Source organism: Chroicocephalus ridibundus, chromosome 7 (assembly GCF_963924245.1).
Source record: "Chroicocephalus ridibundus chromosome 7, bChrRid1.1, whole genome shotgun sequence".
Lineage (NCBI taxonomy): Eukaryota > Metazoa > Chordata > Aves > Charadriiformes > Laridae > Chroicocephalus > Chroicocephalus ridibundus.
Window position 1 is genome coordinate 16,912,309 of NC_086290.1, and position 141,493 is coordinate 17,053,801.

A 141,493-nucleotide genomic window follows, 5' to 3' on the forward strand; every position below is an offset into this window, starting at 1 on the left:
GATGGGACCTGTCCTGAAACGTGGCTGCTGCCACCTGGCCTGGAACCTCTAGGTCAGCGGGGTAAGGGTGAGCCCCCGCCTGCCCCCCAGCCTTCTTCTCGCCCAGAAGAAGGTTGCAGAGATCACCCAGCACTGGCTGTCCCTGCAGGGCAGAACCCCAACCCTCATGTGGGGCAGGATCTCCATCCCTCCCTGTACCAGGTGTCTCCGGCAGGCCCCGATTACCTCCGCGTTTGTCCCTGCTCTGCCCAGCGGGGCATCCCCCGGCCTCCTGGCGAGCCAGACCCCCATCCCCGGTGGGGCAGACCCTGACCTCCACTGCGGCAAACCCTCTCCCCGTGTCGGTCCCGGACCCCCCCGTTTACCCTTTGGGCCATCCCCAACCTCCTCTGGGGCCTCCCCCGACGCCCTGTGGGGCTGACCCCCTCTCCCCTTTGGGGCAGCCCCGACCCCCGCGGGGGTGGGAGGTGGGGGGGGGGTGGGCGGGCGCGGGGGCGGCTCTAGGACCCGGCGGCGCCGCGGCGCGCCCGGCCCCGCTCCGCTCCTTCTCCGCGCCGCTCCGCGCCTCTCCGCGCCGCTCCTCTCCCCTCCGCGCCCCGCCGCGCCGCCCGGGGAGGGGAGGGGGCCGAGCTGCCGGGTCCACCTGCCGGCCCCGCCGCCCCCGTCAGTCCCGCCATGGCGCTCGGCGGGGTCGGTCGCGGCGGCGCGGCGCGGGCCGCCTGGCCGCGGCTGCTGGTGGCGGCGGCGGCGGCGGCGCTGGCGCTGGCGGGGCCGGCGCTGCCCGAGGTGCTGTTCCGCTGCCCGCCCTGCACGGCGGAGCGCCTGGCCGCCTGCCCCCCGGCCGCCCGCCCGCCCTGCCCGGAGCTGGTGCGGGAGCCGGGCTGCGGCTGCTGCCCGGTGTGCGCCCGCCTGGAGGCCGAGGCGTGCGGCGTCTACACCCCGCGCTGCGCCGCCGGCTTGCGCTGCTACCCCGACCCCGGCGCCGAGCTGCCGCTCCAAGCCCTGGTGCAGGGACAGGGCACCTGCGCCCGCCGCCGCGACACGGTCGAGTACGGCGCCAGCGCAGAGCGCCCCGCAGGTGAGCAGCGCCCGGCACCGCGCAGCCCGCACCGGCCGCCGCGGGGAACCGCGCACCCGGCGCCCCGCGCAGCGGCAGCGGGCCGCCGGCGACCTGGTGATGAGGACGGGGCACCGTGCGCTGGGCGCTGGGGACCGGGCACCGGGCGTGGGGGACCGCGCACCGGCGACCGAGCGCCGGGGACCGGGCGTTGTGCCCTGCGCACCGGGGACCGAGCGCTGGGGACCGTGCACCGGGCGTGGGGGGGCTCGGGGGACCGCGCACCGGGGACCGAGCCGTGGGGACCGTGCATTGTGCCCTGCGCACCGGGCGTGGGGCACCGGGCAATGGGGACCGAGCCCCGGGGACTGTGCATTGTGTCCTGAGCACCGGGGACCGAGCCCTGGGGACCGTGTGTTGTGCCCTGCGCACCGGGCGTGGGGCACCGGGGACGGAGCGCCGGGCGCTGGATACCGTGCACCAGAGGGGCTTGGGGGCAGCGAGCGATGGGGTAGCGGGGCACCAGCACGTCCAGGGGGCAAAGAGGTCCTAAAGGGTGGCCCAGAGAGGATCCTCCCGGGGCAGAGGGACCCCTCGGGAGGGCAGGGAAGGGGCATCCCTGCGGGAAAGGAGAGAGTCCAGGGAGGGACAAAGCGGGCAGGAATGAGAGAGGTGCTGGAGTTGAGGAAGGAGTGTGACTGCATCCCTGGGGGTGTGGGGGAAAGGGGGTATCTGGGGGTGCAGCTAAACCGGGGGTTAGAGAGCGAGGTTTCCTTGGCACAGAGCAGGAACCCCAGGGTCGGGTTGTAATGAGCGGGGGGGGGGGGGGGGGGGGGCGGGGGCAAGGATGCAGGGACTGCCCCGGGAGCAGGGGGTAGGTTGGTGTCTTCTAGAGATGAGAACCCATGGGTGAAGTCTGGGGAGATGCAGCTGAGGGGGAGTCCTTCGGGGAGCAGAGGGAGGTGGAAGTGCAGATTTGGGTTTGATCGGGGAGTAAAAGCACCCCGGAGAGTGATGGGCGCCCCACAGATACTGGGAGAGGCGGTGTGGGAGGACCATATGATATGCTGCCTGGTGGGAAGGGGTTGGCTGTGGGGCTGCGGGGGCCCTGCTGTGTGCGGACTCCATTCCCTATGGCCACCGTCCCAGCAGAGCCCACCTTGGAGCTGGGGTGGCCTCTGCCATGGGGACCCTGGTCCCCTCTGCCTCCCATGGTCCAGGCACTGGGTGCCAGGAGGAAGAGGAGCATCCCCTGAGGGCAGAGCCCCGAGGATGCCGACAGGCTCTTGACCTGTTGCTGCGATTGCTGTGGGAGCGAGTGCTCCTGGGGATGCTGATGCAACAGAGCTTGGTTTTATTAATGCCTCCTCTCTCTTGCGATCAGCATCCCTCTGTGGGATGTTGAAAATTGCCGAATTGGGTCTGGGAGTAGAAACCAGCACTTTCTCCTTGGAACTCACCCCTCCTTGATTTCTGCCTCCTTGCTGGTTTTACTCCCCTGGCTAAGACCGGGGCTCTGACCCTGTTTGCATAACTAGTTCAGCAGCACGACTTTGAATTCCCTCCCTTCCCTCTTGTTGAGGCTTTATTTAAAAGGGAGTGCAGCCGGGGACCTGCACATGCTGCTCTGCTCAGAGGGGGAGAAATGGAGGGAGGGGGATGGAGAAAAACCTGCAGCGGGGAAAACTTCTGTGCGTTGCAAGCTGCTGCTTCCGTGCACCCAGGCTGCGATGGCTGCGACTGCTGCGGTCCCCACGCCTGTCCCCACTCCTGTCCCCACTCCTGTCCCCCCCCTCCTTTGCCCTGCTGCGAAGGGCTGTAGAGAGCCGGGAGTCTGGAGAACACGTTGATGTGAAATCTTGCTTGACTACAGAATATGAGTGTCAAGGGAGTGAATTTTACACTCTCCAGAAGAAACCAAGGGCATTGAGATTTAAAGAATCTGGGGCTGACTTCCAGGCTTATGCTTTTACAAGAAACTGGGCGGGGGGAAGAAAGCATTGCAGTGATGGGTTGAGAGGTGATTTTCTGAGTTAATGCTGCTTTTTTTTTTTTGCTTTTACGGACTTTATTTCAGAATTTTTATGTTACTTCACTGGGTATTTTGCTTGATTTTATTATCCTTATTCCTTTATAATGGATGTGATTTATTTCACTGTTATCTCCGTGCGTAATACACACACGTAAACATCACAGTTTAAGAACACTTCAATGTATGCGGTGCTTTGTAACGTCCATAGGGGTTGAATAATAAAAATACTGGCACATCCTTAACCAGCGTGATGTGAAACATGCAGTTGGAATATTCACAGTCGAGCATGTCTTGGCAGAGGCAGCTTGGACATCCAGAAAAGGGTTTGCTCTCTTCAGATTACAAAACTTTTAACAGGTTGTTGTAGCCATTAGAAAAAAAAAACACAAACAAAAACCAACAATAAAACCAAACCCCCAAACAAAAACAAGACCCGAGTCTGGCAGCTTCACTTGATACTCTTCTGTTCAGCCTCACATGGTCGGTCGCTTCCCTCTGCAGCGTGCCTGCAAAACGTATAACAAAACGTATACGAGGAAGAGTGTGCTTTTTGTTTAAAGCAGTGACAGGGAAGAGCAGGGAGTGGAATTCCCTTTCAAATGCTGATGTCAAGCCAGTTTCAAGAGTGCCCTGAGAGCAGGTTTTTGCCTGCAAAAGGCAGGTGTTGAGGCTTTTTTTTTTTTTTTTAAATGTGCTTAAAGGTATTTGCCCTTTTTCCCCTTTCCAGCTTGAAAAGGTTCCTTTGGCTGATTCAGGGCTGGAATGCAGAGCTCGTGCTATTCCTAAATTAAGAGGTTGGCAAGTTTTTTTGTCCCTGATGAGAGGCAGAACGATTGCCCAAATGAAACAAGAAATAAAACTCTGCAAATTCTCCTGCTGTGGCTCCAGCATTGTTTAGTCTTCCACTTAGGTCTGCAAAGCCAATCCTGAAATGGTTGTAGGCGGAAAGTAACATAAACCACCATGTAGCTAGGAAGCAGAGGATGTTGCTCATTGCACAAGAGGCTTTGGGTATTTTGAAGATGTTGGGAATGTTGGAACAAAATAGCAGCAGTCTGTGGAAATCAGGCTGAGAACTTCTACCCCACCCCCCCGGGGGAGGCGAGTGCATGAACTCCCACCGACGGTGGGAGCGAGACGGAGGCTCGGCACCTCCAGGGATCAGCGCCTCTGGAATAGTTTCGATGCCACGGGACCACACTGTTTTACAGTTTATTTCAGGTCACCGTGTCACAAACTTTACGTACTGCTGAGTGGAACCGCCTGAGCTGGGGACAGAGGGTTGTTACTGCGTGCGTGATGCTGCCGGAGGGTTCGTGCCAGTCTTGAGTGTGTTTATTCTTCCAGCGCCTCAGCGAGATCGGCATGTTGTTTTGCAGGTGGGCTAAACGATGTGCCCGAAATCCTCCAGGACACGGGGAGCAGAGCGGGGACTGTGTGAACGTCATGTTAGCAGTCTGCGTCTTTGCAGATCAGTCCCCGATAGCCATCTTCTCTCCAAGCAGGTCTAGGACCAAATGGGTCCCGGAGACACAATATGCTTTGAGAGGCATATCTGGTAGCGTTGGGGTCTCTCAGCCTCGCCAGTCTCAGCCGGAGGGTGAGGATGCTGCCTTCTGCTTTGGAGTCAGGGGCTTGCGTGGTCTTGGCCAGCTCTCAGCTGCAATGTCCCTCTCCCTTCCTTCTGCTGGGTTTAGCTCTCACCTTGTGTTGGAGGAGGCTGGCTCAGGAGCTAATCCTGCAGAAAGCCAGCCCCAGGAAACAAGCCAATGGTTTTCTGTCAGATCACTGACCTGAACTGGCTCAAGGTGCAGCAGGGTGCCAGTGCTGCTCCAAGGTGGGAACTTGTGCTCGGAGATGGAGTAGGGCAGATCTTAGTGATGTCAGCAAATGTCCGAAATTGTCTTGCCCAAGTTATGAGAATCCCTGAAGAACAATCTGTTTTCTCCTAATGGAGACAAGGTCCTAGGAATAAAACTTGTTCCACTCTGAAAAAAAGGGCCCTTGAGCCACTGTTCAAAGCTGACCAGTTAAGGGATTTTTTTTCCCTTTTATCAGAGCAATTCAGTTGGGTTTGTAGTATTGTTTTATTTTGTTGTTGAGATATTTGTACTAATTCAGCGGGATCTGCCTCAGAACCCACTGCTGGCTATTGAGTCCTGCTTTGGAATCTCACTGCTTTATTAAAACAAATGTGGTTTTTTTAGTCCACGCCAGTGCAAAGTAACCTTTCCAAATGGAAAGAGAGCTGTGCAAAGAATGTGGCCTCAGGCAAACTTGAACTTGCAGGGCTGGGGTTGCCTCATTCACCTGGTCAGGGTCTCCACTTTGAACTCCCACGATACCAAACCAGCGTCAAAATAGTTAACTGTTAACAACGCGGCTCGTTTTAGCATCCAACTAAAATCCTTATTTGGGTAGCCCCAAATGCCACACATCCTTCCTTATGGGTCAAATGTCAAAACCTCCATTTCCCCTTGGCAGGCAGCTGCTAAAAGACAGCTTAATGTATTGCTCCAAAACACAGAAGACTCTGGGGTTGGAGGTAGCATAATATAGGAGGAATTTTAACAGCAACTTGAAAACCATGCCAGTTATGCTATGAGCGCATTTTTCACCTCCACCGAATTGCCAGGAAGACTTCTGCTTTTCTCCTCCTTTTATAAGCAAATGAAGCGTCCATCACGAACTGCGTGTGCGTGTGTGTGTCTGTCCTTCCGCCCCCACAACTTCTGAGCCCGTCAGTCAAGTTGGCCAGATCTAGCGCAGGAGTGGAGGTCCTGAAGGCACTCTGTTGCTAAAAAGTGGGCGAGGGGTAGAGGAGAGCCACGCTACGAGTGTCCCCCTGGTCCCATGTTAGATGCCTCTTGAGACAGAAGCACATGAGCGAGGGGGAGATTAGCTACAAGTGCTGCAACCAGGCGTTCAGCCTGGCTTGTGCAAGCTTGGACATTGCTAGACACCAGAGAAGCCAACCGCAAGAACCAAATCCACAGGAGCGTGTTAATATGTCCACAGCCACTATAGCAGCTCTGCCCAGGCTAAACCGAATGTCGGCAGAGCTCCTTGCTGTGGAAGACATTATTAAAATTGAAATACAATTAATAACAGCTCTGAGGATGATATGTGAATGAAAAAAAAAAAATCCCACACAGCTCATCTCTCCTTGCTGCCTCTGGGGCTTTTCCAGTAGGTGGACCAGGTCTCCAAGTTCCTTCATAGCAACTGTGTCTGGTCAAGAGCTAACCTGGTCAGGCCCAGGGCTGGCTGTCATCTTTAAGTATTAAGACAGTAAATAACACCTTGTGGAGCAGCTTCTTGAAAATAATGCTACCCCCTGCCCCACTTTCACTTGAGTTTGCTCTAGGAGGGGTGATGATGGTGTGAAAATGGTGGTTTGGAGGGAAGGGGAAGCCTGAGAAGATTTAAAGGCTCTGGCCCAAAGGAGAAATGTGTTTTCATGCTGTCCCTTGGCAAATGATCTGTTTCCTTCTTGCCCTTTGCAGTTGTTTCCTTTCCTCTGGGTTTCAGGCTCATACTCGCTGAGCATGGTATTTGTCAAGGGAACAGCAAGAAGCCCCGTCTGTGAGAAAGTCCATGTCGTTTGTTTTATCCACATCCAGGAATTGAGCCGAGATAAACAATTCAGGAGGCAAAACAGTGAAAACTGGAATGTGAGAGGTGTGTTTGTGTATGGCTCCGTACTAGACCTGGCTGCAATATTAGCTGGGGATAATTTATCTGCCCCATGAGTGGCTGTTGCTGTTACCCACAAACACGACTGGATTTGTGAAGGCAGGGTTTCATCCCAGTGGCCAGCAATACTCCTGTACCTGTTTTTCCTGGTCCTGTGTTCAGCACTGGGGACCTGGGAGGAACAGCAGTTTCCTTGGTGGATTTTTTTGCGTTTGTGCTTGGATTCCAGCTTTCTGAGCATGGTCGCAGCTGCCTTCCTTGCTGGGGCTCAGATTCCTTCAGGGAAGGTCTTTTGCTTTAGGCAGACAGAGTAAGAGGAAGGCCAAGGTAAAATGTAGAGATGCTTTTAAAGCATTTCTGTTACAGGAGGAGGGCTGAGCTTGGTGGTGTATGAATTCCTGGTTTCTTTCCTTGAATCAGGGTGAAATACCTAACTTTGACCCACTGGCCGCTTAGCAGACCCCTTCCGAATCAGAGGGATGCAAACCCCTTGTCACGGCATGCGCTTCCACTATCGCTTCCACCCATCTTCCCCCCAGCTCTTCCTCGGGGAGGTGCTGCCTAAATTGGTGCGTGTGTGACCACTTTTGAGGGTGTCCTTTAGCAGCACATATTGAACGCATTGGGCTTGGCTTTCCAACATGTCCTTGCTGACTATTTGCGTCTGCCAGAAGAGGCAGGTTTGTCCTCAGTGGAAGAGCGAGTTGCGTTAGGTGTCCCTTTGCTGTGTGACATGCGGCAAGATGCTACTTCATAGGTGCCGAGCATACTATGGGATTCGGAGGCTAACCGTGGTGCGTGCTCCTGGTGGGGACTCAGGAGAGAAGGAAAAATCCTTGCTGGGTGTCCTAACGTGTTGTGCAGCTTATTCTTGGCTGCCTTTCATCCCTGCTGAGCTGATCTTGTGACAGTCGTGCCCCATTCCCTCCCTGTCCTTGTGCACATCCTCATGGTCCATCATACACATCTTGGTCCTTGCCTGGAACCTCGGGTGAGCCATGATGGGGAGTTAACCCAACCAAATCTTCACTTTTCTGGAAGGATGAGTTTTCTGCCAGCTTAGCAGATTGCAGATTCAGTCTTACTATTATTTCCAGAAAGACAAACTACCTTCAGCAGATTCAGTCTCTGACTGAAACATCCTTGCCCACCTTCAGCAGTCACTGCCAGCAAGCTCAGAGGTGTTTCTCATTCGCAAACTGGCCAAGTGTGACCTCATTAAACGTGCGCGTTGACATATAATTATGAGCGAACGTGATGTGGTGGTGATCCTGGGCAAAGGCTTAAGAGAAAGGGGTTAGCACACAGTTATCGGAGCTTTGCTGCAGCCCAGCATTTGACAGCTTGTTGTAACTGCATTATTGATTGTCTTCTGTTCGTTGTTTTGCCCCACACGTAATTTAGCCAGATACCAGTGGGAAGATAAAGTCTCTCGCTGCATCAGCTTACGGCAGAAAAAAATTGTTTTAGAAAGGAAAGGGTCACTAATCATGTGCCTTTCTTACGGACTGGAATACTGGGAAACATCAGGTCACTTTTATAAGCCTTAAACTATCCTTTGACATTGTGGCTTTTATTCTGAAGAAAGCAGCACTGTGCCTCTTGGCTGGTAAGGGAACAAGTTCACTGCCTGGTGCTCTCTGTAGTCAAAGATCCCATTAATTCTGCCGGCCGCGAGGAACGATTTCTTGGTATTTCATTCTGGACTGTAATTGAGAGTGACACAAAGCGCTGGTGGGAATTGGACCGTGTTGAAATCCCTGCTTTTCCTTACAATTTTCTGCAGATAAAACAGCTCAGGTGGGATGAGGGGGTTCCTAATGCTCTGCCCTTGGAATTAATAACGTCTCCGACACCTCACTAACTGGAGGTGAGATGAAAGAGGGGCTTTTGTGCCTCCTCGCAGCTTGTCCTTGTAGCCAGGTGATGCAGGATACATACAGTGGTGACATGCTGTTGAAGTCACTAGCATGGCATTGTCTGTGGGAGAGTCCTGTAGTCCTATAATGTTGGGAAAACTCATGAAGCCTTGCCTGGTATTTCTGCTGGAGTTCACAGCAAGATTTCCCTGTAAGATCTTCCTTTTCAGACTTCAGACAGGGCAGTCTGTTCTCAGCTCTTCCGGCTAGTCGTAGAAGATCCAATCCGTGCTAATGGACTTCTCTTGGCTAGGTGGGGAGGTTGTCTGATAACCTTCACATGTTGTCCTCTTGCTGTTTTAAGTTAAAAGTAGAAAAGGGTGGGCACCTAATGTCCATGTCCCAGGAGTGTTTGCTCTTCAGTCTGTTGAAGGCGTTTTTGTGCTTTTGGGTGTCCTCCAAGACATTTTTCATACCTCCAAAGATCAGGTGTGTTTTCCCTTAGTGTGGCCTGTTTCCTGTAGGGTCTGGAGTGCCCTATATTTTAGAAGTCCCAAATTCTGCCCTCAAGGGGAGCAGGACAGATCCTGAGCAGCCCCAGTAAAGGCAGAAGAGCAGAAGCAGAGAAGCTTGCCAGAATCTGACCTTTTTTTTGTATCTGGGAAGTTGCTCGGGGGTCATTTTCTGTTTGAATCCAGGAGGTTTTGTCTGTGGCACTCGGCACGCCGTTTGGCTGCGGGCTGAGCCGGGGGAGATGCAGGTTTTGGGACCAGCACGATGGCAGCCCTCCCACACAGCCCATGTGGAAACGCTCGTCTCCCGTTGCTTTCAGCGGGCGAGCGGCTTGCCTCCATCTGCTGCTGTTTCATCTGGCACTTCAAAAGCAAGCAGAAATGGGGAGAGGAACTCAGGTTTAACGAAGAGGAATGGCATGAGGAGGAAGAGCAGGAGGGGTGGCCGACGTGGGGCTTCACCGTCCTGCACCATTGGAGCCCCGGGGCTGGTGCTTCGGCTCTGCCCTGGCAGGGACGTGGAGCTACTGAGGCTGTGGATAATCTGGGGTGCCTGGCTTGGGGGCTCCCCAAGGTGCCTGGTTTGTGTCCTCTGGGTCCTGACCACCGTGAGAGTTTGGTGTGGGGGTTGTAGGGTCAGGGTGGTTGGCCACCATGGTGTTCCGGTTTGCAGTGAGGCTACCCCAGCAACCCCAGGGCTTTCCGTGGCTGTTTTCTGTTCCTCCTGGTCCTCCTCGCTCAACCTGCAGTGCCTTTGCTAAAACCAAATTCCAGTTACACTGGTGAATTGTCTTGCTTCTTGGGGACACTTGTCACAGATGTTGCAATCCACCCTCCACACGGTAGCTAGTTTGCTCTTCTAGGTTTGCAGCTGAACAAGCGCAAGGAAAATGCTGAGTGATAATACTATGGTGAGTCTTATCACTGCTTTCTGAAGGTTGGAAGATCTGCTCCAGGCTCCATCCCAGGCTCTGGCAAGGCATTTCTTAGTCCAACTGGTCAAGGACAAAGTTCCTGTGGCGGAACCTCTCCCTATCTGCACTACTGGGCTCCAACAGCCATTCTTTTTCCAGCACAGTACCCACCACTAACCAAGGGCCGTGAGTTTGATACAATCCCTGATGTGTAGAGGGCACTTTCCATTCTTCTGAACGTCATATAAACCAGATTGATATAATGGCAGGACAATCACTGTAGCACCATCTTGATCTGACTGTGATGTGAATGGACAGGTAAACCATCTGCCATGGTGGAAACTGGGATGAGAAGGCCTAAAGCAATGGGTGGCCATGTTAGGGGACCTTTTCCTTTGGCCATGGTGAACAGTGCTGCCTCCATGGATTGTGCAGAGGTGTATTTTGGGAGGATTTTGTTTAGACTGTTAGAAATCCAGGTTGTTACAGATGGTCCGTTACACAGGACATTTGGGGCAGAAGGTCTGGATTGCTGGTGGTGTTCAGGGAATATGCCCATTCCTGGGACTGGATCGTGAGACAGCACTAGAGGTACTATTTTGAAGGTAACTTTCTATCCCATCACTGAATTTAAAAAGCTGTCCAGAATTGGGGGAGAAAAACGAGACTATAGCAAAATGGTGCCTTCTTACACAATAGGTCGTCTCCCTGTGGGTATTCTGAGTAATTTTTTTGTTGTTGATTTTAGTGACTAAAATAAGTTTATTCCATGCTTTTTTCCCCTGCCAGGCCCTGCAGACCCTGTCACCCCCAGCTCCCAGGCAGAGAGACAGATTCCATTAATTCTTGTGCATTATTGAGGGATTTCGGTCAATGAGATTCTTGCCTGGAATTTCTCTGTGGAGGAGCCCAGCTTCCCACTGCCTGCAGATGGGATCCGAAAAGCTCAGCCTCCTAGCACACCCAGCTGGGTGGTGGGAATACAACTTCTGATGTCTCCAGGACAAATTCAGACAAATTTAGGGCACCTGTCACTGAGAGCATCGCCAAGGCTGGGCAGGTGAAAACAGTTGGTCTGCAGGGCTTGGAATAATGCTGAAATGCCTGATTTGGGCTGATTTTGGAGGTCTAGACCTCTGTGCACATGACTGGGGCATGCTTGTTCTGGGGGCACTGGGAGGAATTTGGCATGGAGCCCTCTGAGGCAACTTTCTTGTTTAGTAAAACTGGGGCTATGGGAGGCGGTGTGAGGAAATAACAACATCCACTTTGGTTTCTGCAGTCCCTGTCCCGGGGGCCAGTCGGGTGTTGCAGGAGGCCACAGGAATCCTGCTCGTGACCACAGCCAGATTAATGGCCATTTTGGCAGCTTTTCAGGAGCGAGGAATTTGGCCACTTTCACAATAATGGCTAGAAATTCCACATGAATTAATTAGTTTTATTACGGGACATGTCCTTCCTGCTCCTCTAGGGCTGCTTGAAACACTGAACTCATTACACGAAGAAATGAAAATAAGACTAAAAATAAGAACTGGTGTCCCAAGCCTTTGTGAGGAAACACGCAGAGTATACCGACGTCCTCCACCAGACGTGCTTCCCAAGCTGTGGCTTTTGGCCAGATGAGATCTAACCCCAAGTTTTAGATCCACTGCAGCCACTAAAACACCCCAGCCTTCTCCACCAGGGTGTCTTCTCTCAGCCTCTGCTCAGCTTAAGCCATTCATCGAGGTGTCGTAATTACCCCCACAGTTTCAGTTTGATGCAGTGTTTGGATCTGACCCTTGGATGCTGCATGTGGAGGCTGCACACCTTCAGCCTCCTCTCCCCGTAGGATGGGTTTCCATAGAGCTGTTCCTACCTTGCAAGGACACCGTTTGCTTCTGTGGTAGTAAAGTGCTTGGAAATACACTAGGGAAAGGCTGCTCTGCGTTTGAGTTTTGGTCAGGAGTATGCCGTAAAAATGACAGCATGGGTCTTTGGAAAGGTCTGCGCGAGATTACTCAGAATAATGTTAGATTGATGTCAAACCAGGACAGTTGAGTAAATATTTTGGGAGCCCAGAGCTGATAACTTTCCCTTGCTTACGTTTGTGGGGAGTCAGCCTGTAGAAACGTATTGACTCTCAAGTGGCCTTTAAACAAAGGTTGTTCACGGACTCAGTGTGCTTTTATTTTGATTTCTTTTTAGAAGCGCTGATGTTGTTCTTGAGATTTGCATGCTGGTAAGGGTCAGGTGTGCAAAATGCACACTGCTTGCCGGTCGTCCCGGTGTTTGCTTTATGAATATTGCTTCAGATACTTGTGTTTGGACAGGGGGTTCTCCTTTTGAGTCTAACCCCTCCTTTCTGCTCAGCCCCACCTTTGTGAACCAGGGATTGACTTGTTTGCTTTTCGCCCCCCCCCTTATTTTGGGTGAAGGGAGTTCAACATGGCAAAGGGGAGGTGGCAAAGTTCCTGCAGGTCCCGCTACACAAAGGGTGGTCTGGTTGGTGCTCAGCCCTCTTGGGACCTGTGACCCTCATCCCACAGGGACTAAGGCCGGCTGAACTGCCAAAGGGCTGAAACACAGAATTTTCAGCATTAACAAAATGTGCCTGGTAGAAAAAGAGTAAAAATTGATAATGCAGACATAGATTCTTCTAATCTCAGACAGCTGGAAAGCTCCTGTCTTTCTAGTAATGTTTGTTATTGATTTCTGTCATTGCTTTCCTCAATTTTTCTGTTTATTCTTTTTATCAGGCTGGTTTCAAGGATTTGTTACCTTAACCCCTGGCCATTAGGTTTGTCCTGCATGTGCTGAAACCGACCTTTGCAAATTCAGACCACGCTGAAAGCGCTGGGACGGTGCAGAGATGACCGAGCAACAGACCAAGCTGGCCAAAGGTCTATCAAGCCCAGAATCCTGCCTTAGGTGGTAGCCAGCGGCGCACAAATTGGGAGTTTATGAAAAGCGTATGGAGTGAGCCTTGCGAGGTGGGAACAGTGCTAGGGAAACCCACTGCGCTGCCTGTGATTTCAGGGATTTCTGAAGCACAGCCTGGTCTGCCAGCTGCTCACAGAGGCACAACCTTCTTTGTTGTGCGATCTGCCCTCCTGACTTCTAGCAGTGGGGATTCAAGTGCTGGGGGAGGCAAGCAAACCCTTGTCTGTGTGCCTTGAGGCTTCGGGATAGGAAGAACTCCACGTACAAGACCAATTTGGGATTGCTCTTAAAAATACAATTTGCGGCCTTTTCCCATCTCCTGCTGCCTTTTGCATCCAGGAACAACAACCGTGATGAGAAGGGAGGTCCCACCGTTTGGGCTGTGCCCACTGGAAGCACAGCCCTGCCCAGGTCTGTTTTTAACCTGAGTTACGTGCTAGGAGAGTTCAGCCTCCAGGTTGTGGTTGTCAGCAGTGTCCTGTCCCTTGGAACTCATCAGCCCTAGCAGAGCTGAAATGTCCCGGCTGACATAAAAAACTGGTTGTGATTGAAATGCAGTGGCTCCCTATAAATATTTAACTGTCTGTGTTTGTTGTTTGTTTTTTTTTTCTTTTTCCAGTTCTTCTCTTTTATTTTCTCGGCCTATGTGGGGGTAGTCAACTGAATGCATATCCCCTCCATGGCATCCTGTGATGAAGCTGCGTTTTTGGCAGTTAAATTGTGCATCTTGCTTGTCTCCCGTCACCATTACCCGTGCTCAGGACTGACATCGAGCTCAGTGTTGAGCGTGTGAATGCTCCTGTGCGAGTGTTTACAACCCACCATGGGCTGCCCACTGCCATATAAATTACATCCTGAGAAGCTCTGCAGAGCCTTTTGCAGCACTTCTCTTGAAGCGGTGGACTCCCATCAGATTTTTAATGGGGGAAGTTCCCAACATTTTGTCCAAGAAAGATCTGTGAATGGGAGGAACTTCAGGCTGCATGGCAGAAAGCATCTGCAATGCAAGGCTGCAATTAGTGTGGTAACACAATGAAGAAGGTGCCTCTGTGAGCAGCTGACAGACTGGGCTGTGCTTTGGAAATCCCTTGAAATCGCGGGTTGAGCGGTGCCGGCAGCGTGACCCGAGCTGAGCTGACTGCCTGGTGCCGGTACCTGGGGCTTCTTCTGCAAGGTGTCCAGCCTGCCCTGTGCTGGAGTAAGCCCAAGATGGGTCCCTCTCTTCTCTCTCCAACCGTGGAAGCATGCATGGTGCCCAGAGGGCATGTAGCCACAGTCTGGGAGGGACTGGGACATGGCAGACCAGATACTGTCCCCGTGATGGAGCTGGGGAGTTCTAGGGAAGCAACGCCACGAGGTAGAGTCTCTCCCCGTCACAGCCCAACGTGGGGCAAAAGCAATTTCCCCGTCATGACGGTGGTGAACGGCTGCATTTCAGAGCCAGCGACATGGCGTTGGTTCCCTTCCGCTCTGAACCCACCTCAGGCCGTGCGGTGCTGCCGTCGTGCCCTGGCTTGCGCGTCGGAGAGCGGGGCTTTGCTGTTTTCAGCTGGTGAGTCAGACCCTGAGCGGCCTCAGGCCAGGGCTGCAGGTTTGCCCTTTTTCCAGCTAGACACATGCATCTGCTTTAAGGCAGCCAAGGCACAGAGCGGGCGAGACAGAACCTCCCCAAAACCCCCGCAGCTCCCCAAGGAGCCGGCGCGGGGACCTCGGAGCGGGTTTAGACACCACAAAGTTTGGGCAAACACATGGTGCAATGCTGCCCGGAGAGACTTCTGTCCGGGGGCTTTCCTGTAGAGAGACGCACCCGGGAAGCAGAAATAGCAAGTGACTAAACGTCACGGTTACATTCCTGCCATCTGAAAAGAGCTCCCTATTTTCTTTTGGCTGCGACAATTAACTTCCCTTTTCTCCTCCCTGAGCGGGCAGGCTGGCTCCCGGTGGCCGTGCCCTCGCGGCGGATACACAGGACGGTCCAGGTCAGGCTGAAAGGAAAACTCTCCTACTGGGGGCTTTTCACTGTTGTGTTCCTTTCTAAAGAAAATGTGCAGGACTTTTCCTGTCCCTTGTGAAGGCCAAGATGCAGGTCCGTAGCTGGAATAGGGTAAGACTGGCCTCATTTGGGAGTTTGTCTGAGTTTCGAGCCACTCGCTTCCCTCCCGCATCCCCAGTCTGAGCTGCGTGGGGTGGGGGCTGTTTGTTATTCATGTAATTAATCACATCCCTCCCCGACTGTGGTTCTGCTGTCGCCAGGCACAGGCCGGCCACGGGCACCTGGGTTTGGTCCCGGCTGCACTGTGAAAGCCCCATCTGGAAGTCAAGGAAGCTGAGGCAGGTGCTGCTGGGCGTGCAGTTCTTGGGAATACTTATCCTTTGGAAGACCCGGTGGTGGGATTGTATCTCAGGAGAGCAAGTTTCTTAGACTGAACAGCCTGCTAGTTGCTCCAGGGATGAACGCTACAGAAACCATGATGGTGCCACATGTCGCTTAGTTTGAAGATGCCAGGGTGAGGCAAACACTGAAAAGGCTCCAATGCAAAATCCTCTGCAATTTCTTGGAGTTTGTTTTGATATTCTGTCCAATAGCAGAAGCCTGGACTTTTGTGGGATGGGAGATTACCTTACCGAGGGGTAAGGAATGATCCAGCTGCTGCACCCAGGAGAAGTCAAGAGCTTGGTCCTGATTTGCAAACGGCTTTTGGGGGCCCTCTGGGATCTCCTTGGTGCCGGGAAGAAAATATGCAGCGTTATACCCGTGCTGACCACGTGCATTCAGGCGAGGGTGTTCATCCCAGCCCCTTGTGCCTCTTCCTTTGCTGCTGTTTTCTTCCCTAGAGCCCTGTACATTTTTCCCATTGCTTTTTTTTTTTGGTCAGCAGGTTTATTTTTTCCCTGCTGTAAAGTGCTGCGCTCCCTTTCTTCCTCTTGTTTTCTCTTGCTGCCTTTCTGCCAGCCTCACCTTCTCTCCCCGTGCTGGCTCTCAGATTTACTTTGCATATTTTCAGCAGGGTGCTCGCAGGCTCATTTTGACCTGTCTGGCTTGGTGAAGACCTGCTGAAACCTGCTGTTGCTCCAGAGAGAAGAGGCGTCAGGGGCTATCCTGCCGGGGTGGGAGGGTCAGGCGCTGAGCTCTGCGTGAGCACGTCTGGGAGCTCGTGGAGGTGACACGCTCTGGGTTTGGAGTATGATGGAGTCCACATGTTGGTTCCTGCTTGGGGCTGATCATTTCGGTTTGGCTGCCAAACCATTAAAAAAAAAAAAAGAAAAAAAAGAGCAAAATTAAGGTTTTATTCACGTAACTTTGAAATATTGGCATTTCTCCGTGGGAGCTTAAAAGAACCTCGAAACAAGCTTGCAAAGGTATCGAGGGAGACCAGCAGCAAAAACAGTTTCCCATTCGATCACTTTAAAGAAAGCAAAGGGAATGAACAGCCAGACTCCCAAAGATGGCCCTGAAAAGCATGCTCCCAGTTTACCCAGTGACCCAGGATGTGTGAAAAATAGCCCCAAACTCTTCCTTTGCCCAAGATGTGAACACAGGCTGTCTGGGCTCCCACACTGTAACACTTGGGTCTTTCCAAATGATGACATTTCAGTTCACCTAAGCAAGCTGGTGGTGTTTGGGGGAGAGACTAGAGGAGTGCAGTGATCCCACTTGGCTTGGTGAGCCTCCAGGATCTCTGGCTCAGTGGGTGTGGAAGAGTTTAGTCCCAAACGGCCAGGCTCTTGGTGGTTTGTGTTTTCATTGCTCTTCCAGTTCTTGCTGAAATTGTGCCATAAATGTACCTCCTTGGTGGAGCTGCTGGTACACAGGCTCCCTTCCACCCTACTGGCCCCAGTACTGACCACAGTCTTCTATTTCTTTTCCTTCTAAAAGCACCAAAAGGAAGCTTTGGGTTTGACCATAAGCAGGCCTTTTTGACTTGGTTGCTCTTGCTGCTGTGATTAAACCCAAACAAAACCAAAACCTGGAACATTTTCTATATGTCCGGTTTTGTTTCCTTTTTTCCAGGTCATCAGCCAAACCAAAAGGCCCCAGACAGACCCCAGGTGTTTGCACAGTCTTGGTTTTCATGCAAACGCACAGTTGCTTTATAAAAACACGTGCAAGAATTTGAGCTACTTTGGAGATTTCCTACTTGCTCTCCTTCTCTGTGGCATTTGGAGAGAGCTTCTCTTCTCTGTTACAGCTGTACCGAGATGTTTTAGTCCTGGCTCTCGCCGTCCAAGATGGGGCAAGGAGAAGGCCATCAAGAAGTTACGGAGAGCACAGAGTGACTGTGAACCCAAGTGTCCCCTGGAGGTATTGGAGGAAAGTCCTACAGAGTTTTTCGTGGGGGTGTCGTTGACCTTCTGGATGGGTTAAATGTCTGCATCTGTAGCCACCCCTTTCCCCCCCTCCTGCAAACTGAACGGGGCTTTCCTGGAAGCCCATCCCAAAGCTGGGACTGGTGGCTTGCTGTCACGTAGAGCAATGCAAATCCAGTGCCTGGACTACACTTGGACTGGTGCCCATCCAATTTCTAGAAGCGGGGGGTGTAAGTCCGCAAGGATAGTTTTCCCAGGTTTCAGCGAGTCGAGTGACCATCAGGGCACGTGGGCTGAGAAGGAAGCGGACCTTCATCTCTTAGCTCTTTCATTCCAGTTACCTGAGGCGCTGTCTGTCTCCTCAGCATGCAAATTCCTCTCTGCTTTGCATCGCCCGTAATTCAAACCGCTGCAAATTGCTTTCCTCCGCCGCTGATATCCGTTTTCTGACTTAGCGTTTCTGCTGTCGTTGAGTTTTGGCCTTCACCCTTTGGGGGCTGGCACCCACTGAACCCAGCTGAGAATGTGGCCCTTTGTGCCGGAGCTGTTTGCGGGAGCCGGGGAGCTTTGCCTTCCCTGCTGCGAGCCTTTTTGGCTGGGGAACGCGTGCCCTTTTCTGGTGGGGAGGGATTTAGGGGTGAGGGGGAGGTGAGAGCGCTCCTTGTGCTGGAAGAAAAATGATGAATGACTCTCTTGTGCTTCTGAACAAAACCAGGAAATCAGGAGGTGGGGGGGGGGCAAAAAAAGGAGGAAATGAGAAACAGTAAAGAGGCCTCCCCCGCCTTCATATAAGCAATCACTCCACAGCATCTGGAGCCCAGTAAAAGGGCTGTTCCCAGGAGACCTCGCACTCGCCAGCCACACAGATCTCCTTTATTGCAAGCTCCCGGGGCTTGCACCTCCACCTCCTCTGTGCCGGCTCGGAGGCCCCTGCACCCAAAAACGGCTTAACGAGGGCAAAGCCAAGCTCGGTTTCCCTGGCTGTCGGCACCGGAGATGCGCTTGTCCGGCTGGGCGGGCTGGCTGCGGTCTGGATCCGGCCCGAGGACACGGCTGCGTGGTTGTCGAACCAGCCGGAGCGCCCGACGGGGTGTTGGTGCTGGCTCTGTGCCTCGCAGCGGCGGGCAGGACGGTACCTTGCCGGCATCGCGTTACAGCGGCGCATCCGATGCAATACTCCATCCGGTGTGAAATCTGTAGCGGAGTCACCCCTCCCACCCTCTCCCCCGGAATTGTTTTGGATGCATTAGAGGCGGCAGGGATGAGCGCAGAGCGGGTCACTGGGCATTTTTTAGTACCCTCGGGATGGAGTTAGCATCTCGAGGAACCCTGACATAAGCTATTTAGTTAAAATGATGTCGGAATACGTAATTCTGGTAGGGCTAGAGGTGACGACACTCCAGCACAAGCCATGTCCGATGAGGTCTTCATGCAGAGAGTGGTCCAGCAAAGCTCTGCTGCGGCTTGTTCTGATATAGCCACATCCACCTCCATCCCTGTGGGGCGTTCGAAACACACTGCAGTTTGGTGGCTCACTGTGAAGAAGCTCCTTCACTGTTGGTTAAAAAACATATGTGGTAGGGACGGTAACAGGCCAAACTCTTCCCTGGTGTAATCGCACTGGCGTTACTGGTTTGCTCATGGAAGGGGCTTGTTGGCAGTGGGAAAGCTGTTCCCGAGCATAACTTTAAAACCATAATGCTGGTTTCAGAAATAGAGACCCTGCAAGGGGAGCAGCTCCCACCCATTTCCCATTGGAGATGATCATGGTTGAAGCAGCTGAGCATCCTCATCATCCTGGCCCAAACACCGGCTACTAATTTGGTTGTAGCTTTTACATCTCTGTTGTCTCCGTCAGCTCCCACCTGAATTTAAATGTTAGGTGAGGGTGAGCAGGGAGGCTGCCTGTTTGTTTCTCCTTCCCAAGCTGAGAGGCTGCGGGGGAGCTCTTCTTCCTCTGTATGTAAGCCTGCTAGGTGTGGTTCACCAGCTGTTGTCCTTTGGTATGAGGATGATGAGCGCTCCTGACATCAGGAGCATTTGGGTCATGCTTGGGGATTTTCAATATTCAGGGCTCTGTAGGAAAATTGTTAGTAACAGCAGTAATACAAATACTGCGGACCCTCTGTGCTGAGGGATGCTTTTATTTCTCATATCCAGAGATTATATTTTCAGCCAGGATTTAGGACAATGCTTGCTTAGCAGCTTGTGTGACCCCACTTTCATTCTTAGAAACCTAGAGGATATGGCGAGTGTCTGAAAGATACATTTGCTGTCTTGGGTGGGCATGGGAAGAGAAAGTTTCCTCTTGTGAAAAGGTCATTCTAAATCACGGCCTTGGATATTAGCAGTTGCTTTTGAAGTCCTCTCTTAACACTTTGTGAGCAGAAGGGATCCCCCTCCTATTTCACGGGTGCTGTGTCCTCAATGTGCAGATCTGCTTGGTGTGTTCCCAAAGGAGCTTCCTCTCAAGGGGCTGGGGGGAGGGATGGCTGGGCTCACGGAAGGCGTTGGGAGCGCTCACACAGAGGAAAAGCAGAAACACCCTAATTGCAGAGGAGTCGCAGGCACCCTGCTGTTGTGGGGAAAGACAATAAAATTATGTTGTGTCCTTGTAAAGTGGTATCTCCAGGTTTTCCCTAACTAGTTAATGGTGGGGTTGGAGGCGATGCTAGGGGGTTGGGCTGTTCAGCTGGGCTCAAGAGGAAAAGCAACATTGCTGAGCAGCTCCTAGGATTGCTCAGTCTCTGGAGGTGGTGTGCTGAGAGGGGCGTTATTGTAAAAAACCCTCAGTTCTGCCCACAACCCACAAGGTAGCACCTTCCTGAACTTACTCTACCTCCTCTTGTGTCCTCTGTGTTCTCAGTGAGGGTTGTGGGAAGCCAGGCAGTGCCTCCACTCCTTCCGTTCCCTGTGTGAACCCCTGGGTCAGCTTCGAGGTGACCCCTGAATTGCATGAATTTGGGGGCAGTGATCAGAAAAGGCACTCTAAGCCCTGCCTGCGAGGTCTGGGCTGTGGGCTCCGTAGCTGGAGGGTAATGGTGTGTGTGGAAGGTGGCAAGGCTAAGTTTCGTGTTTTCATTTGGTCAGGGACTGGCCTGGGAGATTGGTATTTCTTTACAGCAGTTGTTAAGATGTACGGGGAAAATACAGGGCTTTCTCCTTGTGCCAGCAGTGCCCATAAAAGTCTGGTGAGGAGTGTCTGGTCCTTAAAGGAGGGCAACTTATGATTTTCCCCATGCCTCCTTTTGGGTTTATACCAGCGATGCTTTTAAAGCAGGATCCTTGGGTGGCCAGGGAGGGGGATGTGCCGAGTCAGCACTTGCTGCTGCCATGTATCAGAGCCTGGGCAGGGATATGAAGTTTTGGGGAAGCTCTGGACCATCGCAGCCTCCTTTGCTGGCCACCCCTTGTGCGGGGGGGACCTTGCTGGCACAAACGGGTGGCATTTGAGCCTGGTGAGTTTACTTTCTCTGGAAGTCACTTGATCGGAAACCCTGGGCTGGTTGGCGGGATGACTGATGCATTTTGGTCCCGAGCCCTTCAAATTAGCTGGGTCCACTCAAAGGGAGAGAAATCTCTGGGCTCGTCTTCCTTGAGAAAAGCTCCTGAGGGAAGTCTGACTCCTCTGTGGTTTCCATAACGCCATGCTGAGGTGTCTGTGCATCCTGATGTCTTACTAATTTGCCAGTGATGATTTTTTTGAGTTATTTTTAACAGGCGCATTGTGCAACTAATGGGCTTTTTATTGGTGGTAAACAAGCCGAGCTAGGCAGGAATGCTGCCGAGGCTGGACCAGCAGACTTGTCTCTCGTTGCTGTAGAAATAACTTTTTCACTTTTTGCCTTAAAAAAAAGAGAGATAAAGCCTATGGCTTTCCTGCAGCCTGATGTTACTGCTCCCACCAGCCTCCCCCGTGGAAGCAGCAACGGAGCAGCTGAAGTGCATGCTCTGTACATCGTGGCCTCATTTTTGGGTCTAAAACTGCGCTCTGGTTTGGTTTAAGGGTCTGTAACCTCTAGCGGGGAGGTAATGGCTTTGCCCACCGTAGCTGGATTGCAGAGGACCCATCCTGCCCTGGCACAAAGAGCTGCTCCCTGCAAAGCTATGGGACGCTCAGGGCTAAATGCATGGAGCTGGTGGGCCTTGGTGAAGGCTGTGGAAACCTTGGTGTTTCTTATCATCCTTCTTGCTTGATAAGCTCAAAACTGGCTGTGGACACACGGCATTTCAAAACCCTCCTGGGATGTGAGTGAGGTTGTATCAGAAACCCATACAATGGGGTAAAACGCAGGTATGGATGCAAAGTGTGCGGCCGTTGCCTTGAGGGTGCCTGGTGATGCTCGGTGTGTGAGCCCCGACTCATCGCTGTGGGGCTCTGCTTGGGGCGCTGGGGCTCCCACCAAAGCTAGGAGCTGCCCACGGGCTCAGCCTCCGTCCCTGCAGCGTGTGTGCCACCGCCGTCCAGGCTAGCCTCCAGTGAAAAGTATCAAACTTCAGTGGCCAAGAAAAGAGTGCTGACCTATTTTGGACACTTATTTATATTCAAGTTGCTTCTCTCTGTCTCTGTGAAAAAGCTGTTGTGACTCCAAAACTTTTAAAAAGTTTTTCCCCTCCCATAGCTTTTGTTTTTAACAGGACATAATCTAGGACTAACATCTGTATTTTCCAGTAGTCAGAATAAATATCTTATTATCTTTTCTTTTAGTTTTCTTCCTGAAACAACACTTTCACAGAGCAAAGCCAGCTCTGTAATACGGCTAAGCCTTTGGTTGCCTTGTGTCTCAATTTTTACAGATTCTCTTTTTATTTAAACTCTTTTCTACCATTAAAAGCTTTAAGACAAAAACAGGAAAAAAGCCGAAAATACGTAACTGCTGTCTCTGATCGTGAGCCATAATGAAAAGTCATCTAATGTAGAGTCACAAAACCTATGGAAAAGTGAGGGTTTTTTAAGTACAATTTCCTTCTGTCACTCCCTGACTGTGTATCGCTCTGCTGAAATTTTGATCTTTTCCTGAAAGGTCTTATTGGTGAAAATGTTTGGGGTTATTTTTTTTTTTATTATGCGTGCGTGTCTTGTTTTGACAGCTAGCTGTTCTCTAGCCTTATGTGCTGCAGTTCACAGTTAATTTCTGATGTCTTTTAAATTGAAACTGTAGTGTCCATGACAAAATTGTATCCTTGGAATAATCATGAAATTTGAACAGCTCGGTCAGTGTGCGTTGACCCTAGCTGGATACTTGTTATCCTGCATATTTTAGGACTTGCATTTATTACTGTGAACAGCAGGAATGTAAGTTAGAGACTTAAGCAGCAAGAAAAACAAAGGCAAAAGCTGCAGGTATGTCATCCATATGAATGAGTGACAGTTGCTTTTAGTCTATTGTATTCCATGATTTTTCCTACTTTAATGTAGGAGCTCTTTGTGTGTATCTGTTTTCTTTTCTTTTTTTCTTTTTTTCTTTTTTTTTTTTTTGAGACCTGAAAGAGCAAGGCTGAGAAAACTGGGAGCGGCTTGATTTATGGAAATTGCAAGCCCTTTGGCTTCACTAGCCAAGCTTGCAAATTCACTGAATGTACCAGCCTCCTTACGCTTAACTAGCTGTGTCCTACATGAGTGCATCTACATGAAGATCATATACAACTCCCAGAAGGTCGGTGGGAGCCTTTCCACCATCCTTGCCTGCAGCTGGATTTGACCCAAAGTACATCTGAGAAGGATTAGGGAAGTTTCTTTGCTATAGTTGTGGTACGTGGCTTTTGTGTCTGTCATCCGCGTTCCTGTTTTCAGAGTGTCTCACGTGAAATTACCAGTGTCACATGCACAGACGGACACACACAGAGCCACCTATACCCACATGTGCACTGCGATGTCTCTGTGCATCGATGTGGCTGGATTTGGGACAATCCCAGTGCACTGTGGTAGAAGGGCTGTGCTGGCTGGGGCCCTAGAGAGCGCTGGCCCTGTGGGCTCCCAAGGCTGATGGCTCGGTGGTTGCCATCAAACATAGCTGCTCCCTGAGCGTGGACAGGGTGCAACTGTCCTCTGCTCACGGGGCTGGTCCTGTGCAAGGCTTTGCAGAGGAGGACTGGAGCCCATCTTGGCCCTACATGCTCTTGTAATGTTGATCACTGGGCAGCCAGACGGTGTGACGCAGCCTGGGTGTGTTGAGTCCATGGGTGGTCTTCACCCAAAGTCACCAGGGAGTGGAGAGCAGGAGTTGGAGCACTGACGGTACAGCAAGGGAGAGTTTTTCAGGTTCTTTCAAAGAGGAACAGCAGTTGGGGTCTGCAGCCTCTGAACCAGGACCTTCTACTGATGTAAAACTCTCCTGAGAAGCTCAGCATTGCCCTTTGCAGGAGTGGAATATGGCATGGCCAAGTGAAGGCCTCCATGCTGTGTGCTGGGGTTTGAAATGCCACATGCTCTTCAACTTTCAAGTGGTTCACGTCTGTTTAAAGTTTTATGCCCAGCTGTGTGTTAAAAGCATTAAAAGCAAAATACCTCTGAAAGGAGGTAAGTCTGAAGGCGAAACTAGTTCCTACTGCTGCTGGGATCAGAGGTACATAACAGCTCTGTGTCCTGAGTGGTGTGTTGCTTGGGTTTAGTTGTTCAGACTTGGCCATGGAAAGACCAGACTATGACCCCTACAATGCAAAATTTTTATTTTTTTTTAAAGATATTTTACACGTGTATAAATGGTTTCAGCGGACACCATTTCTTGGCTTTCAGTTCTAGGTGACTAATCACCCTAACAAAGAACATAAAGAAATGATGGGCTTCAGAAGAGATGCTTATTTTGTCCCCTGAGTATTCTGCATAGACTGGTGCAGATGAGCAATGCTGTTGGCACATCCTGGTCAAACCTGCTGGGGTGCCTTCACATCAGCAAGGAAACCAGGAGTTTCCCAAATCTATCTGGGATCTGCTGGATTAGGCACAATGGGAGGCTGCTGAGCCTGGATGCCCAGGAATTCATGATGTGTATATAGTCTGAATTAGTTTTCTCTATAGAAGGTTTAATGCCATACGCTTACTGAGAATTGAAATGCTCCTTGTTCAAAGTAAGCAGAACTGTCCCTGCAAATAAGAAGGCAAACTCAAAGGAGGGGTGCTCTCTATTGAGCTGGCATGTTTAACCTAGTTTAGCTACTCTGCTGTGAAAGTGAATTCAGATTAAGCTTCCCCTGTGTAAACAAGCCAGTTGAGGGATTTTGTTGTGTGATGAACCAATGTGGTGAAGTGGCAGTTGTAAAGGACATCTGTCCTGAGTGCAGGGAATGTCCCTGGAGCTGGCATTAACTGCCCCTGGCTGGCAACACTGGCAGAGGGGGGGATGGAGAACACTTTGGGGAATGCATTAGACCCTCCACTTCAGTGCTTAGCTCTCGTGTATCCTATACATCATATATCAGGTCTGAAGCCTCAATTTTTCTATACTGGAGGACCACGAAGAGGTTTTTTTTTTCCTTGAGTCCCTCAGAATTCAGTCTCTTGTACTTCTGCTTAGTTGTCTTCATGGTGCTGATGGTGTTGCATACACATGTGTTGGCTCCACACATTACCAGAATGTCAACCGGGTAAGTTTTTGATAAAGTTACTGGGGAGAACTTCTGGTTTTCTGGTTTGTGAGTTTCTTGGAGAGGCTGGGTCCAAATCTGAGCCTTTCCTATATTGCTACCACCGTATTTATCTCTAAGCAGGGAGACTCTGATTAAATTATAGTGCCCCTCTGTTAATGTGCAAGTGTGGCAGTTCCCTTAAGTTTCATATTAGTTTTATTTTTCATGTGGTGAGTAATCATGCTCACACATCCAGAGGGTTGAGGAAAGAGCAGCGCACAGCAATTGCTGGATATGCATTTCAAAATCCCCCGTGGAAGATTGTCTAATTAGATTTAATGAACTGGCTGGTGTTGCAGGCATGTGCGTGTGCGCTTTCACCACCTCTCTCTGGCTAACAGGATCAGAAGTGCTCATGTGTGTCCAAGGTAAATTGGATGAGTACGTGGGAGAGATGTTTTTGCTCTTGCGGAGTGCAGGTTTGAAGCAGACTTTTACCTGCGCTTCTCATGGCTGTGCTGTAATGAGAGACTTCCATTGTGGAGGTGAAGCATTTGATAATGCAGGTGGTAAATGGGAAGCGAGGTTTGCTGTGGTTTTGGCTGCTTAGGTGAGGAGGGATGGGAGCAGAGTATCTTTGATAGTTGATATCCCATCCTCCATAATGTACTTCCAAGAGCCACGGGTGCAGGGAGGGAGCAGAGCTATAGCAGGTCACAGGACGTGTGCCACCAAGCTGCCAGGGCAAGGTTTTAATTTAACTGGAGACAAACAGTGAGGCTGGGATTTCAGTGGGTGAGGTGGGTAACAGCCATCAGGTTTGCACCTTGCTGTGTCTCTGGTCTGCTCCGCTGGCTGGTTTCCCACCCCTTCATCGCTGGAGATGGCCCTGAGTCGGCTGCGTGTAATTCGGCTTTTTTGCAGGGGTGAGGGCCATGGGTCAGTGCTCTGTTTCCAGGAAGGACCAGCCTGGGTAGAGAGCCATGCCGAGAGGGTGGCCATTTTAATGAGGGGTTTCTCTTTGTGTTTTTTCTTTTTTTATTAATTAACCTTTGTTTTCTGTCAAGAAAGCTGCCCCGAGGCATGACTTAGCAAGGCAAACATGCCCGGACAAAGGGAGCATTAAGCCTGCACGGAGGGAGGGGAGAGGGTTACACCTCTAATTACTTTGTGTGCATGTAATTTATTTTTTTTTTTCCCCCCACTTTGGTGACTGATGGGTCTTGAAAGGACTTGCCGGGGTTGGTGTGTGATTCACTGGGGCAGAGCGTGTTCTGGGCTGAAGCTGCGGGCTGTCTGGGCCCCGGGTGCTGCGGGCAGGCGATGCCCTCGTGCCGGGGTTGCTCACGCCTGAGTCAGCGCGTGTGCAGCTCAGGCCGCCCCCGAGCTCAGCATCGGGCTGTGGGTTTCGCTGCTCGTGTCCCAGCCGAGCCAGACGGGAGGATGGAGAGGTTCAGTTCTGCCATGCGAGTGCTGTCTGGAACGGGGGGGTTTGGGAACATGTGGAGTGGCATCTCTTGGTAGCAATGTACCTTTGTGAGTGCTCAGAGCCATCCTGAGCAGAAGATCTGGAACACTGAGCTGCAACACTGCTTCTGCCAACCAAGGGGCTAGAGAAGGAGACAGTCCTGAACCTCTTTTGTGCATCTCTACCCCCAAATAGGGACACAAGCAGCAAAAAAGGGATCAGTGCTCTCTCACCCTCCCAACAAACACCAGCCTTCAAACCACCCAACCTGCCATCCTGTCCCTTTCTCTGGTCTTCATGCCTGGCCGTGGAGCTCATGATAGACACCCAGGCTCTCCTGAACAAAGTGGGACCTGGGTTTGGCTGGGAAGGGAGTTAGAGCTCATGATGTTCATGTGGGAAGCAAGAAGAGGGAGGAAGGGGAACTAGGGTGGAGGTGGAAAATGGTGAATAAGCAGCTGTGGGGCTGGTGTTCAGGGAAGAGGAGGAGAAGCTGAGGCTGTCCAGGAGAGGGGAGGCAGAACTTACGGAGTGGGCTGCAGTCCTGTTCTCGAAGCCAGTGGGTTAGGAGGGCTTGGCAGGGAGTTGGAGATCTGGTTTTAGGCAAACGATGTAAAATATAATGTGGAATTCAAGGAGGGAGCTCCAAAGCCAGTGGGCTTGGCTCCTGAAGATCCCACAGTAGGGAATGTATTTTAGACTGATTTCTATAAAGGTTTTCCCTTTCCCACTAGCTTGTGGATCTATTGACCAACTCCCCGCAGGTGGGGTGGTGCAGAGGTCTGACCAATGATTTCATTCCTGAAAGTTTGGTGAAAATCACTGGCCAGGTAGAGGAGGAAAGACCCTGCTAGTTCTTGCTTGGAGAGAAAGGTTGTAGTGTGGGTTCAACTACATATTTGACGTCAGGGCATCTATGTGGGTGCTAGTGCCCAGGACGCCCTCATGGGTAGCACTGCTCCTGAGATGGCTAGCTCTCGCTTTGGGAAACAATGCACTTTCTGCACCAAAATCACAGAATCATTTAGGTTAGAAAAGACCCTTAAGATCATTGAGTTCAACCATAACCCTAACACTGCCAAGTCCACCACTAAACCGTGTCCCTAAGCGCAATATCTACATGTCTTTTAAATACCTCCAGGGATGGTGACTCAACCACTTCCCTGGGCAAGCACTATCCAGTGCTTGATAACCCTTTTGGTGAGTAAATTTTTCATAACATCCAATCTAAACCTCCCCTGGTAGAACTTGAGGCTGTTTTCTCTTGTCCTGTCGCCTGTTACTTGGGACAAGAGACTGGCACCCACCTCTCTACAACCTCCTTTCAGGTAGAGAGCGGTAAGGTCTCCCCTCAGTTCCATGAATGGCCTCTATCCCCTTCCTCCACCACCCAGTTTCCTATTCTCACCAGGTGAAATGCTTTGGACACCCACCTCCTCCCCTCTTGGGGACTGCTGCTTTTGAGGAAGGGTCATTTTGGCTGTTACTGAGAGGATACTGTCAGCCCCAGGGGTGTGGGGAGGCTGTTGGTCCTGCAGGGTACGGACACCCTCCTGTGCATCTCAGTTGACCCTGCTAGGAGACAGGATGCAGGGCAAAACTGGGCCTTTGGTCTGGGTCAGTTTGACTGGTTTTAGGGTTGTGTGTGAATACAGTGAGACCAGTATCTGTTGGGGGCAATGTGTCCAGAAGAGACTCTTGCAGGGTTAGATTTTGCAAATGGAAAAAGCCAAACCCTGCTGTGGCAGCTGGGACATGCAGGGGAGGGGGCCCTTCCTCCTGCTAGGTGGTTCCAGGTTTGCATCCTATAGCTTGAGAGATGGGGCTTCCTCACTTCTGGGTATGCCACTCAATAACTTGAGTAGATCTTACTGTTGGAACTCTTTTGTTTGTTTGTTTGTTTGTGGGTTTTTTTCCCCTTCCGCCCTTGCTTTTCCAGCCTTCCCTTTTTCATTTCACCAAGTCCTCTTTCCTATTGGGAGGTGATCCCACACTTTAATAAATCTCAGCGTTTTAGAGAAAATATTTGTCAGCAGATTCCCCCGAATATCTCTTATGTTGGTTTCATTAGTGAAAAATTGTCTCTAGCAAAAGGGAAAGAGCATCTTTGCCATTTCAAGCCAATTTTTGTCCAGCCAGGGTGGGGAAATCTGCCTCCAGTGTCGCCCGTTTGGTTCCCCCAGCTCTTCTCTGCTGATGGAAGATCAGTTGCATCTTAGAGCTTGCAACAGGGTTATATGCATTTTATTTTTTTTTTTTTGGGAGGTGGCGAACCCACCGAACTCTCTGGGGGTTCTTTCATTAAGTGGAGCTGAGGGACTGCAGCAAACTACCTCTTTTGCAGGAATCCCTTTTGACTTGAAAGGAACTATTCGTGCAGTTATGCAATCCATGTTGAATTTTCCATTTGTCACAGTTTTCCCCTGCCCCTTCCCTTTTGTCCACCAGCCCAACCAGGCTCCTGCTGAGTCTCTTCAATGACTGACATGCTTTAGAAAAATTCCTGATGTGTAGGTGCAGTCCTGATCTGGCAACGCTCCGTGTCTGAGATCTCTGCTTGGAGCAAGTGGCTGCAGTGCAGAATGTGGGTCTAAAGTCTCTCCCAGTTTAAGGTTACCCCAGATGGGAGGGAAAGCCATCATTTTTCATCACGAATTCTTTTCTGAGAGGCTGCGGTTCCCTGGTGTCTCGGCTTCCCTCCCTGCATCCGTGTGGGAAAGCCGCTAGTGTTTCCAAGCGGTTCACATTCCTTGCAGGAGGAAATCTCGGAAGCAGAGGACTGCGTGATCCTCTGCAGCCATAACCTGAACGTGGTCCCAGCGCAAAGGTTTTGGGAAAAGCTCGGGAGCCTTTACTTTAGTAATATTGGCTCAGATGGGTGGCCGCTGAGCTCAGTGTTTTATTTTGCTTGAACAATTTCAGATGCGGGATGGAGGTGTTCGCTGCTTATCCTGATGTAGGAGAGCCCTGCCATTTGCAATAGGAACCCGAGCTGCTGCTGCCACCTGTTAAATCTCAACCAGGAGCCTACCTGTGCTACTCATCAGTTTAAAAGTATAGTTTGGCACAGATTATTGCTTTATTAGTTCTGTGTGAAAATCCTCCGCTTCCAGGGAACCTGCATGGGGTTTGAGCCCGCATGGGTCTGAGCATCAGCGTCCTGCAGGGCAGAGGTGTCTCCTGTCAGCAGACGCAGGGCCGTAGAGCACAAGCCTGCTCTTCCTCCACTCCGGTTGTGAAACAAAATGGCTTAGCCTACATCACCCCAGAGGCTTGAGTTTCCTATGAACAGGCTAACGTGGAAGCGAGGGGCTGGATGTGTTGAGACTCCCAGGAGCACCGCATGCAGGTGGCCGCCAGGGCTCAGCTGGTGGCCCAGGAGGCTCCTCTGAGCTGGGTACGAGTGCCCTGTGCTGCCCCAAATGCACTTGCAGCAGTGCTGCTCTCTGGTGAGGGGGATCCCGGGCACGCGTACCCTCGTGGGATGGCAGGGAAGGCTCCTCCTGCGCCCTTGCTGTTGCCGTAGGGTCCAACAGTGGCAGCGTATCTGCAACAGGGATATGGGGATGGGGATGTCCTGAGAAAATGGTGTGTGTGGCTCCTGATTACCTTCACTCCCATGTGTTCCCCCCTCTGGAGGAGAGGGGATCTGAGCTGTGGGGTGGCCTGGCGCTGAAGAAGTCATGCAGCGGGTGATGCCTGGGCAGCACCAACACACGAGTTGGCTCTGATTCACGGCGGTGATGCAAATGTCTGTGGGATGTCAGCTGGAGCTGAACCGCTGTGAGATGGGGTAATGTGGATTATTTTTTTCATGTTACTCCTTCCATTCAATACTTTGCAAGGATCAATGGAAGGGACTACGGATAACAAAGCTATCTGTTGCCATTCGCGAAAGCATTTTCTTCTGACTCCCTAAAAGCTCCAGCAGGGAAAATAATAAAAATTCATTGGTGTTCTTGTTTCCAGGGTGTTCATTCCTTGGAGATGCACCAAGATGGTGGAATAGGAAGATCTAAAGGCGGATGTACATCTCCTGGGGCTGCGGTCAGGGGTCTGAAGAACTGTTTAAAAATGCATAAAACAAAGCCAATCAACCCTCCCCTAAAGGCGACTTTTGCTGCTCTCCCTTGGTGCAGCACAGACCTTGAACCCCACACCCCCATTTTTCCCTGGACTGATTTCTGTTACTAATTTCTCTTGCTGCAACAAGTGTTAAAATCCCAGCTGCTAAGCAGCAGGCCTGGGCTGTGTTTCAACCCCCCCGCCCCCCGCTCTCCCCTTTCCCAGGGGCTGTCGACGTGCCTGCGCCTGCATCCTTTGTGCTGTGTCCTCCATCCTGACGCAGCTTTTTCCTTTTTCTCTTCTCTCCCTCCGCCTCTCTCATTTTTGAAGGGTTCCGGCTGGGGCTGTGATGGGTGGTGGGGTTTTTTTTAGGGGTCTGTCAGCCTTGACAGTGTTCCCTGAAAACTGTCCTAACCTGAGGAGAGAAGGAAACTTGTGAGAATATTTGAATTGCTGACTGGTTTGATGGCCTCTTGGGTGATGTGGCACAGGGGCAAATACTGCTCCTTGCAGACACTGGAGTTGGGAGGTCTCTCACCCGCAGAAGGTGCCCCTGAATTCTTCAGTTTCAGCGTGGCCAGCCCAGCCACCTGGCAGGGTCACCCGACCCCCTCTATTTTGTTTGGGTCCTAAAATTGCTTTAAGTGAATTCAAACTTAATTCCTCCCGCTTGATCCAGCCCTGTCCCCGGGTTTCTTCCACATGGGATGTGCTGGAGTCACCGAGACGTGGGAACACCTCCGGGCCTGGATGGCGTTTGGGGTAAAACGCCCCATTTCTCCGTGTGGGGCTGCCCATCTCTGCCCCTTCCCCGGGGTGCTGCCCTGCTGGCGTCACGCAGGCAGGGACCACATCTCCTTGCCGCAGCCTTTGCGAGGTGAGCAACTGGCTTTCTGCTTGCCCGCGGGCTGCTCGGTAACAGGTCTGTCCCCGCTTGTTCCTGCCGCCGCCTGAGCCCCAGGGATGGGGAGGGCGGGCGGGATCCCCTGTGCTGCTCCAGGGCCTGACGCCGAAGCTCTCGGCATCTTCGCTTAGCGCAGGCGTGTGCGTGCATGTGTTTTGGGAGGCTGGGTTCGCTATGCCCATTCTTTGCCTCCCCCTCCGCCGCCTTAAAATTCCCAAATCTTAACGTTTTTGATCCCCGTCGTGTGCATGCACGCTCTGTGTATCCAGAGTGCTCTAAGCATCTGATTACACTCAAAGGGCAGGTCCTTCCCCCTTAACGTCTCTGCGGTGTGCCACGCCGTATTAACTCTGTCAGGAGGGCATCCGGGCGATAAAGTACAAACATGGTCCTTGTTTAGCTCTTGCACTCAGTAAAGACTTCTCTTTCTTGTTTTAAAGCAATGTACTGGCTGTCCCATTTTGAGCCTGGCTTACTTCCAGACGAGCCCTGTGTGTGGGCACGTGTGGATTATCTTTGTCTCTATGGCTACCCTCAAAACTTTTGAACCAGAAAATTCACTGGAGGGATCGAGCTCTAACATGCTGGTTTTCTACAGCTTTTTTGAAAGTAGTTGCTAGGTGGTGGGGCTGTACCTTGCTTGTATCTCCATGACGTAGCAGAAACTCAGCCAGGATTAGACATCAGAGAACCAACAATCAGCTCTTGAGCACAGTCTCAGGAAAGAGCTACATGAAAAAACCACCAACCCTAAAAAATCAAGCTCTGTCAGTTCTATCACTCCAGTGTATTAATATTAATTAGGTCATTTTACTAATTACCTGTTCATCTGTATGTAAGGGGCGATTGATAGCTTGCTGATGGGTCCCAGCTGGAAATGGTAGAGCATGAGAAACAGACCTTGAGAGTCACGTGTGGGCAAGAGGGGGTTGATTATCACCTCCAAAAGCTCTTGTTTCTTAGGGTTTTAAATCATTTTGGCAATCTCTAAGGTCGCATGTGGAATGAAGTGCTCTCTCTGATGAGGGTTAAACCTGTGCTTTTTAAGAGAGAATTAGCACATGTAAGCTATTCACTGGTGTGTGCCTGCTAAGAGCTGCTGTCAACATTTTGAGAAGATAACAAGTAACAGCAGTTAGAAATATCATCATCATCATTATTATGTTTTGGCTTTTTTCAGGCACCTCCCCAGTTGGGGATTTAAAGATGTTTCTAATTAGTCAGTGTTTCTGGCTCTGGGAGATGACTTGCTGAGATTCTTGTTGTAGTGATGTCTGTCTTCTGGGTCTCTCTGGAGCTTATCCCAGGGTGAGCATCATCTCTGCTCCCCTCATGAAGGTCACACACTCTGTGGTGAGCGTGAGGAGCTAAAGCAGGGGGCCACCTTGTGTTATCACATTTCCTGTGGGTGCTAGGTCTCTTAGAGGGGGGATTTGAGTTCCTTGGAGACTCGTTGGCTTGTCTTGCACCATCTGTTGGATGTGCCAAGTCCTTTTTCTTTCTATGCCTTTTCCAGCTGCAGTGGCATACAGCTACTGTCTGGCACCATCAGTTTTTCCAGCTCCACCTTGACTCTGGGTGCTTCCATGCTAGTCTGGACTTTGGGTAATGCTCAGGAAGGAAAGATTTCACAGAACCATAGAATGGTTTGTGTTGGAAGGGACCTTAAAGATCCTCTAGTTCCAACCCCCCTGCCATGGGCAGGGACACCTCCCACTAGACCAGGCTGCTCAAAGCCCCATCCAACCTGGCCCAACACCTCAGGGATGGGGCATCCACAACTCCTCTGGGCAACCTGTTCAGTGCCTCACCCCCCTCAGGATAAAGAATTTCTTCATAATAACTAATCTAAATCTATCCTCATTCAGTTTAAAACCATTACTTCTCGTCATATCACTACACTCTCTGATAAAGAGTCCCTCCCCATCTTTCCTGTAGGCCCCCTTTAAGTACTGGAAGGCCACAATAAGGTCTTCCCAGAGCCTTCTCTTCTCCAGGCTGAACAACCCAAATTCTCTCAGCCTGTCTACATAGGAGAGGTGCTCCAGCCCTCTGATCATCTTTGTGGCCTTCCTTTGGACTCGCTCCAACAGGCCCATGTCCTTATGTTGGGGGTTGGATGGTACTCCAGGTGGGGTCTCATGAGAGCAGAGTAGAGGGGGAGAATCACCTCTACGTGTAGTCTCTAGTCAGTCTTTCTAGACTGACTATGGTAGTCATGTATTATGGGTGACTTCTCAGCCTGTTTTTAAAGAAACATAAGTGGTGACATTGCCCGTGTTTCAGTTGTTCCATTGCCTGCTTGGTGTAATAATCTTTGAAGCCATTTAATCTATTTGTTATTCTTTTTGTGAAAATTGGCAGAGATGAGACCCTTCTAATGCTTTGAATTTGACGTCAGAGAACTGCATGGAAAGCATTCATCCATGCCAGTCCCCTGGACAGCCAACCCCCTTGGTTCTGCTCCCTGGAGGATCCACCAGTTCATTGTCATTTTGGGCAGAAGAGATGCTGAAACTGGCCTCAGCCTCCAACCCAAGAGTATTCTGGTAGTAATCTGGCCATTTTAAGACAATTGTTCCTTTCTGCCTTGTCAAACCTTTTCTTTACTATTCTCTGTATTCTCCCTGAGAGCTTCTGCTGCTGCTTCCACCCCTGCTGATGGCAGGTTGACATCTGTCAGACCTTCCTGGTTCCTTCCTTAGCTCCCTGGGCCCAATTTCCTTTCTCCAAGTGTTTCTTGATCATGCAGCTAAGTGCAACCTTCAAGTTCAGTATAAGCTGCTACAGAAACTGCTGTGGTCCCCAGAGGTTCATCCAGGTGGGAATCTTCATTATGGAATGGGTTTGGACTGTTACTTATTTGGCATCAGAGCAGAAGTGAGGACAGGGTCACAAACTAACATTGCTCTCATAAAAGAGACAGCAAAAGCTTGGTCAAGATGTGGAAATATGGAGGGGAAACAAAGAAAAGAGAGAAGAGTGTCCTTCCCTGAAACAAGAGCTATTGTTGCTCAAAGCAGGGAGTGAAATAACATTAGATATAATTGATGTTATGGCATAAGTGGTGGAGACAAGGCAACAGAAACATGGAGGTACGTGCCTCTGGACATCTGTACGTGAACAAACAGCTGTCTCAGGAAGAAATTCATTTGCCCTGGATAGAAATTACTGTGGATGGGAACTGGTTAGGGCAGGTTTACTTCAACAAAAGGTTGCATCATGCAGCCTTTTTTCCCTCCCTGTAGGCCATCTGGGGATTTCCTGGCTGATCCTGTTCATGCTGCTTTCCCTTGGTGCTTAGAGTTATCTCTAATAGGTGCTTGTGAGCAGCTGTGGTGGAAGAACGGAGAGCTGGCCTAGCTCATTAAGGGAAAATGGTTCATAGCAGCTAAGGTGATTGGGGGCATTAATCAGTGCCTTCAGTGGAAGATGGTGGTTAGTTTTTTTTTCTTTTTTCTTTTGATTACAGCCTACTGAAGGCACGATTAATCTGGTGAGGTAGGTGTATGGCTGTTGTATTCATGGAAGCAATGAAATAAGATTCTCCACTGCCCTTGGCAAGAGTCCTTTGCCCTGCTGTGTTGCTTCAGCAAGGCTCTCCCATCTTCCAGTCATTAGTCATCCTCTTGTTATTTCATTTTGTGTAAGAGATTATAACCAGCTGAGGAGATAGGGCAACATGAGAGAGCAGGCTGCATCATATACCGCTGTATTGTTCCTTTGTCTTTGCCTTGTCCCCCTTCCAAACCCATGGCCATCGAGACCATACAATGGAGAGCAGGCAAGAGCATTCTTTATGGTAGGAGGAGCAGCCAGTTCGAACTTGTGCAAGTCAAGTTGCCTAACCCTGGAGTTACACTATCCATTGTGGAAAAAACAAGTCTGGAGCCTGGGACTCTATTTCCAGCTCTGCCACTGATGCCTGTATGATCTTGAGCAGATGACCTTGAGTTGTTCCAGCTCGCCTGTCTGCTGTATGTAAGCATTGTGATGGTGCAGTGTTCGTTTCAGAGAACTTTGAAACCTTGATGCATTCAAGGAGAGTGAAGGCTGTGGGCTGGAGGACTTCTCCATAATGTGGCTGGTTAATGTGGCCTTTGAGTCAGCTAGGCCCCAGGAGGTTCAGCAGGAGTAGGTGGATTCGAGGGAGCTCAGCTTCTGGACCTGAACCTGAAGATCCATATTAGCTAATCCAGTCATGAAGCAATGAGATTAGGGGGGCTCAGCTCTTCCCTTAAAGCCTGACTGTTTTTCTTTGATGAAGAAGTCTTTAGAGACAAGATTATCTCTAAATGGGTTTGTTCAGCAAATTGTATGCTGGGACTCTGTTGTCCTGAAGGGACTTCAGGTCAATGTGTTCATCTTAAGTGATAACAACAGCATTTGACAAAGTGTAGAATTGGATTTATCATTTCTAGGAGGTAGTGTCTGACCTGTGCTCCTGGGGTCTTACGGTTCTTCCAGGGCCAAACCTTGGCCCCTCTGAAGCTGTTAGCTGACTGGGAGCAACTTTCTCCCCATGAGTAAATAGCTCATTACTGCCTGACTTTTCTGAAAGGCGAGTTGAAGACTACAGTTGCCTGTTACGTGCTTAGGCTCACTTATGTTTGGCACGTACACCTCTTTGATATGAAAAATGACTGGGCTGAGAAAATGCAAATCACTTTTGCAATATCGCTGATTCTTTTTGTATGGGAGGAAAAAAAGACGCACCCAAATCTTACCTGAAAGTCCCGAGTTTGAGGAGTGGCCAACCTCTGCCACACTCGGTAATGACGGTGGTTGGTGCCGAGTGAGAGACAGGAGTTTTCCAGCAGGTAACAAGGTGGTATGGTTAGGTGGATTGTGTTTGGTGCTGTAGGGAAACAGCTGTGTTTCCCCCGCCCTGCTGGGTGGTTTGAGGTGGGAGCCGTGTCAGGGTAAGCATCCAGTGGCAGCTGTCTCTCCTGGCTTTTGGCGTGGGGTCGGCTTTGCTTAAGCTGCGTAGCCTGAGATAAAAAGCAAGTCAGATGCACAGCTCAGGGTTAATGCCTGGGGTTGTCTCAGTTTGGGCAGCTGCAGTGCGTGAGGTTTTTTTTGTGAGGAGGCAATCTTTGGAGTGAGGCAGGTGAGGTAATTACCACACTCCTTTTCCTCTCAAATTTCACTAAACAGTTCCAGCCTTTGCAGGGCTGAAGAAAGAAAGAAACCTGACTTCCCCCTTTTTTTGCTTTAACCTGTATGTGCAGAGATAATAGCGTGCCAAAATAAAGTGGAGCTATTTATGTGACACTAAAAGCACAGTCAGTGTCAGAGCAAGGGTCTTGCACCTAAATATCTGTTCAGTGTGGCTAGATGGCTGTCCTTGCCAGAGTTCCAAGGACTTCCTTCTATCTGCTGGCTTGATGCTAATAGTCATTCTGTCAAGGACGGGATTTTTATGATCCCTTTTTTATAGATGTGCACTGCTGGATAGAGTGATAAAATTACTTCTTCAAGGTCTCTTAAGGAGGGGGAAGCAGGGTAGGAGGGCTTGAATCCAATTCTCTTGAATCCCAATTCATGAACTTGGCCCTGAGACTGTTTATGGGACCTTCCTGGTGTCAGGATTGACTTCCCAGAACTCAGCTATATTGCACCAGTGTAAACTGCCTTAAGCAGATTATGGCCAGGGCCACATTAGCTGCTTTCAAGGACTTTACTGTGAAACACAGTGCACAAAAATTGGAGTGGGAGCAGGAACAAAGACGGTACTGAAAGCAAAGCTCTTTGGTCTCTCAGTGAGTAACAGAGTGGGCACTGGGACTTTCTTAGTCTACCGGAATCCATTTTTGTCTTAGTCTAATTTGTCCTCTTTCATTTGCGTTTCCTCTTTTTTTTTAGATAACATTGGTTTTGATGAAGAAACATGCCAGAGCCTGTGACTTCTATGACAAGTCCATTCACAGTCCCTCACATTGAGGCAACACTCCTGACTCCTCAAACAGACCAAAGCTGAGGACAGCAGTAGCAAAGACTCCTTCAGTGAAGGGTTTTTGTGGTGGTGGTTTTTGTGTGGTGGTGTGTTTTGTTTTCTTTAATAGTATCCTCAGAAAGGAGAAGGGTCTGGGTGGCTGTGATCAGAAGTCAAGGGCCGCAGAGTTGGTGACACCACAAGCACTAGCATGTAGACTATGTGGACTGGTAATGTTGTTGTCCTAGTTGTAGTAGGCTAAAGACATAGGCAAGGCAAGCTTTGTGGGCAAGGGTTAACTCGCTGGTGGCCAAGCTTTCAGGTACACAAGTGTGTCTGGAACAGAGACAGCCATCTTCAAAGCTACATTCAGTTTGAGAGCAAATACTCTGAGCTTAATGAGATAGGTTGATCAGGTAGATTGTTGGAGAGAAAGGTAATTCATACCTGCATATGAGAGGGGTGTTAGCAAAAAAAGTGCAGTTAAGGAAATTACCTTCTATGGGGAAGAGAGAGAGAACCTAACACCTATTGAAGATGGGGTTAGCTGGGAGGAGGCAGGACAGAACTACTGCAGGCAATAAAGCCAATCTCCCTGTTGAAACCAGGATTTCTGGTATCTAGCAGGGTTATAAATGCTTGTTTCCAAGCTTGCCTTTTGAAGGTGTTTTATGGGTCTTTCTTGAGGACCACGGCCGAGAGGTCAGAGGCTGCCCAAATAAAGGAATGTGCCTTTTCATAGCATCAGTAGCTGAGTTGTGGGACTGCTTCCAGAAGATGCTGTCAACGCTTAAAATTTGTGAGTGCTCAAGAGGAGGCCAGGGAAGTTAATGGGGGCTAAAATCCCCTCAGTTTTCCATCTCCACCCACTTTTGTCTACTGTGGGAGGTAAGGCTATGTGGACCTGTGGTCTGAGCTGGTACAGTTGTTCCTGTGACGGGCTGGTTGTTTCAGGAGACATCCTGGTGAGAGGATCACTTGAAGGTATTCACAAAATACCTTAGGAGACTAAGTACCTTGGGAAATAGCCATGGGAGGATAGATAGAGCTGCTGACTTTGAAATGAGGGGTGGCAGGAGTTTTGTGGATAGATCTCTCTGTAATGTTATTAGAAAGATAAATGTTACCAAAATAATATTGCTGTGGGAACTTAGGAATGTATCTTAATATCTAGGAATACACATTGGCAAACACATTGTATTAATAAGGTAAAACAGATATTCCTGGATGTGACGGCCCAGATTTTTTCATTAAATAGTAACAGCACCAGCAAATGGAGGTGCTATTTTAGGTTTTGTTTTGGTAACTAATGTTGATGTTAAAGGAGGGCCTGGTTGTACAGAGGAATCTTGGGCTTAGTGCTCATAAAATGGATTCCTTTTAAATTAAATGGAAGCCTAAACAAAAGTAGGTCTGGAGCTAGGATACTTGTCTTTGAAAGGGCAAACTTTGAAAAATGAAAAAACCTGCTGGGTGAAGTCATCTGGGCAGAGAAGCATGAGAACGTGAAGGCAGAGGATGCAGAGCCTCTCTCTAATTCAGAGGTGCAGAAACTATCTGGACCAGGGATCCCAAGCAAGGGAGGAAAACACGGCAGGAAAGGGCTTCAGGCTGAAGCTGGTGAATAGCCACCTTAAAAAGGATAGTTGGGATTAAACAGAGAGTCTGTAAGGAATGGGGGAAAAAAAAGACTAATCGGCAAAAAAGCAATGTCTTGGAGGTCAGGAGGGGTAGGGATAAAATGAGAATTGCCAAAAGTCAAGCTGCGTTAGGCCTGGCAAAGGAAATTAAAACAAATAGCAACAGGTTTCTCAGCTATATAAATAAAAAGAGACTTGAAGCCGCTGTGCAGTGTGGACCAACTGGAGATTAAAGATTATCTAGGTATGGCTCTAGTATTAACCAAACTTCACTTCAGTGAAGCTGGAGGGGATGAGGACGTGGAAGCCTTGAAAATTGAGGGGAAAAATGAAAGTCAAAGGATTAAAGTGGTTGAAATTGGATGGAGAGCAGAGGCCAGGAACACCAACCCCACTTTCTGAAGGGACCAGGACAAAAAAAAAAAAAAATCACCGTCATGAATAAAAATGTTTAGGTCATGGTGGTAAATAGGAGACAAGGACACAGTTTTTAAGATTGCCAGTGGTGGGGGAGTGATCCAAACAGATACAGACCCATTAATCTAACTGACACTGTAGCAGATCTGGAAGACAGAGTAATAAAGGACTTGAAGGTAAATGCCAGACTGATGAAGCAAAGGTAGATCATGCCAGGCTGAGCTGTTACTTGTGGCCTGATTACACTACCCTTCTTTTCTGAAAAATCAGTTATCTGGTCTGTGTGACCTCCTGTGGAGCAGTACGTACAAATGTGTGTGAGAAAATACTCCTTTAAAATGGGGACAAGGGACCACTGCCACTTCAGTTCGAGAAGTGGCAGGTGAGGCAGTGACAGTGCCTTGTGTGGGGATGGTGGGGTTTGGCTGCAGAGGACCCCAGGGACAGGATGTGAGGGGCACCTGGGTGTGGGTTTGCAATCACGGCCCTGGTGGAGACTGTAGGTGTGAAGGTGTTTGTGATCGCACTGAGTTTGTGTCATTGTCAGGGAGAGAGAAAGCTCAGGAAAACTCTTTAGAATAAATGATGTGGAGGGGTGGCAGGGTCAGGAACGGGATAAAACAGAATAGCACAGCGTGCCGGGATGGGCAGTAAAAGACCAGACCAGAGACTTTGATGAACAGAACACTTGCTAGTAGGATCCCTCAGTGGACAAGTGAGACCTGTGCGTCTTAATCAATCCCAGGGTGAGGATGGACTGCCACTCGAGTTCTGCTTTGCAACAACCACCCAGGCTCACCCTGTATCCAGAGAGAAGCATCCCACAGGGGGAGGGAAGCGTTAACCCCTCTGAAAGCAGCTGACAAGCCCTTGGCTGCAGTCGTGAGCCTGAAAAAAATGGATGTGGGCAGGCGCAGGTGCAGGGAAGAGCTCCAGGGGAGCTGGAGCGCTTGGCAGGGGAGGACTTGGCTGCTCCCTCGAGATACAGGAGGGAAACAAAGGAAGGGAGGGGAAAGAGCGCCATGAGTTAGAGAAGAGTGTTGGCATGAGGCCAGCGTACCATAACTCGTCCCTAATAATATCCCATCAAGAAAACACGGCATCTTCTGCTGGCTGGAGCACTATCCTTCTAGGACATATCCTCTAGGGCAGGGCAGATGCTTTTCTGTTCCCAGGGAGGGTGCCACGATGTTGCTGGTGGCAAGTCCCACATCCAGTGGCTCAGGAGGCCCTCGCACTAGTCCCAGGAACGATTTTGGTTTTTCCCTTAAACAAGAATATATTTTTTTTTAATTTTTTGCTTAGTTTTATTTGTGGGCCCAGCAGGTTTTTTTTCAGTGCACAGGGAACCGTAGGGCTGACGTTGCCATGCTAACGTTCCTTTGGCTTGGCAAGAGAGAAGTTTTGTCACGGGAGAGTGGTTGTTAAAGATCAATATTTATCCACCAAATTCAAAATAAAATCTTGCTCTCAGAATTTGGGGTCTGGTTCAAAGTGCTCTTGGATCTAGGCTAAAGTACTGTTCCTCTTTGACAGTAAGTCACTGTACTGAATTTTCAAAGGAAATGGAGATGTAGAGATTTTTTTGCTGTCTTTGTTAATACTGTTTGCTAGGTGCAGGACCCCACTCTGTATGTTTTCTTTTTTAAAATAGATTTTATTTTTAATTGTAGCAAACCAAGCAGCATGACATACTCTGACCCAAAGCGAGATTCCATGTATTTATTTATTTACTGAGATTTTATTGCTCAGCATTTCAGGGTAACAGAAGTGTCCAGCGTGTTTGTTTTCTGTAGGCTCTCAAGTTTGCCCTGCAGCCAAGCCAAATTCTTCCAGCTTTGGGGGAAATTGAAGTGAGGAAATCTGTACTTTGTGACCTTAAACTTTCAATGAAAGGGGATTTGGGGAATGGAGAAGCGGCAAGTGCTCAAAGAATGGATATTTGCAACGAGGAAATGGGGGAAGACTTTAAGACAAAGCCCTCGTACAATGCCATTAACTAGATAATGTGGTAAATTTAGGAAGCCCTTGATAGAGAATCGATTGCTAAATGGTAGGTATCAGGTACATCATCTGAGGCCAACAGCCCCGGACAGAAAGAGGGAAAAGGATAGCAGGCATCTCTGATACTTTAATTGCAAATGAAACAAAAGCTGGCAGGCGAGAAATTGAGAAGCGTCACATGCCTTTAAGGTCTCCAGAAGGCTCTTCCCCAGCTTACAGTGGTCCTTTGTAGACTGCTGTAGAGTGATTTATGCCTGTGACTCAGTGAGGGTTGGATTTTAGGCATTTGCTTCTCCCCACCTCCAGCCTCTCTCTGCACAGCCGTGTGTTGCCTTTGGGGCAAAGGAGCAAGATGCACTTCAGACTATTTATGGCTCATTCTACAATTTCATTCTGGGAACATCCCAGGGAGGCTGATGGCTGTTTCAGCGCCAAATATTCATCAGCCTTCTGCCACTTTCCAGTTAATTTGTCTGGATGACTCCTCCAGTGACTTCTCATATTTTCCACCACCTGATGCTTTATTAAGAGGTGGTTCCTTTGTCTGTCTCTGAGGCTGTTTTGTTGTATCAATGCTACCTCATTTCCTGTCTGATTTAAGGATGCTAACCTCATCAGTCATGGAAACTGATCAAGGCCATTTTTGTAAGGAATCATCATCTGGAAACCTCCATCCCATGCTCACCAGCTCCACGGTAGCAGGTCTGATCTGACCACTGCCCTTTTCTTTGGCAGAGGTACTTCGGTTTAGGGGTCAGCCCATGCGATGTCAGGTCTTCTCCTTGGTGCATCCATCTCTGATACTTTTTGGGTTCATTTTTCACAGCTTTAAGGCCAGAAGGAGGGTTTCCCGTCCTTAAGCCTGACTCTTGGTCCAGTTCAGACCACAGATTTTTGCTGTGTGAATTGCTGTTTTGACTAGAGCACTACAAAAGACATTCAATTTTTGACTTTAAAATCACTCATGACAAGCAATGCTATCACAACCCCTTTGTAAACTGTGTCAGTGGCTAATTCGTTGGATTGTCCATGACTATCTCGTCCAGTAAAGTCATCTCAGTAACAGCTGACTATTTGCAAGTGTCATTAATTCTTTTCTGTTCTTCATATACTTAACCATAGGTGAAGTAAAATTTTCCCTGGTTGCTCTTTTTCCTTTTTAATGTCTTATCTGACCAATTTATCCTGCTTTCTTCTGTGGCGCTTCATTTCAGCTGTATTTTAGGAATGAAGAAGAAGCTCGGAGGGAATTTTCTCTACAGGTTTTATTCAGTTTTGCTTTTCATTATTGATTAGCAGTTTCCATTCTCCTCTTCTCTTACACTCCCTTAATAATAAATATTTATGCTGCCCCATCAATTTACATAGTATTATAGCAGCCTTCCAGTACCTAAAGTGGGCCTACAGGAAAGCTGGGGAGGGCCTCTTTGTGAGGGAGTGGAGCGATAGGACAAGGGGTAACAGTTTTAAAATGAAAGGGGAGATTTAGATTAGATATTAGGAAGAAATTCTTTACTGTGAGGGTGGTGAGGCACTGCAACAGGTTGCCCAGAGAAGTTGTGGATGCCACAACCCTGGACCTGTTCAAGGCCAGGTTGGATGGGGCTTTGAGGTTGGGGAGGTGTCCCTGCCCATGGCAGGGGGGTTGGAACTAGATGATCTTTAAGGTCCCGAACTGTTCTATGATTCTGTGGACATCAAAAGAGGCAGAGCCCTGCCCCACCAATCTCTGGTCTTTCCATGCACCTCCTGTGCTGCTGGGGGGGCACTGGGAGCAGAGATGATACAGCTTTGCTGGGGAGGACCCAAATACTGGAGGTGCTGAGTGCATTTTGCTCCTTTGGAGCTCCCTGGGAGTGGAAGACTTTCCTACTTCCCCTTGAAAGAGAGGGGAGGACATAACTGCTGGTGATATTTCATGCAGAGAGAGTGAAGTACTCTGGTAATTTGTTCAGCGTGTCTTAGAGGAGGCGGCCCATGCGGTGCATTATGCAGTCTGGTCTGTGTATGAAAATGGCAATTGCCATTAAAAACCCACCGATCTTTTGTTCTCTGTGTGTTGGGCTGTTGCATGATGAGACCCACTGACAAACTTGGCAGCCCTTGCTCAGCCTGCTGCATGGGGTCCTCCTCCGCTGGGGCAGAGGACCCAGCCCGAGCCCAGTGAAACTGGACCTGCCAACTCTGCTGTCTCGGCTGCTGAAACAAATCCTGTCTTTGAATGCTCCGTCCCTGCAGAATTTGCGTTACTGCTCCCGTGAGGTGTTAAGTGCCACCAGTAACTCTTCACTGCTGACTTCAAACCCTTCCCTCCGGGGCAACCTGTTTGCTGCTCCTCCAGGCACACTTTCTAAGAGATGCAGGAGGGAGACGTAGTGAAACAAGTCTGTAACTCGGCTATTGCAGCTTTAGGGATGTCGCTGGGCTGGAAGAACTTGATGATGAACAGATCTGTGCCTGGGAAGGGCCAACACAGTGAAACCTGTAGAAATGAGATCAACCCAAGGATTTTCTTACCCTGGTATTCAATAGGAAGAGTCAAATGCAAACATGGTGATGGCAGGCGCATGTGGCTGTCCATCTTGAGGCCTGTTCAGTGCAAACTGCGTTTATCTGTTTGCCAAGAGCAACACACTTTTTTCCCTTTAACCCTCAGCAAGCCTTCCCGCTTTCGCCTGGCCGACACATCATGGTTTATTTAGCAAAAGCAAAGCTAAATAAAGGCAGAGGGAGTGGAGTGAGGGGGGCCATGGCTGGGCTTTGTGAAAGGCAGGGATGGGTCAAGGGAGAAAACAATTAGGAAAAAGCAAGTGTTTTGGTGCAGAGTTTTAGAGTGGGGCTTGTAATGTTCAGTGGTAAATAGCCGGTTAATCAATGCCAGATTGTCTGTTGGACGTCCTCTTAATTACTTCAACCTGTGCCAGACACTGATATCCTTGAATCCTGAAAAATCCCATTAGAAGGTGCTTTCGTTGGGGCCCAGCCAACATGCTTCGCAGGCTTTTGAGAGAGAGCAGCCTGTGACGAGAGCGAGCACCGATGGGCTGGGGCCGTCGGGGCAGTGGCGGGGTGGCACTGGAGGGGTCTCTCCCTGCGTCAGGAATACCCCGCGCAGCTTGTCAGGAGCTTGCAATGAATCCCTCGCTCTGGGGTGGTGTCCCGGCTCTCCAATTAGACAGGCAGCAGTAAGAACTGCTGCTGCTGCTGTTTTCCATGTGCCTTGGCTTTGTTCCTGTGCCCTCGGCTTGTGCCAAGGCCTTCTGTATTTGTGAAAAGGCCGGGCATTTTTTTTTTCTCTTTAAAGAAGAGGTGTCCTGGCTCCCAGCCCCTCGAGTGGGCTGCGGTTGATTTTGGAGGCATGATGGAGGTGTGCGTGGCACACAGCAGGTGCACCTTGCTTTCTGAAGGTCACCCCTTGGTTAAGGGACCACAAAGACCTGCACTTTGGTGTTTAGGTCTTTCTGCTGACTTGTTCCTGTGGGCTGAGATGGAGAGCTATGAATTTGTGAATAGGGGGACGAATGAGAAGATCACTATTTCTCAGTTTCATTAGGCATCCCGTGAAAAGATCAAGCAGCACATCTTGGGGAGCAGGGCACAGAATTAAACCACGAAAGTCATTGCCGTAGGAAGCTGGAAATGTCCTGGATTTAAATGGCTTCTAAAAGGAAGTATAGAAATTCATAGAGGAATGGCTGGCTATAAAATATGAAGATCCATTGTGCAGCCTCTGGCTCAGAACATCCCTACGCCATTGGTTTCCAGAAGCAGAGGAAAAGATCAGCCCTTGTGCTCCTCCTGACATCTGCTGCTGACCACAGCTGTAGCTGCTGGTGGATCATGGAGATCGCAGCCCAATGCTGGAAGAGCACACTGGTGCCTTGGCAGGGAGACATGAAGAAGAGTCATGTGCTGGGGCCTCAAGCAAGCTGCGTGCAGCTGGGCAGGTCTGTGCTGCTCCTCCCTCAGCCTCTGCATCATGGTCAGCTTATATTTTGGTCTCGTGACTGCTTTGGTCTCCTCACAAGGAACCACCACAGCCCGCTCCCTCTCTCACTGGTGAGCATCACTGCAGATGCCCTCTGCTGTCCCCTCTCCATGGCTCTCAGTTGAAGGGGGGGTTAACATGGGTTCCATATAAGCCATACTTGGCTCATGGGTGCATGGACCCTGAGCAGAGGACACACAGTCAGAGGCTCTGGTTACCAGTTTTGGTTTTTATGTACTGCAGTATCTAAATTCTCTGCCTTCCCCACCTTTGGAAGATGGGGTGTCCTTGTGAGGATGACTTGGGTTGGTCTTCCCATGGGTAAAGCCCAGCTGGGTTCAGTTAGAAAGCCTAAAGAGAGATTTTTTGATAGGAAAGGTGTCTTTGCTTTGTGCATATAAGCCTTGTTGGAGGAAGGGAAAAGGACAGGGAGAGGTTTAGAAATTGAAATTTACTTACTGCCCTCCTCCCAAGGAATCCAGAAGAGCTTTTTTTAAAAAGAGCACCTTTTTTAAAGATGAGATTGTTTTCCTTTCCAGTGAAACAAGAGTGCCTGAGTAACTCTCAAACCCACAGCAGCACCCACTAACAGTTTGGGATAGGAAGTGCAGAGCTTAATTACGTTTTGGCCCGCTTTCACTTCACCATTTAGATGTTTCTTCTCCTGGGCTTGAAGTCTTGTTGGACTGGGGCAGGAAGGACCAGGGGTGCTCATTCGGCTGCTGCTAGTACGCCTTGCTTTTTGCTCGCTTCAGGGGTGGCTTTTGTGTTTAGACATCTGAGAAAAGATACCAGGCAGTGGGGATAAAAGATGGTTGGACTCGGCACTGCAGCATGAAATCAAACTGGAACGCAGCATTGGGAGAGCTGACAGTGCTTTGAATATCTTACTCTCATAGGAAGGAGGACAGGCAGGACATTGATGCCTGCTTCCATCGGAAGAGTTGAATGCCAGAGCTTCCAAGGTGTGACGCTGGCTGAATGGGACTCCCTTGTGGGTGGGGGCAGGAGAACAAGCAGGTGACAGTCAGAGCAGCACATCTGGGGAGATGACAGGTGGGAGCGAGGAATGTACCTGACAGGCATGAAAACCAAGCGGTGTCACTGAGGAGCTTGCTTCTGCGTGTCTGAAACAGATGGTGGGAATTGCTGCGTCACTTCCCATCCAGCCACTTACCCTGAAGCTGCAGTAGTCCTGGTTTCAGCAGGTCTTCCTGCTTGTAGCAGGTATAAAGCCCGTGGGCTGTATGTGTGGGTTGTATCCCGTGTGTTAGCAGCAACCGGTGTAATGCATCTGCTGTGCATTCGGTGCTCGGTGAAAGCCGGGCTGCCCACTGAGCGGTCCCAGCCCCAGTCTGCAGTGAGAGAAATACTGTCTGGGGCAGTGTTTTAAAGCCAGGCTTTGGAGACACCGCTGGTACCTGCCTGTGCCAGATCATGGCCTGAAAGCTCAGGAAAGACGCTGGGCACGGGTCCCTGGGAGGATGCTGCAGCCCAGCAGTGGTGCCCCGACTCCTTCCTGCAGGAGGGACCAGTCCCGTTGTTCTCCCAGTGTCTGGGAAGCACTTGGGGTGGCTTAGTGGGAAAATAGCCAACTTTGCAGCCAGTATTCCTCTCCGTTCCCAGCGACTGCGTGCCTGGCTTCTCCTTTTCACAGGGAAACACAAGCATCTTCCAGCGTAGGAGCTGGCAAAGGGGCTCGCGGGTAACCTTTCCTCTGTCTGGGGGCACGAAGGACCTTTGCGCTTCCTGGAAGGGATTTCAAGCGCCCCATGCATCGGATGCAGGCTTCCTGAGCTGGGCTTTTCTGTTCTTCAGGCCACCTGGAAGGATGTGCCAGAGGAGGCTCGCAGCGTGATTGTTTGTGAGCGGTAGCTGGCACTAGCGCAGCCTGCGCTGGGTGGATGGAGGGGGACGTGGGGGCTGTGTTTTGATTCTGCTTTTCCTGTTTGTTGTAACTTGGCAGAGGCAAAGTTTCAGAGACTGCAGGGGCAGCGAGATCCTTTTTCTTTTCTTTCTTTTCTCCCTGGCATGTACTGTGACACCTTTCGCCAGTAACTCTGATTTTTATTTTATTTTTTTCCCAGGGGGAGCAGAGGGACAGTGGGAGGGGGAATTGGTGTGTTGAGAGTCTGTAGCTTTGGAGCAGACATACCAGAATATTTAGGATGGGGTTCATTGTCTAGAGGGGAGACTTTTCCTAAAAGCAGCCCCCAGCAAGTGAGCAACCGTCACAGGGGCTTTTGTTCCTGCTTCAGGTGGGGTTTCAGTGGAAAAATTTTTAAAAAGGAAGAAGGAAAAAAAACAGACCCAAATGCACAAAACCCTCTCCCCAAGGCCTGCTCAGCAAATGGAGATAAAGCAGCAATAAAGTCAATTGCTCAATTAAGCCAGATGTACGTGCTTTAAAGCACTAACAGATGTGGCAACAGTGGCTCTAATGAAGTGGGGTTTTATGGACCGAGTGCGATGGAGGCGGGTGCGTGTGTGCCTGCGCTTCCCGACGGGGAATGGTGCAGCCCTGCTTTTGTTCTGGGGGCTGATGAAAGCCCTCGGAGGGTATGTGGGTGCTCGGGATTGATGTTTCCCACTGTCCTCTCAGCTCCTGCCCCCTTGCCTTCGGAATGGCTGCAGTTATGGCGCTTTTCAGTTGCGGTGGTCTGTCTGAGAGCAGCGAGGGTGGGTTAATTATAGCACTCCAGGGCAATTTATCTAATGACAGCCTCCCGTCTTAGTGCTCCCAGGAGGTTGTGGTGGTCCTCTTGATGTGCTTCTTCCCCAGACCCTATGCCTGGGGAGTTACATGCCCTTAAATGACTGCCACATTTTGTTTTGCAAATCTGGGGGTTCAAAAATGCAGCAGAGAGCTGTGAGATGCTTTCGGCTGTAAGAAGATGGATAAAGGCCGGGTAGAACCTGTTATTCGCATGCTGTACAACACCTGCAACATCCAGGGTGAGCGATACCTGCTGCAGAGCAGCTGGCTGGGTTTTGGCTGCGGAAGCTCAGCTGGGCCATGCTTAGACCATGTCCAGGGTTTGTTGGGAGAGGGACGTAAACATCAGTATGCCACAAGCTAGCTGAAGCTGTCCAGCATTTTGGGATTGAGCTCCATGTGAACACCTATCCCACTTGAAGCCAGGGGATTCCCCAGCATTTTCTTGCAGAAGCTCGGTGTTTTAACTATTCGGCTTGTTAACACAGGCATGGGTGGTTTGCTGTAACTGGGGGACCACCCCACCACCACATACCGGCAGCTCACCCTTTAAAGGGCTCTTTGCCACAGGCCTGGGTATCTTCCAAGCCTTACGGTGGTAGCCAGATCCTCCCACCAGGAAAGGGGTGCTGTGTAGATCAGGTGCATGGCAAACACTGGGGCACTGGCGCTGAGCATGCTGCTTGGGTGTGCGAGAAATGCTGTCTGGAGCCCTTTGAGCAGAAAGCTGACTGTTGCACATCTGAGCTTCCCTTCCAGTGGTTTAGCTGGCTTATCGCATCTGTCTCCATCACTCTGTGTTTTGTGGTGGTCTGTTTTTTAAGCTTTGCGATGCCTCTCTCCTCCTTGGGAATGCAGCCGACTGATGTTCCCCTTTCTTTTCTTCCTTCCTCTGCCACAGTTTTATGACTCTCTCTTCCTGCCTTTTGCTCAGCGGGAGTCTGCATGCTCCTGAGGCTGGAGCTTGGGCAACTTCATGGGTGGCCCAAAATACAGAGTCGTTTGGAAACAAAGTGAGATCCAGCCCCTTTATAAAGGCAAGAGACCAAAGCGATGACACAGCAGGGCGAAGCAGCAGGCTGCCTTGCACTGCTTCCCTCCCACCTGTGTGGGAGGAAACTTCCCCTGCTGAAGGCCAAGTGACATTGGTCTGGCCATGCTGTAGGCTCTGGAGGTTGGAAGTCACCAAAGGACCATAAAGGTGACTTGCATTACTTGCGTGTGCATGGCTGTTGTATGCCATAAACAGTTATTACAGATCAACCGATCTGCAGTAAATTGCTGCCTTCTGGTAGCCTGTCCACAAGTCTGAGCCCTTCACGGCGTTACTGCGTGTGCGCGTGTGTCATTGAGCAGTGGGACAAATCCACGGGTCTTAATTTTGGCAAAACTCCTCTTTATTTCAATAGCAGTGCTGTATCAACTAAGAATTCATGCCTAGAGAGAGGCAGTTGCCTTATGTCAGTAAATGCACATAGCAAGATAAATAGTATACATGCACAATAAATACACATGCAAGACCAGGTTCAGTTTCTTCTCATGCTGTACTCTAACACGAGGGTTCAAATTCAGCTGTGCCCTTACCTGGGAGAGGGATAAAACAAGGGTTAACGAAATCCAGCAAAGTGACTGCAAAACCGAGTGAAATATTGCCCCAAGAACAGATGAACAAAGTATTTTGACATAACCTGAAACAATTGCAAAGTTGTTTAGCTTGAACATCAAACAAGCAAAAAAACACAATCAACTTGGGGCTTAAATGTGGGATATGGTAACTCGGTAATAGCCCTAATGAGGAGGGAATGATAATGTCTGTGAGCGCTGGAGGCGGCTGGGAGGTGCTGGGGGGCAGAAGAGACTCACAACTAAATTACAGCAGATACCGCCTCTTTTCCACCTACAGTGCAGTGCTCTGGTTTTATTGGGAGGCAATTGTGCTTTGTCCCTGGGGAATGCAGGTTCCTGGGGAAAAAGCAGTCACAGGGTTGGCTTCAAGGCTGGTGCTTGGCGAGGCGGCTATGATGGGGACTGTAGGTCCAGCAGACCTTGAAAGGACACTGGTGGTAATTGCTGTTGGGCTCTGGCAGGGTAGGAGGAGAAGGTAGGAAGGAATTATCGTAATAATAGTGCGTTTTTCAAAAAGGCAGACTTTGAGGAAATGCGCAATGAGATCTGGGTGGGTGGTGAGGGGAGCCCTGGACTGAGCTGCCATCTGGAAGATCGACTGTGGAAAAAAGTGAGATGTTATTTAAAAACTAGTAATACAAATGGCTGAAGTTCATTCCATTTGCGTGCAATAGTCATAATAACCGGAGAAGCCAATGTGGCTGAGAAGGGCGTGGAGCAATACCGGAGATAGGCGAGAGAAGGCTCTCGCAGGCAGGGTGGGGCACTGCTCTGACCTTTTGGGGGTTTAAAGTATTTTTTTGCTTTACTTGCAGTATGTTTTTTTTTCCTCCTGATTTTGAAGCTCTTCCACCTTTCAACTGGGCGGAAGGTTGGACTTTTGGCTGCTCTGCACACAGCCTTCCCATAAGGTGTGCAGAAATACTCTGCCGTAGGCTCTTCTGGTCATGTCCTGTTCAGAGTCGCTTCCCCACCAGCTGTTGGTCTTGATGGGGGTTGTGAACAGGCACCAAAGGGCTTCCAGAGCCAGAGGACATCTTCCTGGTGAGCTAAGCCATCCCTGAGGAGCTAGAACAGGCAAAGGGCATTGCCAAAAACAACCCCATGACTATCTCCTCTGGCTTCTCATATGGTAAAGACCACAAAATTTCCCATAGCCACCTCTCCTTGGGACAAGATGTCTTGTATTTAGCTAAAGCACCCTACCCATGAGACACATTACATGGGTTTGGAGACCCCAATGGGCAGATGGGAGCACTTCCTCCAGCAGCACATCTTTCCTCGGTGCAGGTCCAAATTGTTTTTTGACAGTCGCTCTCCAGCTAACTTGGTGTTTGCTTGTCACTGCCTACACCTCAAAAGGTATTCATCTTAAAATAGGAGAAGAGTCGGAACAGGTCCTGTATATTACACTTTTTCCAAAAATGTGTGAGGGAGGCAGAAATGTTTAGTGTGAATTCGGAGAAGGGTTTCTTGTTTGTGACTGTGTGTCCATCGGATCATCAGTCCTTCATCAGCCCTTTCTGGCGGGCTGCAGAGTGTCGTACCTGGGAATCAGCCTTGTTGGGATTCACAGTTCCTGTAACTCTGCCAGCCTCTGGCTCTGCTGCAGGAGAGGGAGATGCAGCATCCCAATGCCAAACAGAGATCATCTAGATAATAATTAACATGCAGTCACCCTCATGGAGGCTGCGGTAAGGAAAGCTTGGATAGTCCGGACTGTGGGATGCAAAAGCCCCAGTGGGCTTGGACTTGGGCTCAGAGATGAGCCTGTGTTTCCTAAAACATACCGGGGAAATAAAGGTAATTCAAACACAGCAGTAAAACCTGTAGGAAATGAACGAGGTGTTTTTGTGGTCTGGTTTTGTTATGGAAATTGATAGGAACTGAGAATTTAGGAGCTGAGCTTATCCTGGAAGTCGGTGCAGGCTTTTTGGGGTGGCTGGGGCACGGAAGGCCATATGGCTGCGTGTGAGTGACTGGGGAAGGAGAGCAGAGACTTGGCCTGGTAAGCTTAATGGCTTGTTTCATTCAGGCAGAAGCCCCTAATGACTAAGTAGCAGCTCCTCTGGGGATTTTACAGATGGGGTCAAGGTCAAATCGGGAAGCTGCAGTGCAATTAATTTAAGCTTGGAAGTGTTTTCAAGTTAATTCGTTTGGTTCTGCTGGGAAGGTTGCAGCTTTGTGGAGGGCTAATCGGAGAAGCGTGTTGAAAGGGCTGAGATACGGTTCACTAACAAGGGGGAATGCTTTTGTGGTGGCAGGGAGCTCGGAGAGCCTCGCGCAGCAAAACCTTGCAAACACGTTAAGGTCCTTCCCCTGCGGGAGCTGCCTGCACACGTGTTGAAGTTAAGCACATGCTCAAAACCACTGTCATCAGCCACAGGAGGAGACCCTCTGGCACCTCAGCTTTTAGGTGAGTCCGGAGAGTCTCTGCTGTAGGTGCACCTTGGGATGCTCAGCAGCCCCACGCTCGGGGGAAGAAGCGGGTGAAAGAAAAGCAGGCTTGCAAGTGGAAGCTGGGTTGACTTGAAGTGTCCCCCTGCATTTTTGAGGGACCTGAACAGCTTTTTCCCTTATCGTTCTTGGCAGGCAGCGAGCGGCTGGCGCGGGAGGGAACAGGATGTCGCAAACACCACTTGCAGGCTCGCTGTTGGCAGGAGGAGGGCTGGAGCAGACCTTCCCCAGTGGTGGTTTGTCCTCTGCTGGGCCCACACAGAGTGGGCTGGTGATATGCTACGCAGCCCATCAGTCGAATCGTTTGGAAAGAAAGCTAACAAAACAAACCCTGCTATTTTATCTCTCTTCAGCCTGGCTGCACATTTCCATGAAATGGTGGAAACTTACTATTTTTGAGAATTCTGTTCCTGTTTGAGATGTAGCTGGCATTTGCTGACGTGTTTGTAGATATATTGGGAGGTGGAGGAGGAGGAGGACTAATAGGGAGACAGGCAGTCATGCAAACACATGCACATGCAGAAACACATAGAGGCAGGCTGTGTGATTGCACAAGTCCTGTATCCTTGGGAAACCAGGCTACAAACATGATTTAAAAAAAAAAAAAGGCTATTTGAAGTAAAGCCCAGGGGAAGGGACATCTCTGTCCCTCTTCCCTCATCTGACATCAGCTCCACTTCAGTATCACTTCTGTGCTTGCTCCAGGGTGCCAGAGGAGTTTGTGTGCAAAGGGCACAGGCACAACTGTAGGGCGCTGTGCAGTGGGTAGTAGGTTTTTCTCTGGCTCTGGACCTAGGTGGATGGAGGAGGGCAAGTTGCTCTCTCCAGCCACCAGGAATGGGCAGAGAAAAGAGAGCGAAGCAGACTGCTGAAAGCTGCGCTGCTCCGACTCATGTCCCCGACACTTTGCAGGAGCATAAACCATTTCCTGCGGGATGCCCGAGCCAAAGGAAGGCACTGGGTGCCCCTTGGATCACCCCTCGGTGCCAGCCGCTCAGGGCAGGGAGAGGAGCTTGCTAAGCAACCCCCCGGCCAGAACATGCCGTTCCCTCCCCAGTCCTGCCCTCCCTGCTGGTAGAGATGGGCTGAAAAGATCTCACGCCAAAATAAAGGGTGTTTGCAGAGCCCCAGGGCTTTTGGCCCCAGGGGATCTGGGTGTTTTGTGGACAGCTTATCAGAGAGGTAAAACAAGCTCTTGGAGACCAATGCAGGAATTTTCTGGCTGTGGTGTACAACTGCCTCGCTGTTACTGATCAAGTTGGTGTGATGAAATAACCCTGGGGAGCGCAGGCAGGCAGGGAATCCCGGGAACCTGCCCTGAGGAGCTCCTTGGCAGATGGAGAGATGCTCTGTGCTGATCTCCATCTGCGCGTCTCGTAGGAGCCGGCGGTTCTGAGAGATTTGGGAGACCAGCCTTCCTGCCAGCCCTCCCAAAAGCTGGGTGTCACGGACACCCCTGGGCTGCCCAGGAATGCTGGCTGTGCGTCCTCTGCCACCAAATCAAGTGCTTAAACATCCACGTGTCGCCTGTGCAGAACCAGATGAGGCTAAGCAGAACAGGCTGCGGGCTGGAGAGAGGGGACCAGGAGAGGTATGGGGGCACCCCTGTAGTTGAATCCAGAAAGGGATCATGCATGATTCCTCCCCAGTTAGGCCTGTCAGTGGCTATTAAACCCAGTCTAGATGCAGCCTTTGGCTCCTGAGCTGCTGATTGCCAGGAGGAGAGCTGGGGAGGGATTGCTCTGTAATTGTGTCCTTTCTTGTGCTCCTTCCCTGAGCATCCACTGTTGGCCTTTGTGAGAGATGTTCTCCTGGGGCAGGGGGGCTTCTTCTCTGCTCTGCATCCTTTTGCATCCCTTCTCCTCCCATCGCCACCTCCTCTACAGGACCCATTGCTTGTGCTCCCTCTGTGGCATTTCCCAGTCACGTTCTTTTTTGGTCTTGTTTTTTTTTTTGTGTGTGCAAAGAGTGAAATTTGAGTGGCTGCTTTGGTTTCGTCTGCCTCTGGAGAGCTGCATGTAGCGCGACTTCATTGTGCCTGGGGCCAGACCACGTACCATACCGGTGTCCCCCGCGTTTCCTCCCTGCCGCCAGCTGAGCGCTGAGGGATGCTGCGCCCTGGCTCAGCGCTTTGCAGTTTGGCAGCCGTAATCAGCAAACTCTGGGTCCCTTTTTGGGGTAGGATGGGCCAGAGGGCCTGGGGGGGACTTTGTTCTTGGCAGCTCCTGCTGCGAGGAAATTGCAATGCTGGTATAATCCCTGCTGGCAGAAGTTTTCTGAGGTATCTGAGCTCCAGGTCAACAACACCCACACCAGAGCTATTGCACCTGAACCTTTGCCCAGGGCTCTCCTAGAAATACTTTGCAGACTCATGAGGCAGAGGTCACCGGGGCTGTGGTCGGTGTTTGTCTGCTCCATCCCCACCTTTCTGCAAGAAGTTCTCTGGCCATGGCTGTTGTGCATGTTAAAGGTCAGGTTTAAAGGCTCTGTCTGCTCTCTCAGGCTGCGAAGGACAAGTGCTGGGCTCCTGGCAGCCTGGGACAGGCAGCTCTGCTCCTTAAAATAAAAAGTGGCAAGCAAAGCCCAGAACAGGGGCTTAACTTGTCCTGAAATGGTAGAACTTACAGCCACAAGAGGCTGTAAATCCTGGAGGAAAAGAAAAAAAAGCTAGACAGACACACAACGCTGCTCAGGGTGAATAATCACTCCCTGGATGCTGCATTCCCGCAGCCCCAAGTGCTCTCGCTCCTGCGCACGGTGCGGTGCCAGGGCAGGAGCGCGCAGGCTCCTGGGTTTGCTCATCGATTCCCTGCCCTTTGGACAACGCTCACAATTTTTTCCATGCCTTTGTTTTTTACCGTGCGCAACCCAGGATGAACACCTCTCTCTCCAGGGTAATTAATGAACTGCAAAGCACTTTGATGTCTTCAGAGGGAAAAGTGCTGGCACACGGAGGCTGCGGTTGCTGCAGGAGGGAGATGTAAGCCCCGTCCAGCCTGGGACACAGCCGGGACCTGAGTCTAGCGGGGCTCTGGGCAGGTTGTTGAAGGCCACTTGGGTGAAACTTTCTGTGAGTCTGGGACCTTAATCAGCACTTAAACACTGTGCAAACACCCTGGAACAGATAAGCATGTGAAACCCTGCGGGAAAGCTGTCGTCAAAGGAAAACAAGAGCCGAGAGAGAGCAGCGCTGGAGAGGGCGGCTGCGGTCCTTGGCATGGTGCGTGTTCCCCGTGATACAGGCTGGCCCTCTCGTGCTAAGTGAGTGCTACTGGCTTGATCCCGTCCCGCAGCCCAGATACGCTTCGGGGCTCTTCAAAGGGATAGAGATGTATTTTTAACTTCAGGCAGCTGCCTTTTTTTGTGTGGTGCTTTTTTCTTATTGTAGCTCTGGAGGTGGCAGGTTGTTTTCAAGCCCCTCTGTTCCTCAGCTGTCTCAGTGGAGGTGCCTAGAGGTCTCAAACCAGATTCCCCAAAATTTCAGCGCTAGAAATTGGTAGCCGCTTTTGAAACTGTTGGCGAGACTGTGCAGATGTTAGCTGATGGCCATTTGAACACGCTTTCACCTCAGCCAAGTCCTCGCCCCATTGAAGCCAATGGGATTTTTCCTTGAAAAAGGCCATAAAGAAGTCATTTTCTTGGCATGGAGAGAGGTGTTTCATGGGCTCCACATCAGTGTTCAGGAGAACTTCAGCTATCTGCTTTGATTCCTGCCACACTTGTCCCACCCTGCACAAAGTGCTCTACCTTTTGATCCAAAATAGCACAGGAGATGTTTTCCACATGCCATAGGAAAATGGAAGAACTATAAAACTTAATTGTTTTGGAGTTTGGCACCACTTCGTTCACAGATATATTTAGCGTGAATTGAAATTGGTCAGCAAAAGGGCGTTTGCCAGGATGACAAACGGATTAGGGTTGTATATCTGAGGCAATTGCATACCTGCCCATCCCACGCCGGTAGGGTTGATGGGTGTCTTAATTGGTTCATGGATAGTCATAAGCAAGCACGCCCAATTTGCTTCTTTTGGGCAGTGTTAAAAAGCATTATCTGGCCGTAAAAGGCGTTGCTTGGCTCATGGCGTGCTCTGTGTTCTCCCAACCTTGAAGCTTGATGTCTTCACTCTTGAGGCTTGATGTCTTCACTCTTGTCATTGCTACTTGTCCCGTTTGCTCTTTGAAATGTGGTCTGTCACACCTGATGCTCCTGTGTGCGCAGCTCATCTGTGAAGGAAATGCTGGTGCTTTGCACATGGGGCCAACTTAATCTGTCCTGTCTCCCTTTCCCCAGGGATGGAGCCATCCCTGCAGGCCCCAAGTCAGGAGAACTCATCCTAAGAGCAGCACCAGGTTTGGGAGAGGAAAAGCTGTGGTGGGGCTCTGGCATCAGCCCCATGTGGATCAAGCCAGCTCAGCGTCAGGGCGACGGTACGGCTCCCTGTGGCTGTCTCGGCCTTGGGGAGGAGAGCTTGCAGTCGATAGCAGCTAGACCTTCCTGGCCTCTGCTCCAGCCTTGCTCCTGTGATGGTGCCCGGGGAGCCAAGACCAATCTCTCCTGCCCCTGGGTGTGTTCATGCACATGGGCTTGCACACTCTGCTCCCTTCGGTGGTTTTCTTTGGGCTGACATTTGTTAGCATTGGAAAGTGAGAAAAATGAGCGAAAATATTATCAGAAGCAGGTTTTGTGAATGAATCAGCCGACAAGAGGCTTACCAGCTCGCCTTCATTTACTAGTGCAGTGCTTATTTGGGCAGATGTCTATATATTTTAGTTGGAGGCAGGAGGGAGTGAGAATCGATGGGGGAAGGCACTGCTTCCAGTTTGCTGCTTTTCCATCAGTTTGTACCACTGGTTTTCTCAATGAAGCAGGGGACTGCAAAGTGTCTGAGATGCTGCCCTGCTGCTGCGCTTGTTCTTCTGCTGTTGACAGCTTGGTGGGACACCAGGGAGAGGAGCACAAAAGACTACTGGAAGGCTAAAACCCTCCTAAGCAGCTCATTGTGGATCAGAGCCTGGCCAGCCTTGCCCGTCTCTTGCACGGTGCTTTTTCATTTGATCCTGTCTGAAGGGCGGCCTCATGGCCTTCTCTCTTCTCACTATGTGTTTCTAATTAACGGGGAGACTGGTGTATAAACAGAAGATTCCTGCTCAAAATATTCCTTGTCCGGCTCCTAGGATGACAGCCAGACAGCAATCGCCAGGCAGCAGCCCAGACTTCGAGCTCGCGCATCTGGCTATCAAACCTGGTCCCAGTTCTCATCTGGAACCAGTATTGAGGAAAGTCATGGACTTTGCCAGCTTGGTTTTGCCCCGTGTTTGCTTTTCAGTTGCTACCTAAGCAGCTAAAAACCTGCAGACCAAATGCATTTAGTATTTCTGGGAAGTGGGATGGTCCCAGTATTGGGAGATCCGAGGCCAAAATGGTGAGGAAGTTCAAAAGTATATTGGACAAATCCATTGAGGGATGGGCCTGTCGGTGGCTTTTAAATCCTCTGGGTCAGTTGCAGCCTCCAGCCATGAAAGTGCTTTTACTGCTGGTCCGCAGTACAGACTGGGAGTGGTCCTTCCGACGTGTGTCCCCGAGCAGCTGCTGGTGGTCTCTTGTGGATGGCGTGTTGGGCTGGGGTGGCTCTTTGATCCAGCTCACTTGGGCTGTTCTCTTGCCATCAGTCTGCAGGCATTTGCTGAGTAAGTTCAGACAAAATTCTTCTTGCAGTTTACCGTGTTGAGCCTGGGGTTGTCACACCTGAAAAGAGCTTGGAAAGCTGTGGCAGAAATAAAACCCTTGCCATTATGATTTTTCACTCTCTGTCATGACAGTAGAGCTATGCTTTGACAAAGCATCACGATGCAGCTTCTGAAAAAAGGAAATGTTAAAAATCTTTAAATGCTCTGTGTGTTTGGTCTTCCAAGAAGCAGGAGGGATACATAAATTAAGCATTGTTACGTGAGCTAAAGCATTGCTTGCCTTCTGTCATGCACAGTTTGATGTGATTTCTTTACTTCTATATACGTGCCTGAACTCTGGAGCGCTGGAAAGCTGCAACTGGAGGTGCCAGAGAGAATGCTGATGTGGGGAGGCTGGGTGCTACAGTTCCTCCTTGGCATGTGCTAAAGGACACTTCATGTTTGTCACCACTGTAGTACCAGAATGGTGTGCTCTGTCACTGGTATGGGACCTGTGGAGCTGCTGAGGAGCTCCTGTACACAGAGACGTACTTAGCCTGGGTTATTGCAGCGAGAGGTGATGTGTGTGCATGGGTTGAATCATAATTTGGACTGGAAAGAACCTCTGGAGGTCTTGGTCCAAGCCCCTGCTTAAAGCAGGGCCAGCTTCAATGTTAGATCCGTATACAGTTAGACGTGCTTGCTCAGCCAGATCAGACCAGGCACCAAGGAGGGGTCAGCTGTCACCTTCTGGGGTTCTGGAGCAAGCAGGAGGAATTGAGATCTGTCCTCATTGCACTGAGGCAACCATTGCAACCATCGTGTCCTACTTTGGCAAGGGTTGCTCTTAGAAAAGGCACCCAGTGAACTGCAAAAATGCACAAAGCAGAGAGTGGAGGAGGTGGAAAAAGTCCAGTGTTCAGCCCCAGATTTCTGCTATCTGATTTTGAAATGGCTGATCTAGCTGGGGGTCTTGTGGCTTGGAGCAGTGGCAGAGTTGGGCCCAGGACATGTGGGGCTGTTTCACGGTCAGCAGAAGTGGCCAAATGCAGAAGTAGGTAGAAGATAAATGAGTAATGCACTGTATGACAAACGACGTGAAAGACGATACGGCAAGGAGGATCACTGGAATGGCAGGATCTCCGAGGGAAATTAGGGTGGCCATAAAACAGAGGCAAGGCATTTTTGAAAGCAGGCCTGAGAATTTATTTTAGCACATTAATATTGAGTAAGTATTCCTGGAGATACTCTGGGGGATGATAGATGGACTCAAGGTATTGTTACTAATCACTGTGGTTTTAAGTTTTGGAGCCGAAGTACACTTGGCATCCCTAACCCAACTGGACTTCTGATGGGAAAATTACATTCTTCGGGAAGTAATTTAGAAGGTCAAAGAAAAACCAGAAAGAACTTCTCCAGCAGTGATTTCCCCTGCTCTCTAAACTGTCTTTTAGTGTGGTAATAACTCCAGAATGAAAGGATCTATTCTCACCTTCCAGATGAAAGGGCTAATGCAATTTAAAATTTTTGCATGCAAGGATTTTTATGGCTTGGTAACCAGCCATGCTTGAAAGCGATCCAGGACGGGATGAACACGTGAGGGAGTGCCTGGTTGAGCTTGACCCTTTCCTTGTCTGCCCCGTCTCCTGCAGATAATGGCGATGACCGGTCCGAGAGCATCCTTGCTGAGAACCACGTGGATGGCACCACAGGGATCCTGAGTGGAGCCGGTGGGAGGAAGCCCGTGAAGACAGGCATGAAGGAGCTGGCGGTCATGATGGAGAAGGTGAACGAGCAGCAGCGGCAGATGGGCAAAGTCGGCAAGCCCCATCACAACCATGAGGACTCGAAGAAGTCGCGGCTGTCGACGGGCAGGGTGAGAGGGCAGGGGTTCATGGGGAGCTAATGGAGGCCACTGCGGACTCACCAGGGAAATGCTGAATGCAAAAGCCTTAGTGACATTTGTAACAAACGGTCTTAAAAAGAAAAAAAAAAAAAGAAAGAAAAAAGGAAAAAAGGGGGGAGAGAAAAAAAGGGAAAGCAAAACGTTTGTTTTGGCCTGAAGTTGAGGCCGAACACACCATCTGATGAACTTTGATGTGCTGGCAAGGAGGTGTTATTTTCGTTGCAGCTTCACCTCCTGACAGCAGAGCCGGAGAAGGGGGGTCCTGCTGGCTCGACACCTACCTCCGCAGGGGTGCGAGCCTGCCCTTTGCCCACGGACGGGCTTTCTCACACCCTTTTTCCCTAAGCAAGTGCCAGGGATGGCCCAAGGGGATTTGGGGGGTCGCAGGGTGTCTGCCTGCTGCAGGGCAGCCCCGGTCCAGGTTGAGGGGGGCGCCCAGAGCCCCCGAGGATGGGCTGTGGGGCTGTCACATGGCAGGGAGAGTGCCCGGAGTCCTCCCTGTCCCCTTCTTCCCCGTCCCTGTCTCTCTACCCTCCAGTCCTTGGCCGTGGTTTCCCTCTAGTGGGCAGCTTGGTCAAGGCAACTAGATGGGATGGGGATGGAAAGCCACCCCGAAAGGTCCATAATACATATCTGTATAAACATATTGAGTATTTATATCTGGGGAGTGCAGGGACAGAAAGGGGCTTTAAAAGAGTCCTCACCCCCTCCAAGGAACAGAGGTTCAAAATAAGGTGCAGGTACCATCAACTTAGAGAGCTCCCACACTGCTGCTGCTCCTTTGGAAAAAAAAACCAGCAACTGCAAAAGCAGAGAGATGTGGACTCGCTCCGGCTCACATCAGGCATAATTCAACAAGGCTGCCTTGGCCGGGAGCCCTGGCTTGGGGTTGCTGTGGAGCAAGAGATGCCTCCAGAGACCGGCTTTGTTGGGTGCTCTCTTTCCTGGGGCTTCCCCTCCACATCCATGGGGTCTCAAAATGCTTTTGAGTTGCACTTCTGGGCCAAAACTTGCATCACAGGTGCAGGATCTGGGCTATGTTCATGGAAACCCTCCTAGTCTGTCTGAATTAGTCCTGCTTCACATCACTTGTCACCACCAGTGGGACCCATGGGAGCATCTCTGAGGCGTCTCCTCCTCTGTGCCTCCAGGGCCTGTGACCTGGTGTCATGTTGGCTCTTGGCCACATGAAGCACATGGGAGAGATGTGGATGTCTCCCCACCTCGGCATGTGTGGACATGCCTTCGGGTGCCTGCAGGTGCAGTCAGCAGCAGGGCCCAGTGGCAAACCTGTGTCCTGAGGAGGTGCACGCAGGTGTTCATTCTTACTGGTGTTTCTGCTGTCCAAAGTGTTGATACTATGAGTCATCCCGTTGCCCTGATGGTTTTGTTTGTTTTCTGCTTTCTTGGCTCTTTTCAGACCCCTTGTCAGCAGGAGCTGGATCAGGTCCTGGAACGCATCTCCACTATGCGGCTGCCAGATGAGCGAGGTCCCCTGGAACACCTCTACTCCCTCCACATCCCCAACTGCGACAAGCATGGCTTGTACAATCTCAAACAGGCAAGTGGGGAGACCCAGAGCCCCAAGGCTGGCTGCGTTCCCAGCAGCAGCCCCTCAACGCACATCCCCGCCATGCGCAGCCAAGGGGGACATGCAGCAGCTCAGGGCTGCTTCTTCCCCGCCAGAGCTGCTTATCTGTCCAGGTCTATTTTCATCTGCTTTGAGCCAAGTCTTGTCCTGGCTGGGCCCCACTACAGGGGAAAAGCAGAGAGGGGCTGAATGCTGGCCCGTCCTGCAGACAAAGCAGAAGGCACTTTTCCTGGGGTCAGGAAGGTGCACTTTACTGGTTTTCCTCCACAAATTGAGGCTGGTCCCACAGCTCCAGGAGAGATTCCTTCCAGGCGAGGTGGGGGTTGGGGGGCAGCATGTTTCTGAAAGTATTTATGGGACCCAAAGGGATTCAGACAACTTAATGTGTGTCTGAATTTTGACTTCTTGGCTTCATTCGTGCAAAACCAGCAGGTGTCAGCAGCTGAGACATGGGGAAAAAATGCCAGGAAAAACCTCTTGGGCAGCAAAACACCAGGATGTCCAGGGTTGACTGGCAGCCACGTGTGAATAGTACCAGGATACAAGCACCCCATACAGCTATGTGTAACTAAGCCCTTGGAGGAAACCCCAGAAAACCTGCAGTTTTCAGGGTTAAGCCTTTTTCTCAGGGCTACTTCTATCCCTTGATCCAGCAGCATTAAAAAACCAAAAAAAGCATTAAAAAAAGTAGGATGCTCTGAAATAATTTCCCTCCATCCCTTCTCTCCTCCCTGTCCTCACCGGACCCTCACCCGCCGCCTCCCCCTGAAGAGCCCTGGGGCCTGTCTGTACCCCCCAGCATGGGCACATGTAGGAGGGGTGCATGGAGCAGAGCTGGCAAATTCCCTGTAAGGAGATGAGCTGTGCCTGGGGACCGAGCCTGGGCGATGCAGCGATGCATCGTGTGCTACCAAAGACAAGACGGTCTATGCTGCTCCTTGTGCCTGAGAAAAAAGTCAGCCTGCAGATGGGTTACACACTGGTGACTGCTGCAGAAAAAAGAGAGGGGACAAAAATTGCTTTCTTTTCTCCCCCCCCACCCTGTCCTGGCTAAGGGAAAACAAGGCAAATGTGAAGCGATACCTATTTCCCTCCATCTGTGTTTCCAGAGCTGAGCATCAGGTCCTTTTCATTTTCTGGAAATGGGATGCCAATAAAGGCATTCCTAGTTGCTCCCACCTCCCGTGGGCCAGCACTCGGGCAGAGGGTGCCTGGATGCGCTCTCCTCCTGGGGAGACTTTTTTTCCCCCTCTCTTTTCATGCTTTTTATTCCCGTGAACAAGGCTGCATTTTGACCTCAGTCCAGATGCAAAAAATGGCTTGAATTCAGCTTTACAGTGTGCATGCAGAGCCCAGCCTGCTGGAGTAACCTCTGTGTCTCCTATTCAGAGATGTATCTGGTGGGGCTGGAGGGATGAGCATCAGGTTCAAAGTGCCTGCAGCCCTGCCAGGGCAGGATATAGATGATAACCATCAGGGTGAGAAGCTTCTCTCTAACCCAGGGGAGCAGAGTCTGGGCCCAGATGCACACAGTCCCTACCTCTGTGCTGGGACAGAGTGAGACCCTGTTTGGAAACATGTTTGGGTCTGGCTATGGGGGCCTTGCTCTCACATTTAAAATCATAGAATCATAGAATTGTCTAGGTTGGAAGGGACCTTTCAGATCATCAAGTCCAACCATCAACATAACACTGACAAAAAACATCACTAAACCATGTTGCTAAACACCACGTCTATCTTTTAAATACCTCCAGGGATGACAATTCCACCACTTTCCCTGGGCAGTCTGTTCCAGTGCTTGATAATCCTTTCGGTGTAGAAATTTTTCCTAATATCCAGTCTACATTTAGTTTATTCAGCCTAATTTGCAAGCAAAGTGAAGCTTATGCAGCCCCTCTGTCAGTCTGTCTCATCTCTCTTCCCCCAGGGATTTTTGACTCTGTGGGTGCTTTCATCCACAGCTGATAGAGGGTGATGCATCTCAGGGACAACTGTCGTTGTGGTTCATTAAAATCAGCTTTTTGGTCCCTGGCACAGCCCGTGGGGGAAGAGGTCCAGCCCTCAGCCTGGACCGCTGGAGCAGTGACACTGGTGCAGCACAGACCCCGTGGCATCTGGGTGCAGCATCCCCGAATCTTGCCTGAATCCAAACCAGTGCCGAATTGCCGGAGAAACCCCAGCTCTGCCTGTGTTCGGGCTGTGGGCTGGTGGGGCTGGGAAGGGGGTTTTGTCCCTCCATTTCCTCAGCTGATGCCTGCCCTGTCCCTCTCTAATGCAGTGCAAGATGTCGGTGAACGGGCAGCGTGGCGAGTGCTGGTGCGTGGACCCCATCCACGGGAAGGTGATCCAGGGCGCACCCACCATCCGCGGGGACCCCGAGTGCCACCTCTTCTACACAGCCCACGAGCAGGAGGACCGGGGAGCACATGCCCTGCGGAGCCAGTAGACGGACGTGATCCTGCTTGCTGGAGGCGGCTCGCCGTGGCCCCAGTGCTGGATTTTACATGGGTTTCAGCGTGTCTCTTTAGGCTCTGGAAGAGACTGGGGTTGGGTCCTGCGTGCTGCCCTCCTTCCCCTGCTGCCCGGCTCCTGGGGAGGGGAGGGATAACGGGAGGGGAAGGGCGGTGGGGGGGTTGCAAGGAGAAGGGACTGCTTTCCTATAGTCTTTCACCCAATGTAAGCCAGAGAACTGGTCTTTTTTGCTCCTCGCTCCACGGCCCTGCCCTCCCTGCTGCTTTGTGGCATCTTCCCGCACCCTCCAGCACAGAGCACCATTGTGCTCCCCGACACATCCCAGGGGACAAAACCCCTTGCTACGGGCGGGACTGGGACAAAAAACAAAGGAAAAAGAAACAACCCACCCTTTCCCCCTCTTTCCCTCCCTTCCCCAAGACCAAAGACTGTAAATACTGTGTCGCCTGCCTCTTGCGTCCTGCCAGTCCCCTGCGCCCCAGCCCGGCCATCGGTCCTGGCATGGGATGTGGTGTGGGAGGGAGGGAAGGAGGAAAGCCCCCGGCTTCCCAGCTGGAACATGCTGACGTGGTCGGGATGCATCCCCTAAGGAGGCATCAGTAAGGGAAAGGGCCAAGGATGAGACAGTTCCCCTCCAAAAAAAACCCCACCCCTAGGTGCTTCCCTTCCTAGTGCTGGGGCTCAGCCAGCCCCACAGGGACCCGGCTCCAGCTGCTGGTCCAGGAGGATGGGGCCTTTGGATGAAGGCAAAGCTAAAGGCTTGATTTTCCAGGGGATTTGAAGGGCTATTGCCCAGTATTTCTTAGGATCAACTTATGCTGAGGGAGCTAAAGTGAACGTGCTGGGGCTGGGTGGAAGGATGCCTGTGTAGATTTAGGATAACAAGCCAGGGAGTGTCTCTCTCTCTCTCTCTCTCTTTCCCTCTCTCTCATTCATTCTTTCTTTGTTTCTAGATAGGAAAAAACCCATCTAAAACCTGCACTCCCAAGCAGCTGCCTTTGTCCCTCCATTTTCGTTTGGGACTGGAGTGAGCATCTGCTATTCAGCACATACTTTTTCTTTTTTTTTTTTTTTTGTAAGTAAATTACGGTATATATCTTGCTTTGTAAAGGCCCTGACACACACGCACCCCTCTGCCCACACACACATTTGTATAGATTAAATCCAAGCAATTCCAGGCGCTCTGAGAGGTTTTGCGCTGGGCATGCCACTCTGAGGAGAGATGTGTCTCTGCTGTTATTTCACCTGTTGATTTCTTTCTGTACAGAACACACCGATGCTGAGAATAAATAACTTCCCCATTGCCTAAGGAAGGAGATTTTATTATTTTCTTCCTTTTTTTTTTTCTCTCCTTTTTAATACAAATACCATTTGCAGAGCAATTGCAAAAATCCTCTCCTTACAGTAAAAATCTTGGGCTTTTCTTAAATGAAATCAAGCAGGAGGGGGGGAATAAAGCATCCCAATTTCTGGCAAATGCTTCTGAGTAGCAAACATCCTCCAGATCCCAGGTCCTCTGCAGGGTTAGGTTGAATAGGGTGGAGGAAGGGCAGTCCTTGGTGAGTGTGGGTGCTGGCTGGGAGCACCCTATGCCTGCACGGTGGGGCAAAAGCTACCTGACCATGACCATGACCTGCAGGGATGAGACCAGCCTGTGGTGACTGCCAGCACACCCCAGAAACACCAAGTGGTGCTGGAAAAACACCACATTGGGGTCCCCGCTGCTGATCCCCCGTCATGCAGGGACTTTGATCTGGAAAAGGAAAAGCAAAAAGCCCAACAGGCTGTGGAGGAAGGGGAGCAATGGGGTTTCTTGCTTTTTTTTTCCCCCCTTCTTGGCCCCGCATTTCAGATCCCAAGTGCGAAGGGCACAGGTGGTCTCTGCAAATTAAGCCACTCATGACTTCGCAGGGGTTTGGATGTGGCAGTGGAGGAGATGGGGAAAGGACCCGCTTTGGAAAGTCAGGAGTGGGGTGTGTGCACGTGGCTGTGTGTGAGAGGGAGCGAGAGCACGCGAGAGAGAAAGAAAACACACCTGCATGCAAAGCCAAGTAACTGTACAAATGATGCTACCTGTTTTCTGTTAACATCCGAGGGTGTTCTGCTTTTTCATGTAAACCTTGCACATGCTGGCTCTCATCTGCAATTTGTACTTTTTGGTTTGTTTAGGAATCAGGAAGTTTTTCTTTTGTGTTTTTCTTTTTCTCTTTTGGAAAAGCTGAGCTGCATAAAGTTGGAATAAATTAAATGGGATGCCAGAAAACTGTCATCTTCCCCCTCCCCGCTCCCTTCTGTTCATAGCACACGTTTCCTGATGCATCACACGCAAATTTGGGCCCGTTCAGCTTTTGTCCTGGGGCTGTGGTAAACACTGGGCCCAACAAGCGGCAGTGGGAGTTGGGCCTTTTGTTGTTACTGGTCCCAGTTCTATGAGAAGGGAGGAACTGGTGTCACTGGTCTGCTGGCCTGCTGTGTTCCTGCTCCCCATGTGGTACCTTGTGGGTCTGCAAAATGCAACCCTGCCTTGGAGTCGGTGTCTGGCCAGCACGTGTGTGGAGACCATCTCCCTGCCTGACAGCAGCTAGGTTTGGTGGAAAAGGGTGTTTTTGTCCTCCTTTACTGGACAGAGAGGATGGCAGTGCAAATGCCCTGTCTGCCGTGATGCTCATGAGCTGCTGAGAGGCTGCACAAGAGCTTCTCCTTGAGCAGGGGAGCAGCTTTGCAAGGGAAGGTCCCTCCTATCCATTGCAGGGACCTCAGGGACCTTGGCAGATGCTTGGACAAAGGCGTCTTCTCCATAGAGAAGGGACCTCTGCTTCCATCTTCCCAGCCTTGGTATTTCAGGGACTTCTTGAATTAGCAGTTGCATCTAACCGTGCTGTTAATTAGTCGGCAGATGGACCTGTTCTCCATGAATCATCCAGGCTCCTTTAAGCATCTTGCTATGGTTTTGGTCTCCTCTGCACGTCATGTGAAGAGTTCCTCAGCTGAGCAGGGCACTGCAGGGAAAAACCCTCCATGGGTTTCCATGGAGGATCCTCCAGGGGCTCTCCACTTCCTCAAGAAGCGCAAAATTTGAGCCAGCTGAAAAGCCAGACTTAGTGTTTCCGTGCGAAGCCTTTGCCCAGACCAGGCTGCTGGGAAGGTGCAGGGAGGCCGGGGCTATGTGTGGGATCAGGACTTGGCTGAGCTGCTCCACTCATGGGCCATGGAGACAGGTCCCTTGAAGGTCCTGCACCTTCTCCCAGGGTGAGAGGTGCTGCCTAAGGGAGCATGACAGCACAGCTCAGTGCTCAGGACACCATGGGGAGGCAAAGAACAGTAACAACGATAAAAAAAAAATCCAATAATCCACACTGCATTCAATTAAAATCGGAGCCTTGAGGGAGAGACCCTGTGTGGCCCCCAGCTGCCAGCATCCAGGTGACTGCGGTTTCTCTTTGGCCTCCCCAAAGGAAGGCAAAACCAGCAGGCTGCTTCCCCATCTGGTTTTTCCTACCCCATGCCAGGACACTGAGTGGGATCGATGCGTGCCAAGCGTCTGGGCAGTGGTGGGGAGCACCAGGAAAATGTATGGGGACAGGAGGCAGCGAGTGCATGGGGCTGCAGGGGAAGGGGGTAGGACAGACAGGATGGGGGGCGGGGGGGTGGTGGTGGTGGTAAGCTGGAGAACACGGGAAAAGGAGCAAAATTAACATTTAATACTATCCTGTTTTGTGCCCCTGGGGGGGGCTGAAGGTGGTTCACCAGGTGCCACAGGGGCTATAGTAGCACTGTGGGGCATGAGGATGCTACAAGCCAGGTGTTGCCCAGGGAGGGCTGGGGGTGGCTGAGCCCAGAGCCCAGCCATGCCTGGGACCACGCTCCGGTGCAAGGGCTGGAGGTGGCCTTTGCTCATGTGCCAAGAGCCCGAGGGAGGACAGGAGCCCTCAGCCCACCAGAGGGGCTTACAGCCAGCCAGGCTCCTTGCAGAGGGGCAGAGACACAGCAGTAAGGCAAAGGGAGCAAAGAGCTTCTGGTTAGGTTTCCCCAGGGTTGCAACAAAGCCTTGAAGGCTGCGTGTCTGTGCGCACGTGTGTGATGGGTGTCACTGCTTGGATCCCGGCTCTGGGGTTTCTTCTGCGTCGGTTTTGTGCGGCTGGGCATCGGGACCGGGCCAGCAGCACATGGGGTAATAGCCGAAACCCCGGCAGCTCTGGTGTACACACACAGAGCTATCTCAGCTGGCAGTTTTAGTATAGCATAAAAATTATACACTAGTATAATATAAATATTAATATGTAATATAAATAATATAGTTAGTATAAGACTGCATGGCTATAGCTATCTATATACATGCATATAGCTACAGCTTGTGGGTAGGAATGTGACCTACTAGCCCACTAGCTGGGGGTTAAAAAAAACCCAAGCCACTGCCTTTTTGAGCGGAAAACCCGTTTTTAGCGCCTGCGTGGCTGAAAGCGGCAGCGGCGGCGCCGCCTGCCGCCGCCTGCGGCTCCTGCACCGTGGGGTGCCCGGGACGGGGGGGGCGGGAAACGGTCCCAGCCTTGCGGGGTGACATGGGGGGCAACGGGGGGCCACACACACACCCACCCACCCCCTCCCTCCCCCCCCTCCCCCCCACCTCGCTCCCTCGGGGTGACGGGTTTGGCCCCATCCGTGCAATGGGGTGGGAAAGCCATCGGGGGGCGGGGGGCTGTGCCGGCCCCGGATGGTGCAAATTTGAGTGTGGGGGGGAATGTTTTACTACACCCGCGATCTCCAGTGGGGGACAAAGAAGCCGTTTTTGCGTTCCCACCCCGCACTGGGCCCATGGGGTGATGCTGGCAGCCGGGGGGGGGGTGGGGGGGTGGAGGGGATGGGGGGCACAGGAGGTGGGACATGAGGGGGTGTGAGGGAGGATGAAAGGTGATGGCTGTGTGGGTGGAAAGGGAGGTTGGATCCGGCATCGGGGAGGACACGGGGCCGTGGGAAGGGCCACGGAGGGCTACCATGAAGTGTCTGAGGACCACGGTCTGGCTGGGCTGCCCAGGGGTGGCACAGGGATGCTCCGGCACACTGGGGGAAATCTCCCTGCTCCTGGGAGACGTCCAAGGCTCAAACACCGTGTCCGATCCCAAACTGTGGGGTTCAGTTTAAGGTAACAGCTGGGGGCTCGGCATCACCAGCAGCCAGGCCCTCTCCCCCCATGACCTGGTTGAACTGCCACATCCATGCAAAGAAAGTGCTAAAAAAAAAATAAATAGGGGAGCTGTGCTTTAAGGATGGTTTAAACTCACGCTTGCAATTTTAACATTGCCTTAGCAGATTGCTCCACTGTCAAAAACTCTCCTAGGCCATGGCCACCACGTTTCCCCATGCCCTGTACCTTCCCCAGCACCCCTATGGAGCTGGCTGAGCCCCTCAGGGGCACAGAACGGCTGGCTTGGAGGGATGCTCGGGGACACAGCACCTCGATGGTGGGCCCCAGTGAGCAGACAGTCCACAAGGGTCAGGCACAAGCTAACTGAATGCATAACTTTATTAAATAAATGCTTTGTCATGAGAAAAGACAAAGATCAAAGAGTAACATAAATTATAAGTTGAATAAATAGTATACAGCAATCTTCACTTTTTAATAAAATGTGAGATTTTTTTTTTTTTTAAGTACAAAATGCTAAACAGAGCATTAAGCTCTTCTTCCATTGTCAGTTTTTCACAAACTGCTTTTTTTTTTTTCCCACCAGTAAGATTATGAGTATTTCTTGTTTACTGGAAAAAAAAAAAAAAACAACAAAAACAAAACAAAATGAAACAACAGAGCTACCGTATGTATGTAAAGCTATAAAAAGCTACCGTAAAATGTGTAGTGAGTATTGCTTAAAGATAAAAAAAAAAAAAAAAACCAGGCAGGAAACTCGGAATCTGGTGTGTTTTAACAACTGTGTTACAACGGTGGGTAACGTGCGCGGTGACGTCTGTCCCGGTGGCAGTGGTGGGGGGCTGGCGGGGCTGGGGAGGGGGGGGCACAGTAAGCAGGGCTCCTAGCCAGCGCCAGGACAGCGGTCTGGAAGCGAGGTGAACTGTCAGTCGATAAATATACAATGCTCCGTCCGGGAAAAAAAAAATCAACAACAACAACATCAACAACAAAAAAACGCCCAACCCCCAACAACAAAAAGGAGAGTTTTCATGGGGAAGGGGGAGAAAAAAGGAGAAGGGGTGGGGTGGTGGTGGGGGGAGAGAGCAGAGAAATAGTGCAAAATGCTCTTGTACTAGTGGTTTTCGAGGTCCACTGCAGTACAGACAAGGGGTAGCCCAGCCGCCGAGCGCCGCTCCCCGGGGAGATGTGGTGGAAGGGCTGTCCTGACCCCTGCGCCATCCTTGTCCTCTCCTTCCCAGCTTGCATCCTGGGTACTGGCGTGGCCTCAGTGGAAACACGGTGACCGGAGACCCCCCGCCCCGAGCCTCACGCCTCCCCTGATGCACAAATTGCCAGCACTTCCCCTCTCAACCCCAGCCGCGACCCGTCCCCCCGCTGCTCACCCAGCCCTCCCCAGCTCCCAAATCTGCCCCTTTTGGTTTTCTCACCTCAAATGCAAAGGAGTGCTGCTGGGTGCTGAGAACGGGAGCACCTCGTCATTGTCACCCCAAGGTGGGGTGGCCAACCCCTCCTTGACGCCGCTCTCGCCCCCAGCCCAACCCCGGTCCTAAATATTAGTGCAGCCTGCAATCAGCCTCGTCCTGTCGGGGATCCTCGAGGGAGTGGGCGGCCGGGGGGTCGCTCGGTGCCCTGTCCCGGGAGCCGAGGTGGTTTGGGGCAGGGGCGGGGGGAAGGTGAGCGCAGCCCGATCCTTGCCTCCTTCTCCTTCCCCCAGGCTGGTGGGGACAGCACAGGCGGTGCCATCCCCACGCTGGATGTGCAGGGGGAAGGGAGGCTGTGCGGGATGGATTTCGGTGCTCCGGGCTCCCAGGGCCATGGCTGAGAGTCCCTTTGTAGGGGTGTCCCCCTCCCAGTGTCACCATGGCGGCCACATCATGAGACCACCACCGGGCCCCGTGAGCTGGCCCTCACCCTGCACAAGCATCAGCCCCGTAAGACAAGGTCCGTGGGGAGCTGCCGTCCCTCTGCCCTCTCCCATCCTGCCCCGGCAGCACGTCTCCTTTCTCTGCAGCCAAAGGCTTTCAAGTTTTGGGAAATCAAACAACAAAACAACAAACAAACAAACAAAAAAGCAAGAAAGAGGGAGAGAGAAGGAGGAGGGAAGGGTCCTGGGGAAGGTGGTACTGGCCTATAACAGTCAGGAGGTTTTGCGCGGGGATCGGCGAGCGGAGGAGATGGTAGACAGTGGTGACAACGGCGACCTGTGGCCCTTGGGGCTGGCACAGGCACCTCCTCCACCTGCCTTCTTCACCCCATTCTTCACCCCACCTTCACCGCACCGTTAGCCCCCCCACCCTGGTCAAACCAAGCCTGCTCCATCAGCCCTGCAGAGCCCGGAGGGGTCCCTCCCTGGGCCCCAGCACCCACCGTGCTCCCCTCCAGCATCACAGGGGTCACCTTGCTGCTGTGGGGGACAGATATGCTTTTGGTGGCACCCCCTTTTTGGCAAAGGAAGACGCCTCACCCACAGCTCCAAACATGCCCCACCGGCTCTCCATGGAAGTCCATCCGTGAAACTCATCCCCACCATAACTCTGCGGGAAATAACTGTGGGGCATCCAGTCCTGCCCTTGAGTGGGGCAAGTGTCCTTGTGGCGGGGGGGGCTGTGGGGTGCTCAGGGGAGCAATGCTGTGCTGCGGGAGGCTATGAGGGTGCCCAATCCATGATGGATCCGCCGGAGCCCCTCGGTGCCGAATCCCCTCTGTCCCATCCCCGCTGGTGGGGACCTGGTGGTTCTGCAGACCCCCTTTCCTCCCTGCCCAACTCTGGCATGCTCAAAGGGGCTTCGGGGGTGCAGAAACCTTCCCCCCGAGATCGGCCATGTCCTTTGGGCAGTGCTGGCTGCCAGCTCCAGTGGCGGCGGTGGGATGTGGTCCCCAGTGGGTGCGTGTTTGCCCGCTGGGATTGCAGCGCCCGCCCAGACCCCACGGCTCGCTTTTCTTTACTTCCTTCCCTTTGCTGCAGGATCTCCTCCCAGCACCAACACCCCGGAGACCCTTGTCATGGGGAAACGAGAGGCAACAGTCCCAAAATCGAACGTAAAAAACAAAAAAAAAAACAACAAAAAAGTCAGGAAGGCAGCTGAGGGCTGTCCCAGCACGCCTGAGGCAGTGGGTCTCCGCGGTGTGGTGGCTGCTGTCACTCGACAAGGAGCTGGATCCCGGGTTAAGCACGATCCTGTCGCAGGATCTCACTGCAGGGTGGCAGGAATCAGCCACGGCAACGTGAGCGGTATCCTCAGTGTGAAAGGATGGAGACCGGCGTTTTCCTACCCACGGGAAAGGCTATAAACCAGCCTTAACAAAAAATCCAAGACAAAACAAATTGTCGGTTTGGTTTTTTTTTCCCCTGGAGCAAACCACTTTTTTGGCTGTGAAAAAAAAAAAACAAAACAAAATAAAAATAAAATCTCCATAGTTGGTCTTCCTCGTGGCGGCAAAGGGTGGTGAAGAGTTTTGGCCCCGATCCCCCTGTCCCCACGTAGGGATGCTTCAGTCTGGACAGCGATGGCATATCTGCGGTGTCGGCTCGGACGCAGCCCTTGGCGTCGGCGGGGCCCTGATCCCGCAGGCACCGATGCTCCTCCATAACTCTGCTCCCGTGCTTAGTCCCGCAGGTTACTGTTCTTTTTTTTTTTGGGGAGGGGGCAGCATGTCTCCCCCCCTCTTACAGTTAAGCCCTCCAGGTTGCAGGTTTTGAGGCGAAGTTTTCCAAGGAGGAAAAGCCACGTCCGTGCACACACTCGCTCGCACACACGCACGTGCACAAAGGCTTCCACACCTGGATGGACAACAGTCAGAGTTCCGCTTGTCGAAAAAGATTTCTGACCTCCCGTTCGAGAGGAACTGGATGGAGAAGGGTATCTTTTCTTTTTTGGATGATTTCTTCTTGAAGTCCACGAATATTTTTAAGGGGTTATTCGTGCCGTTGCAAGGGCTGTGTTTCCCTCCCCGGCTCATCTCCAGACATGAAACCAGCAGTCCCAACTCCTCCTCCTGACCTGTCGAAATCTGCCTGGATCCGGGGCGGTCGTTTGAGACTGAAGTCAAGTCAAGTCGACTCAAGTGAGTCCCAGCGTGTGGGCAGGAGACTCTGGAGGACCGCGGCGACGAGGGGGGAACGCTGATGGCTGCAAGGTTTTCTCTCAAGACCCTTTAGAAAATGACTGGCTAACCCAAAAAAAAAAAAAAAAAAATTAACCCACCCGAAACCCATACTGGAAAATCACCAACTCGGAGAGCTTCCTACATCGGGGCGGCCTCTGCTCACGGCAGGGGGGGCACGGGTGGCACTGGGGAGAGGTGCGGGATGGCAGAGCGGCCGCGGCTGGTTTGTCTCTGGCTCTGTCCTTTCCTTGCTGAGTCCTTGTTGTCAAGAGGCTGCTGTAGATTCCGAGTCCTCAGTTTCTTCAGGATTTGTTTTTCTCCTTTCTTTTCTTATTTCTTTTCTTATTTCTTTTCTTATTTCTTTTCTTTTCTTTGCTTTGCTTTTCTTTGCTTTTCTTTTCGCTTTTCCTTTCTTTTCTCTCTTTTTGCTTTTCGCTTTTCCTTTCTTTTCTCTCTTTTTGCTTTTCCTTTCTTTACTTCTTTCTTTCCCTTTCTCTTTTTTCCCTTTTCCTTCTTTTCTCTTTTTTTTTTTCTTCCTTTCTCTTTTTTCTTTTCCTTTCTTTTTTTCTTCTTACATGAGATGAAAGGAATCGGAGTCCCGGGGCGCGGGGAGGTGCAGAGGGGAGGGTGGAAGGGAGCCTGGGTAGGTAGTGATGGGGTGGAGGGAGGGGATGCGACTTCACTCCACGTTGCTGCTGTCGAACGCGTGGCACTGCAGGTCTCCGCTCAGGTAGTCAGTCCCCGGCAGCTTCATGCCGTATTTGTCCACGCACCAACACAACCCACGCTTCCGGCCTCGGGAGGGCTTGCACTAGGGAGACACCCAAGGGCAAAGATCAGGAGGTGGCCACCAGCCGCTGTGCGCTTTGCCCCTTTCACCCCAGTGATGCAATCCCCTGGGTAGGACCTAGCTTCTGCTCTCTGCTTTCAGCACATCTCCATCCCCGCTGCTACCCCTGCCCGGGGCTCTCTGACTTTTCCTCCTCCCATGCCACCTCCTTCAGGATGCTCTCCTCAGGTCAGATGGCACTCGGAGCCATCAGCAAGGCCACCCACCGCCAAACATGCCTGGAGATGCTCACAGCAACTTCCCCACCAGCCCAGCAGAGGAAAAACCTCCATCCTTTCCATCCAGGGCAGCAGACCTTCCCTGTGTGGGACACATCCCTCCCTGGGGCTCTTTCTTACCTGCTTCCTCTTGTAGAAGCCCTTCCGGTCACAGTTGGGCAGGTGGACAGCACGGGGGACCATCCGCTGGCTGCTCTTGAGCTCCTGCAGGGATGCCTCCATGTGCCTGCGGCAGGGGCCCTGCAAGTGGGGAAAAGATGGAGCGTGAAGAGGGGAGCACCACTCAGCAAATCTCCAGCTGCAAATGCCCCCAGGTCCCCTGTCCCCTCCCACCGGCACTTGCTCCCCAGAGTTGAGGCGAAGGCACCTACCAGCTCAAACTCTTGCCGGAGCTCAGGGATGACAACACGGGGGTGCGCCGTGTTCTCGGCCATGCCCACAAACTTGGCCAGGGTCAGCTTCTTCCGGCGGTCCTTCTTCAGGGCCTCAGCCTTCATGTCGGAGAGGCGCCCATGCTTGGGCCGGTAGGCCTTGGGTGGGTAGGTCTCCTCTGTCATCTCCGACGTGGTCGGCTCCTCATGCTCTCGGGACTCCCGTTCTGGAAGGGAAGCAGTACCAAGCCATCAGGTCTCTGTGAGCTGACTGGGGCTTGCTTTTGCATGGAGAACCTCTGGCCTGACCCCAGAGGACATCATCAGGCAGGATAGGAACAAATGACCAAAGAAAGCCCTTTCTCAGCTGCTGCCTACAGCCCTGTCTTTATCCCGCTGTGTGGTGCTTGGCATGGCTTTTGTGCGACCCCCGAGCTCAGGACAGGAAGGTGTCTGAGGGCATGGAGAGTTGGGGGTCAGGATGGGCTCCTACATAAAAGGCTAACATCATTTGTGGTGTGTCAGTGGAGAAGGACTGGCGGGAGGGTCATCCCACACCCAGAAAGAAGCAGTTGACACACAAAATGTGGCAGAGAAGGCCGTGTTTAACCATGGTGAGAGGATTAAGTGACAAATTCACACCCCGCCCTGCCTTACAGATGCAAAGCCAGGAATGCTTGAAGATGAGACAACTCCAAAGTCAAGATCAATCTCACAGCAAAGCCATCATGCAGCTGGGCAGACACTTGGGCAGCGATGCCGAAGACGTGGCTCACAAGCACACGGATCTCAAGGGTCCTCAGCCTGCAGCCCCGTGCTCACGGGACCGAACCAGCCCCCATCCGCTGGCACGCACCGAGCAGCTGGCAAAGCCCGGTGTAACGCGGCAGCCCGACCGCAGCTGCCACTGGTAGTACTGACAGCAAGGGAGGAGCACGTTAGGCTCTGCCCATGGCAGTCGGCTTCCTATAGACCCTCCAGATCGCCCCAGTGTGACCTGTGCCGGCAGGATGCAGTCAGGAGCGGTTATATATAGGAGCGAGCTGGTGACAGTCTAAACTTAGATGACTTGTGACATTTAGTACAGCCACCGGAGTGAAAAAGGGTTATTTCTGGATTAAATTTGAACAGAGTTTAAAGCTCTTGAGGCTCCCGGCCTCCCAGTCCCAGGTTCCTAGCAGCCCTGCGCTGATGCCAGGTTTGTGCTGGGGTCAGTGGTCAGGCACAGGGGGAACCCACCACGGTGGGAGGAAAAGTGTCACAGCGGCTGAAATCCCTCCCTGCACGGTGACTCCTGCGACCTCAATGCCAGTGAACCTGGCTCGTCCCCTCCTGCAACCCTACGGTGAAGGTAGCAGGGCACCAATTTTGCCCCTCCTTGCAACATCACTGCTGGGACAAAAGAAAAAGGCTCAGGAAGAAAATAAAAGTGGATAAACCTCCCTACAACAAGGCAAACAGGAGTTCTCTTGCAGACCAGCAGCTCCCTGGAGCTCAGATGCACCCCAGGGAGGAGGAGGATCTCTCTGCTCCATCAGGCTGCCCAGGGGTGCCCGGGGGACACCCGACAAGCAGGGACGGACGCACTGCTCAGCGGCAGATGGCAGCACCAGCCTGTCACACACACACACAGCAGGGTGGCCTTGGAGGTGGCCAAGGGTACAGGCTGCTCACTGGACCCCCAAGCCTGCCATGGGGCTGCCAGTTTCCCCTCCCTCCTTCACAAGGCGGACCTGCCCTCTCCCAGCAAAACCGGAAAGTTTTCTACAGCCACTTACTTATTAAAGCAGCCCTTTTTTTTCCTATTACCACAAGAACAGAGCTGGGTGAGCATCCCAGACCCGGCACCATCCTAACTGCCCACAGCAACGTAATGACCCCATGCACCACCCCAGGACTCGCACGTATCCCCAGGGTGAGATCCTCTCGGCACTTTCCCCCCAGTGATGTTCTTATGTTTGTTTGGTTTTTTTCTCGTTGTAGGACTCAGAGGCCCCCACAGGTTGGGGCTCCTCTATTATAAAGGGATGATAGACAAGGGATAGGGAAGAAATTGATTAAATTGGGAAAGATCTTGTCCCCCAGGGAATGGCACTGTACAAGTGCAGTAGAAGAGCATCCTTTGCCACGAAGATGTTGTGGCAATCCGAGGTCTGAAAGGAGACTGGAGACATCCGCAGTGACTAAGCCCTTCCACAGCAATGAAACACGCTGTGATCTGTCCCAGGAATCCCCTCTGGCACTCACTGCCAGGGCCAGACATGGCAAAGCCAGGTCATCTCCCTGGGCTGCCCTACGGTAATTAAGGGGAGGGGGGAACTCACACCGGTGCAGGCAACCCTACAATAACGCAAGAGGGGCACAGCTCATTACCTCTGCAATAACAAACAAGAGGCACAGCTACCTGGGCAAACCTAAAACAACAAACAGACAGGACAAGGCAGGGAGGATTCAGGCAGAAGAACAGCACGGGGCGTCCAGTCCCCTGGACTGGTTGTGCAACGGGTGTTTGCAGCAGCTCAGCCTGCTCACATCGTCAGCAGCTTCAGCCTCTGCGAACACCTTGTTCCTCCGCTTCCTGCAAGCTGGCAGCGGGCTGGGAGCTGGGGGCTAATGTGGAGCCCTTTCAGCAAGGGGAGGTGGGAGCCACGGGAGCTCAGTGCTCGGCAGAGGGAGCTGAGGGGTGGCGTGCTTGGAAAGCTGCCCAGCTCCCAGCTCAAGTCCAGCTCTTGCAGGGCCGAAAAAGCTCCTGGAACTGACTCCCTTCAACCTCCCTGGCACGTGGGGGTCCCTGCTCAAGTAGCGATATGACAAGGGATGGCCGTGGTGGGGCTCCTCCAACTGCCACTCAGCAGTGGTGTCCAGTGAGAACCCCATGCATGCCTTGGAGGGATTCCTTTCCACCACCCTCTGGTGACTTTTAGCCTAATTTCCTCCAGCAACAAGGCTGAAGCAGTCCCTGCTCATGCACCTGACTAGCTGTTCCCTAATTCGATACTAACGAGCCAATTTTGACAAACTGAAGGGCAACGGTTTCAGGCAGGCGGCTGTTTGGAGAGGCAGAGGGTGCTGCATCTCCATATGTCAGCTCTGGGTGCAAGCCATAGGCAGGAACACCCTACTCACACTGTTCCCAGCCGGGGGCAGTGGGATGCAGGAGGTGGGTGGCTCTCACATCTCCATCCCTTCTCCCCACTCCTCAGGAGGAGATGACCTCTCAGCAGAGGTCCCACGTGAATGACATGCAGGTGAATGACATTGCTGGTGAGCTGAGGATGCCTGGCTAGTCTGGAGGTGACACCTGGGCTGTAGCCATCTCAAGGGGATGTTGACCCTACAGCCAGGGCAGGAGACTGAACTCAACTCAGAGCCACCCCATGGCTCCGTGTCTTGTCCTGGTGCTGCAGTGCCCGTGGAGGACCCAGGGAAACAGCGGCAAGCATCTGAAGATGCTCCTGACACAGGTCAGGCCTGAAGAGCTGTGCTGTTGATGTCCTACGCGATGCAGGGTCCCATGAGCCCTGGGAGGCAGAAAATACCCATAGCAAAGCGTGGACCTCTGCCTCGGGGCTGAGGGCTTAGTGTCTTCTGGGAGAGGGAGCTCCATAGCAGGAGCCATTTCCAACCCTTTCACCCTGCCCCTACAAAAGGGACATGGAGTAGCAAAGTACCAGGCATGGTTGCCGGGAAGCTGCAAATTGCTCCTGTCCGTCTGCCTGCTGTCCTTGACAGACATCGCCCAGAGCAGCCCATGTACCTTCCTGCACCTGGGCCAAAAACCAGCCTGGGTGCTTCTGTGCTCCAGACGTTTTGGATGCGTGTGAGGTCCCCACAGGGTGGGGATGTGGGAACATCACCTCCCTGCCTGCTGACATGACAGAGAGGAGCAGGAAGCTTTTTCCAAATCACTAGGAGGCTTGAATTTTCCTAACACATTTTCATCAGTTTCTGGCAGGACAGTAGGAAAAGTATCTATTGACTGCTGCTAATGATCCGTGCTTGTACATCCACAGCCCACTGCTAGAGGACTTGCTGTCCTGTTCAAAATCCCCCAAAAAAGCCACATGCACCTAAGAAGAACAAGCACAACCATAGCACAACCTTGCTAAACAGCCCTCTTGATTATTATCATCATTATTATTATTTAAAGCATGAGCACAACATAATACACCACTTAAGCAGGAAAGTGTTGAAGAAAGACTTAAAGGGGATCTCAGTTAAACTTCTAGCATAGGAACAACAGCAAATGTCGCTGGTGGAGACCTTGAGAAGTTGCCCAGTTCTTCCTCTGCCCCGAGACTGGGCCATCTCTGTTCAGAGATGCTCAGTGCAAGACGGAAATTAAGGCTTACATCACCCAGGGCTGAAACATCGCTAGTTACGGAGCAGCAAGTGTCTCCCACTGAACAGCACAGGGCACCACTGCACAATGTCTCTGCTCTCACTGGAGGAGTATTTACCCCCAGGATGAAGTGCCACCTTCCAGTATACCCATGAAGGGAATATCCTCAGCTGCAGGACATCATGAGTGACCCCTCCACCCTGCTTTTCCAATGGGCTCCTTGTGATTTTGCGCCCTGGTGGCAGCTGTCTTTGGAAGACTCCAGTTTCTGCCCCATCACTGCTTACAACATGGCATTTTCCAAACCTGGCTGCGTGATCTCTGACACCTTGGCTTTCTTTCTGAGGGGAGGGACAACATCTTGGGATAAGACACCTAGGCAGCTCATGCCGACAACAGAGAAGGGAAAAAATCATGGGAGAGGCTGGCCGAGTGAGGGAGGGATTTTTCTGCAGTTCCCATCGATCGCAACCCCGAAGCGCTAATCAGAGCCAGATCCAGACACTCCCTCCGAGCTTCACCCATAACAACAGCTCCCCAGCACAAACAGCTCCAGACTCCTATCTACGGCGGCTCCATTATCTGCCCAGCCCCACGCCAGCTTCTTACGCTTTCCTGACGGACTTTACACGCACACGCAGGCAGAGGCAATGATTACTGAAATCGATGCTTGTCTTCTTCCCTGTACCTGCTGGTGGGACGGGATCCTCCCATTGCGCCTTCCTCTCCCATCCTTTATGCTACTGGTTCTTGCTGGGCAACACAAAGCAGCTTCCCTGGGCTCCTTGTGGCTGGGAGACGAGGAGCATCGGTGCTGTCCCTGAAACAGGGGCCCTATCAAACTGCACGTTAGAGATGTACCTATTTTTCTTCAGACTGGACCTTACACAGGAAGTCTGTGCCCAAGTCCCTGGCTGGTAAAAAAACCCATCGTGCATTGCCCCCAGCTGCCCCCCCAACTTGTCCCCACTCCAGAGGTGCCTGACCTACGCTGAAACCTCCTGGGATGGGCAGGCAAGTTCCACCCCAGCCTGGACTTCCACCTGTGACCATGATGGGAAAATCAAATTCCCCCCCTCCTGGTCAGTGCAAAGGGACAGCTGCTGTGCTTGCATCCCTGAAATGCAGGCAGGGAAGGGAAAATGCAGACAGGGAAGGGATGCGGAGCGAGGAGGGTCATCTCATCTCGCGCCCTTTGGCAGCTGGAGAGCACAACTGAGCAAAAGCATTCCTGAGCTCCCCGGAGGCCGCCGGCATCAGCCCAGACTGAAGGGAGCACTCACCGCCCTAACGAAGAACAGCCCGTTTATGTTCCTGTCGCAGGCACAACCCCCTCACAGCGTGGCGGTGAGCGACCCCCAGCCCCTCGTCACAGCCCCACAAGGGTGGGCAGCAGAGCCGGCTCAGGCGCGATGCCCGGGGCCGGGGTCACTGCTCCGGACCACCGCCCCGGTGAAGTCAGGCGGTGATCTCAGGCGGCCGCCCAGCCCGAGGCCGTCTGGCACCCACTGGAGGAGAAGCAGCCAGGGCCTGGGATGCAGGCTCGGGCCAGTCCCTCTGCTAGCCCAGGGCGTTGCCTGCCAGAGAGCCAGCTGCAATGTGCCTTGGACTTTCGACGAACTTTTGTGCTCTGGTGGGGACTCAACGGTGGGCCGGCGCGGCTGGTCTGGTGGGGACTGGCGAGGGAGCATGCTGGTGATGCTCGCAGGCGATGAGAGACTGGGAGGAGATACCAGCCACACACCGAGATGGACCGAAAAACAGCAGCCCTGCTTGGACTGCCACCCCACCTCCCTCGAGTCCCAGCAATGCACAACAGGCATTTACGACAGATCTGTGTCAAATAACGCACGTCTGCTCGCACAGAGGTGTTGGGGCTTTGCTGGATGGCTCAACTCCATGTCTAAGTCATTGCAGAGATGCTGCACCCTCCAAATTGTGACCAGACCCATCACTTGGCCTCGGTGCCGATTTTAGGGTGGAACGACATATCTCTAGAGGCTCCAGTCTCTCCTCCTGTGACTCCAATGGTCTCACTTAGGCCTCCGAATGTCTGAAGTTAAGAAAGATAAAGCGTACTACCTCTTCAGGACTGGTCCCCTTGCAGCCTGTGGTGCAGCTGTCATGGGCGGCAGCACCAAACTCTTTTATAAGCATAGGAGCAGTAGTGAGAAAACCCAGATCCTATTTCCTTCACTGGGAATTAGGTATCTCAACAGCTGCCAAAGGCAGCAAATCCCTTTTGTGATTTTCAGAGTGTGGAAGGAAGTCTTTAGCAGCCAAAGCATCGTGGAGCGTCCACAAAAACACCCACTCTGCCCCACCATGCCCAGTCCCCTACCAAAGACGTATGATCAGAGTCCAAATAGTCCACGGCCCAAAAGCCACACGAGGTTTTGGAAGAGAGCTCTGGGGTATCCCAGTAGGTTAAATCCCTGTGACACCATGGTGAAAGTTGCTGGGATCTCACTCTCTTGTCCCACAGAGACACCTTTAAGGAGAAGGATATCGATCAGTGGGACCATGCTCAGAGAAGTGATAGAAAAGCAGACAGAGGGCTGGAAGAACTCAACCCTAGGTTAAGATTTATCTCCATTTTATTAAGCCAAGGCCCATTAGGACGCTTGGGAACAGCTCAGGAATACCTGAAGAGCCTCGGAGAGCGGGGATGGATGGCAGAGAGATGTGCTATACTGTGGCCTTTTTTTTTTTTAGTTATTGTTTGGGCTTTGCTGAACTAGCCTGGAAGACCAGCTCTTTCTCATGAGATTTTTGTCTCCTCAGCAGAAACCTGCGGATGCAGATTCTGCTGCATCAGCCAGGGCTCACCTGCAGAGCGTGAATATCAGGTGCTTGGGCTGCCCCCAGGTTCACATAGGATTCATGGGAAAGGGAGATCATCATCCTGATGACCTCGGTGTCCTCATACAGAGCTGGATGGGGGAGAAATGCAGCTCAGCGTGTGGGAAAGGAGCTCTCAAGGGAACCAGCTCGTGTTTTGGTCTGCTCTGGAAGCACAGGGCCTATCTATAGGAACGGATCTCTGGGTCAGCACCACTTCTCTGCAGTGCCAGCAAGTGCCGCGGAGGTGGGAGAGGTACAGCTATGGGAACCTGAACCGTAAGGATGGATCGGTGTTGCTGCATGCCAAATGATACTTTCCTGAGCTGCCCTTCCTTGCTGCAGCCACAAAATAAAACTCCCTGGGAGCAACTCTCTAGAGCAAGGAAAAAAGCAGGTTTAGAGATGGGGAGCTCCATGATGGGAAGCTCCTTCCCTACACGTTGCTAGCTGTTAGTTCAGCAGGCTCCAAGCATCTGTGCTGTGCTGGAAGAGCCAAGCTTGGGCATTAGCTGAGGGCTGGGCTGGTTCTGACCTGGGATGTACAAGCAAGGACTGGGGCTCACTGTTGTCTTTGACCTGTCTCTTTCTCTCCAGAGGGGTCCTGAATCTGGCTACAGTTAGTTCCCAACAGGGGCTTGGGAGCTAGCAATGGATATACAGGACACACCAAGTTCAGGTGAAGGTCTGGGCCTGTGGTGGACAGGCAGCGTGGCCAGAGACTCGAGGTTCTCAGCAACAAATATTTCGGTGCAAGAGGGAACTTAAAATGTCTAACCAGTAAAAATGTTGGGAAACTTTCCAGAGTTTCTCCCTCCGGTAAGATGATGAACAAACATCCATCCATTACAATTAAATGATGCCGACGCGCGCCATCTTGCAAAATTGCAGGCACGCTGTTTCTAGATAGCTGCTTGTATCAGCCTGACATTTCCTGAACAAAGTTATCTTCCAGGGAACTGAACTGGCAAGTGGAGGGGAAGGAAGTATTTCAGGATTAGATTTACATCAAGAAGCTCCTGTTGCTGATGCACTGATGATAGGAAGATAAAACATATTTCCTTCACATCATCTGGAGACTACAGATGTTCCCCATTCCATATGCTGAAACTGCAGAAGAAGCTGTGAGCTGAACTGAAGAATGACCCAGAGAAATCTAAATAAATCATCTTTCAATATCATAGTGACCAAGACATATTTTTCCTTCCTGGAAAGGATGAAATCATTCAGTCTTTCTTAGTCTTGCATCTTTTCCAACAAAGCCACCCTAGCAGCAGATTCCATTGGTTGTAATAAAGGCGGCAAAAAGCTCACCAGGCTGCCAAGGAGCCAAGAGCAGAAAAGAGCAAAGAAGGGAAGAAAACTGCATGACAGTCTCTGCCTAACTGTCAGGAAAGGTGAGGAAAATCTAAAGTAGCTCCTGACAAGCACCATTTAAGTGTTTACCAGCACTTTCTCCGTGGGGTTTATCTGTGGCAAAAAGATAGGGAAACCCTTCCTAGAAAACAAACACATTTTCAGGTCTTCTGAATGAAAACAAAAGGGTGCGACCTGCTCATCTGACCACTAGGTGGGAAAGGATCACCTGAAAAAAATCTCACCATGTATTTAGGAATGAAGGAGGTATGTTAGGTTGGAAGAGAAGCCTAATAGCATCCATCAACTATCATTATTGTATGAGAAAGAAGGGGACACAGGAGGACTTTTTGGATGAAGGTAGCTCAACAGCAGTGGTGGAGCAAACGTCACTAGGGAGGAAGAGTAGGTAGCTTTGCCCCCTTGACTATGTGGGGCCTGTCTCCAAAACTCAGCTGAATGCAGGTGTCAATATACACAAGATATTAAGAAACCTGGACTTTAAATCAGGATGCTGATACTATTTTGATCACTGACACCCAAACGTGACAAACCATAGAGCCAGGTGCTAAGGCAGCCTTAGAAAGAGAACCATAATCAGGAAGAGCGGTGCTGGCGGCCATCAAAAGCTGGGATATCACTGTGAATATTGTCTCATTTTACACTGAGAATGATGTGCAATTAAGAGGAAACCTCTATATTAAAGAAGATGATCCCAAGAAGAGGATGTCCTACCAGAAATGTAGCCACTACCGTTTATGCTAAGCTCTCTGGCCTGCTTATGGATGAAGGTGGCTTTTGCCTTTTAGTCAGGGTTTCAAATCTGATTTAGTTTGACACCAAGCACAAGCTTTTAACAACTGGCCTATGGGAACTGAATCTGGTAGAGGCTGCTCCCACTGCAGGCCGGTGGTCTCCATCACAAGATCCATCCTCACTTATGTTATTGAAGGTCTCTGTCACCCTCAACAGCAGCCAGGAACTGGAAGAGCCAAGAAAGCCAAATCCTTTGCCCACCCCAGAGAAAGGCGAAGGCACATCAGGTGGAGTCTGGAGATGCAGACGGATGTGTCAGGTGCTGGATGAGAACTGGTCCAACACCACAAGTATTTCAGGCGTGCAGCTGTGATTGCAACCTCCAGTCTTGCCTGGATTAATTTCTAGGCCTTCAGTCTGACTTTCACAGCTCTGCCTCAAACCAGATGGAGAAGATCTGTGAGATCATCCATTGCTCATCTCTGTGTCAGCACCGGATGACACATTGTCACATGTACCGTCCGACCTGACTTTTACGAGCTCCAAGTGATGAAATTTGCACCTCTGCCCTCAGGACTTACTTCTGCTTTCTTAATGGCTCCTTCCCTCGCAAAGCCTTCGCCTGGAGTAGGCCTGGCCATTACTTAATCTCTCAGTCCACCTAAGTAGTACCACAAAAAAAGTACCAGAAGTTTGATGTTCACACTCTGATGATATCGATAAGCAGAAAGCTTGCCCAAGCTTGATCCTAACGGATGACTCTTGCTTCTCCTAGCCATTTTCCTCCCTACACTGTATTCCCATTGCATACACTAACCAAATCCCTTTGGACCAATGTGATGCAAAGATACTTTGCGGCGTTAAAAAAATATCACAGGTCCCTTGATGGAGCCAAGGGTGCAGATGTCCATTTTGGGGTCTGAAACTCCAAGAAAGACAACTGATCACCCTTTGCCACAGGTCTGGAGCCTGTCTGGAATGACCAAATCCCTGTTGCATTTCATTGTTTATCCTGCAACCTCAAGCCACCTCTGCTATTAGAAAACCAAACAACTGAACACTGAACTGGTTATGAAATGATGCGGTAAATGTCACCCACTTCTGCTATTTCTTCAGGAAAGCAGAAGTCACAAGTGACTGTATGTCACCTTGTGTTTAGACATTATTAAGATGTATTAAGACATACATGTGGCTGTGGCAGCACCATAATTCACTGATGGACATGTATAAGACATGCAGTCCCTCCCTAATAAAACTTTTCTTTTTCAGCATCTCCTTTAAATTAAAAAGTGAAAGCCAGGTTCCATAGTTGTTCACTGGCTTATTTAATTACCAGATTTTCATAATTTGTCCAACACATAACATCTGATTTCTTAAGCATGAATAATAAATGGCTCTGTTGATTTAATTGTCTGCAGAGGATGAATCCCATCTGAATTTGGAAAAAGAAAGTATTTCTACTGGTTTTCTACAAAAAGAATTATGACTATTGGCCAGCTTTGCCCTCCACGTTACCTTTAAGGTACATTCCCTCTCTTGTTTAGCTAGGGGATCATTTCCTTAAGTATCTGTCAGGATTACCTTCTTGCCCTTAAATAGCAACCAGACCAGTTATCTCCATCAACATAACAATTATCTCCATCAATGAGCCAGCTGTGTCCATCCAACAAGCAAACAAACCAAACTGCAATAACAGCCCTCAAGGCAGGCAGCTGCTAAGAGCTTTCCAGTCCTACTGAAGCCAACAGCGTCTTCAGCTTTGGCCTCACACTCCTTCCAGGATGGATGTCGTGGCTCCCACGAAGGGGATTAGGTGCCTGAAAGCCTGTGAAGCTCTGGGCCTAGCAAAGAGGTGCTCAGCATCTTGCAGGATCAAGCCCTGCCAGGCTAATAGGGAACCGTGTGCCAGTTTGCTGTGGCGGGTATTGACACCCCCTTTCCACATTCTGTGTGAAAGAGGTGGTACCAAAAGGGTGGAGGCAGAAGGAAAAATTATGGGAATATCAGAGGGGTCTGGAGAATGAGGGCAATAGTGAGAGCAAGGCTTTATGCAAACATGCATAAGAAATGCCCACTGACTCCACAGTCATAAATTGAAGATGCCTCCTCGAGGTTTAGTCTGTTGTCCAGAGTCTCTCTGCAGCCAAGGAGGCTTGGACCTTCCCGCAGGTATAGCCTAAGGCAAGTGTAGTCTCCCAGCCAGAAGCTGACGGTTAAAAGACATGGAATGATGGGAGTTAGCACATTTGTCCTGGAAACATCATAAACAGACAGGAGATCCACCAAAACATGCTGAGAAATGGCTTCCTTGAGAGCAAATTTGCCCACATGAAACAACCAACAGTCCCAAATTTCTGCAAACCCATTACGTTGGCTTCCGATGGGATTGACTGCAAGCCGTGGATTGACATAAACACTAAGGGGGTCTGTGACCCACGGGCAACCCTGGACATCGGCCCGGGGAGACCCAGCATGGGGGCTTTCACTAAATGTGCCTGGGGGGTCCAGGTCTTAGAGGATCGCAGCATGTGGGCCAGCGTTCCCTCTCTTCCTCGCCAGCAGAGCCTCCTCATGCTTTTGGCCACACCTGTCCTGAGGATAAGCAGATAATACCTGTCTTTTTACCTGCAAAAATATCTCATTACAAATGACTAGGAGGTTACTATGCTGTCTGACAGTGAGTTCACCCAGGCCAAACTCTTTGGATCATCCTTGACCTCTGCATGCACCATGTCTTCAGGTCCTGCGGCCTTCTCCTCCTCAACGCTGGAGGTTGTTTCTCCTGCCCTCAGCTTGCCACATTTCAGCAAATTTGCCATCTTTTCCCGATTCGGTTCTTCTTTCATGCTTTCCCGAAGGCCGGTTGTTGCTGCCTGAGCAAAGAGAAGTTTGCGGGGTCCCGGCGCACCCATCTCCTCTACCGATGCCACCAGGCACCACTGCCCCCGAACACGTGTCCTCCAGCCCTGCCATGCGGCAGGAGGACCAGCTGCCCTCTGCAAGCCACAACCTACCCGCACCTTCATTGGGATATCTCTCGGGGTTTTTTAACTAACGTAGACTTCATCCATGCAGAAAATACAACCCTCCTCCAAACACGGCGGGAGAGTTCGGATCCACGCAGGTGGCTGGGAGGAATATCTTGCCTCTGTCTCCTTCCTTGCCTCCCCTTGTTTGATATGCTCACCTGCTGCACCTCATTTCTCAGCCCTCAGTGGGAGGATAGAGTGAGCCGGTCTGTACGCCAATATCTGATCTTGACGGCAAAATACCGATGTGCCAGTCATTAGCAGCTAAGAGAGGTTTGTGTGTGCTGCCTGGAAACCGTTCTGCCCCCGGAGACAAAAATGCTCCGTGTGTGTGTTTGCACACATTAAATGTTTGTGCAGGCGTGCGTGGGCATGCGAACACGTGTATCTTCCTTGGGCATATTAATCCTGCTGCTCTGCAGCCCACATCGAGGGGCAGGTGTGCTCCAGCCAAATTCTGCTTTTATGTCCCACCTTGAATTTGCACTACTAAGTGCTTGGTAAAAAAACCAGGCAGGATCTGCTGCGCCACGGGCCCTTTTATCTCCCCTGTGACTTAGCACAGGTGAAACGAGCTGCAACTGTTCTTAGTGGCTTGCCCCGCTGAGCAGGGGAGGACAAGGCCCGGAGGGGCTGAGGTTCCTGCCCCCCTTCCCAGGCTGCTCCCAGGCTTTCCAGTTTGGGTGAAGAGTGCTGGGAACTACCAGCGCGATCACAGCTCCTGCAGCTGCTCCTACATCTGCGACGCCTTTCGATCCAGCCCGGGTAAAACTTCCAGCGGACGTTAGGAGGAAGCAGAGCACCGCGCTCCGTGCGAGGCAGTGCCCGCTCGCTGCTGCTTCTCCTCTCCTTCTTCCCCGGCTGCCCTGACCCACGTATGCCAAACTACGCGACCAAAAGAAACCAGGGGCCGTCCCGAGGCTGGCACAAAACGTACCCAACCTCTCCTACCCCTCTCTTCCGAGCCTGACGGGACACCTCACCCCGCAGTCATGCAGACGCTTCCAGTCGCACACGGCTGTGCTCACGCCACCGACGTGCCAAAGCCGCGACGGTCATCTGGGCACAGGATGCCGGTGCTTAAATATTGAGAGGAGGAGGCACGCAGCCTTCCTCCAGCATCCCTCAGGTTTGCAGAGGGTCCCGTTTTAAGGCCAGCCCCTGTTCTCCGCTGCAGCGGTGCGGGCTCTGGAGGGGCTCCCTCCATCCACCTGGAGCGGGTCCAGTGCTGTGCCGGGGCTGGGGACCAGCTCTATCACTCATGCACGCACGCACGCACGCACGCACAGAGCCACGTCTTTTCTCTGGTGAACTCTGCTGGCACCCGGCAGGAATTTCATTTGGATCAACTACTTAATATTCTCCCTCCTGCCTTAGAAACCAGGCTGCCGAAAAATCTTTCCAGCCAAGGCCCCTCCTTTCCTGTTTGAACCACCCCATCCCTCCCTCCCCCGTACTCACACACAGCAGAAACCCGGCTCTCTTGCTGGCACCTGATGGATTTCACCCGCTTTTTTTTTTTTTTTTAATATATTGTTATTGTTGTTGAAACTTCAGATCAAAAGAAAAATGGAGATTTTCCTGTTTCGGATCCGAGGCTTTGCAGGCCTGTTGCTACTAGCTTTCCCCTTGACAACTCTGGAGCTGCTTGGCACAAAGGACCTGCTGCTCGCTCGCACCAGCCGGGTCCCTCCCGGAGCCACACGTGTTTGCCAGCCAGCATGTCCCAAGCTCCCACAATCCCTGCCCTAACCCTCATCCTCGCCCTGGACCTGGGCATGGCGCCGCCCACCTTCCCCATCGCTCGCCCCTGAAGCCCCGCATCCCTGAACCGGGAGCAGAAGAGCGCGGGAAGGAGAAATGGAGGGGAGGGTGGGGGGATGGAGTATGCTGGGGAGGGATAAAGGACTGCACCAAACAAGAGCCGCAGGAAACTTGGGCTCGGCAGCACTCCTCCTCTGCCTGCTTCCAGCTGACGCAGCAAAGACGATTTTCTTAGGGCTAATTCTGCAGCTCCCCCCTTTCCCCTCCTGGTTATCGTTGGCTCACGGTTTCGTGAGGAAACTTGCCAAGTCTTGCTCGCTTTCTAGAAAGACAGCAGGAATGAGAGAGGTGAAGGAAATATCCAACAACCTTTGTTTTTCCACAAGCCTTTTTAGGGCAGCAGGCTCCAATCTGTGCCCTCCACTCCCCGGCGCTCGGCCTGACCTTGCTGGCTCAGCAGGAGGAAGTCTGGCGGGAGCACGGGGGAGAAAAAAGGAAAGACGTGGTGCATTTCAAAGGAAAGCTAACCGAAACAGAGAAAACCCAGAATTCTGCAGCCGGTGCCATAAATGAAGTTCATTCATGGTTTTTTTACCAGGAACAGTCAATTACAGCCACGATGTTTGGCTTTTGGTAAAGGACTGCGTCTGACTGTTGTGCCAGGAAGGACTGCAGGGACCGTCCCCTCAGTACCTACACATCCGTCTACTTAAAACGAGCCTTACCAAAGACCTTTAATTCCACACTTGCCTTCCTTTCCGACCTCTTGGCAAACCAGAAGCACATTCCACCCACTAGCTCTAGCGTTTCTCAGTACCGCTATGCCCAGCTTACAGATGGGGAAACTGAGGCACGGTACCTGGGAGCATCCTATCCCCAGGGGAGACAGCTGGTCTAGAGGAGAGCCAAGCCTGGCCTCCCAGCCTTGGGCTCTTGGAATACGGCTTGCTGCGTCTCCACCTCGGCTATAAGGAGGAAAGCATCTGCGATTTTCAACTCAGCCAGCGCAAGAGCAGAAATAGATAGAAATGCAGTTTGATCTAGTCCTCGCCGCTGTCACATAGTTTATTTTGCAGAGTGCTGATTCTTTCTCAGCGGTTCGCAGCTCAGGGCCAATTTTGGTCATTGATAGATGGGAGGGCCAGGCCAGCTTCCCCAGCGCACGGTCCCTGCACTGCTGGCCAAACTGGCAGAGGCCAGCAAGTTCAAGTCAAACTTCATTTCTTTCCTTGCCCCGTTGCTTAGGAACACGCCTATGAAAATATACTTTGTTCTCACACGCTACCAGTCGAATGCCAAGAGAGTTTTTTTTCCCCTCTCCCGTCCTCAGGAATTCCTGATTTATTTTTTATTTCTTTTTTGCAATCGCGCAAATCTCAAGAGGAGCCTGCCGGTCTCCTGTGCCTTCCTGCAGCAGCCTTTCCAACACAGGCTCATCTCCCGGCTGCGAACAAAACCCGCCGAAAAGGGTCCCCTGCGGCACCTGGGGAGTCCAAACTGGAAGTGCAGGTGGTGCCGGGGGTGGTGGTTTTGCAACCAACCTGCAACCTCTTTCCTATCCCTCTCCTTGTTCATCTAATGGGTGCTCCCCATCCTAAGGAAAACCAAAAGCAGCGATATGATGAGGGGACCGGCCAAAGTTTTCGTGCAAAGCACCTGCCAAAGGACCAGTTTCCTCGGAAAGAGCGAGGCAGGTGGAACGAACGGAGTTTCACGCTGGGAGCCAAGCGCTGAAGCTTTTTTTCGGGTGTCTTTGGGTGTCATGAGGCACCCTCGGCCCCACTCCCCCAGCGGCCGCTGCCTTTCAGCTGCGGAGCTTTGCCTTCCCCACCACACCGCCTGCCCCCAGCCGGGCACACACACACGCACAGAGTAAATAAACACCGGGAATGACGCGCTCCGGGATACTTCACATAGCTCTGCTGCCGGCGGGTTATTGCCCAGCTTCCTGGGCTTCACGGCAGGAACGCGGCTCCTGGCTTCACCCTCCGCTCCCTGCGCGGGTCCCCTCCAAGCCCTGGCCCCCTCCAGCTCCCCTTCACAAAACCATGCTCAGCTTTGCTGTTTCTGCGCCAATTTTAGGGGAGTTTGGTCATTTGTTGTCATTTGGGGGCGAGGGGGGCAGTTATACACACGGAATTTAGTTTTGCTCTGAAGGATGGAGCAAGCACTGCCTGCAAGCAGCAAAGGGGAAAAATAATAAAAGCATCAAGATTTATTAGGTGCTAGAAAGGAGAAACGGATTCCCGTTGCGCGGGTATAAGCAGCAGCTTGCTAACAAGCAAAATGACTTTTTCATGGACCAAAAAAAAAAAGTAGGGGGGCTTGTTTCTGGGTTTTTTTTTGCCAAGTGGTTCCCTGGTCCCCTGGACATGCCGACATCCTCCCTGCCTCCCCTTCACGCCGTGGCAGAAACACAGATGTATTTGGATGAGAACAGGGCAAGTCTCCTTGCACAAGCTACGGGATCCAGAAATGGGAGCTTTAACGCGTGCCAAAGTGAAGGAGCGCTTGCTTTCGTGCTTTTGTCACGTGCAAGGTGCAAACATTTCAGAAGCTTGGCTACCACACCAGCCTTCGTGCTTGCTTTTAACCTATTCTTTCTGGTTATTAGCAACACCATCATTATTTATATTGGGTTTGTTTTTTTTTTTTTTTTGCTTTCACAGATTCCCTGTCCCTAATGCACCTGCACCTGCCTGGGCTAAAACCCGTTGCCCAACAAAGGCGTCCAGCAGCGGGCAGCCAGGAAGAGCAGGCTGCAATCATCACAAGGAGAAAGACGGAGGCTGAGCAACAAATCTGGGGGGGGGGCGGGGGGGCTTTGGGGATGGGGCAGATGGTTACGAGGAGGTGCCCTGCCCTCCCCTGTATCTCAAGCTGCAGAAGCCAGCTCGGGCCCCACAGCAAAGTCGAGGATATGGCGAGAGAAAGGGGTCAGGGAGAGGGTGAAGACAGGGATGCAGGAAAGATGTAAAGGATGCAACTGGGGAAGGACTGGGATGCAGCTGTGACTAAGTGGGTGCATCTGGGAGGTGGGGGAAAAAAAGTTTTCCATCGGGGATGGGACAACCCAAAGGTGATGATGGAAGGCGGGGGGTGAGGGAGGCTGTGAGATGATGCAACAGGAGGTTCAACCAGGACATGGATGGAAAGGAGGATGGGAAAAGTGGCAGGGGGCATGGAAGAGCAGCTAGGGGGATGGAAGAGTACCTGCAAAGATGGAAACGCAGCCGGGGGGGATGGAAGAGCATCCAGAAAGAGAGAAAAGCAACTGGGGCTCGGGGGGTGGAAGAGCAGCTAGAAAGATGGAAAAATAGCTGGAAAGGTGGAAAGGCAATAGGGGGCTGGCGGAGCAGACAGGGGAAGTGGTGGTGGTGGAGAAGCAGTGGGAAAGCAACCAGGGGCTTGGAAAAGGTGCCGGTGGAGGGGAAAGGAATGGGGAAATAGCTGGCAAGATGGAAAAGCAGCCACAGTGTGTGTATGTGCGTGTGTGTGAGAAAAATCAGGCAGAAAGATGGAAAAGTAGCCAGAAAGATGGAAAAGCAGCTGCCGGTGGTGGAGGGGAATGGAGGAGCAGCCGGAAAGGCAGAAAAGCACACAACGGGGGAGGGGGGACGGAAGAGCAGCTGGGGAGGGCGGGGGGGGGTGGGTATGGAAAAGCAGGCGGAAAGATGGAAAAGTAGCCGGGAAGGCGGAAAAGCAAGCGGGGGCATGGAAGAGCACCTGGGAAGATGGAAAAGCAGCCGGAAGGGTGGGAAAGCAGCCGGGGAGGAGGGGGGGCAGGGAAGAGCAGCCAGTGGGAGGGAGTAGAAAAGCAAGCGGCAAGATGGAAAGGGAGCCGGAAAGGCGGAAAAGCAAGCGGGGGGGTGGTGGTGGTGGAAGAGCACCCGGAAAGAGGGGGAAATACAGCCGGGAGATGGTGGTGGGGTAGAAAAAAAGCAGGCGGAAAAATGGAAGTGGAGCCGGCAAGGCGGAAAAGATGAGGATGGGGGAAGCCGGAGGGGGTCACCCCGAGGGGGGAAAGATGAGGATGGGGGAAAGATGAGGATGGGGGAAAGATGAGGATGGGGGAAAGATGAGGATGGGGGAAGCGGGGGGGTGGTCATTCAGCGGGAAAGATGAGGATGGGGGAAATACAGGGGGTCACTCCGCGGGAAAGATGAGGAATAGGGAAGCGGGGGGGGGGGGGGGGGGATGTGCGTGTGTGTGTGTCATCCAGCGGGAAAGATGAGGATGGGGGAAGTGCAGGGGGTCACTCCGCGGGAAAGATGAGGAATAGGGCAGCGCGGGGGGGTGGGGGTGTCAGCGCGAAAGATGAGGATGGGGGAAGTGCAGGGGGTCGCTCCGCGGGAATGACGAGGATGGGGGAAGCGTGTGTGTGTGTGTGTGGGGGTGTCAGCGGGAATGATGAGGATGGGGGAAGCGGAGGGGGGTGCGGGTGTCACTCACCGGCCTTGGCTTGCTCGCGGTAGCTCTTCTCGCTGAGGCAGACGGCCGTGCCGTGGAGCAGGGCGTGCAGCGGCTTCTCCTCGCCCTGCCGGGGCAGGCAGCGCAGCCCGCGGGCGCAGCGCTCGGTGTAGACGCCGCAGGGCTGGCCGGCGGGCAGGGCGCAGGTGAGGCAGCAGCCGCAGCCGGGCTCCTTCACCAGCTCGCAGCCCAGCGGCGGCGGCGGGCAGAGCGACAGGGCTTTGCCGTCGCAGGGCTCGCACTGCACGAAGGAGCCCAGGCAGCGCGACAGCCCCGGGCAGGCGCCCAGCAGCACCAGGAGCCGCAGCAGCATCGCGGCGGGGATGCTGCGGGACGGGGGTGGGGGTGGAAGGGGGAAGCGGGGAGGGGGTGGGGGGTGGGGGGGGCGGCGGGCGGTGCTTGCTTTCCGCTTGCCCCTTCGGGGGCAAAAAAAAAAAAAAAAAAAAAAAATTATAAAAAAAATTTAAAAATTAAAAAAATTTCAAAAAGGGTCGGAAAGCGCAGCCCCTCTTGCAGGCGCCCCACGCTGGGGTTTATTCTCGGGGTGCGAGACCCTCCTGCTTTGCTTTTGGCGTTGGGTTGGGGGGGGCGTCAAGGTTTGCTTTTTGTCTTTTTTTTTTTCTTTCTTCCCCCCCTCCTCCTTCGTTCAGCTTTTTCTCGCGTCGAAAAGGGGAATTGCGATCCGCGGGCGCGCAAAAAGAGAGGGGAAGGGAAGGAGGGGGAGAAGGGAGAAAAGCCTGCAGGGGTTGCACAGCCTACAGGTTGCAGGGGGAGGCGTGGGGGAGCAGGGGGGTTTGGGGAGGTGGGACGGCGATTTCACACACACACGCACACACAGACACACTCTGGGAGGAGGCAGGTTGGGAAGGGAGCAAAGTTCCTTGAAAACCAGTGTCCTGCTATTAATGCATCAAAGCAGTCGGGGGCGGGGGGGAAGACCGCAGGAGAAGGAAGAAGGGATGCAAAGCTCCCCTTCCCTCTCTCTTCTTCTGCAGGAGGAGAAAAAGTCTCTCCCGACGCAGCGAGCTGCTTGGTATGAAGCAAAGTTGTGTTTCGATCGGCTCTGTTCAACCCTCCCGCTTTCCTCTTCCAAGATTTGCAAAGGCAAAAAAAGGCGGAAAAAAAAAAGCCAAAAAAAAGGCAAAAATTAAAAAGAAAAGTTTTCTGCAAAGTTGGAGTGTTTTGTTGCAAAGTCTGCAGAGGAGCAGTAAAAAACAGGGGGAAGGGGGGAAAAAAAAAGAAAAGAGAGGAAAAAAAATCCACTTTGTAGATCTCCCAACACTTTTCCCCTGGAGAAGTTTCTAAAGAGACTGAATACTGCAGAACAGGCTGTCTTTTAAATAGACTGCCCCTGGCTGCCTGCCAGCCCCTAGCTGCAATTTGAGATCCCAATGACACCTCAGCTTGACTAGGTGCCAGCAGCGAGGGCCCTATCAGTGCACGCTGGAGCTGGTGGGGGTGGGGATGCACAGCTTCTGACTTCTGGGCTTCAAACCCCGGGCAGTGATCAAGGATAATATTATGAGGAGAGACAGGGGGAGGAGGAGGAGGAGGGGGACGGGGAAGCCGAGGATGGGGAGGGGAAAGGGGAAAGAAGGTGGTGGTGGTGGTGAAGTTCAGATCTGCAAGGTTTAAGAAAAAAAAAAAAAAAAGGAGAGAAGTGATTGCAATTGGGTTGCACGGGGCAGCCTGGGCTGCAGGGAGTCCTGGGAGGAAGAGGTCAGGGCTCTGAGTTTGGGGAGGAAGGGGGGAAAGGTTGAGTGAGCAGGGTCTGATCCTGCACGCTGTACCCCTGTGCTGGTGGGGCAGGGACCCCCATCGACTGCCTGGTTAGCTGGAGGGGGAGATGGGGACCCACAGGGAGAGGGGAGCCGGTGCACACACCTTCCCATCAGCTCCAAAGGTGAGTGCAGGGGGGGATGGCTGGAGGCACGCCAGGGAGCCGCTCTCGCCCGCCCTGGTCCGGGGAAGGAGCCTTTGCGCTACAGGGTGCCCAGCTCTCCTCTCCCGCCCCTGGACAAGGGGTGAAAACTCAGTGAGGCTTTGCCCAGTGCCAGGGTGCGCCCTTGACACCCCCAAACAGCAAGGGTTAACGCAGCCGGACAGTGAGCAGGAAGGAGGGCTGGGCTGCTTGTAAGAACTGTGTTAGATTCCTCTTTGGAAAAGTTCGCTGTTGCTTAGGGCATGCCAGAAAACAAGGGGAATTTTGCCATGTGAAGTCCAATTTGCACGTTTTAGCTCATTCTTCTTCTGCCTCTTGCCCTGCACAAAGTGGGGAGGGAGAAGTGAAAAAAAAAAAAAGAAAAAGCTCCTTGCAATGCTCATCCTCTGTCCTGGACAGCTTGGGGTTTGTTGTCTTTTGTTCCACCGCTGCATTCCTAAGGGTTGCAGCTCTCCAGGCCCCTGGTCCTTCGCACTTGCCTCCCTCAGTGCTCATTCATTGCTAGGAGCCGGGAAGCTGGGAAGCATGGCGAAGGGAATCTCCGAAATTGCAGCGTGCAGCCCCGTGGCCCGCCCAGGCAGCTGTGCACAGGGATGTTACACCTGGAGCAGAAGAAGGACGAGCTGAACCCAGCCGGGAGGAACGGCTGAGCCAAGGGGGTGGGAGTTCGCTCACAAGCACAGGGTTTATCTACCAGGGGAGTGGGAATTTGAAAGGGATCAGCCAATTCTGGGTGAGGTTTACGTGTGATTCAAGTCAGCCCCCCCTTCCACATATGCACACGCTCCTGCAAAGCCTCATATTCCCCAGGTTTCTTTTTAGATCAGTCATCTGTGCAGCTGCATTGCACGGATTTTGCCACTAGAATGCACCCTTATCTATGGTAAGAGGACGGATGGTTGCTTAAAAGCATTAACTCCTTCTTCTCCAAAATTTCCAAGCTTAAGACTTTTTTTTTTTTTTTGCACCTCTCAGGTGTTCCTTGTTTTACTGCCTTCCTGCCCCATGTGGAATCTGTAGTAAAGATCAACTCCCTTCTGTCCTTCCCCCTTTTCAAACAAGAAATCCACATTTCTAAGCTTCTTTTTTTTTCCTTTCTACCAAGAGGTTTTCCAGAGGTTTTATTTAATACTACCTGAATCTCTGCTTAGATCACAGTTAACTGCCAAAAAATAGGCACCCTTAAGGTAAGAAAAGCCACCCCCTAGGATTTTATCTAGAAGTGTTTTAAAATGGTTTCTCCAGTTGACACGTGTGACTTTTACAGCATATTAATTGCATCCTGCCCCTAATTTTTATGAGAATCTGCTGCCACTCTGAACGGGCGCTTTGCAGAAAATCGCACCGGGCAGAAAGCGAGGACTGTTCACCTGGAGATCTGGAAGTACTTTGTGAGAGGGTTTAGGGCAGGGGAGAATTTGCTTTCCTCATTCTCTCCTCCACCCCTTAAGAAACAGTGTGCGCCGTATATTAATACCTGGTATGGAGACAGCGAGAGCATCTAGAGGGGTGGAGGGGAGGTTTCACTCCCACTCCAACCTGCAAGACGCAAAATGGTGAGGTGTGTAGAGAACTGCCTCCATGGAGCCCAGCTGCAAGCCCTGGCACAGGAGGCTTAGGCACGGCTGGATCACCACAGGGCAGAGATCCTGCGAGGAATCCCTGGGGAAGCTGCTCTAATTCAGGTCCGTCTGGGAGCTTTCTCGTGGGCTTTCAGAGGAGGCCAAAATCCAGGTAGTGTGAAGCTGTCTAGTGGCCACCCTCATTTCACTCCTACGCTGTGCTGTGAGGACCTTCATCCACAAAAGCACGCCTGGAAACAGAGTCATATCCTCCCCCAGAAGCCATGGGATGTGCCCTGATGGTGGATTTTCTCCTACTTTATGAAAGTAGCCTCAGCCATGGGGATCTTGGGGCTAGCACCTGCATCGAACCACTGGGCCCAACAGTCAGGATGGAGTTGCAGGTGAACGCCTGGTCCATGCTCCTCGCTTTGCGCTGTCTTTTTGATATCTTTTGCTGGTACTCCAAAAAAACCCCACTGCCCTGGGAGAGCAACAGCGCGGTGTGCAGCACACGGCTGGTCGTGAGCTGTACGAGAGCCTGCAGCTAACAAAGATCACATTTCTCCTGGCTTGTGCTCTTCCAAGGCAGATCACAATCATGTTTTATGTTTATAAGACATGCTTTCTTATTTTGGGGGAGTGAACAGAGAGCATTCAGAGGAAACCAAGGTTTCTATTAGCGTCTTCTAATATAGTTCATTGCTATAGGCTCCATGTGTTACATATGGCTCTGTTGCAAAAAAAAAAGGAAATAATTATTTGGAAAGCAGTTACCATTCTTTACATCTCAGATACGTCACACTTCATTACGATACTCTCTGTAATGTGCAAGAGCACTGACTTTTCTGGGTATGATAAAGAGGATGGAACATATGCTTTAATCAGTTTGGGCTAATCTGTGTGTTTTGGAGGCACTTAGAACATCAAACAAGTTCAGGCAATCTAGAAAGATTAAAAGCTGAATCACAGATACAGGAGTGAGATTCTTTTTTTTCTTCTCCCTCAAGAACCACTGTCCAGTTTGTGTAGATCTGAAACTCATTAGCAAAATAATGCTTATACAGGAGAATGCGTAATTTTTTTTTTTCATGTGCAAGTATTAAAAAACACCAACTTGTTGTGAAATCAGGTGCCTGAAGCATCGTTATGAAAAAAAAAGCCAATATTTCATCCCTGGAGGGAAAAATGACAAAAGTGGAACTGATGGGGCAAGTCTGAGACAGCAGTGCAGGAGGGGAAGATGGGCAGCAGCAGGCGGTGCAGATATCGACAAGATATTTCACTTCGCATGGGGGCCGGGTTGAGTGTCAGAAGTAAAACGTGATTTCTTCCCAAGATACTTGTCCTTCCCTTGGACGGTGCCTTCTTACTTGCGATGATAACCCCAACAAGTGTTCACAGCTTCATGCTGGGAGCCCCTTTCCCGCAGAAGCGAGCAGCCCGTCCTGCACTGGTGGGTGTAGTAGAGCTAGCGAGGGCTAGGTGGCATAGTGGATACGTTGGAGAGTCACCTCCAAGGACTTCTCCCTTCCACATCCAGCAAGGGCCAGGCTGAATGAAATTATCTCTTTGCAAGCAGCTTTCTGTGTCATTAAAAAAACAAAGGCAACCGATGCTTCCAGTGAAGACAGCATCAATGTTTTGCTTTCTAACATGCCTCATGGGGGTATCAATTTTAAACCGCATGTAGAAATGGAGTCTCCCCTCACCAGATCAGCGCCTGGGTGTTCTGCGGGGCTGTGTTGGCTCTGTTTCACATTATCAAGGCTCGGCTGCCAAAATTTCCAGCGGTGACTGGTGACTGGGGTGCCTCCATCTCCCCATGGCCCACCCCAGTCAGCTTGCAAGGTGAGGGGATTCAGTAAGTGAGGGACATCAGACCCTGAGCATCAGGAGGTCTTCGGCGTCTTTCACAAGGACCGAAGCATAAGGGCTGTACTGGATGTTTAAATGATAGAGGCAGAAATGGCTCAGGGGACAAATTCCTCTTGCCTGAGCACAGATGAAATTAGTTTCTTCTGCTAACGGTGAAAAGACAGATGTTTCATCATGAGCAGACAACAGAGGTTCCCCTTTGCACCTTCCCGGACGGAGCGGACAGCGGAGGTCATTGTATTGCTGGTGGTTCTCAAAGGACCTGAGAGTGGTCCCCGAGTGCGGGGCGAGTGGTCCAGCGTCCCTCCCAGCACTTGCAGGTGGCCCAGAAATGAGCGGGTGCTGCGACTCTCCCACCCTCCCGGCCACACGTGCCATGGGCATGGACCTGCATATAGGGTCATGCATCCCTGGGGCACCAGGAACGTGCAGTCTGGCTGTGGGGAGGAGGCTGGCCCTCTTCCAGAGACTCTGGATGACCGGGATGAGTTGCAAAAGCAGCTTCATTTTCCCCCTATCTGTGCAACCGGGCTGGTGAGGCTTCGGTGTCTCGGAGGGGACTGGGTGGGTTTAAAGGGCTGTCTTTGAAAGCGGTTGGAGATCTTGTCGAGGTGCTCTGCAAGCTGGAAGTATCCCTGTGATTCGCTCGCTTTCCACCTCCACCTTCCCCCGCTCCGTGCTGCCCACATTCTTTTTTTGTTATTAATTGTTTTAGATTCAGACAATGCCTCTCCTTTGGCCTCAGGCAGACGCGCTGGCTGAATCACTAAAACACTTTAACACACATCTGCTGAGGCAGCAAAAGCCAGTATATCTCACTCGTTTTTTCTCTCTTTCTCTGCCTCTCCAGTATCACAGTCAAAAGGTGACCGAGACACAAAGTAGGTCTGGAATTGGCTGAAAAGGGAAAGTGCTCCCAGCTGAAGTGCAGAAAACACCTGCATCTAATAAAAACAAATGAGAAACATCATCAATAACCAGAAGAAAAAATGGTATAAATAAAAGGATAAATTCAGATGGTCTCTGGGAAATTTGAACGGATGCCCCAGCCTGCTGTCTTCTGGAGGTATTGTCTAATTATTTACCTTGTAGTGCAATATAATACAGGGGGTTGCTGTGTCTCTCTGGCATAGACTAAGGAGCTTTAGAAACCTTGCTGTGCAGAGGGATGCCATGGTGATGGGTGACCCAGAAATACAATAGATTGTTGCTGTGGCCGGAGAGGGGCATCTCCTGGAAGAAGCAGTTGTCCTCAGAAGGATGCTTCTTTCTGCCCTGTGAGGTTTTGCAGGTTCTGCTGGGAGCATTAGGATAATGATTTAGTGTAGAAAATATGCTTGGAGTTGGCCAAGAATCTGTGCGTTTGCCTCTGTGATCCTCTGTGATCCCGTACCTGCTGCCTGGCCCCATGACCTGCCAGTACGCAGTGCTTTACCTGGAAGGGATGGCTCCTGACTGTGACCATCAGCTCCCTCCAAGCTGCTGTGCACGTTCACTCCTGAACCTTTGCATAGTGCCTGAGGAGTTGGCATGAAAATAACCTCTTGGGACCTGATGATTTTTTTTTTTCTTTTTTCATCTTTCAACCACTCTGGATTCCCTCCTGCTCTGTGCATGAGCCAAGATGGATTTGGGATTTTAATTTCCTTTTGCATTGCCACTTGTCTGGAAACGTTCTTGTCTGAAGCGATATCACCACCAGGAACACACCAAAACTCCTCTCCGAAGGGCAGGGAGGTGTAATTTTCATGGAGACCCCGATGGGTGGGTGTCTGGCTGCACCGTTAGCAGGAGTGAGTATGGATGGTTTGGAGGCTTTCTAGAGATGCGGAGATGTGACCTCTACAGCCCGACTCTGAACAGTGCTCAGAAACCAGGCTGTCTCTTCTGCTGAGATGCCACAGAAGTTTCCAGGGACATCCAAATTGCTCTGGGATGTGGAGATGGGAAGAACTGGCTGTTCCCATTCATGGCCCTTTTGACTAGGGAAAACTCTCCTTTCTCCTCCCTTTGACTGTCACACCTTGATTTCCTGCAGTTTTCTGCTGGTGGGATGCCTGTGTACAGCCTCCTTCATTAAATGCCCACAATAAGTAGAGCAGTTGTATCATTTAAAGGACAATTAAAATCCTCACTGATCTAATCCATGCTGCAGCTTAGACCCTCAGCTTCCCCACTGAGAAAGGAAAATATCCTGTCTCCATCCCGTCCCAGCCACATGCATGGAGCCTCGTCCCTGAAGGTCTGCAGAGCACTATAAGGTCCAGAATGCGTGTAGCGTTTTGGGGTCCTGCTGAGACACTGGGGACAACAGCTTCTGTGACGGGGATGTAGGCTCATGCAAGACTGGGTGGAGATGGACCCAAACCAGAGGGGCCCTCAAACACTGCTTGGATACATCCTCCTTAGCCGCCAGTAACTGGCCTGGATGTGGTCTCATGATTATATCCCTGAAGTAATTCCCTGGACTTCCCCTTACCCCCACTCTATAATTATTCATAGTTATTTTCTAATGGCTGTCCTGCCACTTGTTTTCTTTCTGGCTTTCTTCTTCTTCCGAGTAATGAAAACACATCAATGGCCTTTCTCCAAGAGCAGTTATTAAGGCAATCACCCCTGCCTATCCCCCCTCCCCTCGTTTAAAGGCCATCAAGCTCCATTGGATTTGTGGCCAGAGTTTGCATCAAATTACTATTTTGGGGTTGCCAAAAAAAGCATAACCAGAAAGTTTGGAGGAGAGGTGGGAAGAAGAAGAGAGAGAGAAAGTTATAATCTTCCCAGATCACTATTAATTACATTTACAATAATTACACTGTTCCGGATGGTTACACTGCTGACAAGCAGAAGGATCAGCTCTTGCAGGGGAACCTGTGTGCGTATTTTGGCCTTTGCTTTTCCTCTAGAACAAGTCCTAGAGCTGCTGCTGTGACACCTCTGTCCCCAGTGGGACGGAGAGGACAATGTGCCTGTGCAGGGAGAGCGGATGGCTTCACCCCCTTGATGGCAGACCTTGCTCCCATGAACGGGTCCTAGCTTGGTTTGCCAATTTGCCACCTCCTCTGAGGCCAAATTTCAATGCCATGTTTCGTTAACCCAATCCCCTGACAGTCCGAAGCACGGCAGAGGTGGGATGCAGGATGCTGGACTGGGGGTGACTGTCTAAAGCTGTTACTCACAGTAAAAAAGAATTAAGGGATGCTGTCTCCTGGCTATGGGCTGAGCTGTGCCTCATTCGGATCTTGCGGGAACATACCCTTGCATGGATGGGTCTAATGGATAAACAGCGATTCGGAGCAGCCCCTGCGAGTCAGACCGTTCCTGATTTATCCAGAGGGATGGAGCAATTAGGGCAGAGAGCAGAGATGTTGGCTCTTCTCCAACCAGCCCCTTCTTCTGGTGCCTCTGTCTGAGGCCACCGTCCTCCCTCCCCAGTCTCCTGCAGTGCTGAGATCCCTGACGGGTCTCTCCCTCGCATCGCGGTGCAAGTTATTATCTCTTCTCGTTGCTTGTGCTTGACACTTCCCGCTTGAAACCCCCTCTCCTATCCTAAGCCAGAGGTGTGGGGACCCAAATACTCATCAGAAGCAAAACCTCAAAGGCTTTTCAAATAGCACATTTTGTCATTGGCCCTGTTAACTGCCTTTTCAGAGCTGTCTCACTTCAGACCCGTCAAAAGCTCCGGATCCCACGTATTCTCACCTGTAATGTGATATGTTTTATGCCTTATACCAAATGCCCTCCCTAAAACTGCATATCACACAGATCACTCTGTGAAGAGCAGAAACACCCACTTACCAGTGGGGAAACATTTTTATACAACATCCACTTCATCTCCAGCCTGTGAATCCTGATCCTCGAGGGTAAGCTAAAATAATACCGACTCTTGAACTAAAATTCATAACTCTCCTGCCTGTGACAAATCACGGCCTCAACAAGAGATATTCATTTTATGGCATATTACAGCTTCCCTTACAATTTACCTGTCCCTCAGGATCCTAAAGGCAATAATTATCCATCTGTCTGTCCATCCAGGACCAACAGCCTTCCCACCTCCTCTTTTCCATCCTCCTCCTCTGCTCTCCAGTTGCTGGCTTCCTTAACATAGACAGGCATAGCCATCACAGCAGAGAGCCACGGCTGGTGTTTGTAAGCCAGGGACAGATCTCCCTGGCACTCCTGACAAATGGCTTGCAGCCGTGGTTCCCCCTTGTTGTCCCGCTTGTGCAGTAGTAGCAGAAGTATGTACAGCGAGAGCTGTAGGGCCCCACTACCAGTCTGCTACCCTAACTCCCTCGCCTCGTTGGTGGGGGGGGGCATTTTCACCCTGTGAACAAGACTTCCTTTCCCTTGCACTTTGTTTTCCCTAGGAAACATCCTGACTCCCATTTCTGCCCGGCTGGCCCTCCCGGCGGAGTGGAGCATCGCTCATAGATGCCCCAGCAAAAGTCCTTGCCACCCTCTGACGAACAGCACTGGTCCATAGGGTTGAGACTGGTCCATAAAACCTATCATTGTTTCACTCAATTTTAAAAGAAATAATAAAAAAGTGGTATTAAAGCATATGCATAAAGAAGGTAGTTGAAATAAGATCAGATGCAATCCAGGAGGCGGTGAGGGAAAAACGGAGTCTGTACCCAGTACAGAAATACTGGGGCGTTAAACGTACAACTGTCTCCTGGGCTCCCAGGCTCAGAGCACACATCAAAGACCTGAACTTGGTCCAAACCATCATTTCTTTTTTTCTTCTCCCTTCCCCCCCCCCCCCCCCTTTTTTTTTTTTATTGGAAGGGGGAATCTCCACAGCCTCATATGAACCAAGTTTCACAACATGGGGCTTCGTGTAGCTTTCTCCAGACTCTTCGTATTTTCTTTTCACGGCCATGCCATCCATGCCATGGTAGGCTGAGAGAGAGTGAGAGGGAAAGGCAGACCCACTTGCGCCTTGCATTGGTACTAACTCCTCGGAAAAGCCATTGGGAGGTCGAGCGGAGCACACAGGTCTCCCAGCAGGAGCCAGCACCTTCATGGGTCTGTGCTGGGAAATGGTTATGATCCTTGTGCTTTTGCAGCCTGGGGAATTGTAGTGACTCAACACACTCATGCCAGTGGGTGACATCTACGTGTTGTGATGCATACAATGGCATCAGGAATTAATTCAGCATTCCCCCCGCACGTCAGGCTGGCAGGAACTCACTCAGACCGGAGGCATGCTTTGGCACACGTGATGTCGCTTTGAAGGCACTTCTTGCAATGGTCTTGGGAAAACACCAGCCAACTGTTTGCTCCTTGGCAAGAGGAGGGTAAAGGGAATAGGGCAAGGAAGCCGAGCCTTCCTACAAAGAAATTCCAGGAGAGTTTCTCCATAGCTGTGAGTTTCACATTCCACTGGGATCCATGGACCTTTGGTCACCATCCCTCTATCTGGAGCAAGTCTGGTGTAAATGATGCCTTGAGACCTTGAGCTTTCTCTAGGGCAGCTAATTTTTACATTTCAGATGGGAGCCTGGAATTGAACCAGTGTGAGCAAAACGGCCAACAGAGGGTTAAGGGCTCAAGCGAAATGGGAACCAACTTGACGAGGTAGACTTAGAGGACATAGTGCCATGAAGAGCAGGCAATTTACAGCAGAGTTAGGAAGAGGAGCAGGGATCTCCCTCTCCTGCAGTGTAAGAAAGCTGGAGCGCCCTTTCTTGGTGTTGAAATGCTACATTAGGAAGCAGCACAGTAAACAAGCATCCTGGCAACGATGCCGACTCTGCCAACATTCATATACCAGAGTGATGGATTCTTCCTCAGGACAAGAACTTCATCTGTGAACAAAAGCCTGTGCACAAATTTAGGCCAAAGGAAAAAATCATGCCTCCCACTTGCCTTCATTTTTATGGCCCATTTGCACTCTTTTTCCGGAGTTTTCAGCAGCCTCTTCAATCTTCCTGCAGAAATCCCTCAGGACAGCCTGATCCAATATAAACTTTACTGTAGCAGCTTTCCCAGGTGACTGGCTGCTGTAGCTATTCTCTCTGTTCTAGCTCTGCCTGAAGCCACTACTTGTTGCCAGATCCTTGATGCTCTTCTGAGGTCTCCAAGTCTGTGAAGAGCACGTTACCTGATTTCCCATCTCTTCCTCGAAGATGTTCTTGTCTGCCTCTTAAAATTTCATCTTTTCAAAGAGCATGCAGAGTTTTCAGACCTTGTACTGTATGTCTTACTGTCCACTGAAACCTTCCTAAATCTGAACAAATTTCAAGTGCAGTCGTGCAAGATGTTGGAGGGGTCACAGTGAGAGTCCTGTGAGACCTTCATCTCCATCCTTCCACCATGTCATCCTCAACTTTACTCACACTTTTCCAAATCAATGCGGTAGTCTGTACACCCTACCTAGCTGTGTTTGCAGACTCCATCCCACCTCTCTTTACACATCTAAATGTTGGTTGTCTGGTTGAAGGCAGCTGTTGAGCTCTTTCACGTGAGGGATCCAAAATGTCCCAAGACCTGAGAGTTTTGGTGGATGTTGAGAACTCCTATCCTTTCCAGGGTCGCTTGGCTGAGTAGTGACTGCTCCAGTGCTTGCATGGCTAATGCCTTCAGTCCTTCCTCCAAAACAGCCCGGCTTCTGTGCCTTGGACTCTGATGCTTTTCCAGCAGGCTCGGGAGCCCTTTGGCTGACGGCCGCTCAGCTTCCAGGACCAGGCAGGGGCGGACGGCTGCAGTCACCCTGGTACAGCTGCAGCCTGCACGGGATGTCTTAGGCTCAGTCATGCCTGCATCCGTTCCAGCTGCTGGACGAGCCAGAAAGGCTGCTCTTTTAGCTCAAAGGGTAGCTGGAGAGTGGCCTTATACAAAGTTTGGACTTGGGACTTCTGTTCCTGGAGCTGCCTGGATACAGTTTTAACCGAGCATGATGTATGTGGCTGCTGAGTTACCAACCCTAATCTTTTTCCCCTCTACCATAACCAGTTTCCATAAGCATTGTGAGGCCAGCTCTGAGAAAAAAAAAACCACAAAGCCCAAACCAAAAAAAACCCAAAACCGCCTCTGTTGAGGGAAAAGATTAGTTAAGCGACTACATTTCCTGTACATCAAATGGCTGAAGGCATACAGGTTTCCCAGTTTCCAGGGCACCGTAAAATGAAACACAATAGGAAGGGGGAATGAGATTAATGGGAAAAACGTCACGGTCTGCTCTCGGCCAGAGCAGTTGCACCAAAAGTGATGGGACCGCGCCAGTGGAGGTATGAGCAGGATTTGGCCTTGAATCTGTTAAATGAGGACATTACCAGAGTACAGATTACACAGCCTAGTTCTCTGAAACAAATCCTGCTAAAGTAGAAAGGATTTGTTAGGAGGCTGCAAGGTCAGGAAAGCAAGATTATTGGTTTAGCAGCCTTCTGCTGCGCCGGGGACCCCAGGCGATGGCAAGCACAGCTCTGCCCAGCATTTCACGTCTTTCGCTTTGTCATTTAAAAACTTGTAAAAAGGAGAATGAGACTTTCTCCTTCCTTTCTCTTCAATATTTGCACAGTTGGAGTAATTCTCACTCTGTGCTTTTTTTTTTTTTTTCTTCTCCCTCAGAAAACAAGTGCTTCAATGCCCTTATTTTCTAAATAAACTGAACATGCCCACACAAGTGCACCCACGAATATTAGCAGCCCAGAGCGCATGACCACAACAACGAACCATTTTGTAGCACAGTCTTCATGAATATCCTGTTCAGACCAGCCGAGCCCCCTGTTCATAAACAGCTCTATAGTTTCTGTTAACCAGCAGCCCGCCAGTAATGATCTGTTCTGTTCAGCCCCGTACCCTTCCATGACCTTCCAATAAAAGACCCCACTATCGCTGCGCAACTTGGCCACAATTAATCAATGTAGCTCAGGGCTTGCAAATTACTTTCACCCTTGCCAGACATTACTTTCGAGTGACCCTACAATAACAAATCGAGATCCAACGCTGGCAAAATAGTCAGATATTTTTATTTTTTTGCAAATACCTCAAACAGCTCTCTAAATATTTTTTTTTTTAAAGACATTTCAGAAATTAAAACTTATGGCCAGAACTTTGATTAACGTGAGCACAAAGAAATAGTAATTTGGGGGAAAAGGCAGAGATCACTTGTAATGGGTTAGTTGTCTGATCAGGAAGAAGAAGGAACACCCAATATCAGTCTGGAGGATTTGCGGCAGTCCTGCAGCATGGCACAGATCACATCTATGGGACTTCCTTCTGTCCCCCCCTTCACCCAAAGAGGAAGATGTCACCTATCTTATGCCTGGGCATGTCTCTTGCCTGTGTGATACCCATTGCAAGGCTTGGAAGATGCTGTGGCAGCTGTGATGAGGAGTGTGCTAGCAGTTACACAGCGCAGACAGTGACCTGCTGGTGCTTGAGCCCATGTCCCCTTGTGCAAGTGCAGCCTGAGCTTCTGGTTTGTGCCCCCCCCCGGTCTCCTTCTTGGGTGGATTTGCCGGTGGCTAATGCTGTGGCTGAGTCACCTTTTCCTAGAGCGGGTACTCAATTTCCAGCTCTCTCCTTTGTCTGGTTGCCAGTTTTCTTGAAAACTGCAGAAATGTTACATCTTGGAGGACCCCACAGTGCTGTCAGATTGGGTTGAAATGGACCGGTGGGTTGAAAAGCTATTGCAAAGTCATGGCGACACAGAAATGCCCATACCCCTAAGCATAAATATGACTGAGCACCGTTCAGTCCAGGGCGTCTGGTGTCACAACATTGTGGTGGCATTTTCACTGTGTCCTTTGTAAGCCTCTGTCAAAGTCACAGTCTGGAATTTGTCCTGTTTCACCTTGTTTTAGCACCTGGGGTTGAAATGAATTTCAAAACCAGAGGGAAGCACAAAGAGCTGGCACACAGTGGGGTCCTGGCTCTGATCTCTCCAGAGCCACTGACTCACTCTGTGATCTTCGTCAAGGCTGTTGACCTGCCTGTGCTTTGTGCTACACAGCTGGAAAATGGAGTAAAAAAAAAAAAAAAAAAAGCAATGGGAACTTCACTCAAAAGAGCAGATGCAAAGATTTTCTAGATAAACAAATCACCCAAGCCCTGCCACTCCACCCCCCCCACCCCCCCCCGCAGTCCTCCTCTCTTCTTTGCACCTTATAGTTCAAGCAAGAAGCAGTTTAAAGTGGAAAGTCTGGGGCTGTGTTTTCTTACATGTTCTGGATCCTCCTTTAACTGTGAAAATGTTCAAAGTGAAAACTTGACCTGGCAACAGTTTCTGAATGACCTCGCTTTGGCTGTGAAATCCACTTCAGCTTTGCAGGAGCAGATTTTTATAGTCTTCTCTGGTAGAGGAACAAAAAGATTTTTTATTATTATTATTATTTTTCTTCAAGAGGAAACTTTATACAGACTGTGTGTTATGCTTTCTCCCAGCGCTCAAGGTCAAATCAGCAGTTCTCTTCTCACTGTTCCCCACTCACTTTGTATCACCCAAAAAAAAAAAAAAAATGCCTTCCCCGCTCTCTCACTGCAGATACTCCACAGCAGCGGAGAGGGAGGACAGAAGCGCAAGCAGACAGCGTGACACTTCTGCCATTGCAGCCACGCACAGTAAAGCCCCACGTCTAGGCAATATGATCTTGTAGCTTAAAGTTGCTAATTATAATTGCTTAATGGCGGTGTGACAAATGCTGCCTCCTAATTCAAAGGAGTAGTTGTCCACGGGAACCCTGAGCTATCCAGGACTCACAGATCCACGTTCTTTATCCTACAAGCCATGGCACTGGAGATAAACACCTCCAGTGGATTAACTTCAAGCTGTAACTCAAAAGTGGCCAAAGACACCACTGGTGAAGATTTGATAACAACTGCTCTCCAGTTCGGTAGCGAGTCCAGGATCAAAAGCTGTGGCTGAACATCTGGGGCTCAGCTGGAGCTAACATGATCCTCCTCAAGCACCCTATGCCAGAAGCCCTCTGCTGAACACTGCAAGCCATTTTTGCCAGGGCACTACATGCAGCACCAATCACGTACTTGTTGAGAAAGGGCATTTACGTTTGCCGAAAAGGCTCCACTGTGCGTGTCAGTGGCTGTTTGCAAGTGCAGCCTTGGCTCACACCTTGGCAACACCCACAGGTGCACGCAGCACGGGACATTAGGATCTATGTGCCTACACACTCTTACGGAGTTGAGCCTTAGGTGACAACTAATTCTGAACGGCGTGTTAAAAAAAGCGACAGATAGGCAATAAGGGCTAATCCTAACCTGAAAAAGTGCTTCTCTCTGTTTCCCAACCCTTGGAAAGGAAAGCCTGGTCGCTGACATTGACTTTCCCCATGGCCATAGGCAAGTCTTAGCCTCAACTTCTTAGCCTTATACGCTGTGCATAATAAACATTTCCTTTCAGTTGGCCAGCTCATACCTGTGTTTCACAGGCTTGGCTCGGGGAATAGCGTGTCCCAGGGCCATTCCCAGGAAGGATTGTGGAGGTGGCTACCACAGCATGGAGGAGGGAAAGGAAGGGCATTTAGTTATGAGCCAAGCTGAGCTGACTTGTGCCAGGCAGACTCCAAAGTATGGTCCCTGATCTCTTAGTTACAAGGATATATATGGCCTGCATTTCCAGAATTGTGAATGAGACATCACATCATCAGGCTTGAGAGAGTAACACACTGAGGAAAGGGAGACAGGCCAAGGACATATTACAGTATTATCTTATTATTCCTCTACACTCTCTTTCAATCAAACTGTGTTCCCCATCCAGCATTTTACATGTGATTATGGGCTCTTTAGGGGCAGAGACCATCTTTTAGCTGCGCTTGTGCAGCCGCTGAAACAATGAGGTCATGTCCTTGATGAGGATTTCCGCACACTAGGGATGTTAATGATGCCTGGATGCTCACGGGAAGGGCAAAGGAGCGCTCCCCTGCTGAGATGCTACTCGACGGCAGAGTCGAAGGTCTATTTGCTTGTCTCGCTCGTTCCAAGTTGGTGGGGATTTGGTCATGGCCTCACCTGCATGAGATTTTGCAACCAGACGGTTCATTCCTGTGCCAAAGGTGTTGCCACATTGGAAAATGCTCACCAACAGCCTCACCTGCATGAGAATTGCCCCTGCCGCCAGGAGATTTTGTGCCTACATGTAACTGAAATGTGAGGTCTAGGGAATATTGTCAGAAGTCTCCTTAAGACAATTTTTATTAGGTGTTGGATGTCCTAGTTGAGGGTTATTTTCCCTCTTAAAGGCTAATGTAGGAAAGAATCACACCATCAGCTCAGCCCTCCCATGAACTGCTGTCAGACTGCGTCCACAAGGGGAACGGAGGCGATGGGATGAGACATGCTAGATTACGGAGTGTGGCCAGATGTGCTGAGGAGTTTGTGAAGCCTGTTCCTTGCTATGGGTTTGACACGGGTGAGGGGACCGCTGTAGCTGATCCTCCTGTGGAGCTGGAGCTCACTATTGCTTTGAAATCATCTCCTCCTCCTCCCTGCTCCCTTACTGTGGGAGACACTGCTTCATCACTGTGATGTTGCTGGCTTTTGGGGCACTGTCTTTGCTATCCTCACATGTCCAAGCAAGTTTTTCTTCTGCAACATCTCCAGTGTCCACACGTCTTTCTGTCCACCTGGATGATGTACTATAGCTTTTCCTTCTGCCCATCGTTCGCCCCGTCACTGCGTTCCAGGCTGCCTCAACCAAAGGGGCTAAGGCGCGTTAGGGAGGGAGGGAAGAAAAGCAGGGAGGCAGGAGTTGTAGTGGCCTGAAAAGGCCATTCCAAGGCATGCAGGAGTTCACTTCTCCACGTGCACCATCCTGGCCCATGCTTTACAGCCGCGGGCAGGCAGTGATGGGGGGCATAAGCTGCTTCGAGCTGAAGCTTGCCCACGCATCACTCCCAGCAGAGTGGAGCAGAGCAGAATTGTGCATGGATGCTACGTAGCTCTGAGAAGTGGACGATAAAAACGGCTCATAACACACTGGCCTGTGGCACACGCTGAGCTTATTCACCCCTGGTACTCAGGGACTTGGCAGAGGGGCTGAGCTTTTAGGAGAAACATAGCCATCCCTACTCTAAATCCACTTTCATCCTTTTCCTGGGAATTGTTGGGTCACATTTCTGTATATCCTGCATAACCCTGCCACCTGGTGCAGATAGGGTAAGATCCTTGAAAGGCCACCAGTGTGTTTGACCGCACGGCTACAGACCTCCCTGCAGGCCACGCAAATCAAGGCATTCATGAAAGCCTCGTCCACCAGCCCTTCAGTTCTGCCTGGTAACTTCTTACAAAACCCGGTGAAATCAAAGAGAAAGAAATCAGGCAGCCCCTGCCCGGGACAAGCCCCAGTGACTAGATAAAAAGGAACAACCCCCAATTAGCAGACGGTGCAGAGCCATCTGTGCTTATACATAATCTGCTGGAGGTGGACCATGTGAGGAGAGGAGAGCCTGGTGTCAGCTTCTTGTGAAACCTACTGTCTTGCAGGACAGCAGGAAAAACTTTTGGGGTGCTTATGGCAGGATGAGGGCGGCCAGTCCCGCGTGGCCAACATCATGTCAGCCAAAGCAGGAAGGGTGGTGGGGAAGGAAGTGGTGAGGAAATTTAGGAGATGTATCAGTGTGGTCATGATTGTGGCAGGGATGTTTGCACAGCTGAGAACTGGAGAAGCTGTCACATTTGTTACATCACAGGGGACCAGGATGGGAGAGTTAGGAATGGGAAGTCCGTTGAAACTACAGAAGACAGTAACTCTCAGGGCTATATCCAGGAGGGAGCAGGTGGGGGTAATCTCCATCACGAGCAGTCCTGCAGTTCAGTGTTTCTCTTTTCCTTCCCCTGGGGAAAGAAAAACCTGGTTGAAGCGGGCTTTGGCTTCTGTTTTGGACAGAGTTGGGTATTTCACCTGCTTGATCTAAACCAGTACACATTTTGCAGGGTCTCCTCCTGTAGCAGCATTTCCACATCACTGATCACTGCTTTTTTTTGGTTTTTGTTGTTGTTGCACAGATATGAACTGTTTTTGCTTTTCCTAGAGGGAGAAATTAAGGCATACTATTATATTGACGAAGAGGTGAGGTTTACACTGCATCCAGATGTGCCTGTTAGACCGTTGTACAGCGTGTTATGTTTCTGTCTCAGGTTTTGATCCCGGTGGTGCAAAGCAGAGCTCCTCAGCAAACGGCGCACTTAGGCAGAGGGGAAAAGAGAGAGCACCAGCTTTGGAAAATGATGCTTTCCTACATCAAGTGCTGAGCAATTGCATGAGACAACCCCAAATTTTGATACTTTTTGTTTCCAGTACTGCCTGGAGTTTTGGCCCATTGCAGCCACTTGGACTCACTCTGATTTTGGTGTTGGCTTCCAAGTCCTCCTTCCAGCAATCAGATCTCCTCCTGCCTGAGGTCATGCTCAGGCCCGAGTGATAATACTCACATGTTTTTCAAGGTCTAGATGGAACTGTAGAGGTGGCTGAGCCTGGGAACAAATGTCCTGTTATGCACAGAAACAGAGTTGTGCTGGTTTTTGATACACCCACTCTGTGCAGCCAAGGCGCTGCCAGGCAGCCCGTGTTTAGTTGCCTGTGGTGCAAGTGGGTGCTTTATGGGACTACAGCAGAGGGTGTGAAGCTGTGGGAGGCTGGGTTCTCCTGCTGAGAGCACCGTTTGTGATTAAAGCCCATAAAGTGACCAAAGGTTGTCACCTCTCTTTAGTATGAGACACGCCACCACCCAAGAAAAGGTAGTAACTGCCGGCTTTGCCATTTTACTAGGCTGTTTGCAGTCTTCCAGCTGGCCGTTAGTTCTCACAGTCACGTTGTTCTCCAAGCTGAGCTATATTAATTGTCTCGAGAGATCCAGCATCAGCTGCTTTATTGTAACCCAAGCTCGTGATGAGCAATTAATTTTCTGTTGCTGTAATTGCTAGTAATAAAAGAATATTTCCACCCATCAGAAGGTCTCAGTGCAAGAGGCAGGTGCTCTTGAATGCAGTTGTGTCAGCCCATCAGAGGAGGACCTAGTGCTTGAGACTTGAAGAGTGCCTGGATTTTGGTGGTGCCAAAACCAGCACACGGTAAGATAGAAAGATGGGAGGTGACATCTCTCTAGCAAAGACTTGTAAGGAAACGGGCCATGGCTCCTACCTGAGGCAATTTCAAACAGATTTCTAGCTGTGCAGGGGCCAACTTCCCCCAGACTATCAGTCCTCTTTTCATACCCTATCTGATGTCCATTTTTCTGTTGGCTTTCTGTGCTGAACCTAGGCTTGGTGGGTTCCCCCAGCCGTGCGGAGCTGAGTGATTTAGCAGCATGTGCATGTGGTTTGTAGTTTTTAAGTTGCAAGATTTGTAAGCTATTATAAACAGAGAGGCCCAGCCAAATCTTGCTGCCTGACTGAGCTATCAGCATCTCTAGATGTGTAGGAGAGGCCGTCCTTCCCGCATGTTTATTTGTAACACAAGGGAAAAGAAGGAAGCATAGTAAAGCTTAGTACCACATAATTTACTGAAGAGTGACAGCTAATTTGCATTTTAGCTAAGACATCCAACAGCAAAATGCAATCGCTTTCACACACGCTCCAGGATTCCTACTACATGATCTTGGACACATGGATTTGATGGACAACGAGTTTTGCTGAAGCCCATTACAAATAAGGAAGAAATGCGATGAGGATCCAAGAAGTTTTGAGCGTTTGTGTGAGGAGGTTTGTATTACAGAAGAATCCTGTGAAAGGTATCCCCATGTGAGCTCGGTATTTCTCCACCAAAAGGTTTGTCTGTGCCCCTCATGTGAGGTGGCCAGTTGAACAGGTCCATAGTGGATGCTGAGAGATGGAGAGGAGGGAGCTGGCTGTGAAGAAAGGGCTGACTCTGGGATGAAGGATCAGGCAACCAGGAGAAGAACTCCCGATTTTACCCTGGTGTCCATTTTACTCTGGTGTCCCCACTTAGAAATCTTCCACTTGCTGGTCATTTTAAATCTTGCTAGTTACAAGTAAGGTTTTTTAAATTTGTCTTTCCATAATATCTAGAGAAGCCGACATAGTACCGGCTGCCTTTTTTTTTTTTTTTCTGAGGACAGAAAAAAATATCCTAACAGAGAGACCTATTTCGGGAATGTTATCAGCCAAGCATGACAGTGGAAATCTCTATGTTTCGTTATCTACTTTACTTGCCCCCTACAAGGAGCAGTCTGTGATCTGAGGCTGCTACTGCCAGACCAGGGGGCTCAGTGCCTCTGGTCGCTGGTAGCCAGTCTGACACCCCACCATTACTCCTGAGAGCTCCTTGGGCTGAGGTTCAGGCTCAAGATCCTTCTGCTGGAAAAGAGCCCTGCGTCTCACTCCAAAGAGTATCACTTGATTTTCCTCACTACCAGCTAACTCAAAAAAATCCTCATATTTCCTCCCTTCGGGCTCGTGTGAGTGCTGGGGTGTGCAGCTCTGTGCCACCTCTCCGAAACGGCTGCAGCAGGGACACAGCCTGACTTCATTTCCTATGTCCGAAAGTCGAGCCCCACTGGAGGAGGAAAGTAAGGTGGACAGATAACAGGACCAGCATCTCAGCCCTGCTGTCTGCATGAGCACCGCAGAAAACTGCTGCTACAGGCCTACCCTCAGGCTGGGAATACAGATCCAGGCTGCTCTTTCATGTCTCCCTCCCCTTCTTTCTCTTTTGCCAGATAATATAAAGCAAAACTGGGAGTCACACACATGGTGAAAGGCCTTAGCGTCTCCCTTCAGCTGCCATTCCCGGGGCGGTTTTGTGTTCAGGGTGTCTGTCCTGGCTGGAGGGGGAGGCACACCCTGCTGAAGACACGATACGACCAACGGGCTGCACCTGGGACCGTAACTAGTCACAGTTGGATGGCTTTCTGCTTTCAGACCAGCCTGCTCCAGCCAGCTACACGCATCCTCCAGGCAATTTTAATGTTCCTGGAAAGTCCTCCCAAAAACAATCACATCATCCAGATCAGCCGAACATGTGGCTCACTGAACAGCTGCCAAAATCAAATCCATGTGCCTTTGAGAGGTGCTGGGGGAATTGCAGAGACCAAAAGGCGTCACGTTAAACTCAGAGAGTGAGACACGCTGTCTTTGGACAAGCTTCTCGATGAGTCTGCCCTTGGCAGAAGCCACCGAGCCCATTTGGAGAGGAGCACCGCTCCATGGTGTGGGCGAGCGCCTTGGGCAGCTCCTCTGCCTGCTTGCTTTTCCTTTTTGCCTTTGCTTTTAGTACTCAGACGCTCGGAGAAATGCTGGCCGCTCAAGCCCAGTCTCCCCAAAAGAACACAAGATCTTCTGAGACCACCCAGCAGAGGGGCTGGGTGCGAGGGAACCCCTCTCCTGCTGGGTTTGGTTACCAGAGCTTGTCTTGTCCTTAGTCTGTTAATACAGTGCCGAGAACAATGGGACCTCAATCGCCGCTTTGGGTCTTAAAATAATGAATAACAGCATCATCAGCTGAGGCAATCAGGCCGTATTTGGTGAGGATGTGCTCTTTCCTTCCAGGAAACGAGCCTGTGGAGCGGCTCAGCCCCCATTGGCAGCCCGAATGTGAAACCTGTGTAACAATAATGCATTGAAGACCATCATCCCCGCTCTGCCTTCCCTCTGCACTATACCCGCTGCACGGCCTGTGACTCTCATGAGAGGTTTTTTAATAACTAAGAATATCAGTGACCCTCAAGGATATTTTGGGGGATGTGTCATTCCTACCTTCTTACAAACAATAAAACTTAACCCAGAATTTCCCCTAGTTGCTTTACCGAACAGGCTGTCTCCTGGGAAATGTGCTTGCCATTGAAGTCTTAAAAGAAGTAGATGAAAACCATGTGACCCTATGTCCTTGCAAAGAACTTACCTGATAACAATCTTCTCCCATTGCTGGTTTGTCAGACTTGCAAGCCAAAGGAATGCTAGCAAAGGGGAGAAGGGATGAGATGTCAAAATCTCAGGTCTCCCCCCGCCAACCTCCCTTTCCACCTAACATCTGCCAACACAGGGCTGGCTGCAGAAAAAATAGAGGCTACGCCTGCCAGATGGCTGATGGATAATGGCACCATTGTAAAAATTGGGCAGAGCAGCTCAGACAGCAGCCCTGCCACCCATCACAGCATGGGACAAGGGCTCAGATGGCCGTCATTCATCTCCAGCCATAAAGCAAGATCTTCCCTCCCAGAACCAAAAGACCCCATCCTGCCAGGTGCAAAGCTCTCTGCAATCTCCTGATTTAAGTAGGAATGGAGGGTTGCTTGGCATCTCTCAGGAACAAGCATTAATCCTTTTGGGTTTGTTGTTGTGGAGTGTCAGGAAAGGGATAGCTCAGATTGTGCCAGGGCAGGCTGTTGCAAAGAGAAGGTGCTGAGATACCTCCTGTAGGACCTTCTCCTGGGCTGTCAGCCCTGATACATTCCTAGCTTTTTCCCCCTTCCACTTCTTCTGCTCATTTGTGCTTTTTTGGATTGCTGTCAAGGAGGAAATTTTTTATATTGATTGAATTTATACCTCAGTGACTCAGCACAGGGCTTAACCAGAAACTCAGTTGCCCGAGGAGATATGGATGGAAGAAACGATTGTGCGTGCGTGTGTGTGTGTGTTGGCAGGGGGCAACTTCTTCCCCAACCTCAGCTATTCGCACACTTTGATTTAGGAAAGCCTGAAGAAAGCTTTCTTGCTTCCTCCTTATTTGTGCCAAGCAGGACCAGGCGTCGTGCTCTGACACGCTGAGCCCTCTCCTTCCTTCGTGCTCAGCAGCTTTTCTCCTGGTGCGCGTGAGGAGGTCTCGGAGAACAGCACTCCCAGCCAGTTTGTAACTCCGAATTTCGTCAGCTGATTGCTATCTTGTCTCGCATACCTGTCTAGTACAGACCATGTGTGAAGTATTAACTCTGCAAAAGAGGGGCTGGAGCACTGGAGCAGGATGGTCGAGGAGCTGAGCTTTAACTCTTTCACCACAAAGGTCCCTGTGCACTGGTCACAGCCACCATACAATAGCAGTACTGGTGCAGGGGGACGCGGAGCCACCCATGAGAATGCACAGGGACTGAGGTGGGCACCCATGGGGTGAGCACCAAATAGAGCTAGGGAAGCTGGGTCAGAACAAACCAAAGGTTAGAACACGCCTCCTGCAGTGTGTAGTTGCTCTGACAGGTGCATGACCAGAGGATGTCATGGATGGAGAAGAGCTTCCAGGAGAGACTGGATGAGTTCATGAAGAACGAATAGACCTGGGGAAAACAGCATATGAACTTGTCCTGTTCTTACTTTCCCCAGGCTGCAGGGCTAGGGGTACACGTAGTCAGATCCAGCTCAGCTGCCCTCATGTCCTTGTACAATCTTCTACCTGCCTGGCAGCTGTCTTAAGCTGAACATTGCCTGGGATGGGCCACAGACCCAAAGTATGCCCTTCCTGGAACTGCCATGAGAGTTCATAGAAAATACCAAATACTTCCCTCTTGGTCATCATTAACAGAATGAGGGGAGAAATGATAAGCCAAGATGTTTACACACAGCTGCTGATCCACAAAACAACCTTCCTTAAACACACTGGGGGAAGTTTCCACGCTAACCATGAGAGCTCAATGCTATCCCTTGGTTCCTCATGTGCAAAGTGTGTGCAGTAAAGTCTGATGTCATGCTATAGGCTGTATGGCACTGGGTGACACAGCAGGGATTTTAGGTGTTGGATGGTGAGAAGCATGATCTGCCCCAAGCGAGGGTCAGGAGCCACTCGTCTGTGAGGTCGTTGGAGTGGCAGCTAGGAGATACTGCTGGCAGTGCCCCCAGGCATGCCCTGGCTGTTAGCTGGGGAATTAGTACGAAAATGATCTCCTTTTACTACTTCCAGTACTTTCAGGCATTTTGGATCATCTTCCTCCTGTTCTGTAATCCCATTTAAGGTTAAATTCTGTAATCACTTGGAAGTGAAGAGGCCAAAGCCCTCTTCCAGTGCACCCTGAGAAAGCAGGCTGGTGTTTCTGCTCCCACAGAGGATCTTTGTTGTCTCCTTGGTCCGGAGGAAACCCACAAGGCTGAACCTTACGCAACACATTTGGCAAAGGAGGCTGTGCTGGGATTGTGGCTTTGTGACCAGATGAAGTGACATAGTGTGGGAAAGTCCCTAGAACTCGCATCAAGAGCAAAAGGGACATATGTAGAAAGGAGAGACAACTGGTGTTGTGGTGGCATGAAACAAGAAGACCTACCAACACAGTGATAGGCTCTGAGGGGGAAAATGTCATGTCAGGGAGCAGCAAAATCACTCTGCTGTCTCATAGGTGTCTGGCACAGCTTTACCAGAGGGAGAGTGACGCATCAGGTTAGAGAGACAGGATAAAATGAAGGAATGAATCCAGTGAGTGGTATAATTAATGTTACATAGGAGGCCAGTCTCAAGATGGGGTCGAACTCATCTAATTTTAAGCTGTCTAGTATTTAGGTATTTGCCACAGCAAGCTGTGTAGATCCCAATTTAGGCAATGGAGAAAGATGTGTATCTCTATGGAGTATTTATCCCAGCCTGTCCCAGAGGTGGAGGGTATTCCTGGTTGGAAATGCCTACTTTTCTTCATTAACGGAATAATCTAGACAACTACTTAATCTAGACACCTAATTTAAAAATGGCTAAAATTGGTGGTATGAACATCAGTGTAGATGAGTCTGTCCAGCCTTCTTCATCTGATTCATTACATAAACATTCTCCTGCACCACATTTAAGAAGATACAAAAGTTGTTTTCACCATGTGAGTAACAATAAGAAGTGTTTGACAGACTGCAGAGGACCCAAGGCATTTGTGCTGTATTGTAGACAAAAGAATTACCAATGTGGATTATTTTTTTCTTTCCTTTGCAACTAACAGAAGAAGAAACAGATTTCCAAGAATTCTGGTTTTAATGTAAATGTGTCGGTATTTTTTTTTAGGAGATGACAGAGCCTTTTATGAAACTGAGATTTTAAATGCAGCTTGCATATACAAAGATCTCACCACAAACAACTTTTGTATAACTTCTACAGCATGTATCAGGCTTTTCTGAATACAAATCGCCATTTTCTCTGTGGAAACGTGGGGTCTGGAGAACCGAGGGCTATTAGTTTGCTTAATGTAGCACATCTAGATAGAACTCTATTCATTGATCTAAAATGCTCGTCACGGAAGGGCGGAGAGAGTCACCCCCAGGGTACACAGGCTGGAGCCAACGTCAGAGAGATGGTATGAAGAAACTAAGGCTACAAGAATGAAGGTAAGTTGAGTCAGTTGCTGGTTTGGGACTGGAAATCACAACTGCTGCTTCGCTGTCTATGGAGCCCCACTGTGGTGAATGGCGCAGTCCTGTCCGCTGGCTGTTCTTCAGACTGGGGCATTGACTCAGCAACGTCCTCAGGCAGGTGCCAAAATGTAAACCTTTTGAGTAATCCAAGGCGTTCCCATGAAGGTGTTACAAGAAGAACTCGTGTATATCAAACTAGGCATGAGCTTCAGAAAGAGCTGAAAGTCCCTCATTCCAGGAGTATGATGAGGGCATTAGGGACTGCCATGTTTCAGTCATAGTTTCATATTCCTCTCTTGTATTTTGTTAACGATCTACATCAGAGGGCTCCTTTCTAAGACATTTCTGCGTGGAAGTATTTCCATGTTTCTGCTCTAGGTCTTTTTTGTTTATGTTATACATTTTCTGAGGGCTGGTGATTCAAACTATGTTTGAGGTCAGGGAGTGATGCTGTGTACACAATGGCATTTTAGCACTTTCAGTCATGTTTTCTAGCCTCTTCCTAACAGTGATGTAGTCTCTGTTGGCCACCAAGACCTTGAGGCTACAAAGGAATTTGGCACAAGACTCAGGGAACAACTCTCTGAATTTCCCTTTGGAGGTGTTCTTTTCTCAGCACACCTCATTTCTGTCTCACTGAGAAGCCAGTTTGCTTTCACCAAGGTCTGCAGAACTTTTTACAGTTTCCTTAGGGATTTACACACATGATATACAAAAATTATGACTAGATCTGGGACAGAAGGTGGCACAGAACAACACCATTCCAGTATTTCTGCTGTGGAAAGAAGGATTCTCTGTCAATCTCAAACCACAAAAGGGGTTCGGGAAGAAGAATGCAATTTATCTGAAGTAACTCAGCCAGAAAACCAAGGCTAATGAGCTTTTTCCTTCTAAATGCAGGCTGGAATCCCCCACCATCCAGACTGATGTGATCTTCACTTAAGTCGTCCATCCTCAGGGTGCCATCAGACAGACAATTCCTAGCATTTAATGAAAAAATAGAGAAGATAAAGGAGTAGTTTATCATGTTCACTGCTCCTCCTAGCACCTGATCGTTATTTGACCATCTCCATTTCAGGTTAGCCAAAGGAATTCAAGAAGACTGATTCTTCCAGTAGGATATTTGAACACTTTTAGGTCTCACACATGGAAGAATCTCCTGGGACTTTTCCTTCTGGCAGATGTGGAAGCCCTAAGCTCACACTTGGAACGTCACTGGGAAAAAGGATGCTCCTAGTTATCTCCTACTCCAGGACAGTCTGGCTTCAAAGAGGTCCATTGCTCTCTACAGGGTGGAGTAGAGCTCTGGAGGTGTGGAGCAGCCTCTTTTTCTCACTTAGTTTTTACAGGGAAAGATGCAACTCTCTCAGAAACACTGTGCTCTGACTCAGGCAGATTAAGTGGTGGTGATGTCTCTGAGGAGCTGTGATGAGGTATCATCAGGGACAGAAGATACTGACACAGAACATTTTAAATGCAATCAATCTGTATGACTTAAGACAAAAAGTATCGTTCACACTCGCACATACCCATTTGGCAAAGCCTGCCAATACCCGTAGAACAGCCCATATAGTTGGATCCTTTCTCAACCACTAAAAACATACCAAGAAGAAAAGAATTTCACTTCTTCTGTTAGCCTGAAAACACATGAGTTTTCAGAGGAACTATTAGTATCCCGAACATATGGCAACTCCTTGCATTGCCTGGGGAAGCTCTTGGCTTTCCAGTAGAAAAGCTGTTAAACCAGTAATGGGGGACTGGGTGTATCAAGTGTTTATGAGTCTCCCATCTGTAGACCAGACAGAAACATCTCATGCTGAGTGTTTTGCAGTATCATCAACACATCTGCAGAATTGTCTGGTTGACCCCAGGTACGTGATGGACTTGCAAGAAGCAAGAAGGAAAGAAGGTTGGCAGGGGAGAGGGGGAGAGGTGAAGAAAGGAAGATGGGTGCAAAAGGAAAAGATACAAGGTGAGGAATGTAAATAAGCCTGTTCAAATATCACTGAACTAACATCATTACATTTCTTCACCCAAGTTCTTCAGTCTCAAATTCATAAACTAATTAGAGAGATGCATTTTATGACTCCCTCAGCCTACTGCATTAAAATCCATTTTTTCAGCTGGTCTGGCCAAATTCTGAGGAGGACTCCAACTACATGTTTGCAAGGGAAAGTGCTACTGCATGGTATGGTCAACTACGTGACTGGAGGGACACAATTTTTGATGGTGAAGGAAACAAACAGCAAAGTCATTTATGTTTTTATTTTTTTTCATTTGTCTTCTTTTTGGCTTTGGGCAGTGCTGAACTTCCCACCCTCTGCAACGCTGCCAGCCTGAACCATACAGACATCTGGCGTGCAAACAAATTGCAGCCCAGGCAAATTCTATTTTGTAGTTAAGTTTGTCAGCCTCTCTGTCTTGCTTGCTTGCTTCCTCTTGCTCTTTCTTCCTTGCTTGCTTTCTCTCTTTCTTCTCACTCTTTCTTTCTTTATTTCTTGCTTTCTTCTTTTCTGCTGTCTCCAGCACCTGTCTGTCTTTGTAATAAATTAGTGGTCCAGCCGCCTTCGATTCATCCCAGAGGGAAAGAACTGGAAGGTTACAGTGTGATGACACCCCCACGGCTAACAGCTAGATCCATAAAGCATGTTCTCATTAAAGCATTTCGGTTTTTATGATGGAAACCATCCATCACAGTCAGCCATGGGGTCTCAAATACATTTTCATTTCTACTAAAAAGGCACTGACCATGGCAGTATATGGTCAATATATTCTCAACATGCTTCATGATCTTTAAGTGGCAGAGATGTTTATAACAGCTCATGAAATCACTGACAGCTGTAAATACCACACAACAGTCCTCACTCTTTTCTGATTACTAAAACAATGATTCTGGGTGGGAGAGATATGTAAAGCCGCTGGGTTTTAATTAGTCTGGACAGAACTGGGCTGAAGTTACACAAGAGGACAGTTCAGAGTTCCCCTTTGGATTTCATTTTCTTTCACGCTTTACCTGTGTGACACAGCTCTACTAAAAAGAGAGGTGATGTGGGCAATCAAAGGCCTCCTTTTACTGAACTGTAGCTCCAGTGCCAACACTAGTGCCTTTTAAAGGCCATTTCCAGGAAAGAAGGAATCACCGGTAACTGTGTCCCAGCCTGCTCTTCCCCAACTTATCATTTAAAGAACATTTTCCCAACCTCAGCTTTTCCACAGAATACATTTTCTGTCTTTGAAAGTGAGGAAGAGGATAAATGCATCTCATTTAAAATGCATGTTATGAATGGGGTTTATTTATACTCATTGGTGTTCATGAAGTTCATTCATAAGCTAACACTAGATTATTCAATAAACTATATAGGCAAAAAGACAGCCCTCTGTAAGAGAGGGGACACAAAAATGGATACAGAGAGAGTGAACAATGAGAACAATGAAACACAGTGATCAGGTAAGTGTCTCAGGATATCAGAGATCTAACAAGTGCCAAGACTGCCTTCCACATTATAAAGAAAGGAAGATATAAAGATGGATTTCAAAGAAGATAACATTGTAACATGGTAGATATTCATAGCAGGCTCCTTTAAAGGATGTGGGAACAAATTATGAAAGGAGTTGTCTCAAAATGTAAAAAAGTTTTATATACGATTTGATCCTCTTTCATAATTTACTTTTTAACTGTTTTGTTTTGTTTTGTTTTGTTTTAATTAATTTTGTGAATTTGAAGCCATGATTGCTGTGGGGCTCACTGTTGGCCCTCCCATGTGCCCAATGCATCATAGCAGTCTTGGCTTGGCTGTGCATTCCATCTGAGCTGGGGAAAGGCAAGAGCTGGGTGGTGTGTGCAGGGTAACCAAGAGAAATATGGATTCTTATCAGCCTTCCAGATCTTCAAAGCACTTTATGAACTGAGGTTGATCCTGGTGATTGGTTTGGGAGCAAGTCTGAATCATTGCTAGCAGGGATTGCTAGCTGGAACCAAGGAAAGTTGGTGAAATGTGAATGTTTGGAACTGATTATTAGTGGAAGAGGAAGAACAGATGATATCTAATCCAAAGAGGGTAAGACAGACTTGCCCGGATCTGCCTATTCTTGAAAACTGCCACTTTTATTGACTGCAACAGCAGAAGAGCTGACTTTTGGTCATGGAGAGTGAACTTTATTTGCTCTTCTTTTTGCTGAGGTTCCAAGCTGAGGTCTTGTTGCCAGTGGGTGGGGTGGTGAAACCTAAATTGCATCTACTATGGCTAAGCAGAGGACCTCCATTTCCAGAGCTGTCAACTGTACCTTCTTCACACTACAGAGAGCACTTTATAAATGCAAAAAAAAAAAAAAAAAAAAAAAAAGAAATGTGATCTTGCTGGAATGGGGATGTATCCAAAAAAACTGTGCTTCGAGTTGTACAGCCTTCACAAGGAGTCAGAACAAATATCCAGACTTCAATGCGAGACCAGAGTTGTTCAGTCCCTGTGGAGATGAGATGTAGAACTGGAGAATGTAAACAGATGTGGAGACATTTTGATGCATTTCTGAAAAGACAAATTACTTTCGTGCTGCTATATTTTAGAGTTCACTCCATCTCCTTATCAAAAATAAAATGCAAAAAGCAATAGTCACTTCATTTTCATTTCTCAATCTGTCTGGAGAGCAAAAGGCACCGTCATCTAGTAGATGAGGTAACAACAGTGCCTAACAACTGTTGGGAAAGACTTGGAGAGATGAAGACGCTGAAGAAAAAGGAAAGAATCATCAAGAAAGGGAGAGTCTGAAGGAAATCACTACGATAGACTGAGATCTTGAAATAGTATGTATTTATTATTGCCAGCAGGTTGATTCGTACATGAGAGAAGTACTCTCTCGTGAGAGATCAGTACATGAGAGATGCACAGCCTCACCCAGCTGGAATAGAGAATGTAAATGATGAGCATCCAACTAACCCCATATGGGAAAAAAGATTCCACAAAACAAGAAACTATAGGTTACAAAATAGGTGGAACCTCAGTTTCTTAGTCTCATCCCCTTTTTTCTGCAGGGGAGAACCACTCCATGGAAAAGGTAAGGCTGGAGCAGTAAAAAGCTGGAACATTCCCGGCATCTGTGGAGCTGACTTCTGCGGGTGGACAAAGGATATGCCAACAGCCAAGAGCATCTCTATAGCTAAGGGTACTGAAATGGCAAGGCCCGTTGTTCAAGGATATCTTAACCAGTTTCATCTAACCAATGTGGCCTGCTCAGGCCAATATTATGGACAGCAATAAACAAGAGGACACTGTGTCTCATCAGTCTCATGGATATAACTTTCTGCTTACAACTGTATTTGGCAAAGGTCTGTAGGTGGTTATGGACTTTGAGTCAGTGGCTGGGCTTGGATGGGAGCCTTCTGGCTTACAGTCCTGCGCTCTAACCATCTAATCTCTCAGCCCAAAGGAAATTGCGGTGTCCCTGTGGGCCCTTGGTAAGACACCACAGCTTTGTTTGTTGAGTGCTTAGCTTTTGATGGGGATATTTGAAGGTTTCACAGATGGCAGTCAGTGACTCTCTTCCCTTTTTTCTACCTGGAGGCTGCCAAAGGATGGCAGCAAAGAGGCAGACGTTAGCAGGACACCAGGATGTGGATAGAGGGGATACGTGCAATGGAAGAAGGGCTGTAATTGCTTTTTCTGTGAAAGAAAAGCATACCACCCTGGAAACCAAACTATCTGGAATACAACATTTTCTGCAGTTTGGTGCTGCTAAAAAATGCTGCACTGGCATCTCTGCAACATGATACTCCAAAGCAAGAATACGGTTTGTTATTACATCTGTGGCCAGTAGGACTTCGTGGTGGTGGAGGAGATGTCCTCAGCTATGGCTGAATGTTTAGTTTCCATGTCCCTTCTGTCCTAGGATGGCAGTCAGCAATAATTACTTCAGTGGTTTCTACCCTGCAATTCGTAACCTCCAGGGACTATACACAGTTCCACAAATTTGTTCCATGCGAGCCCCTTCTAGCAGGATGATGACTTCTAGTCTCTGCTGAACTTGATGTAGATTCACGTGGGAAAACTAGAGAAGAAATGCCAGTTCACTGGAGTGGCCAGTGCCAGGCCAGCGCCAGGCCAGCTTTCTGTAAGGAGCCTTCTACATTTGGAAACAATCCTGAATTGACAGAGAAACAAACATAATGATCGACCTGAGACATGATTTAATGAACTACCGGCCACCAGATCTAGATGGGAGAGGAAAACTGATCGCTGTTATGCACAGGACTGTTAAGAATATCTCCTGATGACACAAGAAGATGGGCCTGTGTCCTTTAAATCAGTTGCAAATTCCTGTTATCTAAGCATGCTTTTCTGCAGAACAAGGGAAGAGGCACTTTCTTTTTGTTTTCTTTTTTAACAGAGCTCCTGTGCCTGACATAATCTTTACACTTGCCTCCTCAGTTAAGTCTCTCTTTTCTTTTCCTTCCCTGGTGTTTGCATGAACTTGGTGAACCCTCGTCACGTGTGGCAGTGTTTATATTTGCACAGGCTGTTCTGCGTGTCTCTGTTTGTGTTGCCACCACATCTATATGGCTTGGCAGCAGCCCCAGGGCTGTGTTTCAGCTGCATATAAATCAGCTTCCCTCCATCCCCCTGTGTTTCCATCTGTCTGTCTTCCCTGATTGCTCTGAAATGTTACAGGGCATGGGGGTTAGCCCATGCCTGAACCCTTCAAACAGAGATGGTACAAAACGAAACCTGAGCTTCTCCTCCACAAACTCGACTCATGAAGGTATGGGGGTGTGGGGTGTGTATGTTTTTGAAGGGAGAGAAGAAGACTCAAAACAGGGACTAATCCCTGCTAATGTAGTTTTCAAGTCTGTTGTTTCCCCAAAAAAGTTGTTGCAGAAGCTTTGAGGTCACCTCTGGATTGTGGGGCTAATCATCCCTTAGATCTTCATTACATGAAGATCCCTTCCTCACACAAATTTCATTTCTGCTCTTTCATTACTTATCATCTCCAGTTTCATTAGCTATAATATCACTAGTTCACTTTTTTCATTGGAGGAGATGTGGAATGGGTCCAAAGAGTGGTGGCATGGGGAACTGGAGGTACCTGCTCATCTAGGGAGAAGGGTGCCGGGCAGAAAGTGTAGACCTTGGTATTCTCCACGTACAAAGACATTTCTACAGAGATCTCCTCCCAGACAGTGATCAAAATGGAGTTAATCACATATGCAGCTGATTGAATTGCTGTGAACCCTGGAAATAAACTTCTAGCCTACACAGTGTGCCCATGCTTATCTCTTGACCTTGTCTCTTCTCTCATGGAATGGGTACCCCAGGGGAAAATGGAGCGTGTTGCCCTTTGGCCATTGGCACTAACTAGCCAGCCCAGTAGAGATGACAAGGACTAAATGGGGAGTCTATACCTCTCAAAAATTAGAATTGCCTATTCCAAGAAAACTGAGAAGCACTGATAGGGCAAAATAGATAGGAGAAGAACAAGAACCCCCTGTTGCCTTGGTGTACTTCAGTCAGGTGTCAGCTCTAAAGAGCAATGTTTTCTCACCATATTTGTGTTGGTTTGGTATTCTGGCTTCCTTCTGAGCATAAAACTGAAAACAGGCTCTTCCCTTTTACGTGTAAGTGCTAGGAGGGCTTTGCATGGACGCTCTATCTCTGGGAGGAAGAAAGTACAAACAACCTAATCTCATAAACATTGGAGACTAAGTGAGAAAAATAGTGGATAAACTTGAATTGGCCTCCCAAACCACCCAGATTCTACTTCACAAAGGAGTCGATGTATCTTTACCTAGGACAAATTGACTATCAATCATTTGTGACTGTGGATTCATGTCCCTTTCCAGCCGTCTCTCAAATTGGGAGATTTTTGGGCTTGGTGCTTTAGTTTTGCATAGTGCTCTGTCTCCAAATTTTAAATATTCAAAAGTTACATAAAGTTGGATCTAATGCTTAATTTTAATAGATTCCAGAGAACGATGGGTAATGCCTCTTTTGTTACACAGATAAATCCTTAGTAATAGGATTTATCCTATTACTACATCTGTCTAGTAGTGCTTTGTTACTAAACCTTTGTTGGAGCGTGGGGGTGGTGGTGAATTCATTTTGATGGGAGTAACTGATTGAGAAATTCAAAAAAGACAGATAAACCTGTGACGTGAACATCCCCTCCTCTTGCACCTCTAACTGAAAGAGAGAATCTTTAGATTGTTTTTCAATATTGCTGATGTCCCAGCCGCATGTCTGAGTAGATGTCATTAAAAATCAGACTTGCAAGAAACCTTGGACAGTAATCTATCCAGGGAAATCTCATAGAACCGGAGTGATTTTAATGTTCACCAGAATATTTCCAGGAAAGTTCCTAGGATGCCAGGGAAAGCACTGACTGACCACGGAAAACAGATATGAGACAAGTGCATGACAGCATTTATTTATTTATTTATTTAGGGAGAAATTATTAAGGATCCAACTGAGAACTATACTGACATATCTAAATTTACTTTTTTTTTTTTTTTTTTTTAAGAAAAGCTAGATGGTAAATTTTAAGTCTGTGCTGTCTAGTCTGTAAAATAGTGCAAGAACAGGACGTGACTGTCAGTACAGTGCTGGGTCCATTTGGATTCAGCACTTAGAGAGCATAAGAGAAGTGATCAGATGTCAAAAGACAACAGTAGGTTAGATCACAATAAGGAGACATCCTTCCCACCCACTGGGGACTTCTTTGCTCCTTAGAATGAGATGCAGCTGTTAAGGCTTTAGGATAGAAAAAAACCCACAAGGAAATATTGATCTGGACACAAATCCCTGTCAGGGACTGGTGAGGATAGAAGTCTGGAGAGTAACAGAGCTGCACTATAGCCAAGTTGGGGGCTGGGGGAAATATCCCCTACGGAAAGGATACAGAGATTGCTACTGAGGTGCTGAGATTGAAGGTTTTGCCAGGGGTGGAAATAAAAGTAGTTTGTGCCCCTCGGACTAACTCCAGGAGCCTCATTCGTCCCTGAGAGCATTAATCTGTGTGTGGAGATTTTTTGGCTGGAGACGCGTTTATGGCTTTGACTTTTTCATGTTTGTGCACTTTATAAAGCCATGATCATATTTTATTGGGCTTTTATAAAAAGGCCTCTTAAGTCTCGCAAAATTTCAGCTTAACAGAAGAGGCTGAGATAGAGAGACACGCAAGAAGGGAGAGACAAGAGAAGCAGCTTGAGAGAGACAAGCAAATATAGAAGGAGAGGCTGAGGGTAAAGCAGAAATAAGCCCCCATAGAGAACTCCTCGTGCAAAGCTGAAGACGAGGGAGAGCTGTGTCAAAGCAAGTATCTGATTTAGACACTGTAAATTTATGCACCAGACTAAAGGCAAATACAAAGTTTGATTAACCCTCCCCAGACCCTACTCAGCAAGCCCCTGCTTGGACCTGGGGCAGGTTGTAATACCAATCCACCATGCCAGCCATCCCACCAGAGGCATCTCGGTAGCGCTGCCGCGGCCGAGAAACAAGGGGGAGGTACAATGCAATTAAAGGTGACAAGGAAGGAAATGCATTTCCCTTTTCATCCAGCCTAGGGAATTCACTACTGCAGATAATTACTGAAACACCTTCCAAAACAGGAGAGGCTATAACAGGAGAGGCTATTCCTCTGCATGGCTTAGGTAGTAGTGTCCCTAGTGGGGTACACTGTCGTAGGGAAGCGAGTATACATTAATATCCACTATGCTTAGAGAGGAGTTTCCCCTCTCCTGCAGAGTGTGGCAGCAGATATTAGATTCCTTCTGCCTCATTTTGAGACCCTACAGTCCACGGTCAGAGAAGCCAGGCAGTTCTCTAAAACACTCCTAGTCTGCAGTGACTCTGAAAGTATCCTTCAGCTCACATTAATGCTGCTGGCGGGATGCTGATGGACGTCACCTTGTACCCAGGGAGGGGAACAACCAGAGCAGCCGGCGCACTGAAGCCAGACCCTGCAAAACCAAGTTTGTTCTCGTAACGGTCCATGCAGCATTCACACCATTGCATACGCCCACCCTGAACTCTTCCCAAGCCCCTGGAACAAATGAGATATTTTTGCAAAAGAACAAACAAACAAACAAACCTAAAAGCAACAACTTGCAACATGTCAAAAACCAGAAGAGATCTAGCATGTATTTTTTGTCCCATGTCCTCCCTATAGCAGGAAATGTTAGATGAAATGTTAGATGAAATGTTCTGGTCCTCCAAAGAAGTGGGCCATGCTCTGTGCAGCACGGAAAGGCAGTCTCTCCAGCCCCTTCACGATCCCCAAGGCTTCAGTGCTGGGATCAGCACAAGGAAGGACGCCAGGGAGAAAGTATGAGACTACCTCTCAGCAAAACCCTTTGGCCTGAATCACTGACATCTTTGATTTAAACAGTAATTTAAAACACGCATGATGAGAAGTCAGGGAAGGGATCCAGGAAGGCCTGGGGTCCAGCCAACCTGGCGTGTCTGCCAATTTGCTGTTCAGAAGGTAGGTTTGCTAGGAAGGGCAGGATCGTGGCTGAAACCTGTCATTGCCGCAGCGAAGCCACAAGACCCTTATTCAGAAATGACCAGTGATTGCCTGGCTGCGCCAGCCCTGTTTTGCTGGATGCCTATAGCTCCGGTCCTTTGCGCAGCTTCTCTAAAGCAGTGTTTAGAAGGATCTGGGCAAAATCCCACCATACTGTCTCCAGATGAGCAGAAAGCCCTGCTGATGTGTGTGCCCTGTGGGTTCCTCTCTGGGCCACCAAGCTGATGGTAACTTCAGTGATGTAGCTTGAGGGTGAGGAAGGCATGCAGTGGCAGAAGGAAACAGAAGAAAACTGGACGAAGGAAAGGACAAAAGGAACACACATAAAAAGGACATGTATGTCAGGCAACTTCCTTCCATTCTTCAGTCTCTCTCAGACCACTGGTCTTCCTGCTGGCCCCTGCCTCTTGCCATGAGGAGGCAAAAAACTGACACGTGCTAATTGCTTGATCTCAAAGGAAGAAGTATATGACTTTCGATAAAGGTTCCCCAGGTCGAATGCCACTGCAAAACTGACTCAGGACCATTGCCAATGGAGCCCGGGTTTAGAAATATCAGTGTTTTCACTTTGGTGAAGGGAGAGGTGAGTTTTGATCCAGCTCTGAGTCCAGACTCTGTGGCTCTGGTCCACCGTGAGTCTCTGATGACTAATTGCCTGTTGGGGTTAGGTGCCAATAGGTTATTCTCACACAAATTATCTTCTTCCCTGCTAGGCAATTTCAGATTCTGTCCTGATACTGATTGTGTCACTTTTCCTCTCTCTCCTGGGTCAGGTTCAGGTTGGAAACTCACTTCTCAGAGAGGGCAAATAGAAGAAGAGATCTCTCTGACTTTGAATCAGATTCTGTATGATCATGACTCAATGATCATAAATCCTCCAGGGCCTGAAACCTAACAAGGGAATAAAGGAGGAAGCTCTGCCTCTGTTAGATCAAAGGGAGAAAAAAAAAAGTTGAGATGTAAAGGAGACAAAACCTGCTGCAGGGTATGTGAAAATCAGAGCTCCCATACAGCTTGCTGAAGACTGCCAAAATAGGGTTCTCCACAGCCATCCCATACCTACGCAATACAGCGATGGGAGCGTTTTCAGATAAGATCAGGCCCAGAGAGAGCATGCCCGGCTCTGTTTCTTCCAGCAGAACAATATGGAAACCCAGTGCTGGGAAACCGTTTTTCTGTGCCAAGAAGGAGGCAGGGAGCTGTTGTGTGCAACCATTCAGGATCCTCCGCTCCCACGCATCCTCCTGCTCACTGAGACCCTGCCAGGACGACAAAGGAGGAACTGATTTACGTTCAGTAAGTAAAAGAAATAGATAAATAAATAAATAAATAAATAAATAAATAGATTATGCCATTCCTACCTTGCTCAGCTAAAGAGAGGGACTGGAATCAAATTCAGGAGGAAGTCACCTGCAGGTGCACAGAGCTGGACATCGGGTGCTGACAGCGCTGGTAAACATGATATTTTTTCCCTAGGAGAGAATTTCGGACTGCTGTTTGTGAGACCTGTCACTCACTGTCTCCTGTTCTCGCTAGTGAAATCTCTCTGCTGTGTGAGCTCACCAGGGTCAGACAGCACTGGAGGGGTCCAGCTTGAGTTTCCCCAGTGTTTTAGTTCTCATTTTGATGAATTGTTTCCTGAAAGGTTCAGATTCACTGCAGAAAGGTATCCCCTTGGCTGAATGCAACCCACTGCAGTCATTTTGCTTCCCCATTTTCCTGTGCTGGTGACACTCCAGTTCCCAAGCGTTTTGTCAAATGTCCTCTGCAAATGTCAGACTGAACGTCCGCCCAACTGAGTAGGCACTTCTACTTGTGGTCAGTGGCAAATTGCCTGGGGAAAGAGATAAGAAAGAGAATTACAGCACTATCCATTCTCTAGCTGGGACCTCACGACTCCTATTAATCAGCTCCTTAAAGGACTTGCCGAGGGGGCTGCCCTGTAGACTGCTGTGTTGGAGAGGCACCATCCTCAGTGAATCCTGCTATTTCCTGCTTCTGGCATCCTCAGCATTCAGTGGCAAAGGAACTTCTCATGGAAAGTGCACATAAAGTGAAAAAATACCACTATGCTTTCAAGCAGCTCCTTTGACCTTGCCTAATCCGCGCCTCCTGTTTGGGAGCTGGTCTCCCACAACCAAGCACCATTCCTTCCCCCTTTGTCATGTCCTCAGCTGCCCACACACATGCAAAAAAGCAGAGAACAGGTCCATGGTCTGTTCTCATGAATTCTCTTCCAATAAAATAAGCAGAGATCTAGTGATAGCATTAGCCCATCCACTTCTGGGAATTCAGGAGGGAGCTCAGTGTCCAGAATTGTCTGGGGACCCAAACGCATGACAGCAAAGAGGGTCCTTCTTTGCCTGCTCTCCCCAGATGTTCAGCTCCCTCTATTCAAATGCAAATGTCCTTTTCCTCTGTGCACCACCAGTAGCAGAACTAAGCCACCCAAGTGAGCAGTTGTGTTTCACTTTGTCACATAAGTTTCTCAAGTGATGTTTTGATGGAGCTAAATTCATCCTTGTCCTCCTACCAGGCTCCTGTAGAAGGTAAGACAGGGCTGGGGATGGAGAAGAGGCAGGGTCAGGAGATTTCCATGGACCAGCTAGTTCAGTTTAATGCAACAACTGATAGTAAACTGCAGCTGGAATAAAACTGAGGGAAGCTCTAGTTGCTTTAACACCTCTTGTGGGGGCCACACAGGCTTCCCTAGCCTTCAGAGAAAGGAGAAAAAATATTCTGTACTGTCTGTTCTTATGCCAGCATTTTCCTGTCTTCTCCCAGAGCAGCAGACTTGTTGCTCTTTAATCCCAGTGTAGGATAGGAGCTAAAGCTTAGGATTCCTGACCCAGGAAAGTTCCAGAATTGCTGAAGAACAAATGAATAATTTTAAAAATGAAAAAAAAATAATATCTTGGATACTAAAACTGGAGATAAAAAATATGGATTCAACAGAGACACACACAGCTTCATCTACCTGTACCTCTCTCTGCCTCACACTATTACCTTGACTCCTCTCTCTTTGCTAATATCTCCTCCCCTCGTCACGCAAAGGCTGATCAGTCTTTCCTCAAATTGCTTAAACAGCTGACATGGAGACGTCAAACCAAGAACAAGTGTTTCCCACCTGTGTGCAGCTGAAAACGGTGCACTCCAGTTTCAGACCTGAAGAAGGGCCGGTGAGCCTGAAAGTGCATCTGCTTTTCTAACTCTCCCAAGTTAGTCGAAGGAGAGGTATTCCCTCTCTTTGAAAAACCCACTTCTAATAAAAATAATTCATTCCAACTCTGAGTGAAACCTCAAAATGTCCAAATTCACTGGAAGTGGGTTTCTGACCTTTCGACGTGAAAGATGAGCTGGCACATTTCCCTGGGAAACCTTACTTTCAGGCAAACGGTTTGACAAAGTCAACCTGTTCCCGCAGAACCTCTCCAATCTGGCTGGTGGCGTTTCCAGCCAAAACCCCCCTCCTGCCCCACTCCAGCCCTCTCCGTTACAGCCGGAGAAGAAAGCATTAGTGAAACAGAAGGATCCCTTCTTGCTTTCAGAGTGGAAATGAAACCAACATTAGCCTATTTACAGAGGATCTTCATGTGAAGGCTCAGGCCAAGAGCAAATGCCAAACAGGCCTGGGGTTAGCTTTTCCAAGCAGCAAAAAAGCTATAAACGTGGCCGTAAAAGAAGAAAAAAAAAGACAAAAAGAAAAAAAAGAGAAGTGAGAGAGAGAAAGAAAAGAAGGCAGATTAAAAAAAAAAAAAAAGGCAGGTGCTATTTCAGCAGAGTTCCCGACTCAGCAACTTTCTTTCAAAGCTTTCCAGTACCACTGTTTGCTGAGTTGCTCTGGGCTCGGCTGCAAGGCAGGCCAGAAAGTACATGTTCGGGCCATTATTGCTGGGCTGGCTCTGAATGGCTTCTAACCATGTTTGGATGCTGTTGCATTGTCTGAGCCTCCTGGCACGCTCCCAAGGGGGCTTCTTGTTTGCACTGCCACATCTGTTTGAGATTCTGGCACATCTCAGCCTGAGAAATATGGTTTGTGGTGTCATAGCAACCATTTTTTCTTGATCTGAGAGGCGAGGCGAGGCGAGGCAAGGTTATGGAGGCCTGGAAGTGCTCCTTGCAGATCTGGTTGCAATGGATAGAAAGCTCCTGAGGTTACTGATCACAGGTATAACCTGTGATTTTATTTTTTTTTTCTGGCTTGCTGTCTCGCACCCTACTGTGCTTTAAATCGCTGTACTTGTGGCAGTGGGTTAGTTCAGAAGTCTGCATGAGACCATCAGACCTGCTCTTGAAACTTCAAAGATGTCCAGCTTGGACCTCTGTTGCCAAGCTGCAAAATGCAAAGACATCGCAGCTTCCCAGAACAAAAACATCTTGGGTACTAGGGGATCTGGACAGAAATTTGCCTTTCTGTTCCCATGGTAAGAACATTAAGTTATCTAAGGGAGACCTGCTGAGCATGTCTGTCCTTTCTCCTGAGGAGGGGTGTGAGGTGGAAGGTGATGTGTGTGCTTCTCCAGCAACCCTTTCTTGGAGCAAGATGGACCGAGCCACCAAATTTGTCCTTGGGTGTCTTCAGTGAAGGAAAGATCCCAAAGCTCTGACCAGAAGATAGATGGGGAATGTAATTAATCATTACCATTGTTAATGAGTCAAAGAATCCTCTACCTTTGGGCTGGGCAGCATTGCTAATTAGCACGCAGTCACCAGTATAAAACGTGTTTGCTGGGTCTCCTAGTGGAAGCCACGCGAATCGGTCCGTTCTCAGTTGCTCCATGCCCTGTGCCATGTAACTATGGCCAGGGAGCAGAGGCCAGGCTCTCCTGCCAGTGCTCCCGCCTGTGGCACTGCTATCCTGCGGCGTCAGCAGGAATGTAAACGTTTGGCAAAGACAAAGGGAACCAAGCCACCTGAAGCTTTTCCCCTGGAAAGGAGCCTGGCAGGAACCACAGGAATGTTCCTCGAAGCAAGCGGTACCAGGGAGAAACTGAAAAGGATGAAAACCTTGACACCAGTGCCTGGCTTGGGGCCGGAGTCGCTGCAGAAATGGCATTGAAAGGGGGTAATGGAAGGAGAGCTGAGCACCAACGAGGGGCGCCTCTGAATGTCGGTACCGTTGGGATGGGTAGGCGATTTCCCTCAGGGGAAGCACCTAGCCGTCCTGAGGCGACCAGCTGCCAAACGTGACTTTCCTCCACTCTCCTGCAGGTGTACAAATAACGGCTGAGTGAGTGGTATGGATTTGAACAGTAGTAGGCTCATCTGAAAGCAGAGCATTTGTTGTATAACCGACAAGTAGGTCAGAGCCAGGTTATCCCCAAGAAATGGACTTGGCTTGGGAAAGAGGAGTGAGTATTTGCAGGGCTATTAAAAACTTGTACTTCCCCAAAGAAAAGCATTAGCAAGCAGGGGAGAACGGCAGTGGATCCAATTAAAAACACACGCCAAAAAGAGAGAAAAAAGAAAACAGATTTTTTCAAAATGTCTTAAAAATATACAGTGGGAGAATCCAGACTTGTTTGCCATAAATGAGGAGGCAATCACGGTGCAACACAGGTGTCCAGGCCCGGAGGGAAGGCAGGGGAGAGGGCAGCCAGGCAGCAAAGAGAATAATTACAGACTCCATTGAGGGTATCGGCACTTATTTTGGGATATGAGTCCAGCTTTGCTATGAGGACTCCATTTGGAGGCATGCCATGGAGGAAACTCTGAGGAAATATTGGCTACCACTACACACAAGGGTGGGAGGCGCTGGAGTCTCTCCCCAGCTCTGACGCCAGCCGGTGGGGTAGAGCGCACCCCAGTAAGCCCGTGCCTCAGTTTCCCCACCGAGATTCTCCCCTGACAATAATGCTCGTGATCAACTTTGTCAGATGTTCTGAGAGCTCTGTAGAGAAAGCAAATGTAAAAGTAGGAAAGATATAATTTTGAATATGCTAAAATAGCTAACTAGTGTTTAGATCTTCCTTTATAAAATTCTTTGCTTGCGAGGCACCACCCTCTGACCTCATCATCCCAAAGACTTTGCAAAGCCGCCAGTCAGTCAGTCGTGGGTAGAAATGTGCCCACTGAGGAGTAACGGTTGTATGTATTTGTTTAAAAAATGGAAAAGCTCCCCAAACCTAGTCCAAACCAAATCACTCTCCAATGGCTGGGCACAACACTGACGCAATGAATTTTATGGCCCGGGCTGTTTGCTTTCGCTCTTTTTATTTCTCTTTTATGTCATGCTTCCCTATCAAAATGTTGTTTCAAAATCAAGTGATAGCTGTTTGGAAGCAAGGACTCCTGATATCCTGGTGTCTCCTGCTGAATCACCATAACATACCCCTTCAGCTTGGCTGGGGTTTCCATAAGTTCCTCCTTCTACCAAGAGTTTCAAAGAAACGGTGAATGAATGTGAGGTTACTTTGGTGGGGTTCGTGTCTGGGACAAGCCAATCTAATGGCAAGTCTGCTACGGAGCGGGGTGGTCCCGCCTCTGCACTTGAGATAGCTTACACAGGTTCTGGAATAACAGCCTTCTAAGTGAAGAAAATTAAGATGAAATGGTAGCTGTTCCGTGAACAGCAGTTCATGACAGTGGCTGTGAGATGTGAGTTAGAAATGGGTAAATGTTGACTGGGCTCTCCCAGAAAGCATAAGATAGAGAAAATCTTAGAGTCTTCATTGCTCTGGTTCAATGAAGAGGTGAATGCAGAGAAAGTGGAGGAAGGAGAAGATTTTTCCCCATTTTTTGATGGGGAAAAAAGTCTGCCCATCCCTTGATTCAGTTGGACGCAATGAAGGACTTACCCAACTTTATTTTATCTGTCTGTGATGTGGAGGTTGACATCCAAATTAGTCTCTCCAGCCACATTTAGTGAGGAGAAATGGGCACTTTCAGATACAATTCATCTGTATGAATGTAGACAGTTACTTTTGGATGTGATGAGCCATGCCCAAGTCTCCATTGACTCCACTGATTACATCCCAATGGGCTGTAGAGAACGCTTAACGTGATTAATTGAGATGGGGCTGTCAGCACCATGTCAGATCAGCCCCATCCAAATTCTGTCAGTCCTTGGGCTGCGGGCCAGTGCCATCCCAGCACCAGCTGGGGTTGCAGCTTAGGCCAGAGCTGCGATGGAGCTGCAGGATGCCCTGCACTACAATCATGGCAGAGCTGCAGCAAGGATGGACAGAGAGGGGTATGCCCGAAAAAGGAGGTAAATATGACCCGGGCCTCTGCCTGCCAGTGCTGTCGTCAGAGAAGAGTTGCAATTCTGAGCAAGAAGGAATTTCTGGAGGCTGGATGTAGCTTGGGGTAGGGCAGCGCTCTGGGGTGAGCTGTGAATGAAAGGGGAATCAAGCTGGTTATGCCTTAGGGATTAGGTGTCTTGCAAATGAGCTCGTTAAGATAATTTTTTCTTCTGAACTTACCTGACATCAGCCACTCTCAAGATACTTGCAAGGTACTTGGCTAGAAAAAGTACAGGTGTGTTCCAGTGCAGCTGTGCCTATCCTGCTCAATTAGGGGCTTGGAAGGGTTATTAGCTCTTCCAAGAAGAAAGCCATTTGCTCTGGGATAGGAGAGATTGATGGAAGTGAGGAGGGGTTTGACCTAGAGGGCTTGTGTGGCCTAAGCTGAGCTGGGAGCCAGAGGTATTGTGGATTTTCCAAACTCCTGACTCAGCTTTTGACCTTTGGCAAATCATTGACCTGAGTCAGAGCAGCTGGAAAGTTGAATAAAACTTAGTCTGGCAGGAAAAGTAAAGATGCTGCATTGAGCCGATCTGTCATCCTTCTGTATTTGGGCAAATTTAGGTTTAAAGATACACACACCGTGAACTGACATGCCTTCCTCGGGGAATTGTGTGACTTTGGATCAGCTCCTCTGTTGCTGCACTGGAGTAACATAAGGAAGGAATGGGAGATGAAATGAGCTGTGATGAGCTCTGTGATCAAGACATACGTAATTTAATAAAGCAGAAATCTTGATGGGTTTATTTTTTAAGTATCCAGCCAGGATTTCTCATGGGGAGGTAGAAGAAATTCTAAAGAGAAGTTGTAAAAAATAATTTAACCTTCTTTCTTGTAATTAGGTTTTAGAAAGGAGTGTTCTGCTAAGGAGGGATGGGACTGGAGGAGCAGTAGTGGGAATAAAAGAAGGGCAGGGATTCCACGCCTGGTGTTATTGCTGATTTTTTACATGGATTGGGGCAGGATGCCTAGTTTCTTCCCGTTCCCATACTCCAACTGTAAAATAAGGCAACCATATTGCTTGGAAAAGTTTTGAGACTGTCCATTCACATATACATTGTAATATATTCCAGCTAATCCATGAAGTCCAGTCACATGGATGCTCTGAAGCTATTGGAAAGGGAATAAAAAGCTCTGGAGACCTCTGGATGGAAGATAAGAATTTCTTCTCTCCTAATTTTTCTTCTCTCAAGCACTGCACAAACAAGAATGAAAACCTGGCCTTTCTACAGCCATATTTCCCTCACCCTTTTCCAGCTTTAAGTAAAGGTTTGCACCAGCTGTTATTTGATTCACTCTCTTGCCTTAGATTTTACAGGAATATCAGGTACAGAAAGACATCTGTGTACATCACTAAGCAATGCGGTCTTGAACACTGCCGAGTTCTCCTTTCTGCTGCTCCTTACATCAAGTCCAGTGCTGTTAAATGTGAGAAGTTATGTCTGTCTGAAAACCAAGATAAATTCCAATTTGTGTTGATTGTCCATAAGGCTGTGGAATGGGACTCACAATTATTCAGTGGAACCGTGCAGAACAGTAAAGGTATAGTGTTTCCAGTTAAGAGGTCTGATAGTAAAAGAAGATTAATGGAAGAGATGGGAAATTAACAGAAAAATGCTGGTCCAAGAATTTTGAGGGCACTGACTCAGAGAGACAGCCCAGGCTCCCTCGGTTTCACCAGGTTCCCCAACCACATGGCATTCATTAGGAAGCCCTGAAAGCAAGTGTTTGGCCCATCAATGTAGGACTGCCTTCCCTTCTCCACTGACCCTTTAAACAGTTAACAATGCTCTATATCTTCCCTGCAGCAGAAGCAATTCCCAGACGTTGAAGCATTTCCATTGCAAAACACAGCTTGGGATTCTGGACTCAGTTATTTGTTTGGAAGATGTAGACAAAATGAAAGTGTAGCAAACTCATACCAGATTGGATCCACTTCAGAAGCTGCCAAACAGCTGCCAGTGCTGTCAGGTCAGAAGAGCTTGCCAGGCTGTTCCCTGGGGCAGGGGGTAGGTTTTAATGGGGGAACCTGGGATCTGGAGATGAACTGTACAGCTAGCCTGGAACAGAATATGCTGTCTGCTGCATTTTCCCACCCGCAAGTATATAACCATGTCCCCTACCCCCCTTTCCAGGCTGAAATGCAGCTGATCTAGAGCACATCCCCAGCAAAAAATGCCACTGGGCAATTAGCAGTTGCTGCAGCATCACTTCGGACAAAAAAAATATACGCAAGTTAGGGACTTAAAGAAGAAAAAGAGAAAAAAGGAAAAGAAAGAAAGACAAGTTTGTGGGATGCCACTTAGCTCAGTGCCCTGCTAAAGGATATTGAGTTCTTAACCTCTGGGTCACACCTTTCAGTCCCACTCTGCTTAGAAACATTGGAGAGGGTGTTGAAGCTGCTGCTTGGTAGTCTGGGAAGAAGGAAGGTCTTCCTACCTTAGGTGAACACGCTTACTGCCTCACTAAGATAATAAGGTAGATGTTAGCTGTAAAAGTAAACTTTTTGAAAGCATGTGAAGTGTCCAATCACTTGGGAGTCTTCAGCTACAGCATGGGACCTGTCTCTTGCTTCTGTCTTAAAAAAAAAAAAAAAAAAAAAAAAAGACGCGAGTGAGATCTCTAGCGCAGGCAGTTTGGCGCCTTTCACCAGCCTGAAATGAGTTAAAAAGAAAGAAAAAACCAAACAAGTTGAATGGGATACTGAGGTTCAAAACCCTTTGCAAAGAAACATAAAAAAAAAAAAAGGAGGGATCTTTATTTGCTGGATTTAGATCTGAAAGAATTTTTGTTCCGTTGTTAATACATACAAAAGACAGGGAAATGTCTTCCTCTCTTCAGGGACTTCTGAGAGCTCACCTTGTAAATCTGTCCATTCAGAAAGGTACAAACCCTTCCATATGTTGTTAGTAACTTATGTCAGCTTCCCCTGATCTCACACTTGTGTGGAAGTGAGCTCTCCCTCCATTATCAGAGATTAAGCAGAGACCACAGAAAAGAAATCAAACACAAGTGAGATTAAGTCGGTAAACTAAAATGCAGAGGACATTGGAAAGAACTTCCTCTGGGACCGCTTGAAATTTTCCATCAGAATATTTTTCTGTGGAAAGTTTGCCTTTCAATAAAAGCAAAATTGTTTTGTGTTAAGACCAATCTCTCAACAAGGCTTCACAGTGTGGCAGGAGGCCTGGAGGTTCAGCTGGGAAATCTTCGGATGGTGTCTCCTAGTGGCCGTCACTGCAGAGCTTTGTGACCCCATCCTGCTCTAGCGACTGGGCTTGCCATGTGAAGTGCGTTTCTCACAAAGCACCATGGTGATATGACTTCCATGGTGCGTGGCATTGTCTCAGCAAGAGAGGGGACCATGCTGCACCGTGAGAGATGTGGGCAAGCCAGGAATGTCAGCGCACAGGGAAGGACAGGGACACAAAGCATACCAGCTACAACTCCCACGGGGGAGCATTTCTGAACTGAAATGGAGGGCTCGTGGCCAAACATTTTCATTGTTTGGTGAAATCTCAACATTTTCCACGGGAAAAGAAAACAAAAACACAATAATAATAATAAAAAAGAACAATTTTCAGCCCAGCTTCATCCAGTCAGGGTTTGAGAAACCCCAAGGACTGAGTTTCTATTAAGAGAATTCTTCCAGGGACCCACAGAAATTGAGGGTGGGAACCACACATTGCTTGGGTCTAATCAGACCATTAGACTAGGACCACAGGAGAGGTCAGGGAAGCCCATCTGTGTGTGGTTCAGGCTTGGGCTGGATTAGCAATTGTCAAGCAATGTCAAACCACATAAGGCAGGGGCAGCCAAAAACTTACAGTGGACAAGTCAATATATTTGTGTTTAACGTAGAGATGCATCGTAGTTCTGGCAAAGGCCAGCATGAAGAATGAGATAGTGTCTTCATATTAGAATAACTCATAATGAGTTGGATCTTCTTAGATCCTGCTGTCTCTGAGAGACTTTATCCTCTCTCTTGCCCAAGAAAGTGCTTGTTAAATTACCTATTTCAAGGCCTGAGCAGGTCTTGAGCATGAACAGTTAACACTGCAAGCCCTCAGCAAGGCAAGAGTGACCAAAAGAGAAAGGAAAGGAGAGGGATTCATGTCTGTAAATTGCAAAGAGATACAATACCTACCTTGCACTTATGCTCGGTTTCATGTTTCTGTTGAACAGCATCTGATACCTGCCATTTTCCATAGGTGCATTAGCCAAACAACAGACAGACAATAGAGACAAATTGGCTGAGTCAGTGAACGTGTTCAATGGGAATGAGCTGGCCCTGGGAGGGAGGGGAAACGTTGAAGAAGGCTTTAATAGTAAGTGATCCTTCCTTGGTTTACTTACCTATGTTCCAGGTAAGCTTGGGAACTGACAAATGAAGGCAGTGCCCTGGGAATTCGTCACAAGAGATTATATTTTCTATGGCCGTTTACGATTACACCTGCACTGTGTCATTTCAGTCTCTTTGGACTGGGTCTGTGTTGTGGTGTATTTTCCTTCAGCATTGGTAAGCAATGACCTTCCTTTAAGTTGTTACTTGTGGTGCTGAAAGCAAAATTCTTTCTTTCTCTCTCTCTCTATTCTAAGAAGACAGATCCATTTTTGTCAAGTGTCAGTGTCAGTGTCAAGATGAAAGGGTCACTACCAAAACCCATCACCTGAAACAAAGCTTTGCCAATTCTAAGGCTTAGGAGTTATGCCAAGAGTGATATCAATTATAAAGTTCCCTTTAACTATTCCCCGCAAAACAAATAGGTTAAATGTCTCCTGGAAGGTTATTCTCAAGGGACTCAGTCTCATGACTGACAAAAGAGAAGGTGGAGGGATAACATTAGGCATTCCACCCAGCGTGTCAGAAGAAGGAAAAGCAAGCTCTTCATTGCATAAACCAGGGAAAAGGGTGAGGATGGATCCAAATCATAGGGAAGAGTAAATATATATTTATGCCTTCAGTATCCTACAAGGTTTTGGTATTTTGTTATTTGCTGTCTGGTGATGATGAGATTCATCAGTGATGGACATACTAGCTATATCTGAAAGGGAGGGATTCATGTAGTCAACATACAGACAAATTAATCCATGTGAGATACAATCAGAGACCTTGAAATCTTGATTTTTTTTTTATATGAGGTGATATCCATAAGA

At 49.9% G+C, this 141,493-nt stretch overlaps 2 protein-coding genes across 2 annotated transcripts; one reads left to right on the forward strand and one right to left on the reverse strand.

Annotated features, from left to right (window-relative positions):
* Positions 1 to 608: 608 nt before the first annotated feature.
* Positions 609 to 65,991, forward strand: IGFBP2 (insulin like growth factor binding protein 2). Its single transcript, XM_063341898.1, has 4 exons — positions 609 to 1,078; positions 59,406 to 59,629; positions 61,080 to 61,220; positions 63,529 to 65,991. The coding sequence occupies exons 1-4, from the start codon at positions 676 to 678 to the stop codon at positions 63,694 to 63,696; spliced, it is 936 nt and encodes a 311-aa protein (XP_063197968.1). The 5' UTR covers positions 609 to 675; the 3' UTR covers positions 63,697 to 65,991.
* A 3,234-nt stretch (positions 65,992 to 69,225) lies between these two features.
* Positions 69,226 to 93,334, reverse strand: IGFBP5 (insulin like growth factor binding protein 5). The gene is made up of 4 exons (XM_063341300.1): positions 92,952 to 93,334; positions 74,412 to 74,638; positions 74,161 to 74,280; positions 69,226 to 73,783 (listed from the first exon to the last, which is right to left on the reverse strand). Exons 1-4 carry the CDS (start codon positions 93,280 to 93,282, stop codon positions 73,652 to 73,654), a joined length of 810 nt encoding a protein of 269 aa, XP_063197370.1. The 5' UTR covers positions 93,283 to 93,334; the 3' UTR covers positions 69,226 to 73,651.
* Positions 93,335 to 141,493: the final 48,159 nt, after the last annotated feature.

Coding starts and splice junctions, on each gene's coding strand:
- IGFBP5 (XM_063341300.1), bottom strand. CDS start 93,282: ATGCTGCTGCGGCTCCTGGTGCTGCTGGGCGCCTGCCCGGGGCTGTCG. Junction 74,639..92,951: donor CCGCGAGCAAGCCAAGGCCG/GTGAGTGACACC, acceptor CTTCCCTTCCAG/AACGGGAGTCCCGAGAGCAT. Junction 74,281..74,411: donor TCCGGCAAGAGTTTGAGCTG/GTAGGTGCCTTC, acceptor CCCCACTTGCAG/GGCCCCTGCCGCAGGCACAT.
- IGFBP2 (XM_063341898.1), top strand. CDS start 676: ATGGCGCTCGGCGGGGTCGGTCGCGGCGGCGCGGCGCGGGCCGCCTGG. Junction 1,079..59,405: donor CAGCGCAGAGCGCCCCGCAG/GTGAGCAGCGCC, acceptor CGTCTCCTGCAG/ATAATGGCGATGACCGGTCC. Junction 61,221..63,528: donor GCTTGTACAATCTCAAACAG/GCAAGTGGGGAG, acceptor TCTCTAATGCAG/TGCAAGATGTCGGTGAACGG.